The sequence below is a fragment of the Heterodontus francisci genome, chromosome 17 (assembly GCF_036365525.1).
Source record: "Heterodontus francisci isolate sHetFra1 chromosome 17, sHetFra1.hap1, whole genome shotgun sequence".
Lineage (NCBI taxonomy): Eukaryota > Metazoa > Chordata > Chondrichthyes > Heterodontiformes > Heterodontidae > Heterodontus > Heterodontus francisci.
Window position 1 is genome coordinate 7,801,735 of NC_090387.1, and position 144,179 is coordinate 7,945,913.

Sequence of the window (144,179 nt, forward strand, 5' to 3'; positions counted from 1 at the left end):
GTCAGCTGGGTGTGGGTAATGGAATTTGGGTGACGCAGGGTGAAAGATGGCAGAGTGACCAGTATTGGAATAGTGATGAACGGCGGTAATAAATTTGAATCCAAGTGAAGCGTCTCCTGCAATATGTTTGAGCCGAAAACACAGAACAACCTTGTCAGCTGCTGTTAAATAAATATTTCATTTTACTGTCAGCACCCGATAACATCAAATTGGTGAATGTTACAAATTACTTCATTTGGCAAACATACACACTTCCAATTGTTATCATCTTGCTGTAGTAGAGGAGAAAGCTGATGGATCTGATAGGACCTCCCATTGCTTTTAGACTTCATTAGCATCCTCTGTGAATGAAGGGATTGCATCAGGATTTTTTTCTGATGCCTCGCAGATAGTCCCAAACATCTGTGGGTATGAAGTCAGGGAATAGCAGAGAACAGAGACAAATTGTGTCAGTCCTGTTGGTAAGTGCATGACCAAACCTAGAACTGGCTGGCACAAGCCCCCAACATTGGGAGTTTCAATCCCCACTCTATGTTGATCACTTTTCTGAGTTCAGATTGCAGTAAGGGTTGGTTTAACAAGATCATTACAGAGCGGTATGTTAGACCAACATTTATCCTTCAATCAAATCACCAAAACAAAAACAGATTATCTGGTCATTATCACATAACTGTTTGTGGGAGCTTGCTGTGCACTAATTGGTTCTGTGTTTTTTACATTGACTCGACTTCAAAAATACTACGTTGGCTGTAAAGTGCTTTGGGACGTCCGATGGTTGCAAAAAGTGCTATTTAAATGTAAATCTTTCCTTTGTAACTTGCAGCATAAATAAGTAACAAATTTTATTATCAGACATTTCTACACATTTACTACCCAATCTGACCATAAAGACTGAACTCACCTCTGAATTAAAATTCTTGCAAATTGCTCAGTTTCACTTTCGAGATACCTTCCAGTTTCAGACTTTTCAGTATCATGCAAGTAGTTAGCAGCTTGTTTTCTCATTTACTTTTGACTTTAGGGAAAGAATACACTTATAAATAAGACATTAAATCTTTACAATCTTGTTTTTTTGTGTTTTCTCCACAACTGATTTCCTTTTAATTGTGTTCGTGCTAAATCCATTCTGTATTAATGCATTCTTTAGACAGGCATAATTGCATTCTTATCAACGTATCTTCATACATGGGTTCTTCATAAATAAAGGAACCAGTTTATGCAGTTTTTTTCCCTATTAGCCTATAAATGACCAGACTTATTGAATTCAATTTTATAATTTGCCATGTTGGGATTTAATCTCACACCCGTCCCCAGGATTCTGCTGTTATACCGGTCATTGCATTAATCATACCCTGATAGTTTAATATATAGTGATTCTTATAGTTTTGCATGATAGTTCGTATTTTTGTTTATAAAATCTGTTTAAATCTCAATAAAAGGGTTAGCTATTTAGCCTGGAAGAAGCAGGTCCAGTCTTTAGGAGGAAATGTGTCTTGAGCGAGCGTGTACAGTTGGGGAGTGGGTAAACAGGCTGCTGATTTGCTATCACCCATTTTGCATTTCTGCTCAAGACAGATTTCACTGCTTGGTGTTTTCCATCTTCCAGACTGACAGGACATGTTGTGAGGGTACTGCCTGAATTCCAGTCTGCAGCATTACTTCTAAATAGAGGTCTCGGAACCGGAGCAGGCCATTCATCCCGTCGAGCCTGTTCTGCCATTCAGTTAGATTACAGTTAACCTGTACTTTAACTCCATCTGCCTGCCTTGGTTCTATATCCTTTAACACGCTTACCTAACAAAAAAAAAATCTAGCAATCTCTGTTTTGAAATCTTTAATTGACTTCCAGCCTCAACAGCGTTTTTTGGGGAGAGAGTTCCAGATTGCCACTACCCTTTGTGTGAAGCAGTGCTTTCTGACATCACCCCTGAATGTTCTGGCTCCAATGTTAAGGGTCTGGCCCTAGTTGTGGTCTCTCCCCCACCAGAGGAAATAGTTTCTCTACCCAATCAGATCCTTTATTCATCTTAAATTAGAATTCCTCTTAAGCTTCTATACTTGAGGGAATACAAGCCTCGAGTATGTAACCTGCCCTCCTAACATAACACTTTTATCCCAGGTATCATTCTGGTGAATTGGCACTGCACCCTCTCTATGCGTGTAATATATATTGCCGAGGTGTGGTTATTTGTTCGCGCTGGGTTAAAGATCGTAAGATATATCCTAGCTGATCATAAGGGATATCAAGTATTACATTGGGATTATACAACTCTAACTAACTCAGTACAATGATTAGAACAGAATTAAATCAGGAGGCACTTCAGATTGCTGCCCCCAATCAGACGATTCAGTGCAAGTTGTGTTAGGCCTGAGATATTTATTCTTAGTGCTTTTACACCCACCTAAAGAAACTAATTTGCAAGAAAACTTTCGAACCTTGTCCCTTTGAAGGTGCAGGATGCTGCAGGTGAGATACTGTTAATACATTAGAAATATACTGGAAGAAATGTTCCTAGTGGGACACAATGGCTACAGCGGTATCAATGAAACAACAACAAACAAGAACAACAACTTGCATTTATACAGTGCCTTTTATTAGCAAAACATCCCAAGGGACTTCACAGGAGGGTTATCAGACAAAATTTGACACCGAGCTACAGAAGGAGATATTTGGTTCAGCGAGCAAAAGCTTAGTCAATGATGTACGTTTTAAAGAGCATCTTAAAGGAAAGTGAGGTGGAGAGACATTTGTTAGCAGAGCTGGGTTTCTTCCCCTGATGCACAGATAAACCTTTTTTCAAGTATTCACGAAGCCCTCCTGATTTGGACCATACAGCAAAGACCAAAGGGATGGTTGAGTGATGCAGATGACAGTTTTGAGATTTTTCTCCTCTACAAAAGGAAGTACTATGCACACATATATAAGACCATAGAATCATACTGCACAGAAGGAGGCCATTCAGCCCATTGTGCCTGTGCCAGCTCTTGGAAAGAGCTATCCAATTAGTCCCACTCCCCCTGCTCTTTCTCCATAGCCCAGCAATTGTTTTTCTTTTCAATTGTCTTTTGAAAGCCACTATTGAATCTGCTTTCACTGCCCTTTCGGGCACACCAGATCACAATAATGTGTAAAAAAATTCTCCTCCACTCCCCTATGGTTCTTTTGCCAATCACCCAAAATCTGTGTCTTCTGGATACCGATCCTTCTGCCACTGGAAACAGCTTCTCCTTATTTACGTTATCAAAACCCTTTATTGATTTTGAACACCTCTATTAAATTTCCCCTTAACCTTCTGTACTCTAAGGAGAACAATCCCAACTTCTCCAGTGTCTTCACATAACAGAAGCCCCACATCTCTGGTACCATTCTCGTAAATCTCTTCTGCACCATCTCCAAAGCCTTGACATCCTATATATTTATAAAAATTCCAGCCAGGTTTCATCGTTTTACCTTTCAGTTGATGAAACCTGACAACAAGTATGCCCTGAGCATGAAATGGAATGTGTTTATCGATTGCTGAACTTCACATTGGGCAGCTGTGGCAGCAGTGCAGAACATCTGATCAAGCAGATGGTTTGTGAGGCTCAGCAAGACAGTTTCTGGAATCGAGATGAGCTGATTTAAAAATTGTCGCACCTGGCACATATCCCAGTAGGGAAGGTGTTAGGAGTTCCTGTCAGGGATTTCATGGGACTTGAAAATAAAGTGCAGGGCATTATGTAAAGAGCTGCATTTGCCTCTGACCCCTTGCTGTTTCTCTATTCCCACTATAGACCTGCTAGCACCCACATAGTAATCATTTGGAGGTTGAGTGCATTTCATACACCACCCGGAATCTCGCGTTGTCCGTCAGCCTTTTGTGCAAACGTAAGGAAAAGGCAAAGGAAAAGGAGACTTTTGCCAGAAAAGCTAAAATGAAAAGCAAAGCAAAAAGCCTCTTTAGTTGTTGTTGTTTCTGTATCTTCACACTCACAAAGACAAAGATTGTCCGTGTGGTAGATAGCGAGGAGGATAGCTGTAGGCTGCCGGAAGATATTGATGGTCAGGTCAGATGGGCAGAAAAGTGGCAAATGGAATGCAACTTGGAGGAGTGTGAGGTGATGCATTTGGGGAGGTCAAACAAGGCAAAAGAATACACGATTAATGGGAAAATACTGAGAAGTGTAGAGAAAGTGAGGGACCTTGGAGTGAATGTCCACAGATCCCTGAAGGTAGCAGGACAGGTCGATAAGGTGGTTAAGAAGGCAGATGGAATCCTTTCCTTTATTAGCCGAGGTATAGAATATAAGAGCAGGGAGGTTATGCTGGAACTGTATAACTCATTGGTTAGGCCACAGCTTGAGTACTGTGTGCAGTTCTGGTCACCTCATTACCGAAAGGATGTCATTGCACAAGAGAGGGTACAGAGGAGATTTACGAGGATGTTGCTGGGACTGGAAAAATGCAGTGATTAGGAAAGATTGGATAGGCTGGGGTTGTTCTCCTTGGAACAGAGAAGGCTGAGGGGAGATCTGATTGAAATGTATAAAATTGTGAGAGGCCTGGATAGAGTGGAGGTGAAGGGTCTATTCACCTTAGCAGAGAGGTCAGTGACTAGGGGGCATAGATTTAAAGTGATTGGTAGAAAAATTAGAGGGGAGATGAGGAAAGACATTTTCACCCAGAGGGTGGTGATGGTCTGGAACCCACGGTCTGAAAGGGTGGTTGAGGCAGAGACCCTCAACTCTTTCAAAGGGAGTCTGGATATGCACCTCAAGTGCTGTAATTTGCAGGGCTATGGACCAAATGCTGGAATGTGGGATTAGAATAGGTGGATCGTTTTTTCGGCCGGCACAGACACGATGGGCCAAGTGGCTGCTTTCTGTGCCTTAATCTTTCTATGATTCTATGATTCTTTCTCTGGAGAATTTGAAGAAGAGCAAGGGAGATCTCCTCGCGTCCTGGCCAATATTTATCCCTCAACCAACATCACTAAAAATAATTTAGCTGACACTGTGACGATTTTAAGGCTGATTAACAGTCTGTCAGGCTACAATGCGAGCATGCCTTCCGTGGGATCTGATTAGGGTGTTCATCCAAATATGGTGGGAGGGTTTTATAGGTTCCAATGACCCATCTGATGAAGGAAGCTGTGGCAGGGGTGGGGGTGGGGGGAGCGGGGGTGTTGGTGGGGGAGGGATTGGCGGGGGAGGGGTTGGCGGGGGAATGCTGCTCATTCCACCAGATAGGATCATCCTGATAGATGTTAACTCTGAATTCCGAGCTGCAGCTCTGATTTCCACTCATCAAGACTCAACATTCACACTCTGAGGCAGAAATACTATTACTGAGCCAAAGGCTTCTTCTGCCTCTTTAGTTAACATGGTCCATAGTGTCTACACCAGACTTTTGAGGCACTCCTGATTGTTGCCACTGGCACTACTGATGCATATTTCTCGTGTTCTGCACATTTATTGATTGCTGAACCTTGAAAGAGGCCACATCTGATCGAGCAGATGGTTTGAGACGTACACAACAAGAGTGTGTAGTGAAGCTATAATGAGTATCATTAGAAACTCCACAGGAGGTCCCTGTAGACAAGCAGCTCTAAATGGAAGGAACGAGAATGAGAAGACTTTGAAATCGCGGGACATCCTAAAGCACTTTAGAAGTAATGAAATAACTTTCAGCGTTGAGCAGAACAATTTTATACTGTAACAGTATAGCCAAGTGCTGTCAGCTGGTTCAGTGGGTAACATGCTTGTCCATGAGTCAGACAGGTATGGGTTTGAGTCCTACTCCAGAAAAAACGAGCACAGAATTGAGGTTGCCACTCCCAGCACTGAGGGAATGCTGCACTGTTGGTAGTGCTGTCTTTCAGATGAGACAATACGTTAAGGCCACCATACTATCTCAAAGCAGAGATAGGGGAGTTCTCCTTGGTGTCCTGGGACAATGGTTAGCACCGCAGCCTCACAGCTCCAGCGACCCGGGTTCAATTCTGGGTACTGCCTGTGTGGAGTTTGCAAGTTCTCCCTGTGTCTGTGTGGGTTTCCTCCGGGTGCTCCGGTTTCCTCCCACAGCCAAAGACTTGCAGGTTGATAGGTAAATTGGCCAATATAAATTGCCCCTAGTATAGGTAGGTGGTAGGGGAACATAGGGACAGGTGGGGATGTGGTAGGAATATGGGATTAGTGTAGGATTAGTATAAATGGGTGGTTGATGGTCGGCACAGACTCGGTGGGCCGAAGGGCCTGTTTCAGTGCTGTATCTCTAAATAAAAATTTTTTTTTATCTCTCAACTAGTATCACTAAAATAGATTGTCTGATCATTGTTATTTGTGGGAGCTTGCTGTGCACAAATTGGTTACTGTATTTCTTACACTACCACAGTGACTACAGTTCAAAAGTAACTCATTGGTTGTAAAGCATTTTGGAATGTCCTGAGATTGTGAAAGGCACTACATAAATGCAGAGCTATTTTATTTAGATATGGACCAAGGAATAATGGACACTAGCACCACCAAATTGAAAAGAAGGGGAGAGGAGATGAGATAAATCAAGATTCGGAAACTTGGGATTGAAATGTTTTAAAGTTTGCAGATTGTGGGAGTAATGGAGGTCTGAGGGCGGTGAGGAGTTCTACAGTGCTAACCTGCTGAATCCATAAGATTAAGAGATGGTGTGTTTTGATTTGTGTTTAATTATTTTTTCTCAGGATGTGGGCTTCGCTGGCATGGCCAGCATTTATTGGCCATCCCACATTGCCCCTTGAGAAGCTGGTGGTGAGCCTCCTTCTTGAACCGCTGCAGTTCGTGTGATGAAGATGCTCGCACAGTGCTACTGGGTAGGTAGTTCCAGGATATGACTCAGCGACAGTGAAGAACACATTTCAACACAGTAAGGATGCAGTAAGAAGACTTTGTGGGATTGGATACTTGGAACTTGGGAATGACAAAAAAAGTAAAAATTCAAGGCCGTGTTGCTCATCATAGCATAGCCACAAACAAATAGAGAGAGACAAGTTATGTTAGAAGGAGAGAGAGAGCTTTGAGGCTGGAAATGACAAAGGTAACACTATTCACAATGAGAATCATCTACCATATTGACTGATCAATAGCCACTGTATTGGTAAAAGTCAAATGAACATTGGGCAACTAGCTCTGTCCAGATCTGTGACACTGATTTCCTTATTGCTCACCGCTTCAACTTCCCCTCCCCATTGCCACTCTGACATGTCTGGTTTTGGTCTTGTACACTGCTCCCCCATCATCAATGGCAGGTTCAGCAACAGAGTCTCATTTTCCTCTTTGGTAACCCATCCCCATCCTCACCAATAGGGCAGTGTTGGAAGCTTGCCTACTGGCAGTGTGTCAATCTTACAAGTCAACCTTGGCTCAGTCTGAACTACAAGTCTGAAGGTTCCAGACACTTGAGCACATGTTCTAGGTTGAAACTCCCGGTGCAGTGCTTGGGGACTGCTGCACGGTCAGAGCTGCCGTCATTCAGATGTGACTTTAAACCGAGGCCCTGTCTGATCTCTCTGGTTGATGTAAAAGATCACATGGCACTATTTCAATGAAGGGCAAGGGAGTTCTCTGTGATGTCCTGGTGAATATTTACCCCTGTAACTATATCTAATCTAGATTATGTGGTACTTTAACCTCAACGCTGTTCATGGGAGCTTGCTGTGCTGAAGTTGGCCATTGCATTTCCAAACGTTACAACACTGACTGCACCTTCATTGGCTGTAAAGTGCTTTGGGACGTCCTGAGGTCATGAAAGGTGCTATAGAAATTCAAATTATTTCTCTTAGTAGCTCTTCCACCTCCATCCCTTCAAAAGACCTTCCTCCAATTGGGTTTTTGCTACTTAGAATCATAGCACAGAAGGGGGCCGTTCGGCCCTATGTACCTATGCTGGCTTATTGAGAGAGCTGTCTAAATTAGTACCTCCTGACATGTTTCCTTCCTCCCACTCTCGCTTGGTATCCACTTGCCTTGTAAATTGCTGTGAGATGTAAAGATTCCTGTGGAAATGTGGATTGCTGTTGTAAACTGCATTAACCTAGGTCGGTGGTGCACGTCCCTATGATTCTCACAATACAATAGCAGGAGGTCAAAGCCGCCCACAGGTGGATCTCACTGAATGTCAACCCAGAATTGAGAGCCAGACTCAGGTCATAGAGTCATAGGGCTGGATTTTGTGGAGGAGGCGAAGCTCCTGGCACCGGGTTGAAATGGCAGGGGGACCCCCCCACCTTGGCCTGTTTGTGCACCCCCACCCCCCCCACCCCACCACCCCGCCGAGCGATCTTTTGGTGTTTTAAAGGTTGAATGTCCTACGCTGGAATCCCCATCCCTTTGAAGATGGATATCCCGCCTCCAAGAGCTGCTGGCCAATCACAGGGCCAGTATTGACAGCATCATGGGGACCGGTGGCCACTGCAGTGCTGCAGCGACCTTGCACCCAGGACCAGTCATTGGAACCCCAGAACGCAGGTAACTGAGGCGGGGTCAACATGGAAGTCCAGAAGGCCCCGGAGAGGGGGGTGGGAGGGGTGGTTGTAAAGCCCAGGGGAGGGAGGTCCTGGGAGGTGCATTGCTTCCCAGCTGGGGCCCTCGAAAGAGGCAGGCAGCCAATTACCTTTATTAAAGACCAAATTAGGGGTGATGTTTATGGTGCTATGGCCTGGTGATTTTTAAATTTTTTTTTTACATACCTGCCTAGTTCTCAGTGTCTCCTGCATGCCTTAGCAGTGACCGCCACTCCCAGTGGTGCGGCTGAGGCTTCGGGGCTCTCAGCCCTCTGATTGGGCCAGCAGCATCGGGACCCTGCCCGCCATTCTTAATTGGACCCACTATTTAGTGCAATGCTGGGCTCCGGGTGCCAGCGGTAAAATTCAGGCCATTACACCAGAGAAGGAGGCCATTCGGCCCATCGAGACCATGCCGTTCTCTGTAGAGTAATCCAATCAGTCCCATTCCCCTGCTCGATCCCCGTAACCCTGCAAGTTTATTTCCCTCAAATGCCCATCCAATTTCCTTTTGAAGTCATTGATCGTCTCCACTTCCACCACCCTCGTAGGCAGAGAGTTCCAGGTCATTGCCACCCGCTATGTAAAAACGTGCTTCCTCACATCCCCACTGCATCTCTTGCCCTAAACCTCTACCCACTGGGACTGGCGAGGAAAGTGTGCAGTGAGGAGGACGCTAAGAGGCTGCAATGGGATACAGATACAATGGGATAAAGGGGAGGTTCGATGGGTGATGGGAGAAGGGGAATGAACGATCCTGGGGCTGCTGCTGATGCTGGGGTCCTGGGGAGGTGGGGATCAGAGGCTTGGGGGTCCTTGATGAAGCGGCAGGGTTTCACGATGCTCAGGAAACCCAGCCGAAAATAATTAATTCAAAAAGCTGAATGACAATGAGACTTGCAACCACGTTACCATATTTAAAATGCCAATCTGCCTCCCTCGGTCACCTGCCCACCTTCCTGCCTCAGTTAAAGCAGGAAGTGGGCAGGGGTGAGGTGGGTTTGCGTCAGAAAACTGATTTTTAAACATACCCCCACACTAGACCCAAACCCACCCTACTGTTTGGTTAAAACTCCCCCCAGGAGTCTAGAACTAGGGGTCACAGTTTGAGTATAAGGGGTCAGCGATTTAGACGAGATGAGGAGAAATTTCTTCACTCAAAGGGTTGTGAATCTTTGGAATTCTCTCACCCAGAGAGCTGTGGTTGTTCAGATGTTGAGATTTTTAGACACTAAGGGAATTAAGGAATATGGGGATAGTGTGGGAAAGTGGAGTTGAATGCAGAAGATCAGCCATGATTTTATTGAATAACAGAGCAGGCCCGAGGGGCTGAATGGCCTCCTCCTGCTTCTGCTTCTTATGTCTGAAGAGGGGTTCAGGGACGGGATGCTCCGCTAATCCAAAGCCTTACAGACGAATGACCTCGATGAATAGTTAGAGAACTCTTAGAAATCATACAGGACAAAAGCAGTCCATTCAGCCCATCGTGCTTGTGCTGGCTCTTCGAGTTATCCAATTAATCCCACTCCCCTATTCTTTCCCCATAGCCTTGCAAGTTTGGCCTTTTTGAGTATTTATCTAATTCTCTTTTGAAAGTTACTATTGAATCTGCTTCCACCGCCCTTTCAGGCAGCGCGTTCCAGATCACAACAACTTGTGGCGTAAAAAGATTTCTCATCCTCCCCCTGCTTCTGCCAATTACCTTAATCCGTGTTCTTTGGTGACTGACCTGCCTGCCAGTTTCTATCTATCTACGTTTTTAAAATCCCCTATAAGCTATTAAATCTCCCCTAACTTCCTCTGCTTTAAGGAGAACAATCGTACCTTTTCCAGTTTCTCCACTGAACAGAATTCTTGCGTACCTTTGCTGTCCTTTTTCTTTTTAATATGAGTAGGAAAGCACTCACCAAATGACCCACCAAAGATGAGATTTATATTTCTGATATAAAAATAGAAAATGTTGGAAATACTCAGTAGGTCTGGCAGCAACTGCGCAGAGAAAGACAGAGTTAATGTTCCAGGTTTGTGATCTCTCATCAGAAATTGTTTTTATTTCAGATTTCCAGCATCTGCAGTATTTTGCTTTCGTATTATAGCTTTCTGTCTTTGTTCCTTTCTGATCATAAAATAGGTTAAACCCACTCAGTAAAAAGAGCTGTGAAGCGTTTGCATTAATCTCCAGTTTTCTCCCAATGAATTATGGGCGCACAGATACACTGACCCTGTTCCTACAGCAACTCAAATAAAAAGCACTTGAAATATTTTTTTTTATCAGCTCTGAAGTTGAGGTTTGCCCACACCCAGACCCAGTTTGTCACCAGATTTTTAAACTTTTTTCTTGAATTGGGGCAAGACCAGCATTTGTTGCCCATCCCTAATTGCCCTTGAGAAGCTGGCTTCTTGAACCACTGCAGTCTATCTGATACGGGTACACCCACAGTGCTATACTATTAGAAATCATTTCTATCGTTGGTTTCTAGAGAAATGTGTTTCTGGAGTGTTTGGTCTCACTTGGAGGGGGACTTTCAGGTGGTGGTGTTTCCATGCATCTGCTGCCTTTGTCCTTCTAGGCGGTAGAGGTCGCGGGTTTGGAAGGTGCTGTCGAAGGAGCAATGGTGAGTTGCTGCAGTGCATCTTGTAGATGGTACACACTGCTGCCACTGTATGCTGGTGGTGGAGGGAGTGAATGTTTTAAGTTGGTAGATGAGGTGCCAATCAAATGGGCTGCTTTGTCCTGGATGGCGTTGAGCCTCTGAGTGTTGTCAGAGCTACACTCATCCAGGCAAATGGAGAATATTCCATCACACTCCTGACTTGTGCCTTGTAGATAGTGGACAGGCTTTAGGGAGTCAGGAGGTGTTGCTGTCTGCAGAATTCCCAGCCTCTGACCTGCTCTTGTAGCCAGAGTATTTATATGGCTGGTCCAGTTAAGTTTCTGGTGAATGGTGACCCCCAGGATGTTGATGGTAGGGGATTCAGTGATGGTAATGCCATTGAATGTCAAGAGGAGATGTTTCATTTTTCTCTTGTTGGAGATGGTCATTGCCTGACACTTGTGTGGCATGAATGTTACTTGCCACTTATCAGCCCAAACCCGAATGTTGTCCAGGTCTTGCTGCATGCGGGCACGGCCTGCTTCAGTATCTGAGGAGCTGCAAATGGTACTGAACATGAGTGTCCATAGTGGAACCCAAGCTGAGCATCAGTGGGCAGGTTATTGCTTTGTAAGTGCCGCTTGTAGCACTGTCAATGACACCTTCCATCACTTTGCTGATGACTGAGAGTAGACTGATGGGACAGTAATTGGCTGGATTGGATTTGTCCTGCTTTTTGTGACAGGACATTCCTGGGCAGTTTTCCACATTGTCGGGTAGATGCCAGTGTTGTAGCTGTACTGGAACAGCTTGGTTCGGGGCGCAGCTAGTTTAGCAGCAAAAGTCTTCAGTACTACAGCTGGAATATTGTCAGGGCCCATAGCCTTTGCTGTATCCAGACCTTCAGTCGTTTCTTGATATCATGTGGAGTGAATCGAATTGGCTGAATTCTGGCATCTGTGATGCTGGGGACCTCAGGAGGAGGCTGAGATGGATCGTCCACTTCTGGATGAAGATGGTTGCAAATGCTTCAGCCTTATCTTTTGCACTGATGTGGTGGGCTCCTCCATCATTGAAGATGGGGATATTTGAGGAGCCTTCTCCTCCCGTTAGTTATTCAATTGACCAACACCATTCATGACTGGAATGTGGCAGGACTGCAGAGTTTAGATCTGATCGTTGGTTGTGGGATCACATAGCTCTGTCTATCACATGCTGCTTATGCTGTTTATCATGCAAGTAGTCCTGTGTTGTAGCTTCATCAGCGTGGCACCTCAAATTTAGGTATGCCTGGCGCTGCTCCTGGCATGCAGTCCTGCACTCCTCACTGAACCAGGGTTAGTCTCCAGGCTTGATGGTGATGGTAGAGTCTGGGTCATGAGGTTACAGATTGTGGTTGAATACAATTCTGCTGCTGCTGATGGTCCACAGCACCTCATGGATGCCCAGTTTTGAGCTGCTAGATATGTTCTGAATCTATCCCATTTAGCATGGCGGTAGTGCCACACAACATCATGGAGGATATTTTTGTTCTTCTAGGTGATAGAGGTTTCCGGTTTGGGATGTCTTGTTGGAGGAGCTTTGGCGAGTTGCCACAGTGCCCATTGTAGATGGTACACACTGCAGCCACGGTGTGCCGGTGGTGGACGGAGTGAATATTTAACGTGATGGATTGATTCCTGAATGATTCAACAACCCTGGTTCCCCTGTCAGCTCGATGTAGCTGACATTTATTGAGGAGGTGAAGAGCACAAGTATTTATATTGAATTCTTTCTTCTTGTGAAGTGAAACTGTCTGATTAAAAGTCCCTTGTGGAGCAGTTGCAACCCTGCCCACATATTGGCTAACTTCATCCTCAATGAACCGACCTGATAGGCCAATTAGCTTCATGCTGATAGCCATGGAAGTGGTGGAGGTCATGCTAAGGGATAACAGTGATGAGTGCTTAGAAAGTTATCAACTAATTTGAGGTCGTCAATATGCCTACATGAGAACTGTGATGACACTTTAAAAGTACCTCATTGGCTTTGAAGGATCCTGAAGTCATGATCTAAATGATAGTCTTTCTTTCTTTATGGGGAATGTAGTGGATGCGATAAGTTGCATTTATAATAAAAACATGAAATGCTGGACATACTCAACAGGTCTGGCAGCATCTGTGGAGAGAGAAGCAGAGTTAATGTTTCGGGTCAGTGACCCTTCTTCAGAACTATAAATTGCATTTATAATTTGGTGACCTCAGGATGTCTCCAGTGATTTACAGCCAATGAAATACTTTTCGAAATGTAATCACTATTGTAATGTAGGAAACACAACAGCCAATTTGTGCACAGCAAGCTCCTATAAATATTAATGTGATAAATGAGCAGATAATCTGATTTTAGTGATGTTAGTTGAGGGATAAATATTGGCCCGGAAACTGGGGAGAACTCCCCCGACCATCTTTGAATAGTGCCTTGAGATAGAATCACTGGATTATAGAATGGTTGCAACACAGTAGGGGGCCATTCTGCCCATCGTGTCTGTGCCAGCTCTCTGCTACAGCCACTCAGCTAGTCCCACTCCCCTGCCTTTTCCCCATAGCCCTGCGAATTCTTTCTATTCAGATAATTATCCAATTCCCTTTTGAAAGCCTCGATTGAATCTGCCTCCAACACACTCTCAGGCAGTACATTCCAGATCCTAACCACTCGCTGCGTAAAAAAGTTTTTCCTCTCGTTGGCTTTGGTTCTCTTGGCCATTCAACTTAAATCGGTGTCCTCTGGTTCTCGACTCTTCCACCAATAGAAATAATTTCTCCTTATCTACTCTGTCCAGACCCCTGATGATTTTGAACACCTCTATCAAATGTCCTCTCAACCGTCTATTGTCTGAGGAGAACAGCCCCAGCTTCACCAATCTATGATGCCCAGAATTGGACACAATACTCCAGTTGAGGCTGAACCAGTGTTTTTATAGGTTTTATACTTGTTTTTGTACTCGATACCTCTATTTATAAAGCTCAGGATCCCATATGCTTTATGCTTTCTCAATTTACCCTTCCACCTTCAATGATTTTTTGCACATACACCCTGAGGTTCCGCTGCTCCTGAACCCCCTTTAGAATTGTATCCTTTATTTTATACTAGCTCTCCTGGTTCTTCCTGCCAAAAAGGAGCGCTGCACTGATGGAGGTTCTGTCTTTCGGATGAGACGTTAAATCATCTGCTTGCTTGGGTGCATGTAAAAGATCCCATGGTACTATTTCGAAGAAGAGCAGGGGAGTTATCCCTAGTGTCCTGGCCAATATTTATCCATCAATTAACATCACAAAGACAGAATGTCTGGCCATTATCATATTGCTGTTTGTGGGAGCTTGCTGTGTGCAAACTGGCTGCTGTGTTTCCTGCATTACAACAGTGACTACATTTCAAAAAGTACTTCATTGGCTGTAAAGCACTTTGAGATGTCTGGTGGTCGTGAAAGGCGCTATATAAATGTATCACTTCACACATCTGTGCATGGGCAACAAATGCTGCCCTTGCCAGTGACACCAACATCCCAAGAAAGAATAAAAAAACCCCTCTAAACGTTGTGTAGTCTGGGGGGAATAATTAATGTAAATGCGATTGGTTGGAGGGGGCGGTGGGAAAGGGGTATTTGAAATTTATTGTATATTTTTTGGGAGATACTTCTTTAAAAATTTAAGAGAGCCAGCCAGTGCCTGAGCACAGGTAGCTGATGCCATTGCTGGAGACGGACAGCCCGCCTCCTCCACGTGATTGGGTGGGGGGGGGCAGCCGCCCTGGTTATTTAAATGAGCCGCCGCACAGGAGATCGCGTGGGCGGGCTCGCGTGGGCGGGCTGCCATTTTTTGGAAATCTGCCATCCTTACCTGGTCTGGCCTACATTTGACTCCAGATCCAAGGCAATGTGGTTGACTCTTAACTTCCCTCTGAAATGCCTAGCAAGCCCAGATGGACTGCAGCGGTTCAAGAAGGCAGCTCACCATCACCTTCTCAAGGGCAATTAGGGAAGGGCAATAAATGCTGGCCTGACCAGCGATGCCCACATCCCATGAAACAAATATTTTTTAAAAACTTCAGACCCCAAAAGCACAGTATCCACATGCTGATGAATGAAAAATGCAGTCTTGCTGAAATCCCAGAAGACATTTCAATAAATTTTCATTCACCACAGTAATTACATTCCCTCTAAAATCTTTAAATTTTCATTCTCACTCACAAAAGGTATTATGACTGATTAAGTCAGCTTGATAAAGAATGGTTTTCTGATTGCGGGTGTACAAATTAATTTATGATTTGGAGTAATCTCCTTATGTGTAACTGCCGAATACTTAAAGCTTTTAGCATGTGAGAAAAAAAAACATTCAGCTAATTAGTAAGAAAGTAAGCAAGGAGATGGTGTGAGGGGGAATTACTGGCAGGCCGAAGCTAGGGTTTCAGCACTCGGGGTGCACTTTGGGGACTTGGGCATGCTCCTGAATTCCCAATACATGCTCCTAATATAAAACTCTGCAGCGAGAATGCTGAAAATGGAAATTTATTTCTAACTGTAAAGAATGTACTTGCTTTCTTTTTGACTTTTCTTCCTCTCCTTATCTGCTGGTCTCTGCTCACTTTATCTCTGCTGGTGCCCTGCTCTCCTTATCTCTGCTGGTATTCTCTGCTCTCTTGATTCACACTGGTGATCCCCACTCTCCTTATCTCTGCTGGTATTCTCTGCTCTCTTGATTCACACTAGTGGTCCCCACTCTCCTTATCTCTGCTGGTATTCTCTGCTCTCTTGATTCACACTGGTGATCCCCACTCTGCTGGTATTCTCTGCTCCCTTGATTCACACTGGTGATCCCCACTCTCCTTATCTCTGCTGGTATTCCCTGCTCTCTTGATTTACACTAGTGATCCCCATTCTCTTTATCTCTGCTGGTATTCTCTGCTCTCCTGATTCACACTGGTGATCCCCACTCTCTTTATCTCTGCTGGTATTCTCTGTTCTCTTTAGTTCTGTTGGAGTTCTTTCCTTATCTCTGCTGAATTATTATTTGGAATTGGAAAGCTTTGGCTTGATGTTCTAGCTGAGCTGATCCTGACCTTACTCGGTGTACTTGGTGTGTCCCAAATACTATGGGATGAGAAAATAACACAATCACCAAGCAGTTCTTTGTGTTACACCTCATTCCAATCTACTGGACCCAGGGAGTTGAAAAGCAGACACCAAATAGCTGAGATGATGTGAGTGAGGAGACGGTGAGAGTCTCTGCTCCACTCACAGTGCAGAGCCTCACTAGAATTTCTCTCATGTCTTTCCGTCGATTCCGTGACCCTGGCTCTCTATTTCTACAGTGGCCTTCACAACTGAAGGACACCCTGAAGTGTTTTATAGCTTTTTGAAGTATAGTCACCGTTGTAATGTCAGAAACATGACAGCCAGTGCACACGGCATGATCCCACAAACTGCAATATTTAAATGAGCAGATAATCTTTTTCAGTGATGCTGATTGAGTGATGAATATTGGGCAGGATTCCTGGGACAAGTCCCCCTGTAATTAGGCAAGGAAGGAAGATAAGAGAAACATCCAAGTGATTTGCATTTCAATTCACCACTATAGCGTAGAAATAAACACGAATATCACAGTAACAAAAAATGAAAATGCTGGAAATACTCTGTGACCTGAAACGTTAACTCTGTTTCTCTCTCCACAGATGTTGTCAAACCTGCTGAGTATTTCCAGTATTTTCACAGAATCACAGAATAATACAGTGCAGAAGAGGCCCTTTGGCCAATCGAGTCTGCACTGATGCATTAAAACACCTGAATAAAAGCAAAATACTGCGGATGCTGGAAATCTGAAATAAAAACAAGAAATGCTGGAACCACTCAGCAGGTCTGGCAGCATCTGTGAAAAGAGAAGCAGAGTTAACGTTTCGGGTCCGTGACCCTTCTTCGGAACTGACAAATATTAGAAAAGTCACAGGTTATAAGAAAGTGAGGTGGGAGTGGGGCAAGAGATAACAAAGGAGAAGGTGTAGATTGGACAAGGCCAAATAGCTGACCAAAAAGTCACGGAGCAAAGGCAAACAATATGTTAATGGTGTGTTGAAAGACAAAGTATTAGTACAGATTAGGTGTTAACGGACTGAATATTGAACAGCAGCAAGTGCAAACCTGAAAAAAAAACAGTGGGTAAGCAAACTGAACAAACTAAGATGAAATGAAATAAATGCAAAAGAAAAAAAGACTGTAAAAAATGTAAAAAAGAAAAAAAGAAAAAATAACTAAAAATGAAAGTAAAATGGGGGGCTGTCATGCTCTGAAATTATTGAACTCAATGTTCAGTCCGGCAGGCTGTAGTGTGCCTAATCGGTAGATGAGATGCTGTTCCTCGAGCTTGCGTTGATGTCCATTGGAACACTGCAGCAATCCCAGGACAGAGATGTGAGCATGCAAGCAGGGGGGAGTGTTGAAATGGCAAGCAACCGGAAGCTCAGGGTCCTGCTAGCGGACTGAGCGGAGATGTTCCGCAAAGCGGTCACCCAGTCTGCGCTTGGTCTCCCCAATGTAGAGGAGACCACATTGTGAGCAGCGAATACAATATACTACATTGAAAGAAGTACAAGTAAATCACTGCTTCACCTGAAAGGAGTGTTTGGGGCCTGGGATAGTGAGGAGAGAGGAGGTAAATGGGCAGGTATTACACCTCCTGCGATTGCAGGGGAAGGTGCCATGGGATGGGGACGAGGTGGTGGGGGTAATGGTGGAGTGGACCAGGGTGTCGCGGAGGGAACGATCCCTTCGGAATGCTGACAGGCGAAGGGAGGGGAAGATGCGACTGGTAGTGGCATCACGCTGGAGTTGGCGGAAATGGCGGAGGATGATCCTTTGGATATGGAGGCTGATGGGGTGGAAAGTGAGGACAAGGGGAACCCTGTCATGGTTCTGGGCGGGAGGGGAAGGGGCGAGGGTAGAAGTGCGGGAAATAGGCCGGACACGGTTGAGGGCCCTGTCAACAACAGTGGGGGGAAATCCTCGGTTGAGGAAAAAGGAGGTCATATCAGAAGCACCGTCATGGAAGGTAGCATCATCAGAGCAGATGCGTCGGAGACGGAGAAACTGGGAGAATGGAATGGAGTCCTTACAGGAGGTAGGGTGTGAAGAAGTGTAGTCCAGGTAGCTGTGGGAGTCGGTGGGCTTATAATGGATATTAGTAGACAGCCTATCCCCAGAGATGGAGGCAGAGAAGTCGAGGAAGGGAAGGGAAGTGTCAGAGATGGACCATGTAAAGGTGAGAGAAGGGTGGAAATTGGAAGCAAAGTTGATAATGTTTTCCAGTTCGGGGCAGGAGCAGGAAACGGCACCGATACAGTCATCAATGTACCGGAAAAAGAGTTGGGGGAGGGGGCCTGAGAAGGACTGGAACAAAGAATGCTCGACATATCCCACAAAAAGACAGGCATAACTAGGACCCATGCGGGTACCCATAGCGACACCTTTTACTTGAAGGAAGTGCGTGGAGTTGAAGGAGAAGTTGTTCAATGTTAGAAAAAACTCAGCCAGGTGGAGGAGGGTGGTGGTGGATGGAGACTGGTTGAGCCTCTGTTCCAGGAAGAAGCGGAGAGCCCTCAAACCATCCTGGTGGGGGATGGAGGTGTAGAGCGATTGGACATCCATAGTGAAGAGGAGGCGGTTGGGACTAGGAAAATGGAAATTGTCAAAATGACGTAGGGCGTCAGAAGAGTCATGGATGTAGGTGGGAAGAGACTGGACCAGCGGAGAAAAGATAGAGTCAAGATAGGAAGAAATAAGTTCAGTGGGGCAGGAACAGGCTGAAACAATGGGTCTGCCGGGACAGTCCCGTTTGTGGATTTTGGGAAGGAGGTAGAAGCGGGCTGTCTGGGGTTGCGGGGCTATGAGGTTAGAAGCTGTAGAGGGAAGATCTCCAGAGGAGATGAGGTCCTTTGGACAGTGGCTTGATGTTCGGTGGTGGGGTCATGGTCCAGAGGGAGGTAGGAAGAGGTGTCCGTGAGTTGGCGTTGAGCTTCTGCAAGGTAGAGGTCGTACGCCATACAACAACAGCACCACCCTTGTCTGCAGGTTTGATGACCATGTCGGCCATTTCAACACTCCCCCCTGCTCTCACGCTCACATTTCTGTCCTGGGATTGCTGCAGTGTTCCAGTGAACATCAACGCAAGCTCGAGGAACAGCATCTCATCTACCGATTCGGCACACTATAGCCTGCCGGACTGAACATTGAGTTCAATAGTTTCAGAGCATGACAGCCCCCCATTTTACTTTCATTTTTAGTTATTTTTTCTTTTTTTCTTTTTTACATTTTTTACAGTCTTTTTTTCTTTTGCATTTATTTCATTTCATCTTAGTTTGTTCAGTTTGCTTACCCACTGTTTTTTTTTCAGGTTTGCACTTGCTACTGTTCAATATTCAGTCCGTTAACACCTATTCTGTACTAATACTTTGTCTTTCAACACACCATTAACATATTGTTTGCCTTTGCTCCATGACCTTTTGGTCAGCGATGTGGCCTGGTCCAATCTACACCTTCTCCTTTGTTATCTCTTGCCCCACCCCCACCTCACTTGCTTATAACCTGTGACTTTTCTAATATTTGTCAGTTCCGAAGAAGGGTCACTGACCCGAAACGTTAACTCTGCTTCTCTTTTCACAGATGCTACCAGACCTGCTGAGTGGTTCCAGCATTTCTTGTTTTTATTACATTAAAACACCTGACCTGTCTACCTAATCCCATTTGCCAGCACTTGGCCCATAGCCTTGAATGTTATGACGTGCCAAGTGCTCATCCAGGTACTTTTTAAAGGATGTGAGGCAACCTGCCTCTACCACCCTCCCAGGCAGGGCATTCCAGACCGTCACCACCCTCTGGGTAAAAAAGTTCTTCCTCAAATCCCCCTTAAACCTCCTGCCCCTCGCCTTAAACTTGTGTCCCCTCGTAACTAACCCTTCAACTAAGGGGAACAGCTGCTCCCTATCCACCCTGTCCCTCATAATCTTGTACACCTCGATCTGGTCACCCCTCAGTCTTCTCTGCTCCAGCGAAAACAACCCAAGCCTATCCAACCTCTCTTCATAGCTTAAATGTTCCATCCCAGGCAACATCCTGTTGAGTCGCCTCTGCACCCCCTCCAATTCAATCACATCCTTCTTATAATGTGGCGACCAGAATTGCACACTGTACTCCAGCTGTAGCCTTACCAAAGTTCTGTACAACTCCAACATGACCTCCCTATGCCTCGATTGATAAAGGCAAGTGTTCCATATGCCTTTTTCACCACCCTATTAACCTGCCCTTCTGCCTTCAGAGATCTATGGACAAACATGCCAAGGTCCCTTTGTTCCTCGGAACTTCCCAGTGTCAGGCCATTCATTGAATACTTCCGTGTCACATTACTCCTTCCAAAGTGTATCACCTCACACTTTCCAGCGTTAAATTCCATCTGCCACTTTTCTGCCTATTTGACCATCCCGTCTATATCTTCCTGTAACCCAAGACAATCCACCTCACTGTTAACCACTTGGCCAATCTTTGTGTCATCCGCGAACTTACTGATCCTACCCCCCACATAGTCATCTATGTCGTTTATATAAATGACAAACAGTAGGGGACCCAGCACAGATCCCTGTGGTACATCACTGGACATTGTCTTCCAGTCATTAAACAGCCGTCTGTCATCACTCTCTGTCCCCTACAGCGAAGCCAATTTTGAATCCACCTTATCAAGTTACCTTGTATCCCATGTGCATTTGCTTTTTTGATAAGTCTCCCATGTGGGACCTTGTCAAAGGCTTTGCTGAAATCCATGTAAACTACATCAACTGCTCGACCTTCATCTACACACCTGGTCACATGCTCAAAAAACTCAATCAAATTTGTTAGGCATGACCTCCCTCTGACAAAGCCATGCTGACTATTCCTAATCAAATTTTGCCTCTCCAAGTGGAGATAGATTCTCTCCTTCAGAATTTTCTCCATTAGTTTCCCTACCACTGACGTGAAACTCACTGGTCTGTAGTTCCCTGGCTTATCTCTACAACCTTTCTTAAATAGTGGGACCACATTAGCTGTTCTCCAGTCCTCTGGCACCTCCCCCGTGGCCAGAGAGGAATTAAAAATTAGGGTCAGAGCCCCTGCAATCTCCACCCTCGCCTCCCACAGCATCCTGGGACACAAATCGTCCAGACCTGGAGATCTGTCCACTTTTAAGCCTTCCAAAACCTCCAATACCTTGTCACTCCCTATGACAATTTGCTCAAGAACCTCACAGTCTCTCTCTCTACGTTCCATATCTACATCCTCATTCTCTTGGGTGAAGACAGATGTGAAGTATTCATTCAACACCCTACCAATGTCCTCTGGCTCCACCCACAGACTTCCCCCTTGGTCCCTAATGGGTCCTACTCTTTCCCTGGTTATCCTCTTCCCATTGATATACTTATAGAATATCTTGGGATTTTCCCTACTTTTACCAGCCTGAGCTTTCTCATATCCCTTCTTTGCTCTCCTAATTGCTTTCTTAAGCTCCATCCTACACTTTCTGTACTCCACTAGTGCTTCCATTGATTTGCTCTCCTTGTATTTGCTAAAAGCCTCTCTTTTCCTTCTCATCGTACCCTGAATGTTTCTGGTCATCCATGGTTCTCTGGGCTTGTTGCTCCTACCTATTACCCTAGAGGGAACATGTTGGGCCTGTACCCTCCCTATTTCCTTTTTGAATGCCCCCCACTGCTCTGCTGTAGATTTCCCGACAAGTAACTCTTTCCAGTCTACCTTGGCCAGATCCTGCCTTATTTTACTAAAATTCGCTCTCCCCCAATCCAAAACCTTTTTTTGCAACTTATCTATTTCTTTCTCCATAACAAGCTTAAATTGTACCATGTTATGGTCGCTATCACCAAAATGCACCCCCACCAACACATCAACCACCTGCCCGGCTTCATTCCCCAGAATTAGGTCCAGCACTGCACCCTCCCTTGTTGGATTCTCTACATATTGAGCTAAAAAGTTCTCCTGTATACATCTTAAGAACTCCACTCCATCTAAGCCCTTAACACGATGACAATCCCAATTAATGTTGGGAAAGTTGAAATCATCTAATATAATTACCCTTTTATTTTTACACACCTCTGCAAATTGCGCACATATTTGCTCCTCAATTTCCCGCTGACGATCTGGGGATCTATAATAAATACCTAGCAATGTGGCTGTCCCTTTTTTATTTCTAAACTCTACCCATAAAGCTTCATTTGATGCCCCCTCCAAGATATCATCTCTCCTTACTGCAGTAACTGACTCCTTAACTAATATTGCAATGCCCCCTCCTCTTTTACCCCCTCCTCTGTCTCGCCTGAAGATTCTATATCCCGGGATATTGAGCTGCCAATCCTGCCCCTCCCTCAACCATGTCTCCGTGATGGCGACTATATCACAATTCCATGTGTCAATCATTGCCCTTAACTCATCCATTTTACCTGCAATACTCCTGGCATTAAAGTAGAGGCCATCCATCCTGGTCTTACTCCTTTGAAACTTACTTCCACTGTATTCCCTCTGACTTGTTTGCTTTCCTGTGTTTAGCTGTGTCCCTATTCTGCGAGGAGTCTGCATCCCCTCAAATAAAAAAATATTAATCACCTTCTTGCTCTCTATTAATTTCCCAATCTTTTCTTCCCATTCTCATGCTCAAACTCCTGAACATTTTTCATCTCCCCTGCGTCTAATTTGTACAACAGCATTTCTGATAATTAGATGAGCTGAAATTTGCTAATTGCTCCCTGCATGAGTCTAATTGCTCCCTAGCTCCTCTATTTAAAGGGCTAAACTTTGGTTTGTTCGAACTAAAGAAAAAAGGGGAAAAAAAACCTTACATTTTTTGCACCTTTCAGGACCTCTAGACAATCCAAAGCATCTCACAGCCAATGAAGTATTTTTATGAAGTGCAGTCACCATTGTATTTCAGAGATGCAATACCCAATTTGCACACAGCAAGCTCCCACAAACAGCAATGTGATAATGACCAGACAATCAGTTTTGTTATTTTGGTGATTTTGCTTGAGGGATAGATATTCCTCTGCACTTCAAAAGGTGTCATGGGATCTTTTACCGTCAGTGCATTTTCTTTTACCGTCAGTGCATTTTCTTTAACTGGCATCCCATAGTGTAAATCTGTCTCTGTCAACATGGGAGTTTACCATTTGTGGGATCTTGCTTGTAGCGTTCTAGTTTTTTGAAATTCACTATCTACCTCGGATTCACTCATAGGAAGATTTTGTTTAAGAGCTAACGGTGAAGTCGAGAGATTTATGTGTACCTTGGAAAAAGTGATACATACAGCTACAGCTGACAAGAAGTCATAAAAGCAAGAGCTGTATCACTTTCTTCACAATTACAGAGCAACACCTCACTCAACCACCGAAAACACTCATCTTTGCACATCCTGTACGCATGCGTCTTCCTGAACTACCCTGCGGAGCTAATGATCAACAGGTACACGAACACGATTGAGAACAGACGGATCGCATGAAAGTAAATGCCGAGTGAAACATGAAATTTGGAGCTACTCTGCTAAAGCCTGGAGATAAAGCACTCGTGAAACATGATGGTCATGTTGGAAAACAAACAACCCCTTATGACATCCAAACATTTGTTGTGACCAACACAAAAGGGTTAATGATCACTGCTGAGAATGGTTCACAAATCAGCACTCGAAACATGCCATTCTTCAAAGCACTGAAGACACCGCTCACAAACAATGAATCCGATTACGACATCAACACCTCAGTTATGAAGAATATGAGTCAAAGAGACTATGTCCGATGTCAGACAATATCCTACTCGTGAGAGAAAACACCCACCATACTTAAGTGACTATGTTACAAAGTGAACTGTTTATGTTTGTCATTTACAATTTTTGGAAATAAACCATTGAAACATGCTATGTCTCTCATTTACTAAGAAGGGGCGGGATGAACTGTTGTAATGTTTTGAAATTACAATTGCATCGTACATTGTGTACTCTGGAGGCAGCTGAAGACCACACATGTTAGCAAAGGGAAAGGAAAAATAAACAGAATAACAGAAGCCTTTATGTTGAACAGCTTGCTGCTTCTGCCTCAATCTCTGTCTCAAATATCTTATACCAAACCTGGCTAAGCCTCACTCCAGTCCCGAGACATCATATTGCTGTGTGTCAAACAAGGGCTACTCCACTTGTCTACGCAGCAGAGAAGTAAGGAATTGTATGAAATACAAGGCATTTATCAGAGGAGTGATAGGCATCAGCCATGGCTGAGTGGATAGCATTCTTGCCAAGGAGTCAGAAGGTTGTGGGTTCATGGTTCCACTCCAGAGCCTTGAGCACAAAATCTAGGCAGACTCTCCCGGTGCAGTAGCAAGGGAGCACAGCACTGAAAGAGGTTGCATGGAGGAGACGTTAAATCGAGACCCTGCCTGCCCTCTCAAGTGGAAGTAAAAGATAACATAGCCTCTATTCTGAAGAAGAGCAGGGGAGTTATTCCCAGTGTGCTGGGTCAATATTTAACCCTCAATCAACAACCTAGTCACTATCAGAAGAACGTGACCCAGTGTGGAACTGAGTAACACACACCAGGAGCACATAATCCAGTGTGGAACTGAGTAACACATCAGGAATACGTAATCCAATGTGGAACTGAGTAACACACACCAGGAGTACGTAACCCAGTGTGGAACTGAGTAACACATCAGGAATACGTAATCCAGTGTGGAACTGGGTAACACACACCAGGAGTACATAACCCAGAGTGGAACTGATTAAGACAAGGTGCACTACAAGATGATCTACAAGATGCACTGCAGCAACACACCAAGGCTGCTTCAACAGCACTTTCCAAATCCGCGACCTCTACCACCTAGAAGGACAAGGGCAGCAGATGCATGGGAACACCACCACCTGCAAGTTCCCCTCCAAGTCACCAAAGATCCTGACTTGGAACTATATCAATGTTCCTTCACTGTCGCTGGTTCAAAAACTCCCTCCCTAACAGCACTATGGATGTGCCTACACCACACGGACTGCAGTGGTTCAAGAACGCGGCTCACCAGCACCTTCTCAAAGGCAATTAGGGTTTAGCAACAAATGCTGGCCTTGTCAGTGATGCTCACATCTATGAACAATAGAAAAACATCATTGAATTGCGATTTAAGTTTTAACTAACTAAAAGAATAACTAAATTGTAGCATTGACATAATATACTTTTACTGATGTTTGTTGTGCATAATTTAACTCGGGTTGGGAAGATTGATCCCTTTTCCAATTATGTCAAACTCCCAGGCACTAGACACCGGAATACAAACATATGACAAGGAGAAGTTCAGTACAACAGTTTTATTTAGACACAAGTCTCACTTCTTGTACAAGATACTACCCGTCAATGTAGAGATGATCAGTCTCTCATCACGGTTGATCACTGAGCCTCTGGACTCAGGGTCCTGCCTTTGAGAGTTGTTCCTAGGTTCCCACCGAGAATATACTCAAGCGTTAACCCTTATATATTCTTTAAAGGCTCATTGCTCAACCCATGACTCACATGATCGTGTCTTGCATGGTCTTTAAGATAAAGCTCCAAACATTAGCTCATCTTTGATTGGCAAGCTTTAGTGGTTTAGCTGCCCAAGCAGATGTCCAGACCTGTTTGTGGCACCCATTGTTTGTTCGCCTTAATCTGCTCCCCTTTATCTGCACCGTTCAACAGTCACTTATTTGTTCCCCTTTGTTTGCACCGTTCAACAGTCATGTACGCTTAACCACAAGTTTCAACAGGTCTGTAACTTACTTCAGCAAGTTCTGCGCTTACCTTGGCTGCCTTAGAGCATGCTGGGTATAGAACAATACTTTGGCCGATCTCTCAAGGAGGGGGCGATTGTACCACTCGGCAATATCGGAGAGGGAAATGAGGGGAGGTGTTTTCCAGACGGTCAACCTGATATCACTTGTTTTACACTAGTTTAAAATTACCCCATAGATTTCTGGCAAACTCCCTGATGAGAATCAAATGGGCTGATAAATACTTTCTAAAGACAAAACAAGTAGAGTTAAGCTAATTTAAGTAACGTGTGGAGGAGACCAGAACTAGGGGCTATAAATATAAGATAATCAATAATAAATCCAATAGGGAATTCAGGAGAAACTTCTTTACCCAGAGAGTGGTGTGAATGTGGAACACCACAGGGAGAAGCTGAGGTGAATAACATAGATACATTTAAGAAGATGCTAGATAAATGTATGAGGGCAAAGGTTTAGAAATATATGTAGAGGGATGGGAGGAGACTCTTGTGGAGCATAAACACCAGCATGGACCAGTTGGGCCGAATGGCCTGTTTCTGTGCTGTACATTTCATATAATATAAAAAAACGTTTTAATTCAAGTTCAGCATATCAGATAAATGAATTCCGGCAATTATCATTTTGTCATCGAAACTTACAAGGAGCAGCATTTCCTTCCAAGCCTTTGAGGCTTCTTAACATATGGGAAGTGCTCGTTCAAATGGAATCATATTACAACAGACATGAAGGAATTATTGTCTATCGTTTTCCAAACCATTTGCTCCCACTCTGTAATTCATAAAATCAATTTTTTCCTACTTAGTGGACCTTATGAGTAGAAAAAGGAAAACCTACACCCATCAAATGTGAATGGACTCTTATCACTCAGGAAGCTGCACAGTGCTCAGCTTAGATCTGAACATCCAATATCATGGAATAGAACCCATCTCTCGAGAAAGCTATATATGTGTGTGATGTGCTTGAAGGAGTTGTTCCAGATCTTGAGCAGATGAAGTTTCTCGCTTGTCGGAAGGTTTGAAATTATAGGGATTACAAGACACTTGCTTGGTGATGATGCCATAAACTCCCACATTAAAAGTGACAACATCTGCAGAGTACCGTGAAGCCTCTGAACACAATGGAATTTTAATTAGACGTAGAAGGATCACTCAACAAATAAAAAAATCATGTTTTATAAACAATCTCCCTACTAATCTCGCACATCTTAAGTGGGCCTCCCAGAATCACAGATACCTCTTTCAAACCAAACACTGATTTTAATTGTAGACATTGCCTGCACTTATGTACAATTTTGAGCTCTGCTTCCATAACGAGAAAGGCTCTTCCACTACCACTTACTGTAATTCTGGGATTGTTACAACATAAACCTTGTAGTATTGTGAGTGATTCCTCTCTGATCTCTGATAGAGTTGATAACTGGTTCGACATATTCTTTGAGGTTTTTTTAAATGACACTCCCACCTACAACTGCTCCGCCCAGTCTAACGGTCTTTTGTCCCATCTCCAAAATTTATTTAAAACCAAGCAAACAAAAGTGTTCAAGGTCAATGAGAAGAAACACAATTTTCTTTAATTGCACTTAGGATTTTTCTCCTGGGTTATTCGATCTCCGTAGTGTCCCAAAGATGAATCTTTAATTCTTGGAGACTGTGAACTCTGACCTCACTCTCTGACCTTTCTTTATGAGGTATGAGGCGCGAGTTGGCTATGATGGATTGGGAAACATTACTTAAAGGGATGATGGTGGATAGGCAATGTCAAATATTCAAAGAATGCATGGATGAACTGCAACAATTGTTTATTCCTGTCTGGCGCAAAAGTAAAGTGGGAAAGGTAGCCAAACATGGCTTACAAGTGAAATTAGAGATAGCATTAGATCCAAGGAAGAGGCATATAAATTTGTCAGAAAAAACAACAGACCTGAGGATTGGGAGCAGTTTAGAATTCAGCAAAGGAGGACCAAGGGATTGATTAAGAAGGGGAAAATAGAGTACGGGAGCAAGCTTGTGCGGAACATAAAAACTGACTGTAAAAGTTTCTATAGGTATGTGAAGAGAAAAAGATTGGTGAAGACAAATGTCTTCCCTTACAGTCAGAAACAGGGGAATTTATTATGGGGAACAAAGAAATGGCTGACCAACTAAATGCATGCTTTGGTTCTGTCTTCACAAAGGAGGACACAAATATCATACCAGAAATGTTGGGGAACACAGGGCTTAGTGAGAGAGAGGAACTGAAGGGAATCAGTATTAGTAGAGAAATGGTGTTGGGGAAATTGATGGGATTGAAGGTCAATAAATCCCCAGGGCCTGATGGTATGCATCCCAGAGCACTTAAGGAAGTGGCCCTAGAAATAGTGGATGCATTGGTGGTCATCTTCCAAGATTCTATAGACTCTGGAACAGTTCCTACAGATTGGAGGGTAGCTAATGTAACCCCACTATTTAAAAAGGGAGGTAGAGAGAAAGCAGGGAATTATAGACCAGTCAGCCCGGAAAATTCTAGAATCCATTATCAAAGATTTTATAACAGAGTACTTGGAGAACAGTGGTAGAATCGGGCAGAGTCAGCATGGATTTACAAAAGGGAAATCATGCTTGACAAATCTACAAGAATTCTTCGAGGATGTAGCTAGTAGAGTTGATGAGGGGGAGCCAGTGGATGTGGTTTATTTGGACTTTCAGAAGGCTTTTGACAAAGTCCCACATAAGAGATTAGCGTGTAAAATTAAAGCGCATGGGATTGGGGGCAGTGTATTGCGATGGATAGAAAATTGGTCGGCAGACAGGAAACAAAGAGTAGGAATAAATGGGTCTTTTTCTGAATGTCAGGCAGTGACTAGTGGGGTACCACAGGGATCGGTGCTAGGACCCCAGCTATTCACAATATATATTAATGATTTAGATGAGGGAACTAAATGTAATATCTCCAAATTTGCAGATGACACAAAACTGGGTGGCCGGATGAGTTGTGAGGACGATGCAGAGAGGCTTCAGGGTGATTTGGACAAGTTATGTGAGTGGGCAAATGTATGGCAGATGCAGTATAATATGGATAAATGTGATGTTATCCACTTTGGTAGCAAAAACAGGAAGGCAGATTATTACCTGAACGGCTATAAACTGAGAGAGGGGAATATGCAGCGAGACCTGGGTGTTCTCGTACACCAGTCGTTGAAGGTAAGCATGCAGGTGCAAGAGACGGTAGAAAAGGCAAATGGTATGTTGGCCTTCATAGTGAGAGGATTCGAGTACAGGAGCAGGGATGTCTTGCTGCAATTATACAGGGCCTTGGTGAGGCCACACCTGGAATATTGTGTGCAGTTTTGTTCTCCTTATCTGAGGAAGGATGTTCTTGCTATGGAGGGAGTGCAGCGAAGGTTTACCAGAATGAATCCTGGGATGGCGGGACTGACATATAAGGAGAGATTGAGTCAGTTAGGATTATATTCGCCGGAGTTCAGAAGAGTGAGGGGGGCTCTCATTGAAACCAATAAAATTCTAACAGGACTTGACAGGGTCGATGCAGGAAGGATGTTCCCAATGGTGTGGGCGTCCTGAACCAGGGGTCATAGTCTAAGGACTGAGATGAGGAGGAATTTCGTCACCCAGAGAGTGGTGAGCCTGTGGAATTCGCTACCACAGAAAGCAGTTGAGGCCAAAACATTGTATGTTTTCAAGAAGGAGTTAGATATAGCTCTTGGGTCTAAAGGGATCAAAGGATATGGGGAGAAAGCAGGAACAGGCTACTGAATTGGATGATCAGCCATGAGCATAATGAATAGCGGAGCAGGCTCGAACGGCCGAATGGCCTACTCCTGCTCCTATTTTCTATGTTTCTATGTTATGTCTCTCTCTCAATCTCTGTCTCAGTAGGCAGAATTTAATGTGACTGTTTAATGGTGGGGAGGGCGGGAAAGACGGAGAATTGCACCAGTGCTGTCCCCTTGGAAATATGACGTCATGACTTGGTTCTGGATCTTTTCAGTGGCGGAAAGCATCATGGTGTCATTGATGTCCTGACAAGACGGGGAGCTGTTTTAAATTGCTGAACTGATATTTTAAATGCATTTAAATATAATTAATTTCAATTTAATGATAGGCCTCGATTGTGTGAATGGCAGGTGGCACTCATGTGCCTTCGGGTTCACTTCTGTTAAAACCTGGTGGCACCGAGGCAGGAGACCATATTGCTGCGACGGGTAGATACTCCTGAGCATTATTGTATAGGGGCAGAGGGAGGGATCGGAGGCCATTGTTGTCTGTGTTGCTGGGGGCTCTGCAAGAGGGGTTGGGGTCTTGGCGGCTCTGCAAGGGGGAGGGGGCTGGGGGCTCTGAAAGGGGAATTCGTGGTCTTGGGGGTTCTGCAAAGGGGGTCAGGGGCTCTGCAAGGGGAGCTTGGGGTCTCCGGGGCTCTGCACGGGCGTTTGGGGTCTTGGGGGCTCTGCAAGGAGGGGATTGGGGTCTTGGCGGCTCTGAAAGGGGGGTCAGGTCTTGGGGTTCTGCAAGGGGATTCAGGGTCTCAGGGGCTCTGCAAGTGGGCTTGGGGTCTCGGGGCTCTGCAAGAGGATTCGGGGCCTTGGGGGCTCTGCAAAATGGTTTGGGGCCTCGGGGGCTTTGCAAGGGGATTCAGGGTCTCAGCGGCTCTGCAAGGGGGGTCAGGTCTTGGGGCTCTGCAAGGGGGTTTGGGGGGCTCTGCATGGGTGCAGTGTGGGTGTTGGGTGGGGTGCGGGGTTGCTGTATTGGGTTAACAAACAGCTGTGTGATGTGGTTGTTCAGTCACAGTGCTGGGCCACAGGTTAGGCTCTGAGGTCCATCAGGGATTCCGCTGAGAGGATTGTCAAATGCTCAGTAGTCAAGGCAGGGTCGACTCTGCATCGACAGTAATTTGCATCGGTCTCATATGCCCTGTATTATTGGACCCCCGTGGCATGATGCGGCGCCTTCAATGCAGGGAGGTCCAAGAAGCAGCTATGCCTGCCTGTGAAACTCCACAATGAGAATAAGAGCAGCTTGCCAGGCCAAGAAGGGCTCACATAACCCAGAGACTGCACTGGACTCAGATCAGCTACCTCCAAATGTCTAATTGTCATTCTCAATTAACACTATGGCTCTCCAGGGAGGCTGCCACTGATGTATGTGCCCTGTTGCAGGATGAGCTACGACCTATTGGATTTGGGGGTCACCCAGCGACCCTGCAGGTCATTGGATTTTGGGGCCATCACTGAATTCCTACAGGTGCAAGGTGTAAGAGATTGCATGCATGTGGCCATCAAGGCTCCAACAGACCAGCCAGCCGCCTTCATTAACAGGAAGTGCTTCCATTCAATCAACGTTCAACTGCTTTGCGACCACCGAAAACGTTTCCTGCAGGTGAATGCCCACTTCCCGGGAAGCAGTCACGACGCTTACATACTTCAGCAGTCCCAGGTGCCGCAGCATTTCAGGCTCCCGGCTCACCTTCCGGGATGGATTCTCAGGGACAAAGGCTACCCATTGAAGACTTGGCTGCTCACGTCTGTAAGGAACCCTCGCAATACAGCGGAGGTCAGGTACAACAATTGCCACGGCTCCACTCCAGGCGACTTGGCCTCTCACTTTGTCACTGCTGCATTGAGCTTATGGTAAGGGTGATGGTGTGCAGGTTTTTGCACATCTGTGGGATCTTGCTCTCCATGAGGGTTGCCAAACTATTGATGGAGGAAGCCATGCGCTCACACACCTGAGACAAGGCAGCGGTCATGGCATGGATAGACTCTTCCATCGTCTGCTCATGGCTCTGCACGCCCTCTGGCAGCTTCGCATGTCACCTTACTTCTCCCTGCAGCTCCAGCATGCCCTGTGCTGTTGACACCAGAGGATCATCATCAGCCTGGGGCTCAGCATGGGCCTGGACACCCACAGTCCTCCAACTGTTGGAGGGCTCGGCTGTCTCAGCCTCAAGCAGCTGCTTGGGTGCGTGTGTGATGCTCTCACCAACGTGTGACCCTGATTCTAATGCTGAATGGTTACCCACTGAGGTGAAAGTATCTACGCTGGTGGAAGGTGCAGGAGAGTCATGTGATCGTGCATCCTCTGAATGGCCGTCCTCCTCAGAGGTGGACGTCTGTCCCCCTGTTGCTGCAGTCTCCTGCTCCCGCCGACCTGCATGAGAGAACACAAACGTGGGTTAGGCTGTGCAGATCTCGTCATGTTAACCATGCGTGATATGGTTTGCCGAAATTAATGAGTATGTTGATGGGGGCCAATCCTCACTCTCTTGTGCAGGGACTCCAGTCTCCCCATCCGAAATTGTACGGCCACCCGAGGTCCCTGCCAGCTCCAAGGCCTCTTCCTCGGCGGTAGTGAGAGGGCGCAGATCAGGGACTCCTTCACCAGTGCAGGCCATCTTCCTCCTATTGTGGCCCCTCTTGTCCTGCAAGAGGAAGGATGGAGAGAGCAGAGATAGGTCGAGAGATCAACATAACATTTCTGCTAGTGCCAGACTCTTGCCCCCGGCTGGGGGATCTGATAACTCTCATGCTGACACATGCTGTCAGGGGAGTTAATAGGGCTGAGATGTGAAGGACGGTTTCCTGTGGCTGAGATGCAGCCTTGCATCTGCCAGGATGAGGTTCCATCCTCACCCCTTCTGCCATTGTTGTAATAGTGTCACACGCCCCATGACGCGCATCCTCCCGTGTAGTCACATGGAATCCCAAAAAGAAGAGTGTTGGATGACCCCATGGCTGCTGACCTCCTCTCCGAGCTCCACCCAGGCTTGCTTGATCAGGCAGCAGGACCTCTTCGCTGGGGAAGAGAACCTCCCGCCTTTCCCTGGCAGCCTGAAGGAGAATCTGCAGGGAGGCATCACTGAACCGTGGGGCCACCCTGTGTCTTGGCTTGGCCATCGCTTCCTTCCCTCCTCGGTGCGGTACAGGATCCAGTCATGAAAAGTTTAAAGGCGATCCAAGCTACCGATGAATCTAAGGCAGGAGTGAATGCAGGGCTGGCAGGCTTTTAAAAATGGTGCCAGCATCTGCATAGGAGTCATCTGACAACATAATTGATGACTCTAATCCCACCCCTGCCAAGTGACCTGGGGGACCCGTGACTCCAATATACAAAATGGTCACCTGCCACTGAACGCAGTGGGGAGGCTGCCCACATGACGGACAGGAATAGCATCCATTTATGGGCCCAGCAATGGGATCATTAAATTCAGCCAAATCTCTCAATCTCCTTCTTTCTCAAACTCTCTTTTTTCTTTCTCATTCTCTCTCTCAATTGCAGCTCAAAATCCTCCTCTCACAATCTCATCACTCTCAATTACTATCAATTTCTCTCTCTCAATCACTTGCAATCTCTTTTTCTCTTAATCTCTTTCCCTTTCTCAATCTTTCTTTTTCTCTGCCGCTCTCTCACACAATCTCTTTTTCACAATTCCTCTTTCTCTTTCTCAATCTCAGTCTCTGACTCAATCTCGCTGTCTCATAAAAACATAGAAAATAGCAGCAGGAGTAGGCCATTCAGCCCTTTGAGTCTGCTCCGCTATTCATTATGATCATGGCTGATCATCCAACTCAGTAACCTGTTCCCTCTTTCCCCCCATATCCTTTGATCCCTTTCACCCCAACAGCTATATCTAACTCCTTATTGAAAACATAGTGTTTTAGTTTTAGTTTTAGTTTTAGAGATACAGCACTGAAACAGGCCCTTCGGCCCACCGAGTCTGTGCCGACCATCAACCACCCATTTATACTAATCCTACACTAATCCTATATTCCTACCACACCACCAACTGTTTTGGCCTCAACTGCTTTCTGTGGTAGTGAATTCCACAGGCTCACCACTCTCTGGGTGAAGAAATTTCTCCTCATCTCAGTCCTGAATGATTTACCCCTTATCCTTAGACTATGACCCCTGGTTCTGGACTCCCCCACCATTGGGAACATCCTTCCTGCATCTACCTTGTCAAGTCCTGTTAGAATTTTGTAGGTTTCAATGAGATCCCCCCTCACTCTTTTGAACTCCAGCGAATATAATCCTAACTGACTCAATCTCTCCACATACATCAGTCCCACCATCCCAGGAATCAGTCTGGTAAACCTTCGCTGCACTCCCTCTAGCAAGAACATCCTTCCTCAGATAAGGAGAACAAAACTGCACACAATATTCCAGGTGTGGCCTCACCAAGGCCCTGTATAATTGCAGCAAGACATCCCTGCTCCTGTACTCGAATCCTCTCGTTATGAAGGCCAACATACCATTTGCCTTTTTTACCGCCTGTTGGGCCTGCATGCTTACCTTCAGCGACTGGTGTACGAGAACACCCAGGTCTTGTTGCATATTCACTTCTCCCAGTTTATAGCCATTCAGATAATAATCTGCCTTCCTGTTTTTGTTACCAATGTGGAGAACCTCACATTTATCCACATTATACTGCATTTGCCATGCATTTGCCTACTCACTCAACTGTCCAAATCACCCTGAAGCCTCTCTGCATCCTCCTCACAACTCACCCTCCCACCCAGTTTTGTGTCATCTGCAAATTTGAAGATATTATATTTAGTTCCCTCATCTAAATCATTAATATATGTTGTGAATAGCTGGGGTCCTAGCACCGATCCCTGCAGTACCCCACTAGTCACTGCCTGCCATTCGTAAAAAGACCCATTTATTCCTACTCTTTGTTTCCTGTCTGCCAAACAATTTTCTATCCATCAAAATACACTACCCCCAATCCCATGCGCTTTAATTTTACACTGTAATCTCTTAGACTTTAATTTTACACTCTAATCTCTTGGACTGTGTTGAAAGCCTTCTGAAAGTCCAAATAAACCACATCCACTGGCTCCCCTTCATCAACTCTGCTAGTTACATCCTCGAAGAATTCTTTTAGATTTAACAAGCATGATTTCCCTTCGTAAATCCATGATGACTCTGTCCGATTCTACCACTTCTCCTAGTGCTCTGCGATAAAATCTCTGATAATGGACTCGAGAATTTTCCCCACTACCGACGTCAAGCTGACTGGTCTATAATTCCCTGGTTTCTCTCAACCTCCCTTTTTAAATAGTGAGGTTACATAGGCTACCCTCCAATCTGTAGGAATTGTTCCAGAGTCTATAGAATCTTGGGAGATGACCACCAATGCATCCACTATTTCTAGGGCCATTTCCTTAAGTACTCTGGGATGTAGATTATCAGGTCCTGGGGATGTATCGGCCTTCAATCCCATCAATTTCCTCAACACCATTTCTCTACTCATACTGATTTCCTTCAGTTCCTCTCTCTCACTAAATCCTGTGTTCCCCAACATTTCTGGTATGATATTTGTGTCCTCCTTTGTGAAGACAGAACCAAAGTATGCATTTAGTTGGTCAGCCATTGCTTTGTTCCCCTGTTTTTGACTGTAAGGGACTTATATTTGTCTTCACCAATCTTTTTCTCTTCACATACCTATACAAACATTTACCGTCAGTTTTTATGTTCCCCACAAGCTTGCTCTCATACTCTATTTTCCCCTTCTTAATCAATCCCTTGGTCCTCCTTTGCTGAATTCTAAACTGCTCCCAATCCTCAGGTCTGTTGTTTTTTCTGGCAAATTTATATGCCTCTTCCTTGGATCTAATGCTATCTCTAATTTCACTTGTAAGCCATGGTTTGGCTACCTTACCCGTTTTACTTTTGCGCCAGACAGGAATAAACAATTGTTGCAGTTCATCCATGCGCTCTTTGAATGTTTGCCATTGCCTTTCCACTGTCGTCCCTTTAAGTAACGTTTCCCTATCCATCATAGCCAATTCACGCCTCATACCTTCGTAGTTTCCTTTATTAAGATTCAGGACCCTAGTCTCAGAATCAACTACGTCACTCTCCATCTTGATGAAGAATTCTATCATATTATGGTCGCTCATCCCCAAGGGGTCTCGCACCACTAGATTGTCAATTATTCCTCTCTCATTACACAATACCCAGTCTAGGATGGCCTGTTCTCTAGTTGGTTCCTCAATGTATTGGTCCAGAAAACCATCCCTTATACACTCCAAGAATTCCTCCTCTATGGTATTGTGACTAATTTGATTTGTCCAGTCACCCATCATTTCAGATGCGCCTTTATCACATGCGTCCCTAATTTCCTGTTTAATGCCATTCCCAACATCACCACTACAGTTTGGGGGTCTATATACAACCCCCATTAACGTTTTTTGCCCCTTAGTGTTTCTCAGCTCTACCCATACAGATTCCACATCGTCAGAGCTAATATCTTTCCTCACTATTGCGTTAATTTCCTGTTTAACCAGCAATGCAACTCCACCACCTTTTGCTTTTTGTCTGTCCTTCCTAAACACTGAATACCCCTGGATGTTCATTTCCCATCCCTGGTCACCCTGCTGCCATGTCTCCGTAATCCCGACTATATCATACCCGTTTACATCTATTTGCGTGATTAATTCATCCACTTTATTGTGAATGCTCTGCGCGTTAAGGCACAAAGCCTTAAGGCTTGTTTTTTTAACATTACTTGTCCCCTTCCCAATATTTTTCACTGTGTCCCTGTTTAATTCTGGCCCTTGATTTCTCTGCCTATCACTTTTCTTATTCCCCTTACTGTCTTTTGTTTTTGTCTTTGATCCCCCCCCCCCTCCTCTGACTCCTTGTAAAGGTTCCCATCCCCCTGTCATTTTAGTTTAAACCCTCCCCAACCACTCTAGCAAATACTCCCCCGAGGACATCAGTCCCGGTCCTGCTCAGGTGTAACCCATCCAGTTAGTACTGGTCCCACCTCCCCCAGAACCGGTCCCAATGTCCCAGGAATCTAAAACCCTCCCCCTCACACCATCTCTTCAGCCACATAGTCTTCCGAAATATCCTGCTATTTCTACTCTGACTAGTACGTGGCACTGGTAGTAATCCTGAGATCACTACCTTTGAGGTCCTACTTTTCAACTTACTTCCTAACTCCCTATATTCTGCTTTTAGGACCTCATCCTTTTTTTTTTACCTACGTCGTTTGTATCAATGTGTACTAAGGCTGTTCACCCTCCCCCTTCAGAATGTCCTGTAACCGCTCTGAGACATCCTTGACCCTAGCACCAGGGAGGCAACATACCATCCTGGAGTCTCTTTTGAAGCCACAGAAACACCTATCTATTCCCCTTACAATTGAATCCCCTATAACTGTTGCATTCCAACACTTTTTACTCCTCCCCTGTGCAGCAGAGCCAACCATGGTGCAACGAATTGGGCTGTTGCTGCTTTCCCCTGAGAGGCCATTCCCCCAACAGTATCCAAAGCAGTATATCTGTTTTGCAGGGGAATACCCACAGGAGATTCCTGCACTGCCTGCCTAGTCCTCTTGCTCTGTCTGATGGTCACCCATTCCCTTCCTGCCTGTGGAGTCTGAGCCTGCGGTGTGCTCACCTCGCTATATGTGCTATCCACAATACTCTCTGCCTCTCAACCTCTGTCTGTCTCAATCTCTCTTTTTCTCTCAATTTCTCTCTGTCTCTCAGATTTTCTCTCAATCTCTCTCTCCTTCCATATCTCTCAGTCTCTGTGTGTCACTCTCTCCAATCTCTCTCTTCCTCTCTCAATCTCTCTTTCAATTTCTCCCTCTCAATGTCATCTCATCGATGATTCCTCTCTGACCTCTCATGTGACCTTTCTTGTCTCGCTCTTGCCCTCTCTCTATTATTTTAATACTAAGAAGGTCAAGATTCCTCTGGCCAATTCTCCGTTATTCTTTCATGGTGAAATTTCCCAGCATGTTAGATGCTGCTCCTCTTGACTGTATCCTCATTGTGTTGAAAGCACAGTCATTACATTCTCTCTGACTCAAACCCATTGTTTCCCAGGAGTGCAGAACAATGGAATCCCTTCCCTTCGGAGAATAGGAACAGGAAGTCTGTTCAGCTCCTTTACTCTGCCCCACCATTTAATTAGAGGTACGAGGAGGCTTGTGTGGAGCATAAACACAGCCATGGATCATGTTGTGTTTGTTTGCTCAGTGATTGATTGCTCTGTGCTGTGTTTGTAAGACTGTTCACTATACTGTCAGTTAACCCTGAGGCAGCATGGTTCCAAAAGTGAAACTAAGACAGATACGGGCAGCCAATTGAGCAAAGCCTACACACACAGAAATTGTGAGTCTTGTTTCTTAATACTGGGAAGTGAAACATCACAGACCTGTTGGGTCAAATGGTCTGTCTCCGTGCTAAAATACTTTGTGGATTATGATTGATCTGTATCGCAACTCCATTTTCTCACGTTAGCTCTAATTCCTTGATACTCTAGCCCAAACAAAACTGATGGATTTCAGTCTTGACAGCTTCAACTTCACCCCAGCATCCACAGCCTTTTGGAGAAGTTAATACCAGACTTCCACAAGCCTTTGAGAGAAAAAGTGATTCCTGATTTCCCTCCTATTTTTAAGATTGTGCACCCTCGTTATTGATTCTCCCACCAGAGGAAATAGTTTCTCTGTATCTACCTTATCAAATCCTTTCAACATTTCGATCAGATCACCCCTGAACCTTCTAAATGCAAGGGAATATACTCCAGATTTGTGTAACCTGTCCTCATAATTTACCTTAACTTAACATCTGGAGTAGGGACTGAACCCACAATGTAACATCATACTTGGATATGTACTTGAAGTGCCAAACCTATAGGGCTATGGACCAAGTGGGATTAGGCTGGATAACTCTTTTCTGGCCAGCCCAGATCCCGAAAGGGCTGAATGGCCTCCTTCTATGCTGTAAATTTTCTATGTTTCTATGTTTCTAATATTCTGATTTGGGCAAGAGTGCTACCAACTGAGACAATTAGAATAGAATAGAATAGAATCATAGAAAGTTTAAGGCACAGAAAGAGGCCACTTGGCCCATCGTGTCTCTGCCCACCAAAAAACAATCCACCTCGTCAAATCCCGCCTTCCAGCATTTGGTCTGTAGCCCAGCCTCAATTCTGAAGATTCTGAAGAGGTTTGACAGGGTAGACACTGAGATGTTGTTTCCCATAGCTGAGGAATCTAGAACATGAGGGTACAGTCTCAGTAACAGGGCTCGATCATTTAGGATTGAGATGAGGAGAAATTTCTCCACTCAGAGGGTTGTGAATCTTTGGAATTCTTTACCTCATAGGGCGATGGATGCCCCATCGTTGAAGATATTTAAGGCTGGGATAGAGAGATTTTTGGTCTCTCAGGGAATCGAAGTGAATGGGAAGCGGGCAAGAAAGCGGAGTTGAGGCAGAAGATCAGCCACGATTGTATTGAATGGTGGAGCAGGCTTAAGGGGCCGAATGATCTACTCCTGCTCCACCTTTCTTATGTTCTTATGTTTTCTAACAACTGGTACAAAAAATTACCAAGACTAATATATTGCAAGGGAGCAAGAGCACAAAGGGGTAGAAGTTATGTTACAGATGTATAGAGATCTGGTTAGTCCACAGTTGGAATACATAGATCCATCCTAGATTTTAATCCCTCCATCACTGGGGGCTGTGCCTTCAGTTACTTGGGCCTGAGCTCTGGAATTCACTCTCTAAACCCCTCTGCCTCTCTTTTCCTTTAAAACTCCTTAAAACCTCCCTCTTCGATCAAGTCTTTGGCCACATCCTAAAATCTCCATTTGTGGCTTGGTGTCAAATTTTGCTTGGTGACGCTCCTGTTCAGCACTTTGGGCCGTTTTACTATAGTAATGGCGTTAGGCGCTATATGAATGCAAGTTGTTGTTGTACTGCATCCTGTTCTGGGCACCACACCTCAGGAAGGATATATTGGTCATGGATGGGGGGGTGGAGGGGGTGCAGATTCACCAGAATGAAACCAGGGCCCAATTATAAGGACAGGTTGCAAAGACTAAGTTGAAATTCCTTTGAGCTTAGAAGAAAAAAGGGTTTTACTCGTAGGGGTATTTAATTTGATAGGGTAGATAGAGAAAAGAGCTATTTCCACTGGTGGGAGAATCCAGAACGAGGGAGCACAACTTTAAAATGAGAGCCAGGCCTTTCAGGGGTGATGTCACGAAGTACTTCTTCACACAATAGAACTCCCCTCTCAGAAAGCTGTTCAGGTTGGGGGTCAAGTGAAAGTTTCATAACTGAGATTGATCAATTTCAAGGTGCCAGTGGGTTCAGGGGTTGAATGCCCTCTGCTTATTCCTATTTTCCTATGATGGCAGGAAAAGTAAAGGCACTTTGGTTCTGCCATTTTTCTCCAGTCCTCCATGTGGGCTGAAAGCTCAGCCTCCTAATTCAGACTGGAAATACTGTCAATGCAGAGTTCACACGACTAGCCTGCATGGACCTGCCTCTGACATTGGAAAAGACACTAGTAAGAATGGTGAACCATCGAATGCAACATAATTGGGTTCATAAAAGCGGAGAACGGAAACAAAGAACTTGCAATTCTGTCGTGCCTTTCACACCCCCAGGACATACCAAAGAGCTTTACTGCTTATTCAGTACTTTCTTGAAATGTATCCACTGTTGTAATGCAGGAAATGCGGTGGCCAATTTGCACACAGCAAGATCCCACAAACAGCGATGAGTTACGGATTATTAAGTTCATGATCAGATTATCTGCTTTAGATTTAGATTGTGGAAACTTGGGGGGAGGAGGGTCTCGATCCTAATTTTCAAGACTTAGGTTAGCAGTTTTTTATTGGTTAAAGGTATCAAGGGAAATGGAGCCCAGGTGGAGGAGACATAAAGCTGATGTGAAGATCAGCCTCGATCTAATGGAATGGTGAAATAGGCTCAAAGGGCAGAATGGCCTTCTCCTGTTCCTAGAGTGAACCATTCCATTGCAGGTTGTAAGAAAAGAACATTCAAAGAGACAGATCTCACTACAAAGTGAGGTGTGGAAAGCCACTTTACAATGCAAGACATGAACTGTGTTTGTGTCGCTCCAGTGCTGGTAACTTCTCAATCTTGACATTTAATTTACGAATATAAATCACTTTCGAGGCTGGTTAAGTTCTCTAATATAGACTGAAACATGAGCTTGTTACATTCTTAAAGGAACAAATAGACCTGAGTGCAATTTGGAAATAGTAAATACATTTTCACGACAAAGAAAACTTCATGTTCACTCACCAAACTTCAATCATTGGTGATTTTTCAGCAAGTGTTACAGGATTTCAACATAGTTACATAGTATTACATCGTGTCTACAGCACAAAAATAGGCCTTTTGGCCCAACATGTTCATGCTCCACATGAACCTCCTTCGAACCACTTCATCGCACCATATCAACTTATCCTTCTTTTCCTTCGTCACTCATGCTTTTTTTTCTTCATTCATGGGACGTGGGCATCACTGGCTAGGCCAGCATTTATTGCCCATCCCTAATTGCCCTTGAGAAGGTGGTGGTGAGCCACCTTCTTGAACTGCTGCAGTCCATGTGGTGTAGTTACACCCACAGTGCTGTTGGGAAGGGAGTTCCAAGATTTTGACCCAACGACAGTGAAGGAACGGCGATATAGTTCCAAATCAGGATGGTGTGTGGCTTGGAGGGGAACTTGCAGCTGGTGGTGTTCCCATACATCTGCTGCCGTTTTCCTTCAAGGTGCTGGAGGTCACAGGTTTGGAAGGTGCTGTCTAAGGAGCCTTGGTGCATTGCTGCAGTGCATCTTGTAGATGGTGCACACTGCTGCCACTGTGCGTCAGTGGTGGAGGGAGTGAATGTTTGTGACTGGGGTGCCAATCAAGTGGGCAGCTTTGTCCCAGATGGTGTTTAGCTTCTTGAGTGATGTCGGAGCTGCACTTATCCAGGCAAGTGGAGAGTATTCCATCACATTCCTGACTTGTGCCTTGTAGATGGTGGACAGGCTTTGGGGAGTCAGGAGGTGAGCTACTCGCCACAGGATTCCCAGCCTCTGACCTGCTCTTGTAGACACGGAATTTATACGGTTACTCTAGTTCAGTTTCTGGTCAATGGCAGCCCCTAGGATGTTGATAGTGGGGGGTTCAGCAATTGTAATGCTATTGAATGTCTAGAGTAAATGGTTAGATTCTCTCTTGCTGGAGATGGCCATTTCCTGGCACTTGTGTGGCGTGAATGTTACTTGCCACTTATCAGCCCAAGCCTAGATATCGTCCAGGTCTTGCTGCATTTCTACATGGACTGCTTCAGTATCTGAGGAGTCGCAAATGGTGCTGAACATTGTGCAATCATCAGTGAACATCCCCACTTCTGACCTTATGTTTGAAGGAAGGTCATTGATGATGCAGTTGAAAATGGTTGGGCCTGGGACACTACCCTGAGGAACTCCTGCAGTGATGTCCTGAAGCTGAGATGACTGACCTCCAACAACCACAACCATCTTCCTTTGTGCTAGGTATGACTCTACATACTCAGTCAAATGCTGCTTTGATGTCAAGGGCAGTCACTCTCATCTCGCCTCAGCTCAGCTTTTTTGTCCATGTTTGAACTAAGGTTGTAATGAGGTCAGGAGCTGAGTGGCCCTGGCAGAACCCAAACTGAGCAGGTTATTGCTAAGCAAGTGCTGCTTGATGGCACTGTTGATGACACCTTCCATCACTTTACTGATGATTGAGAGTAGACTGATGGGGTGGTAATTGGCCGGGTTGGACTTGTCTTGATTTTTGTGTACAGGACATACCTGGGCAATTTTCCACATTGCAGGGTAGATGCCAGTGTTGTAGCTGTACTGGAACAGCTTGGCTAGGGGCGCAGCATGTTCTGGAGCACAGGTCTTCAGTAATATTGTCGGAATATTGTCTGGGCCCATAGCCTTTGCAGAATCCAGTGCCTACAGTCATTTCTTGATTTTTTTTTTATTTTAGAGATGCAGCACTGAAACATGCCCTTTAGCCCACTGAGTCTGTGCTGACCAACAACCATCCACTTATACTAATCCTACATTAATCCCACATGCCCTACCACATCCCCACCTACCTACACTAGGGGCAATTTTTACAATGGCCAATTTACCCATCAACCTGCAAGTCTTTGGCTGTGGGAGGAAACCGGAGCACCCGGCAAAAACCCACACGGTCACAGGGAGAACTTGCAAACTCCACACAGGCAGTACCCAGAACTGAACCCAAGTCACTGTAGCTGTGAGGCTGCGGTGCTAACCACTGCGCCACCGTGCCACCCACCCAAATTGGCTGAAGTCTGGCATCTGTGATGCTGGGGACTTCAGGCGGAGGCCGAGCTGGATCATCCATTCGACACTTTTGGCTGAAGATTGTTGAAAATGCTTCAGCCTTATCTTTCGCACCTCCTCCAGTTAGTTGTTTAATTGTCCACCACCATTCACGATTGGATGTGGCAGGACTGCAGAGCTTAGATTTGATCCGTTGGTTATGGGATTGCGTAGCTCTGTCTATCTCACGTCCTGTGTTGTAGCTTCACCAGGTTGTCACCTCATTTTGAGGTATGCCTGGAGCTGCGCCTAGCATACCTTCCTGCACTCTTCATTGAATGAGGGTTTGGTCCCCCAGCATAATGGTAATGGTAGAGTGGGGGATATGCCAGGCCATGACGTTACAGAGTGTGGTTGAGTACAATTCTGCTGTTGATGCCCCACAGTGCTTCACGGATGCCCAGTTTTGCATTGCTAGATCTGTTCGAAATCTATCCCATTTAGCGCAGTGGTTGTGCCACACAACACGATGGAGGGTATCTTCAATGTGAGGACAGGACTTTGTCTCCACAAGGACATTGTGGACATTGGTCATTCTTACCAATACTGTCATGGACAGATACATCTGTGGCCAGCAGATTGTTGAGGACTAGGTCAAGTATATTTTTCTCTGTTGTTGGTTCCCTTACCACAGACCCAGTCTCGCAGCTATGTCCTTTAGGACTCATGCAGTAATGGTGCTACTGTGCCACTCTTGATGATGGACAGTGAAGTCTCCCACTCACAGTACATTCTGTGCCATTGGCACCCCAGGTTGAACAGCACTTGGAGGAAGCACTGAAAGGGGGGGGGGACGGGGGGGTGGCAATAGGTGGTAATTAGCAGGAGGTTCCCTTGCCAATGTTTGACCTGCTGCCGTGAGACTTCAGGTCTGGAGTTGCTGTTGAGGACTTCCGGGGCAAGTCTCTCCCCACACTCTACCACTGCACTGTCACCTCTACTGGGTCTGTCCTGCCTGTGCGACAGGACATTGTTGGGGATGGTGATAGAATGTCTGGGACATTGTAAGATATGATTATGTCAGACTGTTGCTTGACTAGTCTGTGGGCAACAGCCCCCAGATGTTAGTAAGGAGGACTTTGCAGGGTTGACAGGGATGGGTTTGCCATTGTCAGTTCCAGTGCTTAGGTCGATGTCATGTCGTCCCTCCCGTTTCATTCCTTATTGACTTTGTAGCATTTAGATATAACTGAAAGTCAACCACAGGCTGGACTATGGGTCTGGAGTCACATGTAGGCCAGACAGGTAAGGACAGCAGATTTTCTTCCCTAAAGGACATTAGTGAACCAGATGGGTTTTTATAACCATTGACAAAGGTTTCAACGCCATAATTAGACAAGCTTTTAATTCCAGATTTATTAATTGAATTCAAATTTCACTACCCGTGATGGTGGGATTCAAACCCATGTCCCCAGAGCAATACTCTGGGTTACTAGTCCCATGACAATACCACTACGCCACCACCTTCCCCTAGCTTCCCCTAACATACATCTATTGTATTTGCCTCAACTACTCCCTGTGGTAGCGAGTTCCAGATTCTCACTGCTCTCTGGGTAAAGAAATTTCTCCTGAATTCTCTATGGGATTTATTAGTCACTGTCTTATATTGGCGGACCTCAGTTTTGGACTTTTCCACAGGGGGAAACATCTCCGCATCTACCCAATCAGCCACTTCAATAATTTTAAAGACCTCTATCAGGTCACCCCTCAGCTTTGTCTTTTTTAGAGAACAGAGCCCTAGCCTGTTCCGTGCTTCTTGATAGTTATAATCTCTCAGTTCTGGTATCATTTGTGTAAATCTTTCTTGTATCTTTTTTCAGTGCCTCTATATCCTTTTTATAGTGGGGGAAGCAGAATGTAAGTGTATGATAAATAATTTGATCTGGATGGCTTGTGACAGCAATGAGATTCAATGTTTGCACTGACCATGTCAAAGACCATTTATTTAACCATGTGCTAGTTTGCCCTGTCAAAATAGATTGTGCAGCTTCCAATTGCCTGGATGGATTCTGCTCCACATTTTTCTTAAGAAGTGATCACTCGCCCCAGTGCCTGTCACAAACCTAATTACTATCTTGCTTTTGTTCCCCTGTCCCCTCCACAGTAAGGTTGGTGAGCGATGAGCTGCTGACACTTGCAGTGCGATTCCCTCCTTGTTTGGAGCTCAGTCACACTTTACCTGGCGCAGGCCTCTTGTTTATGGAGCGATGATGCTCAGTCACTGAGCTTCTGCCCAACCCAGTGGTGGGAGGAGCGATGGCTGTATGTGATTCTCTTTGTTTTTGCATCAGCTACACCCCATCCATGTCGCAAGATGCTGTGTAGCTGCAGCAAGACTCAAGAAGCAATAAATGCTGTCCTCGCCAGTGACGCCCACCTCCCATGATCAAAAAATAAACTAGCCAGGCTGCTTGATCGGTACCCCTTCCATCACCTTAGACATCGACTCCACTCCCTCCACCATGTCTGCAGTGTGCACTATCACTATACACAGACTGCATTGCAGCAACTGCCCAACGCGCCTTCAACAGCACCTCCTGTAACTGAGACCTCTAACACCCAGAAGGTTAGGGCAGCAGATGCATGGGAACACCACCACCTCAAAGCTCTCCTCCAAGTCACACCATCCTGACTTGAAAATATATCGCTGTTCCTTCATGTTGCTACGTCACAAATCCTGGAAGTACCTACCCAATAGCACTGCGGGTCTACCTACACTGCACGGACTGCTGTGGTTGAAGAAGGCGGTTCACCACCACCTTCTCAAGGGCAACTAGGGATGGGTAATAAATGTTGGCCTTGTCAGCAATGCCCACATCCCAAGAATGAATAGAAAAATCTTGAACCCCTGATGGGTTGGTGGGTACATGTACTGCCGAAGATTATGATTGAGTTATACAGACCAGGAAGGTCATCGTAGGATGATCTCAGCTAGATAATGGTGTAACATTGGGTCTAGAACATTGGGTTGAAGATGGAGGAGGAAATCAGCTAGAGTCCTAACTTCTGAACACTGTCCAATGACTGCCACTGGGCTTCACACATCCTTGGACAGTGGAATCATTGGGACTCATCCCATGACCAAATATCCTACTGACCATCATCATCTAGGCTCAGATGTGAAGAAAGGCCAGTTGGGGCGAGGTCATCGACCTGTAGCCTTACTCACCCTTCATATCCCGCCCCCGCTTCTGCTTTTCTGTCTCCTCACCTCAAAGAGAAAGAAAGAGGAGAGTGCCAAAAATGATACCAGGTACGCAGTTAAGGAATTTGGGTCTGTTCTTCCAGAGAAGGGGAGACTTTGAGGCGTTTTCAAACCGTTTTTTTTTTCATGTGGTCAATCCAAATAAGTTGTTCATTATGGCAATCAGTTTAAGGGGTTCATTCCAATACAATTGGCGGGAAGTGCTGCCCATTAAAACCCATTCATTTTCTGTCTATCAGGAAACCTGCCGTCCTTACCTGGCCTACATGTGACTCCAGCCCCACAGCAATGTGCTTGACTCTCAACTGCCCTCTGAAATGGCCTAGCAAACCACTCAATTCAAGGGCAATTAGGGATGGGCAACAAATGCTGGCTTCGGCCCACATCCCATGAAAGAATAAAAAAAACTTGACTAATCCAAATGCTTTCCTAGCCTGCCTTCCACCTTGCACCCTCCCTAAACCTGAGCAATTGCCAAACTCTGTCTTCCCTATCCTGACTCACATCAAGTCCTCATCGCCCATCACCCACTGTGCTCGCTGCCCTACATTGGCTCCTGGTCTGGCAAAACCTCGATTTTAAAATTCGCAACTTTGTTTTCAGATCCTTCCACGGCCTCACCCCTACCTATCTCCATAAACTCCCTTTGCCCCACAATCCTCCGAGATATCTGCACTCCTCTAATTCTAGTCCCTTGTTTAACCCTAATTTTACTCACTCCACCAGTGGTGGCCATGCCTTCAGCTGCCTAGGCCCTAAGCTCTGGAATTCCCATCCAAACCTCTCTGCTTCGTTACATTTCTGTCCTCCTTTAAGATGCTTCTTAAAACCTGCCGCTTTGGCCAAGCTTTTGGCCCCCTCTCTCCTAATACGTTCCTAAATGTCTTGGTGTCAAACTGTGCCCTATGAAACATCTTGGGATGTTTTACTACATTAACAATGCTATATCAATGCAAGTTGTTGTTGCAGAGTTCTGGAGTTAGTGCAGAATGGGTTGATAGGCCAAATGGCCTCCTTCTCTGGTGCAATTTCTTTGGGTCGTACAAAGTTTATATAAGCAGGGAAGTCCAATCCGCTCACAGAGAATGGAACTGTGGCTGAAGTACCAGTGAATTTTTCTGAAGTGAATGGTAAAAATAAACAGATTCCAGAGACAATTCCATAACTTTCCCAATTTTTCTGAATCTTGGAAAGCATGTCCACAAGTGTTCAAAGCATGCTGCTGACAGGCACGTAATCTTGCACCTGCCTATTAGAAATATGAGAGTTATTATCCCAATAATACTTCAACTGTGAGCCTAATGTATATCGTTATTTATCCAGGATCTTGAGGAATCCTGTAGTTTAAGAAGAAAAACAGAAAAATGCTTGCATTTATATAGCACCTTTCACAACCTCAGGACATCCCAAGTACATTACTGGCAATGAAGTGTGGTCATTGTTGTAATGTAGGAAATGTGGCAACCAATTTGCACACAGCAAGCTCCCACAAGCAGCAACACCATAATGACCAGATAATCTGTTTGTTTAGTAATGTTGGATAAATTTTGTCCAGGACACCGCTGCTCTTCTTCAAATAGTGCCTTGCGATCTTTTAGGTCCACCTAAGAGGGCAGATGGGGGCATTGCTTTAATTTCTCATCTGAAAGGCAGTACCTCCGACAGTGCAGCACTCCCTCAGTACTACATAGGAGTGTCAGTCTGTGCTGAAGTCTCTGGAATGAGGATCAAACCCATAATGTTCTGACGCGGAGGCAAAAGTGCTACTCACAGCTGATGATAGGAATGCACTGGGGATGGTCGTGGCAGGGAGGATCCTACAATATGAAGAGATTTTAGGATATCTTCTGAGCTAAACATTGTACATTTAGCAAGCTTCAGTTGTTACCTGTGGCTCAGTGGGTATCACTCTTTGCATTTAAGCCAGGAAGGTTGTGAGTTCAAGCCTCATTCCACAAATTTGAGCACATAATCCAAACTATCACTCCAGTGTGGCACTGAAATCACACTGCACTGGTAGAGTTCATAGTCATACAGCACTGAAACAGGCCTTTTGGCCCACTGAGTCTGTGCCAACCATTTATACTAACCCTACAGTAATCCCATATTCCCTACCATTCTCCTACCTACACTAGGGGCAATTTACCTATCAACCTACAAGTCTCTGGCATGTGGGAGGAAACCAGAGAACCCGGTGAAAACCCACACAGTCACAGGGAGAACTTGCAAACTCCACACAGGCAGTCCTCAGAACCGAACACGGGTCGCTGGAGCTGTGAGGCTGCGGTGCTAACCACTGAGCCACTGTGCCCCCAAAGTCACCATCTTTCAGGTGAAATGTTAAGCTGGGATCTTGCCTGCCTTCTCAGGTGTTTGAAAACAATCCCATGGCATCATTGGAAGAGAGCAGGGGGGCTGTCTACAGCCAACATCCCTAAAGACAGATAATCCAGTTATTATCACAGTACTGTTTGTGGGAGCTTGCTGTGTACAATTGGGCTGCTGTGTTTCCTGCAGGGATTACACTGTGGCGCAGTGGTTAGCACCGCAGCCTCACAACTCCAGCGACCCGGGTTCAATTCTGGGTACTGCCTGTGTGGAGTTTGCAAGTTCTCCCTGTGTCTCCTCCGGGTGCTCCGGTTTCCTCCCACATGCCAAAGACTTGCAGGTTGATAGGTAAATTGGCCATTATAAATTGCCCCTAGTATAGGTAGGTGGTAGGGAAGTATAGGGACAGGTGGGGATGTGGTAGGAATATGGAATTAGTGTAGGATTAGTATAAAAGGGTGGTTGATGGTCGGCACAGACTCGGTGGGCCGAAGGGCCTGTTTCAGTGCTGTATCTCTAAACTAAACTAAAAAGTACTTCATTGGCTGTAAACTGCTTTGAGATGTCCTGCATTTGTGGCTGGTGCTGTATAAATTCAAGTTCTTGCTTTACTGTTTGGCCATTACATGCATTAACAAGAGTTGAACATCCAGGACATCTACTGAGCAAAGTGTTATCGATTCCTTTATGCTTTAGCATCTAGTGTAGGGCTCAATGGGTCCCTTGACATGTTGGGTTAAAGATTTTAATACTTTCGGGCAGCAGTAAGTTTTAGATTAGCGGCAGATTTCAGTTTGAGAAATGGTTGATCCTTGGGCTTTATTTCTTACTTAAAAAAAGAAATGGGAAGGTTTGTGCAGGTACCACTGTAATTACTGAAACTACACACAGTGGCTGAGGAATTGGGAAACATTCTTCATGTCTGCACACCTCTGATGTGCTAAGAAAGGGTATATTTCAAAAGGCATAATAAAGGTAGGGTATATCATGGTCAGCAGCAAGATATTAAATTTCATTCCTGTTTCTGAAGTTGCCCATAAGTTAGTGCACTTTTGTTGTTTGTCATTGCTGAGACATCTCCACTTATAAAGATATATAATAGTAGGGAAACCGGTGAGTTACTACAGTTTATTTTCACTTTGGGAATTTGGTTTCAGATGACCCGAGGAGGCTATTATGATCCTCCTTCCCTGCGTAACAATCCCAGACAGTTCCTTCAACATCACCTTCAAAACCTGCAACCTCTACCAGCTAGAAGGACAAGGGCAGCAGATGCATGGGAACACCGCCACCTGCAAGTTCCCCCCCAAGTCACACACCATCCTGACTTGGAACGATATCGCCGTTCCTTCACTGTCGCTGGGTCAGAATCCTGGAACTCCCTTCCTAACAGCGCTGTGGGTATACCTACCTCACATGAACTGCAGCAGTTGAAGAAGGAAGCTCACCACCAACTTCTCAAGGACAATTAGGGATGGGCAGCAAATGCTGTTCTGGCCAGCGACGCCCACATCCCATGAATGAATAAAAAAAGTTTCAGATGGATGAATAGCAAAAAATAGCCCATAATTTGATGCAAGCTGGTGTCAGCTGGGGCTCAGTGGAAGCTCTTCATTACAAGCCCACCGACTCCCACAGCTACCTCGACTACACTTCTTCACACCCAGCCTCCTGTAAGGACTCCATTCCATTCTCACAGTTTCTCTGTCTGCGACGCATCTGCTCTGATGATGCAACCTTCCACAACGGCGTTTCCGATGTGTCTTCCTTTCTCCTCAACCGAGGATTCCCCCCCACTGTGGTTGACAGGGCCCTCGACCATGTCCGGCCCATTTCCTGCACCTCTACCCCCACCCCTTCCCCTCCCTCCCAGAACCGTGACAGGGTTCCCCTTGTCCTCACATTCCACCCCACCAGCCTCCATATCCAAAGGATCATCCTCCCCCATTTCCACCACCTCCAGCGTGATGCCACTACCAAACGCATCTTCCCCTCCCTTCCCCTGTCAGCATTCCGAAGGGATCGTTCCCTCCGCGACACCCTGCTCCACTCCTCTATTACCCCCAAAACCTCGTCCCCTTCCTACGGCACCTTCCCATGCAATCACAGGAGGTGTAATACCTGTCCATTTTCCTCCTCTCTCCTCACTATCCCAGGCCTCAAACACTCCTTTAGGTGAAGCAGCGATTTACTTGTACTTCTTTCAATTTAGCAGACTGTATTTGCTGCTCACAATGTGATTTCCTCTACATTGGGGAGACCATATGCAGATTGGGTGACCGCTTTGCGGAACACCTCCACTCAGTCCGAAAGCATGACCCCGAGCTTCTGGTTGCTTGCCATTTCAACACACCCCCCTGCTCTCATGCCCACATATTTGTCCTGGGCTTGCTGCAGTGTTCCAGTGAACATCAACGCAAGCTCGAGGAACAGTATTTAATTTATCGATTAGGCACGCTACAGCCTGCTGGACTGAACATTGAGTTCAATAATTTCAGAACATGTTGGGTCCCCCTTTTTATTTTTATTTTTAGTTATTTTTTTCTTTTTTATTATTTATTATTTTTTATTTTATTTCAGTTTGTTTCATCATTCATTTTTTTACCATATGCTTACCCACTGTTTTTTTCATGTTTGTGCTTTGGGCCAGGGCTTTTCATTTTTCTGTCAATTATCACCCTCTCTGCACTAACGCTTTTTCTTTCAGCACACCATTACCATACCGTTTGCCTTTGCTCCATGAACCTTTAGTCAGTTATTCTCTGTGACCCTCTTTCCGATCAATACCTTGCCTTTTGTTATCTCTTGCCCCACCCCCGCTTTTTTTGCTTAAAACCTATTACATTTCTAACAATTGCCAGTTTTGATGAAGAGTCACTGACCTGAAATGTTAACTCTGCTTCTCTCTTCACAGTATTTCCAGCATTTCTTGTTTTTTTCTCAGTGGCAGCTCCTTCCTTTCGAAATCAAGGTCAGCACAGAAACCCCAATTAAAGGGTTAAATTATAAGGACTGATTATATGAATTTGGCTTGTGTTCCCTGGAGGTTTAGAAGTTTGAGGGGTGATTGATTAAGCTATCAAAAATGATAAAAGAAGTTTGGAACCTTTTAGATTGTGAGAAAAAGAAACCTTGAGCTAATGAAGAACTAGCGTTGAAAATGTTAGAAGGATTTGATAGACGAGATGCAGAGAAGTTAGTTCCTATGGTGGGAAAATCCAAAACCAAAGGGAATAATGTTAAAATTAGAGCTGGACTGTTTCGGAATGGAATCAGGAAGTACTTTGTCACACAAAGGGCAGTGGAAGTCTGGAACTCCCACTTGCAAAAAGGTTTGGGTGAAGATATCAATGCATAGGGAGCAAAGGTGGTTTAATTGATTGAGATAGAGGTTGGCAAGGGTCTAATTGAATGATGGAATGCTCTCGAGGGGCAGAATGGGCTCGAGGGCAGAATGGGCTCGAGGGGCAGAATGGGCTCCTTCTGTTCCTAAATAACAGCATATGTGTGCACAGGTGCAGTCCAGATGCTATTCCATCCTCATTGTTCCATGGCTTCATTGAACAATGGGGAAACAATTCTCTTTCCAGCAGTGGAACAGGGTGGAAAACTCAATGGAGCCCAAGATGGGTAAATCCCAGGTGAATTCAGGATCCACCAACAATTCCAGATATTTCACTTCCATCTTAATATTGGGTCCTTTTGTCTGGCGGTTGTCTTGGTGAGTGGATGATCCATCTCGGCCTCCTCCTGAGGTCCCCAGCATCACAGATGCCAAACTTCAGCCAATCCAATTCACTCCACATGAAATCAAGAAACGACTGAAGGCACTGGATACTGCAAAAGCTATGCGCCCTGACAATATTCTGGCAATAGTACTGAAGACCTGTGCGCCAGAACTAGCCACGTCCCTAGCCAAGCTGTTCCAGTATAGCTACAACACTGGCATCTACCTGGCAATGTGGAAAATTGCCCAAGTATATCCTGTACATAAAAAGCAGGACAAATCCAACCCGGCCGATTACCGCCCTATCAGTCTACTCCTGATCATCAGCAAAGTGATGGAAGGTGTCGTCAACAGTGCCATCAAGCGGCAATTGCTTAGCAATAACCTGCTCAGTGACGCTCAGTTTGGGTTCCGTCAGTGCCACTCAGCTCCTGACCTCATTACAACCTTGGTTTAAACATGGACAAAAGAGCTGAACTCAAGAGGTGAGGTGAGAGTGACTGCCCTTGACATCAAGGCAGCATTTGACCGAGTATGGCATCAAGGAGCCCTAGCAAAACTCAGGTCAATGGGAATCAGGGGGAAAACTCTCTGCTGGCTGGAGTCATACCTAGCACAAAGGAAGATGGTTGTGTTTGTTGGAGGTCAATCATCTGAGCTCCAGGACATCACTGCAGGCGTTCCTTCAGGTAGGACCTAGGCCCAACCATCTTCAGCTGCTTCATCGATGACCTTCCCTCCATCATAAGGTCAGAAGTGGGATGTTTGCTGAAGATTGCACAATGTTCAACACCATTCATGACTCCTGAGATAATGAAGCAGCTCATGCCCAGATACAGCAAGACCTGGACAACATCCAGGCTTAGGCTGATGAGTGGCAAGTAACATTCGTGCCACACAAGTCATCTCAAACAAGAGACAATCTAGCTATTTCCCTTTTATGCTCAATGTCATTACCAATGTTGAATCCCCCACTATCAATATCCTGGTGGTTGCCATTGACAAGAAACTGAACTGGACCAGCCACATAAATGCCATGGCAACAAGCACAGGTCAGAGGATGGGAATTTTGCAGTGAGTAACTCACCTCCTGACTCCCTAAAGCCTGTCCACCATCTACAAGGCACAAGTCAGGAGTGTGATGGAATACTCTCCACTTGCCTGGATGGGTGCAGCTCCAACAACACTCAAGAAGCTCGACACCATCCAGGACAAAGCAGCCGGCTTGATTGGCACCCCATTTACAAACATTCACTCCCTCCACCATCGACGCACAGTGGCAGCAGTGTGTACCATCTACAAGATGCACTGCAGCAATACACCAAGGCTCCTTAGACAGCACATTCCAAACCCGCGAACTCTACCACCTACATGGACAAGGCCAGCAAATACATAGGAACGCCACCACCTGCAAGGTCCCCTCCAAGTCACACACCATCCTGACTTGGAACTATATTGCCGTTCCTTCACTGTCACTGGGTCAAAATCCTGGAACTCCCTTCCTAACAGCACTGTGGGTGCACCTACACCCCAAGGACTGCAGCAGTTCAAGAAGGCAGCTCACCACCACCTTCTCAAAGGCAATTAGGGATGGGCAATAAATGCATCCCATGAACGAATAATAAAACAAAATTCAGGCAGTAGCTCGAGGATAAGTCCCTGTTGTGGGGCATGGGGGTGGTTGGGAGTAACAGAGGAGTGGGTTTTGCATAGCAAGGAATATGGAATCAGAAGAAGTGGGTTGCGGCTGGGGAACAGTCTTTCTTCTCCTGGTTCCGCAGGACAGTTTAAAAAAAAAAGCTTTTTCAAACAAACTTACTTTTTGATGGTGGTCACTGCTTAAGCCGTTTAATAATCCTGAGCAGAGTAGGCTCGGTTCCCGTTCCACTCAGTCAAAGCCAAATGGTGCAAGGGGACCCTAAAATAGGTGTGAGACCCTTCATTTTATATCTGTAAGGAGTCCAGGGCCTGTTTTAGGTGGCTGCCCATGTTGCCTGCAAAGTCGCCTTGACCAAAATGGCGACACCCGTAACGCCGGCACAGGTCCGGCACCCTGAAATCGATACTCTTTGCACACTGCCCTGAGAAAAGGGCTCAGTGAAGACCAATTCCTGCTCCATTGTGAGCTACTGAAGGTGCAGTATGGGTTGCCACCTCTCCAGGAGTTGCCCTGGAGCCTCCAGGTTTTGAAAGTTAATCACCAGGACTTTGCTACAAGAAAAACCCAGGAGAAAAAGCATCAGGAGTATTCAAAGCAATAATTTTCTTCAAACACTTTTGTTTACCAGTTGTGAAAAATATTGGACAATGGGGAAAAGGCTGTTTGACTGAGAGTCAAGAATCATCCAATAGGTAACAAACAGTCTGTTTGCTTTCCAATTGGCTGTTAGAAGGCGGTGCATTGTTATGCTGGATGTGTTGGGTGACCAATGGGGGGAGAATGGGGGGGGGGGGGGGTGGGGCAGCTGAAGGTCACGTGATGAGACCTCCAGCAATGTATCCAACCAGAGATGGCAACCCCTAGATGCAGCACAACCTCTTTATCTTACAGCAGAAGGAAGTTGTCAGCGTGATGGATGCCACTGCTCAGACACCACATCTTATGCAGCTTGAAGAGATTATCATGCCTGATAGCTCTGTGAGTGGACTGGTGAACTTACCCCGCTGCTGCATCAATTCCGAACACCAAGACTTTGAGCTACACACGGTTATAAATCATCGCAGAGTTGGGACTGTCACTGCTGACCTCAGATCCTGCTCTCGACCAATGCAGAGAAATACCCCTTTAGCTCATACTCCACAAGAGAGCAGTTTATTCCTACAGCACTACACCAATTCCATTCACATCCGATGTCTCCACAGCAGCTTTCCCCATGAGTCCCTCATGTGTGATAAATATACAGTTTTAATTCAGCTTGTGCAGTTAAAGTGCTCATAAAGCAGGCTATTGTTTGCCTCAGATCGGCAGGCAACTCGCAAGTTAGAGCATTCGAGCTGCATTTAATGTTTCCTAACAACATCACAATTACACTCAGAGACTATTACCTCCATCTTGAAAGTATCTCTATACAACTCCCTCCAATATGGCATCATTTGTTTTATTTTTCTGAATGTATTTTATTTCTGGGTGAATTATATGCTCATCCAGATGGAACAGGAGGAGGTCATTCAGCCCTTCGAGCCTGTTGCACAATTCACTGAGATGGCTGATCTGTAACTCAGCTCAATTTAATTTAACCACCTTGATTCCATATCCCTTTGACATGGTTGACCACACCATCCTCCTCCAACACCTTGCCACTGTCATTCAGCTGGGTGGGACTGCACGTGCTGGTTCCATTCTTATCTAACTAATCGTAGCCAGAGAATCACCATTGGTGGCTTCTCATCCCACTCCTGCACTGTTACCTCTGGTGTTCCCAAAGGATCAATCCTTGGTCCTCTTCCAGTTCTCATCGACATGCTTCCCCTTGGCAACATTATCCAAAAACCATATGTATGCTGACAACACCCAGCTAGCTCTAACTCACTACCACCTCTCTCTTGACTTCTCCACTGTCTCTAAATTGTCAGATTGCTTGTCCAACATCCAGCACTGGCTGAGCAGAAATTTCCTTCAATTAAATATTGGGAAGACTGAAGCCATTGTCTTCAGTCCCCACCACAAACTCTGTGCTCTCACCACTGACTGCATGCCAGACTGTTCACAATCTTGGTGTCATATTTGACCCTGAGCTGACCTTTCAACCACATATCTGCACCATCACCAGGATCGCCTATTTCCACCATAGTAACGTCAGCCGACTCCATCCCTGCCTCAGCTGTTCTGCTGCTGAAACCCTCATCCATGTCTTTGTTATCTCCAGACTTAACTATTTCAATGCACTCTTAGCTGGTCTCCCACATTCTATCCTCTGTAAACTTGGGATCATCCAAAACTCTGCTGCCTGTGTCTTAACTTGCACCAAATCCCGTTAAGCATCACCCTGTGTTCACTGACCTACACTGGCTCTCGGTTTAGCAAGGCAGCAATTATAAAATTTCCAACCTTGTTTTCAAATTCCTCCATGGTCACCCCTCTCCCTAGCTCTGTAATCTGCTTCAGCCCTACAGCCCTCCGAGATATCTGCAATCCTCTAATTCTGGCCTCTTGTGCATTGTGATTTTAATTGCTCCACCATTGGAGCCTTCAGCTACCTCGGATCTAAATTCTGGAATTCGCTCCCTCAACTTCTCCATCTCTGTATCTCTCTTTTCTCCTTTAAGACACTCTTTAAAACCTACCTCTTTGACCAAAGATATAGTCACTTGCCCGAATAGTTCCTTTGAGGCCCGGTGTCAAATTTTGTTTTATTATGCTCCTGTGTAGCGCCTTGGGATGCTTTATTATGTTAAAGGTGCTATATAAATATAAGTTGTTTTTGTACCCTCAGCCAACAAAAATCTATCAATGTAGAGAGAAACAGAGTTAAGCGTTCAGGACAGTGACCTTTCATCAGAACTCTGACAAAAAATCATCAGCCGGAAACATTAACTCTGCTTCTCTCTCCACAGATACTGCCTGACCTGCTGAGTATTTCCAGCATTTTCTGTTTTCATTTCAGATTTCCAGAATCTGCAGTATTTTGTTTTTGCAAAAATCCATCAATCTCAATTTTGAAATTTTCAATGGACCCCCAGCCTCAGCAGCTCTTTTGGGGAGAGAGTTCCAGACTTGCTCTTTAATTTTGAGCTTAGACCAGCTGACTGGAATTCATACTTGGAAATTGAACTTTTTTCCATTTTAGTCAAACACAGTCAATACTTAACACTTTGGGCGGCACAGTGGCGCAGTGGTTAGCACTGCAGCTTCACAGCTCCAGCGACCCAGGTTCAATTCTGGGTACTGCCTGTGTGGAGTTTACAAGTTCTCCCTGTGTCTGCGTGGGTTTTCTCCGGGTGCTCCGGTTTCCTCCCACAAGCCAAAAGACTTGCAGGTTGGTAGGTAAATTGGCCATTATAAATTGCCCCTAGTATAGGTAGGTGGTAGGGAAATATAGGGACAGGTGGGAATGTGGTAGGAATATGGGATTAGTGTAGGATTAGTATAAATGGGTGGTTGATGGTCGGCACAGACTCGGTGGGCCGAAGGGCCTGTTTCAGTGCTGTATCACTAAACTAAACTTCCAGGTCTAATATATTCTCTCTGGACTCTGCCATTAAGCAACACCCGAACAATTACATGATGGTCAAGTGGAAAATGCACCCCCTTGTATTCTGCCCTGACAATGTGACTCCAACCCCAGAGTGACAGTCCTCCATTCAATTGCACTCTCTTTGAAGGTGATCACCTACAATACTGGCCATTTTTCCACGTTGAAATTGTGAGATTCCGTCAATTGTGCTGGTTTGGGAAATCTCCTCAATTTGCACTCATTTCCTGAGGTTCACAGGCACTACTTGGCAGGTTTTAAAATTCATTGCACAATAAAAAATATTTAATTTACTAGTAAACTGATTAGTGTGCACCAATAAAACTATTAAATGGTTCAGTATAGTTCTTTGAAGTAATTGTTAGTGATTTTTAAATCCTATTACTCACACGTGGCGGACTAGACACTCTTACTAAAAATGCTTAGTTTTGTGATAAACCCATTTTCCGCTATATTAATCAAACTTCACCGGGTTACCACTCTTAAATATGTCAGGGAATACTTTTTAATGGTGTCACATCAATGTACTTTGTTAAATGTTAATTTTCTTTAATCCACTGACTGGAGATCTGAATTTATATTTTTTTGAAGAAATTTAAAAACGAACAGATAAAAAAGATGGCTTTGCTGGCAGCTTAGAATGGCTACCTGGTTTGCAACATTGTACCTTACATTGCAAGGCCTGTGAGGAGGGAGACGAAATGTCTGCTCATTTCCTAGCAAGAACCAAGACCCAGGGTGTTTAAGTTCTTTTTAGCAAGAAGAGAAACACTGCTGCCATATTTGAATCACTGGGCGATGGTCATGTGACAAACCCCTCCCCATCTGTGGTTTTAAGCTTATGTTTCTCTACAGCAGCAAGGAGAAGCTTATGGACTCTGACACGTGCAGACCCAAGCGGGGGTTCGCCCTCTCTCTCTTTCCCATTTCAGCATGCAAGCTTCAAATCCTACCTGTTGACTGACCACCTTTTCATACTCCAGCTACAATCAGAAACCCTGTTGGAGGAAATTATCTGCATCGCTGTCTCCAAGAGAGCGACTGAACCAGTCATTTACCTCTTCAAACTAAAATCCTCAAGACCACTGAATTCAGCTAGAAGTCAGCCGAATAGCCAAACGCCACAGACTGTATACCCCTTTTTTCTATGGACTCTAACTCAACCAATCTACCTTTCCTCACTCTGTAACCTATTTGTGTGTGTGTGTGTGTGTGTGTGTGAGTGAAAGTTGGTGCGTTATTATTTTCATTACTTCGGTTTAGGTGCAATAAAGTTAACCTCTTTCTTTGTTAAACTCAAGAAACCTATTCAATTGGTTCTTGTTATGATCATAGTAAGTAAGTAATCAAACACCTACTGAATTGGCCAGTACATCCATTTTAAGAAAGAATTAAAACTGTTGTGGTCAAAGAAGGGGAGAGAGCCCTCCTCACTTGACCGTAACAATGGAAAACAAAGAAACAATTACATTTTACAACACTGCCCGATTGTGCTGTTTCAGTGACAATTTTACATTAGTAATGATGCAAATGAATGTTGGCGGAAACTTAAAGCTTGTCCTAACCAGTGCAATTGCATTACATTTTGAATGCAATTTTCTGATTGCACGCAAAGCGGAGACTGTATACAATCATGTCAAGCCTCAGTCCATCATACCCCTGATGTCACACATTACTGCAGATGCAAAACAATCTTTAAAGGAAACAGAAACAGAGACCGGATGTTGAACTGCAGTCTGAAATTTAGAAGCACGCTGAATGCCTTCTGATTGGTCACAGCAATTACAATTGATTGGATTGGTAAATTTTTGAAATAGGGCTGGTTTACATCAATTGAACTCCTAAACTGAGATTGCTGTAGATCCTGCAGCAGATATAAGATCTGAGACACGTGGTAGCTAGCAGCACATTTTATTTCCCTGAACACATATTTGTTTTTAAAGAATGAATTTTGAGAGCATGACAAAGTTCTGTAGCAATTAGCCTCATATTTTGAATGTGCTCACACATATTCTACTTAATTCTTTATTTTATTAGAAAAGTGAAGCAGGCTGAATTTATTTTCGAGTTATCTGTCATCATGAGAAATGGTGCATGAAACTGGTTAAGTAATGGAATAGATGCTATTAGACTTTTTGGATATGGTTTACTGCTGTTATTATACTTACTGGCTATCAGCAGTGGCTCAGTGAGTCATGTTCTCATCTCTGATTCAGCAGATTTTGAGTTTAAATCTCACCCTAGATACTTGAATGCATGATTGAGGGGAACTTGCAGGTGGTGCTCCCACATGTCTGCTGCCTTTGTCTTTCTAGGTGGTCAGGATTAGGGTGGTGGTGGTGGGTGGACGGCGGGGAGGGGGTGTTTGGAAGGTACTGTCACAGAATCCTTGGGGAGATGCTACAGTGCATCTTGTATACGGTACACATGGGAACCACTGTGCGCTGGTGGTGGAGGAAGTGACTATAGGTGGTGACTATGGATCCAATTAAATTGGTTGCTTTGTCCTGGATGATGTTGAGGTTTTTGAGTGTAGTTGGAGCTGCACTCATCCAGGCAGGTGGACTGTATTCCATCACACTCCTGGCTTAGAAACATAGAAACATAGAAAAATAGGAGCAGGAGTAGGCCATTCGGCCCTTCAAGCCTGCACCGTCATTCAATACAATCATGGCTGATCATCCAAACTCAGTACCCTCTTCCCGCTTTCTCCCCGTATCCCTTGATCCCTTTTTCCCTAAGAACTATATCTAACTCTTTCTTGAGGTTTACCAGAATGTTGCCTGGTCTGGAGGGCATTAGCTATGAGGAGAGGTTGGATAAACTTGGATTGTTTTCACTGGAACGATGGAGGTGGAGGGGCAACATGATAGAGGTTTACAAAGTTATAAGCGGCATGGACAGAGTGGATAGTCAGAAGCTTTTTCCCAGGATGGAAGAGTCAGTTACTAGGGGACATAGGTTTAAGGTGAGAGGGGCAAAGTTTAGAGGGGATGTGCGAGGCAAGTTCTTTACACAGAGGGTGATGAGTACCTGGAACTTGTTGCCGGGGGAGGTGGTGGAAGCAGGTACCATAGAGACGTTTAAGAGGCATCTTGACAAATACATGAATAGGATGGGAATAGAGGGATATGGACCCTGGAAGTGTAGAAGGTTTTAGTTTAGGCAGGCATCAAGATCGGCGCAGGCTTGGAGGGCCGAATGGCCTGTTCCTGTGCTGTACTGTTCTTTGTTCTTTGTTTGAATATATTTAATGATTTGGCCTCAACTGCTTTCCATGGTAGAGAATTCCACAGGTTCACCACTCTCTGGGTGAAGAAATCTCTCCTCATCTCAGTCCTAAATGGCTTACCCCTTATCCTTAGACTGTGACCCCTGGTCCTGGACTCCCCCGCCATTGGGAACATCCTTCCTGCATCTAGTCTGTCCAGTCCTGTTAGAATTTTGTAAGTTTCTATGAGATCCCCTCTCATTCTTCTAAACTCCAGCGAATACAAGCCGAATCGACCCAGTCTCTCTTCATACGTCAGTCCTGCCATCCCAGGAATCAGTCTGGTGAACCTTCGCTGCACTCCCTCCACAGCAAGAACATCCTTCCTCAGATAAGGAGACCAAAACTGCACACAATACTCCAGATGTGGTCTCACCAAGGCCTTGTATAATTGCAGCAAGACATCCTTGCTCCGATACTCGAATCCTCTTACCGTGAAGGCCAACAGACCATTTGTCTTCTTAACTGCCTGCTGCACCTGCATGCCTACTTTCAACGACTGGTGCACAAGGACACCCAGGGTTCGCTGCACCTCCCCTTTCCCAATCTATCGCTGTTCAGATAATAATTTGCCTTTCTGTTTTTGCCACCAAAGTGGATAACCTCACATTTACCAACATTATGCTGCATCTGCCATGTATTTGCCCACTCACTCAACTGTCCAAATCACACTGGAGCTTCTCTGCATCCTCCTCACAGCTCACACTCCCACCCAGCTTTGTGTTGTCTGCAAACTTAGATCTATTACATTTAATTCCCTCATCTATATCAATAATAAATATTGTGAATAGCTGGGGTCCTAGCACTGACCCATGCGGTACCCCACTAGTCACTGCCTGCCACTCGGAAAATGACCCGTTTATTCCTACTCTTTGTTTCCTGTCTGCCAATCAGTTCTCTATCCATGTCAGTACCTTGCCCCCAATCCCATGTGCTTTAATTTTGCATGCTAATCTCTTATGTGGGACCTTATCGAAAGCCTTCTGAAAGTCCAAATACACCACATCCACTGGTTCTCCCTTATCTATTCTACTAGTTACATCCTCAAAATATTCCAGTAGATTTGTCAAGCATGATTTCCCTTTCGTAAATCCATGTTGACTTTGTCCGATCCTGTCATTGTTTTCCAAGTGCTTTGTTATTACATCTTTTATAATGGACTCTAGCATTTTCCCTACTACTGATGTCAGGCTAACTGGTCTATAATTCCCTGTTTTCTCTTTACCTCCTTTTTTAAATAGTGGGGTTACATTAGCTACCCTCTGATCCATTGGAACGGTTCCAGAGTCTATAGAGTTTTGAAAAATGACCAGCAATGCATCTACTATTTCTAGGGCCACTTCCTTAAGTACTCTGGGATGCAGATTATCAGGCCCTGGGGATTTATCGGCCTTCAATCCCGTCAATTTCCCTAACACCATTTCCCTACTAATACTGATTTCATACAGTTCCTCCTTCTCACTAGACCCTATGTTCCCCAAAATTTCTGGGAGGTAATTTGTGTCCTCCTTTGTGAAGACAGAACCAAAGTATGTATTCAATTGGTCTGCCATTTCTTTGTTCCCCATTATAAATTCCCCCGTTTCTGACTGTAAGGGACCCACATTTGTCTTCACTAATCTTTTTCTCTTCACATATCTATAGAAGCTTTTACAGTCAGTTTTTATGCTCCCTGCAAGCTCATACTCTATTTTCCCCTTCTTAATCAATCCCTTTGTCCTCCTTTGCTGAATTTTAAACTGCTCCCAATCCTCAGGTTTGCTGCTTGTTCTGGCCATTTTATATTTCTTCTCCTTGGATCTAATACTATCCCTAATTTCTTTCGTAAGCCACGGTTGAGCCACCCTTCCTGTTTTATTTTTGCGCCAGACATGAATAAACAATTGTTGTAATTCATCCATGTACTTTTTAAATGCTAGCCATTGCCTATCCACTGTCAACTCTTTAAGTAACGTTCCCCAATCTATCATAGCCAACTCGCACCTCATACTTTCATAGTTTCCTTTATTTAGATTCAGGACCCTAGTCTCGGAATCAACTCTCTCACTCTCCATCTTAATGAAGAATTCTATCATGTTATGGTCACTCTTTCCCAAGGGACCCCGCTTCAGTATCTGAGGAGTTGCGAATGGAACTGAACATTGTGCAATCATCAGTGAACATCCCCACTTCTGACCTTATGATGGACGGAAGGCAATTGATGAAGCAGCTGAAGATGTTTGGGCCTAGGACACTAACCTGAGGAAATCCTGCAGTGATGTCCTAGAGCTGAGGTGATTGGCCTCCAACAATCACAACCATCTTCTTTTGCACTAGGTATGACTCCAACCAGCGGAGAGTTTTCCCTCTGATTCCCATTGACTTCAAACTTACTACGGTTCCTTGATGTCACACTGAACCAAATGCTGCCTTGATGTCAAGGGCAGTCGCTCTCACCTCTTCTTTGGAATTCAGCTCTTTTGTCCCAGTTTGGACTAAGGCTGTAATTAGATCAGGAGCTGAGTGGCCCTGGAAGAACGAAAACTGAGCGTCAATGTGCAGGTTATTGCTGAGTAAGTGCTGCTTGATAGCACTGTCGACTACAACGTCCATCATTTTGTTGATGATAGAGAGTTGGCTCGATAAAAAGCTGAAAGGAAGAAAATTTGCAAGGCTGAAGGGAAAGGTCGGGCGAGTGGGATTAGATAAATTGTTCTTGCTGAGAGCCAGCATGGGCTCGACAGGCTGAATGGCCTCCTTCCATGCAGTAACCATTCTATGATTCTACGATTTTATGATTGATAGGACAGTAATTAGCTGGATTGGATTTGTCCTGCTTTTTGTGGACAGGACATACCTGGGCAATTTTCCACTTTATTGGGTATATACCAGTGTTGTAGCTGCTTTGGAACAGCTTGGCTAGGGGCACAGCTCGTTCTGGAATACAAGTCTTCAGCACTACAGCTGGAATATTGTCAGGGCTCATAGTGTTTGCTGTCTCCAGTCTCATCAGCTGTTTCTTGATATCATGCAGAGTGAATCGAATTGGATGGAAGACTGGTACCTGTGATGGTGGTGACCTTAGGAGGAAGCCAGGATGGATCATCCACTCGGCACTTCTGGCTGAAGAAGGTTGCAAATGTTTCAGCCTTGTCTTTTGCACTGACCTGCTGGGATCCTCCATCAATGAGGATGGGGATGTTTATGGAGTCTCCTCCTCCACTAAGTTGTTTAAGAACCATTCACAATCGGATGTTGCAGGATTGCAGAGCTTTGGTCTGCTTTGTTCATTGTGGGATCTCTTAGCTCCATCTATTGCATGCTGCTTCTGCTGTTTGGTATTCTTGTCGTCCTGTGTTGTAGTTTCACCAGGTTGACACTTCATTTTTAGGTATGCCTGGTGCTGCTCCTGGCATGCTCTCCTGTACTCCTCATTCAACCAGGGTTGGTCCCCTGGCTTGGTAGTAATGGTTGAGTGAGAGATATACTGGACCATGAGGTTACAGATGGTGATTGAATACAATTCTGCTGCTGCTGATGGCCCACAGTGCCTCATGGATGCCCAGTTTTGAGCTGCTAGATCTGTTCTGAATCTATGCCACTTGGCCCGGTGGTAGTGCCACACAACACAATGGAGGGTATCCTCAGCGTTAAATTGGGTCCTTGTCTCCTCAAAGACTGTATGGTGGTCACTAATGTCATGGACAGGTGCATTTGTGACAAGGTAGATTGGTGAGGACTATGTGAAATATGTTTTTCCTACTTGTTGGTTCTCATTACTTGCCACAGGCTCAGTCTAATAGATACACCCTTCAAGTCGTGACCAGCTTGGTCAGTAGTGGTGCCACTAAGCCAATCTGAATGATGGACATTGAAGTCCCCTACCCAGAGTACATTCTATACTCTATAATTCTTCTTCTTTGGCCTCCTTGGCTCGGGAGACAATGGGTAAGCGCCTGGAGGTGGTCAGTGGTTTGTGGAGCAGTGCCTGGAGTGGCTATAAAGGCCAATACTAGAGTGACAGACTCTTCCATAGGCGCTGCAGATAAAATTGGTTGTCAGGGCTGTTACACAGTTGGCTTTCCCCTTGCGCTTCTGTCTTTTTTCCTGCCAACTGCTAAGTCTCTTCGACTCGCCACACTTTAGCCCCGCCTTTATGGCTGCCTGCCAACTCTGGCGATCGCTGGCAACTGACTCCCACGACTTGTGATCAATGTCACAGGACTTCATGTCGTGTTTGCAGACGTCTTTAAAGCGAAGACATGGACGGCCGGTGGGTCTGATACCAGTGGCGAGCTCGCTGTACAATGTGTCCTTGGGGATCCTGCCATCTTCCATGCGGCTCACATGGCCAAGCCAAGCCAACTCTATAATAAATAGCCCACAAATCCACAGCGGTTGTGAAATGTGACCAGGACCTGCATATGTCAGCCTTATGACCAAAACTCTGCCTTTCATAAGGCTATTGTAAATCAAAAAAACAAAGAAAGGCTTGCATTTATATATAACCTTTCAAGACCTCAGAATATCACAAAGCATTTAATTCAAGACTTTACAGGCAAAATAGGCAAACAGGTCACAGCAATAACTGAGGTTAGATTTAAGGTTCATTGCTGGAACTGTTTTGAAGGAGCTTTTATTCTCAATCTAATTTACGCTGAACCCGGTCTGGGAGTGCTTTATGGGGCCCCATGGAGGGAGATTAACTCTGCTTCTGACCCATGTGATACCTGATCTGGAAATGCTTGATGAGAGAGAGAGAGCTTTATTCCTCATTTAACCCATGCTGTACCAGACATGCCTGAGAGTGTTCGATTTGGAAGTTTGGAGAGATCTTTACTCTGCACCTGTGCCATGTACATCCTGACCTGGACCGGGTTGATGCTGACACTAGATACAAAAAATGAATTAGCATTGCATTTGCCTCTGTTGGTATGACACAACTTAATGAACATAAGTCAACTAGTCAATCTTTTTTAACAGATAGAGATGGAAGCCTCACTATAACTAAAGTCGCTGCAGTCAACTTGTTAATATATTTAATTAAAACAGAACATGCTGGAAATGGTCAGCAAGTCAGGCAGCATCTGTGGAGGGAGAAACAGAGTTAACATTTCAGGTCGATGATCTTTCATTTGTACTGGAAGACGTTGGAGATGTAACAGGCTTTAAGCAAGGCAGGGAAAAGGGAGAGGGGAGGAAGGAACATAAGGGAAATTCTGTGATCAGATGGAGGGCAGGAGAAATTAAATGGCAAAAGGGATGATGGAGCAAGGCAAAAGGGGGTTGGTAATGGGACACGTAAAGACACAACAGATGGGTTCAGAGGCGATGTAACTAGTTACAGCAGAATCATTACCAGCACTTGTTGTCCAAGGAATTGGGAGTTAGTGATGATGATCTGAAGTTATTGAAGTCAATGTTGAGTTTGAAAGGCTGTAAAATGACTCATTGGGAGATGAGGTTCAGTTCCTCAAGCTAATGTTGAGCTTCATTGAAACAGCTTAGCAGGCTTTGCTGAAAGTATCTATATTTAGATGTGTTACATAAGTTGTAAAGTTAAAAGGTTTTGTGTTGGGCTTACTCTGCTCTTTAACATGATGCGCGCTGAATCAAAGTGTACAAAGTGCGTGCAGTAATCAAGGATGGTTGAAAAATGGAGCAAGTTTAACATAATGAAGCAAGTTTTAATGGATATAATTTTAGTTGGTCTTTGGAAGGACAATTCAATTGGCCATCTTTCAGCCACTGAAATTGAAACTAATGCCTTTATTCGGCTGGATAGTTTGTAAAAGTTACTTGAATAGAAATGCCAAGTGATTGAGTTTTCTTAAAGAACTTGTGTTTTGAGCATGTTAGAACGGAACACATTGACATTGTTATATCAGCAGATGGAAGGGCACAGAAAATTCAAAAGCTGTGATATCTCCCACGGCAACACAAAATCAGTCATTATGATGTCTTCATCTTAAGAATGCAGGCTGCTAAGCAACCAGGCAGGTCCCGTTGTATAGATGTTGGACCAGCTCAGATTTTTTTACTTAATGTTGGTTGACAAAGAATAAATGATCCTGGAATTGGCAATATGGAAAGCAAGAACAGTAAGATAAATGGGACAAGAGCAAAGTAGTACAGATGCTGGAAATCAGAAATAAGGACAGAAAATGCTGAAAATACTCAGCAGGTCAGGCGGCATCTGTAGAGAGAGAAACAGTTTCAGGTCGATGACTCTTCGTCAAAACCTGAAATGTTGAGACTAAATGGCAGATTAGATATTTGGGGAAGGTTTTGGGCTTCTTTCCTTTAGGAAAGTCTGGTCCCATCCAAACCTTTCCAATTGGAGCAGATTACTGCTCGTTCACAGAGCACCTCATTGCTTTCTCCAGGAGGAATCCTAGCCTCACATACTTGTCCTTCCCATTAATCAATGAGTTCAGTAATGACAGGTTCAGTCCTCCTGATAGTGCAAATTACCGTTTCTAATCTTTCCCTTGGGTTCTTGTTTCCTGATTTTGCACAAAATTGCTTTTCAAATCCAACTCATTCAATTATCCAAAAAGTTTGGATTACATCTCCCCTTAATCCTTTCATGGTGACTTTAGGCATCAATTAAGATGAAGAAAAGCTTGTATTTATTGAGCACCTTTAACATTGAAAAAGGGGCATGAGATTCAGTTGTGCAGTCCCGTTTCTACCTACCTTAGTTTGCCAGGGACAGGATATGCTGCTGACCACTCCTGCATGGCCTGAGTGGTGCTCCCTGAGGATATGGACACATGCAGTGGTGTCTGCTGCATGCACCCGAAAACATTGATTTGGCGCTGTCCTGACGTCACACAGCTTGACCAGCAGATGCGACACCAGGATTCCAAATCTGGGCAAAGAACATGCAGGCAATGTCTGTGTTGTTTACGAATAAATAATGATGCATGAAGGCAAGATGGGCCCTGTGGTAACATTATTTAAAGGTCCAGGAACACTGATTGCAGGTAAGTTAAACTTTTGGAATTTTTTTCTCATGCAAAGTGTCTGAAGGTACTCTGGAGTGTTTTTGAAGGCATTGTGGTGAGTTCCTGCATTTGTCTCAGAGTGTTGCTGCATCCTCAGAGAGATGGCAGAGGAGTAGGTGACTTGTGCACGCAAAAGCTGCAACAGGCACAGGGGCAGCAGTGGCTGTGCCTCTGTTTCTTCAACACGACAGAGGAGATGGAGCAGAGGCGGTGGACAGAACTACCTCGATGTGCCATCTGCCAAGTTGGAGCTTGGCTCCTCCATACTCCTTGACAGTGACAGGAAGCTGCCAATGCACCCAGCATCTCGGTGTGCATGCCCATTCAGCATTCTCCTGTATGCCACCCAACAAGGTCCTCATCTGTGTCCTTTGCAGCAGAACTCATCTGCCACCTCGCCCTCTAGTGAGCTGGCAAATGAACCATCCTTTCCCCCTGGCCTGGCTGCAGCCCACTCATGCCCAGTGACTCACTATATGCTGATCCTAACTCTATACTAGCCTTTAAGGTATGTGCAATGCCAATGTTTGAGCTGGCGACTGTAAGTGTCAGATCGTATGATGGGATCTCTTCACCAGTGCTGTGTGCTGTTGCTCTCTCTTTCCTCCACCTGGGCCTGCTGTGGCTGGGCAGGCAGTGGTTCTTTGGTGTCTGAAAGCAGGAATTCAGAGGGGGAAGGTTGGAGTAAGGGAAGGGAGTTGGAGTCAGAAGCAAGAGATCTATGTTCATGCCATCAGCTTGCTCATTAAGCCAGATAGCAGAGTTAGGGTGTGCTAGGAGTTGAGAAGGGGCATAATTTGGAAGATGACGTCATTCTCAATGTTCTCAGCGATGTTAGATACTACGGGATGTCGTATCTGGGTCCATGGTGTGGAGAACTATCTCCTCCGTAGGTCTCAGGAGATGCAGGTATCCTTGCCCCTTACCAGTCTACTCTGCTTCCTTATAATCTGTGCCACCTTTTCCTGCAAGGGAGAGGGGAAAATGTCAGTGACTGTGTTTCACTGTGTTTGGGTGATGTACCTACCGCAGCTGAATATCTGTAGGTATGTGGAGGCAGTAAGAGGTGGGTGTGAAGCTGGCATCATTCGCAAGTATGTGAGGGTGAGGTGGAGTATCTGGCTGTTAGGCGTGAGTCCTGAGTGCCACAGACTGCTATTGGGTGAGTGATGGGGCTGTGGTGCACTTAGCAGTGTGAGAGGTTGGTATTATGCTGGGTAGGAGATGTCATGTGAAGATGCATTCACTGACCTTGACCACCCACGTGAGGTCATTAGACTTCTTGTGGTGCTTTTGCCAGGTGCTTGTGTCCAGAATCCGAGTGTTGGCCTCCCTGGCCAACTCTCCCACTTCCTTCTTAAGGGTCTCTGGGCCGCCCACGGAACCATGGCATCTCTCCTCCAGCCACTATTGCCTCCTGCATCCCATTCATCACTATGGAGCCCGCTGTGTGCCTGGTTCTTATTTTGCAAGAATTTTCATTGCGGCAATCTTTTTGTGCAGCCTCCCTTTGAGAGGCAGCCTGCCTGTACCACATGGTCTGTAAACAATGCTGCCAGGGCCTCCTGCTGCGTGCAGAGCTCACCAGCAGCATCAAGAAGCAGAAAGCAGAACTGGAGGCACACCAGCTACAGCCACAATCATTTAGATGAGGTGAGTACATGAATTTTGCGTGCTGCCCACTTCGATCTGAATGGTCACCGGCACACCGTGAATCATGACCTCTGTGCCCAAAAACCGGGGTATATGAATTTCTAGTGCTAAGTGTCAGCTGTGGCTTGGTGGGTTCCACTCCACTGCCTCTGAGTCAGAAACTTATGGGTTTAAGTCCTACTCCAGAGACTAAAACACAAAATCAAGGCTGACACTCCTGTCCAGTACCAAGGAAGTGCAGCACTGTCAGAGGTGCTGTCTTGCAGATAAGACATTAAACTGTGGCAACATCTTCCCTCTCAGACGGATCTTACAGTACAACTTAATTAAACAGCAGGGGAGTTCTTCCCAATGTCCTGGCTAACAATTATCCCTCAACCAACATCACAAAAAAAGATTATCCAATCATTATCACATTGCTGTTTGTAAATTAGCTGCCACGCTTCCTACATTATAGCAGTGACTACACTTTAAATGTACTTCATTGGCTGTAAAGTACTTTGAGACATCCTGCAAGTGAAAGGCACTGTATTGATGGAAGCTTTTTCTTTCTAAAAAGAGAGAGATGTTAGGAAGATGAACACTGAACCAAAATTTAGGAAGGTTGACCTTGCTCAAAGAAATTGCTTTTAAGGATGAGCCTTAAAGGAAGAAAGAGAGTTAGAAAATCATGGGAACTTAGTGATGGAATTCCATAGTGTAGGGCCTAAATGGCTGAAGACGAGGCCTTCAAGTGTGGAACGATGGGAGTGGGGGGAATGTACAAGACAGAGTTAACTGTGATCACGGAGAGCTGGAGGAAGTTACAAAGATGGGAAGAGACTGGAGCATGGAGAGACTAAAACACCAAGAAAAGAAAGACTTGTATTTATAGAGTGCCTTTCATGACCACCAGATATTTCAAAGCGCTTTACAGCCAATGAAATATTTTTTAAATGTAGTCACTGCTATAATGTAAGAAACATGGCAGCCAATTTGCACACAGCAAGATCCCACATCAATGTGATGATGACCAGCTAATCTGTTTTTGTGATGTTGATTGAGGGGTAAATATTGGCCAGGGCACCAGGGAGAACTCCCCTGCACTTCTTTGAAATAATGCCGGAGGATCTTTAATGACCAGAGGGCAGAAGGGCTCTCAGTTTAACATCTCATCCCAAAGATCTCATCTTCAACAGTGCAGCACTCCCTCAGTACTGCACGTGAGCATCAGCCTTGATTTTTGGGGCAGAACCCAGAACTTTCGGAGTCAGAAATAACAGTGCCACCCACTGAGCCAGGGTTGACAACTTGGGCTTAGAAATCGTACACCCTGGTTTTTGGGGTCATGATTCATGATGTGCTGGTTCTGTTCAGATTGAGGTGGACAACATGCAAAATTTATGTACCCACCTCATCAAACTGGTGTGCCTTGAACACTGCTTTCTGCTTCTTAATGCTGCCAGTGAGCTCTGCACACGGCAGGAGGCCCTGGCAGCACTGCTAACAGACCATGTGGTATAGGCAGGCTGTCTCTTAAAGGGAAGCTGCACAAAAAGATTGCTGCAATGGAAATCCTTGCAAATTAAACACCAGGGTAGACAGAGGAATCCATCGTAACAGATGTGGCACTGGAGGCAAAGATAGGAATTGTAAATTTGAAGCATTGGAGAATATTTCATTCAACAGCTACAGACAGAAGATCCTCTCGTGTTACCTGAGGAGAGCAGTGTGTATTCTTCCCTGTGGGGTGCTTAGAGAGAAACACAATGGTCAACATGAAAAGAAATTCTCAAAAGTATTTCAGAAGCTGCCATCAATGGTATCTGCCGTTCAATGATTCTCTGGATATGAATTTTTGTACAAAACAAAAGACTTAGCTGAAACTTTGAGCTGTCCATCACTTTACTGCTTTCCAACCTAATAAATTTTCCTTTCCAACCATGGTCCTGGCCAATTGACTAGGTGTCTCAAGGAGAAGCAAAGAACTGTAGACAAAATAACAGAAGTGGCATCTTTGGTTCTCAATGATATCTAAACATCAACCAATACCCCATAGATGGGCAATCTGTCTTCGTCAAACCCGTTCACTGAAAACCACTCACAAGTTGAAATAGAGGCATCTCAAGTAGCCCCAACCTGGGTTTAAACACAGACTGTGTTATGACGGTGCTTCTATATTCTTTCGTTAAGTTTTTTTGAGGAGGCATTTAGAATTATGGGCATTGTTTTATTTGGGAAAACTGAAAAGGATTCCATGGATTTTTTTCTCACTGGGGTCGTTGAAAGGATACTGAGAGGACTTGGTTTGTAAACAACCCTTACTGGAAGTCATCTGCCTTCAGATAAATACCCAGCAGGAGCTTTTCGACTTGGAGAAGATGTTTACAGAGAAGTGACAGGTCAAGGTTTATAGGGGTCAGGAAGATTGACTCTTGAGATTGTTTTTGGTGTCGCTTTAGAAAGTCAGTTGGGATTTGGACAGTGTTCTGAAAGGGGTTTAAGAATCAACCTTCCAAGGTCTAAACCCCAGCTCAGCCTTTTTCCATCTTTTTGTAAAGCCGATCAGTTTTTCCATCTCTTTGAGAAGCTCTTAGAAGCGAGAAATTGCTGCTGCATTCCTCCTAAAAAGCCTGCCAGAAACCCCTGTTGCCTCATTTCTTCTGGAAAGCTTGCCGAGCTGATCCTCAACATTGCCTGAAAAGAACTGTTCTAGGAAGGTCCCGGTGATAGCCATCTACGCGTATTTAGGATGCCAAACAAGAAAAGGGATAACTGACATCTTTCCATATCTTCTCTTTTTTTCTTCAAGAATTAGCAAGTATTTGGCCAAAGTATTCTTTTTTGTCTTTTTCTTTGTAACAGAGGTCTAAAAAGAAAATCTCTATTTTTTCTGGTTAACTGATGTGTGTGTGTGTGTGTGTGTAAAAAGGGAAAGTTCATATTTCAATCTGTGTGTTAATGCTTTGCTTTGTTACTGATTAAGACTTGTTTTATAAAAAACTGATAATTTTGTTGTTTATTACAGAAACCTGGTTGGTGTATTTTATTCTGGGGTAAAAATGGAGTCTATGATTGACCGTATCAGTAACTGGGTAAACGTTTAAATATATGTGGTGACCTGTGGAGAAGTGGAACTAGAAAAGACAGTGCACTCCTCCCACCTCAGTTGTAACAACTGGGTTGTCTAGGAGTGAGAGGGCTGTTGTGTGCATCAAATCATCTGCACACTTATCTGAGTGCTTTCCTTTAATCGATGTAACCTTGTGGTCAGACTGTGCCTTTGACGCATCGTAGAAATGATCATGCAACCTTTAAATGTTGAATTCCTTGTAAACTTCATTTTTAAAAATCCATTTCTTTTTACAGAAATAAGAAAGAAAGGACTTGCATTTATATATCGCCTTTCAAGATCTCAGGACATCCCAAAGAGATTCACAGCAACTTTGGGTAACTTTTGAAGTCTAGTCAGTATTGTAATGTGGGAAAGTGACAGCCAATTAACACACAGCAAGGTCCTGCAAACATTGACCAAATGAACTGCTTTGGGTGATGTTAGCTGAAGAATAAATACTGACCAGGACACCAAAGAGAACTCCCCTACCTTTCTTCAAAATATTGTCATGGGATTTTTTTTAAATATTCACTTGAGGGAGAACTGACAGGACTTCAGTTTAATGTCTCATTCTAAGGACAATACCTCTGACAGTGCAGCACTCTCTCAGTACCGCACTGGTATATCAGTTTGCATTACATGCTCAAGTCTTGAGCGGGACCTTCACATGCAGAGGCCAGAGAGCTACCCACTGAGCCACAGATGACACACTAAAAAGGCATTGTGACAAAGTTAGGACCAGTGAGATCATCCATTTTGAATCCAGAAAAGATAAATTAGAATATTTTCTCAATGGGAGCGACTAGGAGCTGTGGAGGGATTGGGATATTGGTGTACACAAATCACCAAAAACTAGTTCACAGCTACAAAAGGTAATCAAAAAGGCTAATGAAATGTTGGCCTTTGTCTCAAGAGGGTTGGAATACAAAGGGATGGACGTGTTGTTTCAGTTGTATGGAGCCTTGATCAGACCCCACCTGGAGTACTGTGTTCAGATCTGGCCACTAACCTCCGGAAGATGCTCAGTACTGAATGTGGCACTGCAGACTTTTCTTCCTTCATATCTTTCAGTCTCTCCCTCTTCCAGCGTAACTGCAATGCACAATACATGGTGAGAAATATTATTTACAGGCGTAGTGTAGCTGTAAGAGTTTAGTAGCATTTAGTGTAGTCTCCTCTTGCTATCAACAGTTTCCAGTCACGGTTCTGCTGTGTTCCTTTGTTGCAATAAATTATTTTTCTCTCAGCACACTAAGTTTAACATTGCTTTTGAACCTGAGAAAGAGCATAAGAAATAAGAGCAGGATTTGGCCATAGGGCCCCTTAAGCCAGCTCCGCCATCCAGTAGGATCATGGCTGATCTTTGACCTCAATTCCACTTTCCCACCCGATCTGCATATCCCTTGATTTCCATAGAGTCCAAAAGTCTAACAATCTCAGCCCTGAATACACTCAACAACTGAACATCCACAGCTCTCTGAGATAGAGAATTCCAAAGATGCACAACCCTCTGAGTGAAGAAATACCTCCGCATCTCAATTTTAAATAATTAAACCCCTATCCTGAGACTATGCACTCTAGTTCTAGACTCCCCAGCCAGGGAAAGCAACCCCTCAGCATCAACTCTGTCAAGTGTTCAGAATCATATAAGCTTCAATGAGAACACCTCTCCCTCTTCTAAATTACAGACGATACAGGCCCAATCTACCCAATCTCTCATCATAGGACAACAGGCTCATCCCAATCTAGTGAACTTTCGCTGCACTGCCTCCTAGGTTGTAATGAGGTCTGGAGACCAGTTGCCCTATATTTAGATAAGGAGACCAAAACTGTGAACAGTACTTCAGATGTGGTCTCACCAAAACCCTGTACAATTGTTGCAAGACTTCCTTACTCTTGAACTTCAGCCCCCTTGCAATAAAGGTCAACATACCACTTGCCTTCCTAATGCATGTTATAGAAAGAGCTAAGTGATCTCACAACCAAGGATCAGATCTAAGCTCTGCAGTCCTGCCACATCCAATCGTGAATGGTGGTGGGCAATTAAACAACTAACTGGAGGAGAAGGCTCCATAAACATCCCCATCCTCAATGATGGGGGAAGCCCAGCACGTCAGTGCAAAAGACAAGGCTGAAACATTTGCGACCATCTTCAGCTATAAGTGCTGATTGGATGATCCATCTCAGCCTCCTCCTGAGGTCCCCCATGTTACAGATCCCAGTCTTCAGCCAATTCGATTCACTTCACGTGATATCAAGAAATGGCTGAACGCATTGGATGCAGTAGAGGCTAAGGGCCTTGGCAGCATCCTGGATGTAGTACTGAAGGCTTGTGCTCCAGAACTAGCCACACCCCTAGCCAAGCTGTTCCAGTAAAGCTAAAGCACTGGCATCTACTGATAATTTAGAAAATTGCCCAGGTATGTCCTACCCACAAAATGTAGGACAAATCCAATCTGGCCAATTACCGCCCTATCAGTCTAGTCTCGATCATCAGCTAAGTGATGGAAGGTGTCATTGACAGTGCTATTAAGTAGCGTTTATTCAGCAAAGCCTGCTCACTGATGCTCAGTTTGATTCTGCCAGGGCCACTGGGGTCCAGACCTCATTACAACCTTGATCCAAACATGGACGGAAGAGCTGAATTCCAGAGGTGAGGTGACAGTGACTGGCCTTGACATCAAGGCAGTATTTGACCAAGTATGGCATCAAGGGGCGGCACAGCGGTTAGCACCGCAGCCTCACAGCTACAGCGACCTGGGTTCAGTTCTGGGTACTGCCTGTGCGGAGTTTGCAAATTCTCCCTGTGACCGCGTGGGTTTCCATTGGGTGCTCCAGTTTCCTCCCACAGCCAAAGACTTGCAGGTTGATAGGTAAATTGGCCACAGTAAGTTGCCCCTTGTGTAGATAGTGGCAGGACAATTGAGGGAAGTGGGGATGTGTTAGGAAATATGGGATTAATATAGGATTAGTATAAATGGGTGGCCGATGATTGGCACAGACTTGGTGGGCCAAAGGGCCTGTTTCAGTGCTATATTACTCTATAAGGAGCCCCAGCAAAATTGAAGTCAATGGGAATCAGGTGGAAAACTGTCCACTGATTGGAATCATACCCAGCACAAAGGAAGATGGTTGTGGTTGTTGGAGGCCAATCATCTCAGCCCCAGGACATCACTGCAGGGGTTCCTCAGGGTCGTGACCTGGCCCAACCATTTTCAGCTGCTTCCTCAATGACCTTCCCTTCATCATAAGGTCAGAAGTGGGGATGTGCACGGATAATTGCATAATGTTCAATGTTATTTCAACTCCTCAGATACTGAAGCAGTCTGTGCCTGCAATGCAGTGAGACCGTGACAATATTCAGTCTTGGGCTGATAAGTGACAAGCAACATTTGTGCCATGCAAGTGTCAGACAATGACCATCTCCAACAAGTGAGAATCTAACCATTGCCCCTTGACATTCAATGGCATTACCATTGCCGAATCCCATCAACATCTTGGGGTTTACCATTGACCGGAAACTTAACTGGACCAGCCGTACAAATACTTTGGCTACAAGAGCAGGTCAGAAGCTGTGAATTCTGTGCAAGTAACTCAGCTCCTGACTCCCCAAAGCCTGTCCACCATCTACAAAGCACAAGTCAGGAGTGTGATGGAAAACGCCTCACTTGCCTGGATGGGTGTAGCTCCAACAACACTCAAGAAGCTCAACACTATCTAGGACAAAGCAGCCCACTTGATTGGCACCCCATCCACTACCTTAAACATTCAATCCCTCCACCACAGTGGCAGTAGTGTACCATCTAAAGGTGCACAGCAGGAACTCGCCAGGCTCCTTCACAGCACCTTCCAGACCTACAAACATAAGAAATAGGAGCAGGAGTAGGCCATTCAGCACTTTGAGTCTGCTCCACCATTCAATGAGATCATGGTTGATCTTCTACTTCAAAACCATTTTCTTGCACTATCCTTGTATCCCTTGATGCTTTTAATGTGCAGAAATCTTACGATCTCAATTTTGACCATCCACAACGACTGAGCCTCCACAGCCCTTTCGGGCAGAGAATCCCAAAGATTCACCACTTTCTGAGTGAAGAAATTCCTCCTCATCTCAGTCTTAAATATTATTCTGAGACTGTGTCCCCTGGTTCTAGACTCCCCAGCCAGGAGAAACATCCTTCCTGCACCTATGCTGTCGAACCCTGTAAGCATTTTGTATGTTTAAATGAGATCACCCCTCATTTATCTAAACTCCAGAGAATAAAGGCCCAGTCTATTTAATCTTTCCTTAAGGACAATTCCTCCATCCCAGGAATTAGCTTGGCGAACCTTTGTTGCTCTCTCTCCATGGCAAGTATATCTCTCCTTAAGTAAGGAGACCAAAATTGCACACAATACTCCAGTTGCGGTCTCACCAAGGCTCTATATAATTGCAGTAAGGCATTTTTACTCCTATACTCAAATCCTCTTGCAATAAAGGCCAACATATCATTTGCCTTCTTAATTGCTTGCTCCACTTCCATGTTAGCTTTCAGTGATTCATGAACAAGGACACTCAAGTCCCTTTGAAGTTCAACACTTCCCAGCCTCTCACCATTTAAGAAATACTCTGCATTTCTGGTTTTCCTATCAAAGTGGATAACCTCACATTTTTCCACATTGTATTCCATCTGCCAATTTTTTTTTCACACTTGCTTAGCCTCTCCAAATCCCGTTGAAGCATCTTTGCACCCTCCTCACAACTCACACTTTCATTTAGTTTTGTGTCATCTGCAAACTTGGAAATATTACATTTAATCCCCACATCCATATCGTTGATAGATTGTGAATAGCAGTGATCCTTGTGGTACCCCACTAGTCACAGTCTGCCAATCCGAAAACGACCCTTTTATTCCTACTTTCTGTTTTCTGTCCGTTAACTAGTTTGATTAGATTAGAGATACAGCACTGAAACAGGCCCTTCGGCCCACCGAGTCTGTGCCGAACATCAACCACCCATTTATACTAATCCTACACTAATCCCATATTCCTACCAAACATCCCCACCTGTCCCTATATTTCCCTACCACCTACCTATACTAGTGACAATTTATAACGGCCAATTTACCTATCAACCTGCAAGTCTTTTGGCTTGTGGGAGGAAACCGGAGTACCCGGAGAAAACCCACGCAGACACAGGGAGAACTTGCAAACTCCACACAGGCAGTACCCAGAATTGAACCCGGGTCGCTGGAGCTGTGAGGCTGCGGTGCTAACCACTGCGCCACTGTGCGCTCAGTCCATAGCTGTATATTCCCTCAAATCCCATGTGCTCTAATTTTGTTTGCCAACCTCTTGTGTGGGATCTTATCAAAACCTTTCTGAAAATCTAAATATACCAATCCACTAGTTCCCATTTATCTAATCTCCTAGTTACATCCTCAAAACACTCCAACAGATTTGTTAAACATGATTTCCCTTTCATAACTCCGCTTGTATGGTCCGACATTCGTTTTTGCTAATCTTTTCCTTTTTGCATACCTATAGAAGCCTTTACAGTCCGTTCTCATGTTTCTTGCTAGTTTACTCTCATATTCTATTTTCCCTTTCTTAATCTTTCTCTTGGTCCTCCTTTGCAGAATTCTGAAATGCTCCCAATCCTCAGGCTTACCCATTTTTTGGCAACTTTATATGCCTTTTCCTTTGCTCGAATACAATCTTTGATTTCTTTCATTAGCCACAGGTGGGCCACTTACTTTGCTTGGTTTTTGTGCATTACCACCTCGAAAACAAGGGGAGTAGGCACATGGAAACATCACTACCTGCAAATTTCCCTCCAAGTCACATACCATCCTGATTTGGAACTATATCACCATTCCTACACTGTTGCTGAGCCAAAATCCTGGAACTCCTTTGGTAACAGCACTGTGGGTATACCTATACCACATGGACTGCAGCGGTTCAAGAAGGCGGCTCACCACCACCTTGTCAAGGGCAATTAGTGATGGACAATAAATGCTGGCCTGGCCAGCGACACCCACATCCCATGAATGATTTTAAAAAAACTTGCCGTACCTGCATGCTAACTTTCGTGTCTGTTGTACGAAGACACCCAGATCTCACCATTTAAAAAATATTTTGCTTTTCTATTCTTCCTCGCAAAGTGAATAACCGCACGTTTTCCCACGTGATACTCCATCTTATAGCCCACTCACTTAACTTATCTATATCCCTTTGCAGCCTCTTTGTGTTCTCCTCACAGCTGACTGTCTCACCAAGCTTTGTATCATCAACAAACTTGGATCTGTTACTCTCGGTATCGTCATCTAAGCCATGAATATAGATTGTAAATAGCTGAGGCCCTAGCACTGATCTTTGCGGCACTCCACTAGTTACAGCCTGCCAATCTGAAAGTGCCCCATTTATCCCTACTCTCTGCCTCTTGACCGTTAACCAATCCTCAATTCATAAGCCCTTATCTTGTGCAAATGTACTACATCCACTGGTTCCCCTCTTACCAACCCCATTGGTTACATCCTTAAAAACTCTAATAAATTTGTCAAGCGTGATTTCTCTTTCATAAATCGATGCTCACTCTGCCTAATCTTGTTTTGATTTTCTAAGTGCCTCGTTAACACCTCTTTAATAATAGATTCCAGCATTTTCCTGACGACTGATGTCACGCTAACTGGCCTGTTTTCTCTCCCCCTCCCATATAGCAGGCCTGTCTGTCATCTTAGCTAGAAGATGGAACCAGGGATATAGTACAGAGGAAGAGGAGAGAAGACAAAGACCTTCTTGTGCTAGTGAAAGGGTTAAATATAACGGTGCCAGCCATGGCTCAGCAGTAGCACTCTTATCTCTGAGTCAAGGAAGTCATGGTTTCAAGTTACAATCTAGTGGGCTAAGTACATAATTCAGGCTCAATGGAGTTACTGAGGGTGTGCTGCACTGTCTGAAGTGTGATCTTTCAGATGAGATGTTAAACCAAAGCCCTATCTACCCTCTCATGGATCCCTTGGGATAGCAGGGGCGCTGACACAAATTTTCAAATCCTCTCTGGCCACAGGAGAGGTACCAGAGGATTGGAGGACAGCAAATGTGGTACCATTATTCAAGAAGGGTAGCAGGGATAAACCAGGTAATTACAGGCCGGTGAATCTAACATCAGTGGGAGGGAAATTATTGGAAAAAATTCTGAGGGACAGGATTAATCTCCACTTGGAGAGGCAGGGATTAATCAGGGATGGTCAGCATGGCTTTGTCAGGATGAGATCGTGTCTAACTGACGATTGAATTTTTCGAGGCAGTGACTAGATGTGTAGATGAGGGTAAAGCAGTTGATGTAGTCTAGATGGACTTCAGTAAGACTTTTGATAAGGTCCCGCATGGGAGCTTGATTAAGAAGGTAAGAGCCCATGGGAATAAAAGCAAAATACTGCGGATGCTGGAAATCTGAAACAAAAACAAGAAATGCTGGAATCACTCAGCAGGTCTGGCAGCATCTGTGGAAAGAGAAGCAGAGTTAACGTTTCGTGTCAGTGACCCTTCTTCGGAACTGCCCATGGGATCCAGGGCAATTTGGCAAATTGGATCCAAAATTGGCTGAGTGGCAGGAGGCAGAGGGTGATGGTTGAGAGTTGTTTTTGCGAGTGGATGCTTGTGACCAGTGGTGTACCACAGGGATCGGTACTGGGGCCCTTACTGTTTGTAGTGTACATTAATGATTTAGACATGAATATAGGAGGTATGATCAGTAAGTTCGCAGATGACACAAAAATTGGTGGTGTTGTAAATAGTGAGGAGGAAAGCCTTAGATTACAGCATGATATAGATGGGCTGCTGAGATGGGCAGAGCAGTGGCAAATGGAATTTAATCCTGAGAAGTGTGAGGTGATGCATATTGGGAGGACTAACAAGTCAAGAGAATATACAATGGATGATAGGACCCTAGGAAGTACAGAGGGTCAGAGAGACCTTGGTGTACTTGTCCACGGATCACTGAAGGCAGCAGCACAGATAGATAAGGTGATTAGGAAGGCATATGGGATACTTGCCTCTATTTGCCGAGGCATAGACTAAACGAGCAGGGAGATTATGAAGGAGCTGTATAAAACGCTAGTTGGGCCACAGCTGGAGTAATGTGTACAGTTCTGGGCACCACACTATAAGAAGGATGTGATTGCACTGGAGAGGGTGCAGAGGAGATTCACCAGGATGTTGCCTGGGCTGGAGCATTTCAGAGAGACTGAAAAGGCTGGGGTTGTTTTCCTTAGAGCAGAGAAGGCTGATGGGGGACATGATTGAGATATACAAAATTATGAGGGGCATTGATAGGTTAGATAGGAAGAAACGTTTTCCCTTAGCAGAGGGGTCAATAACCAGGGGGCATAGATTTAAGGTAAGGGACAGGAGGTTTAGAGGGGATTTGAGGAAAATAAATTTCACTCAGAGGGTGGTTAGAATCTGGAACTCACTACCTGAAGAGGTGGTAGAGGCAGGAACCCTCACAACATTTAAGAAGTATTTAGATGAGCACTTGAAATGCCATAGCATACAAGGCTACGGGCCAAGTGCTGGAAAATGGGATTAGAATAGGTAGGTGCTTGATGGCCGGCACAGGCATGTTGGGCCGAAGGGCCTGTTTCTGTGCTGTATGACTCTATGACTCTAATAACACTCAACCAATAAATAAAAAAACACAGATTATGTGGTTAATTACTTCTTTGCTATTTGTGGGAGCTTGCTGTGTGAATTTCCCTACATTACAATAGTGACTACAATTCAAAAGACTTTGTTGGCTGTAAAGCACTTTGGGCCATTCTAAGGTTGTTAAAGGCGTGACATAAATGCACATTCTTTCTTCTAATTGACAGTAATCTCAAAATTTTGGACTACAGTGCAGTAGTATCTCCTTCCTTTGAGGACCTAAGCACTGATTCATCACATGGGCACAGAAGAATTGACAATTCCAACACACAAATGTCAGAATTAACTGACTTAAGCACATCTCAAAAGCTCCCAAACTCTGCCTCGATGAGCCAAAAAAAATGAAGTGAATATCATTTAATTAAAAAAAATGTAGAATCCCCACAGGCCTACAGCAGGGCTGTTGTTTAATGTCTTGTTCCCTTAGTATCCATTTGTCCGTTTCCCCGTTGGGATTGGGTGAAGCACTTACTTCAAACCCTGGCAATGACTCATAGCCAATATAACTGCCGATCCCTCAATGCTGTCACACCAGACCCTGCCTCATACATTATTTCTTAAGTCTACTTCAATCTAATCTCTTAGTCATAATGTGATTGAATGTGTTTTCCCAAAATGTTGGCAGTATTATAAAACTAATGTTTCGATAAGAGTTATGATGGTGTCGGATTATTTAAGATGTTTTTTTTTTAGTTTGCTGCTTGCTTTGGGGGCTGTCAGGTAATAGACTCTGCAGTTTGTGTATGCAAGCTTGTCTAGTATAAACATGTATGTGTGTTTGTGTGTGTCTATTCTATGTGTATTTACTTTTGCATACATGTGTCTGCCTTTATGTGTACACGAATTCGTACATATGTTTGTCATGTATGCATGTTTGTATTCCATTTGTGTCCATTTCTGTAAATAAATGTGCCTGCGTGCTTGTTTCTGTGCGTGCAGATCTGTTCATGTATGTGCACATACACATATGTTTTACTGTGTGCATACATGAATTTGTATGTCTGCATCGTGTTGGTGCATACCAGTGTGTGTTTACTTGCGTGTGTAAGAAGGTGTGTATCTGTGTCTGTGTCAGTGTTATCTAAATTAGGTGATCCTCATTTCCCAGCAGAGCTCAGGAAATCAGTGTCACAGATGTCCGTAGCTCCATCTCCCTTGAAGTTTGGGAGCGTCGTTACAATGAATTTACTCATAGGAATATAGGAACATAGGAATATAGGAGCAGGAGTCGGCCATTCAGCCCATCGAGCCTGCCCCGCCATTCAATATGATCGTGGTTCGTCATTCACTTCAATGCCTTTTTCCCACACTATCCCCATATCCCTTTATATCATTTGTATTTAGAAATCTGTCAATCTCTGCTTTAAACATACTCAATGACTGAGCTTCCGCAGCCCTCTGGGGTAGAGAATTCCAAAGATGCACAATGCTCTCAGTAAAGAAATTTCTCCTCATCTCGGTCCTAAGTGGCTTCCCCCTTATTTTGAAATAGTGTCCCCTGGTTCTAGACTCCCCAGCCAGGGGAAACGTCTTACCTGCATCTACCCTGTCCATCATTTCAAGTATTTTGTAAGTTTCAATGAGGTGTTTATGTCTGTATATGTGTATGTGTATGTGTGAATGTATCAGCATGTATGTGGACCTCTGTGTGCACGTGGGTGTGAGTAGTTATTGGCTCGTGTGTGTCTGCATGTTAGGAGGTCTCTTTACCGTGTGCACACATATGTCAGCGTGTGTGTCAGTATGTGTATGTCAGTGTGCATGAATGTACTGTACACGTGCATGTCTTTTCTAAATTAAATATCAACCTGCTAGCAAGGCCAGCATTTATTGCCCGTTCAAAGAAGTACTTGTGTCTGCCTGTGTCCGTCTGTTTGTGTGTATGTTTGCTCACTGCATTTGTGTGAAGGGAAAGAATTATGACCTGAGGATTTGTCAGGGAACAAAAGTTGTAACTTCTCACCCCACTTCATTTTTTACTTTAATGAGGCATGCTATTAAAAAACCAACATTACCAAGTAATTGTTACCAATTAGTGAACTCCTTTATTTGTGAACCCAAGCAACCTTACAGCTCTCCTGAAATTCCATGATTAAAAAATTACCCCCTTACTATATCTAATAGCAATTATAAATAATCTGCCCCAGTCTTTGGATGCTGTTTAACTGCCGAACTGTTCAAATTCACTTTGGAGGGCCTAATTGACCATTGTTGTTGTGGTAACACAATTTTTAAAGTCTTTTTCTTCAAAATGATGCGACAATATTCCCTCAGATGTGCTAAAATAAATGACCAAGTGTCAGCTTGACTCAATGGGGTGCACTCGTGCCTCTGAGCGAGGAGGTTCTGGATTGTGCTAACAACGTAACCTTGAGCATATCACCTGAGCTGACACTCCAAGTGGAGCACTGAACGAGGATTGGCTTGTTGGCAGTGCCATCTTTCGGGTGAGGTGTTAAGCTGAAATCATTTCTGCCTCTCATTGAGGACGTAAAAGATCCCACGGCCACGACTTGAAAAGCAGAGGTGTTCTCCTGGCTCATTGGGCAATATTTAGCCAATACCAAGAAGAACAGGCCATTTGTCTCTACGATAATTGGCAAAAGACCAGTAGGGAGATGAGAAGAATTTTTTTTTTAACTCAGTGAGTTGTTATGATCTGGAATGTGCTGCCTGAAAGGGCAGTGGAAGAAGGTTCAGTAGTAACTTTCAAAAGGAAATTGGATAAATACTTGAAGATGAAAAATTTGCAGGACTATGAGGAAAGAGCAGGGGAGTGGGACTAACTGAGTATCAAAGAAGCATAGATGATACAGACAGAAGGAGACAACTTGGCTTTTTGAAAAACTTATCCAGTTTGTCTCACTTCCACTCCTCCACTCTTTCTCAATTACCCTGGAAATGTTTTTCCTTCAAGTATTTTCCAATTCCTGTTTGAAAGTTGCTATTGAATCTGCTTCCACTGCCCTTTCACACACTGCATTTAAGGGCAGTGGTGGTGTAATGGTGATATCATTGGACAAATAACCTAATGCTCACGGAACACAGGTTCAAATCCCATCACAGCAGATGGTAAAATTTAAGTTCAATTAATGAATCTGGAATTAAGAACAAACCTAGTCTAGTGATAATCATGGAACCATTGTTGATTGCAGTTTTTTTTTAAAAAGACAACCCCATCTGGTTCACTAATGTCCTTCAGGGAAGGAAATCTGCTAAATACATAATTAATGAGGAAGTGCAGGACCTTGGAGTGAATGTCCACAGATCCCTGAATGTAGCAGGATAGGTCGATAAGGTGGTTAAGAAGGCATACGGAATCCTTTTCTTTATTAGCCAAGAGATGGAATATAGGAGCAGGGAGGTTATGCTGGAACTGTATAACTCATTGGTTAGGCCACAACTTGAGCACTTGTGTGCCGTTCTGATCACCTCATTACAGAAAAGATGTAACTGCACTAGAGAGGGTACAGAAGAGATTTAAGAGGATGTTGCCAGGACTGGAAAAATACAGCTATGAGGAAAGATTGGATAGGCTGGGGTTGTTCTCCTTGGAACAGAGAAGGCTGAGGGGGAGATCTGATTGAAATGTACAAAATTCTAAGGGGCCTGGATAGAGTGGAGGTGAATGGCCTATTCATCTTAGCAGAGAGGTCTGTGACTAGGGGGCATAGATTTAAAATGATTGGTAGAAAGATTAGAGGGGAGATGAGGAAAAGGTTTTTCAGCCAGAGGATGGTGATAGTCTGGAACTCACTACCTGAAAGGGTAGTTGAGGCAGAAACCTTTAACTCATTCAAAAGGAGTCTGGATATACATCTCAAGTGCCGTAATCTGCAGGGCTACGGACCAAATGCTGGAAGGTGGGATTAGAATGGGTGGATTGTTTTTCGGCCGGCACAGACACAATGGGCCAAGTGGCCTCTTTCTGTGCCTTAAACTTTCTATGATTTTATGATTCTGTCACATAAACTCTGGGCTGGATTTTACCCCCAATGTCGAGGATCGTGGCAGGGGGCCCCGGAAAATACCTCCGGGAGAGGCCCATCATGGCCCCCCTGCTGCATGACAACAGCAACTTCTTTTAAATAGGTGAAGTTATTTTCATCAATGAATAAATACTTACCTCATCACGCCGGCTGTCCTGCTGCGATATTCTGGCCGGTCGCTGGAACTCTCGCACCTTTGGAGATCCGAGGTAGAATACTGGCGGGGAGGTGGGAGGAGTTAAGTTTTCAGGGTGGGTAGGGGGAGTGGGATGAAAGCTGCCCGATTAGTCTAGGGGCTGGTGGGAAGGGGTAAAGGTCAGAGTTAATAAACTTTGGGGTGGCGGGAGTTTGTAACGTCAGTTGTTTTGTTGGGGAGAGGGCAACAAGTAAACCGTTTATTCATTGAGGGGGAATGGGAGAGGGGATTGAAGCCTTTAATAAATTTTTCATTTTAATTTTTCAGGTCCTGTTACTTTAAAAATTTAAATTGGACTGAAGGGCTGAAAGCCCTTTATAAATGGCGCTGGCGCATGCACGGTGGTGCTGGACACCATTGCCGGAGACTGAGCACCCGCTCCCTCCACGTGATCGGTGGCGGGCCAACCACCCCGGCCATGTAAATGAGCTGCTGCACTAAATAGCGCGGCGGCTCAGCGGAGCACTTCTCGCGCGTGTGCCCTGCCACTTTTGAAGCTTGGTGAGCTGGAAACAATCAGCCCTCTGTGTGTAAAACATTTCCCCGGCCTTTTTGCTGATCATCTTAAATCTATAAACTGGATTTTATTCCGGCGACGGGGGTCCCAGTGCGGGCCAGAAGGTGGGAGGAGACAGCACCTCCATCCTCCTTCAGACCCCTATCTCACGGTGGGCAGCCAGTTAACGGCCCACTGTCGGGGACGCTGTCCCTTTAAGGGATGAGACCCTGCCTCCAGAGCTGGCCAATCAGAAGGCTGGCAGCTCTGCAGTACTGGCAGCGCTACTGGGAGTGGTGGCCACTGCTAGTACTGCATGAGGTCCTGCAGCATAGAGGAGAGAGAACACCGCGGGAGAGGTGAGTGGGGCTGGAGCCGCTGGGGCCATTCGGGCAGGTCCCAGCGATGGGGTGGTGGGGGGGGGGGGGAGCGCGGGGCGTGGTTGGTGAGGGTGGGTGGTCATCGCAGCAGGAGGGGCCCTCTGGTGGCACTGAATTTCCCCCAAAGGAGGGACATGCCCTGACCCCGCCAGGAGGCTGCCTGGCTTTAATTGGCGGCATATCCCTGAGGCTTTCGGGCCCCTCCGCTTTCAATAAAACTGAAGGGGAGGCAGGAAGAGGCCCGCCCCGGAGAAAATGGAAGGGGTCCCGGGCAACGTCGGGAACGGCGCCCCTGCCATTCTGTTTGCCCCCCTCGCCACCTCTGTGCCCGTCCCCAAGGGCAGAATAAAATCCTGCCCTATGTCCGCTGTTCACTGATCTACCTCCAGTGAAAGAGTTTCTCCTTATTTACTCTGTCAAAACCCTTCATGATTTTGAACACCTCAATCAAATCTGCCCTTAACCTTCTCTGCTCTATGAAGAACGATCCTAGCTTCTGTCGTCTCTCCTTTTCTGATGATGAATCTTGCTGGTTGGTTCTCCAGTGACTGACACCTGCTTGTAGTAACCTGGAAGGAGACTGTGGCGAAGGTCTGTGCGGACTTTGTGGGCCAAAGACAGAGCGTGCCACTCCGCCATTGCTCCCTCCTCCTCCCCTTTCTCTGCTTCTGATCCTGTGTAATAACTGGTGTAACTAATTTTTTCCAGTTCTTCAAAAGGTCATCAACTGGAAACATTAACTCTGTTTCTCTCTCGACAAATGGTGCCTGAGCTGCTGACAATTCCAGCATTTTCTGTTTTTAGGTGTCTGGTTGTGGAATGTGAGTTGATTCTCAGTTTATAGAGATCTGCAACAACCTCCCTGGGGAATTGTCGCCTCCTCTGCACTGGTCCTTTGTTAGGCCTAAGAAGCTGACCAGGAGCCCATCTATTCACAATCTATACAAATGATTTGGATGTGGGCACCAATTGTAATATTTCCAAGTTTGCTGATGATACAAAACTAGGTGGGAATGTGAGCAGTGAGGAGGATGCAAAGAGGGCTCAAGGGGATTTCGACAGCTGAGTGAGTGGGCAATGTGGAAAAATGTGACGTTATCCCCTTTGGTAGGAAAAACAGAAATGTAGAGTATTTCTTAAATGGTGAGAGATTGGGAAATGTTGATGTCCAAAGGGACCTGGGTGTCCTTGTTCATAAGTCACTGAAAGCTAACATGCAGGTGCGGCAAGCAATTGGGAAGGTATGTGGCCTTTAGTGCAAGCGGATTTGAGTACAGGGGTAAAGAAGTCTTGCTGCAATTTTATAAAGCCTTGGTGAGACTGCACCTGGAGTATTATGTGCAGTTTACATCTCCTTACCCAAGGAAAGATATACTTGCCATAGAGGGAGTACAGCGAAGGCTCACCAGACTAGTTCCTGGGATGGCGGGATTGTCCTATGAGGAAAGATTGAGGAGGCTGGGCCTGTATTCTCCAGACTTTAGAAGAAAAGCGTACAAAATTCTTACATGGCTCGACAGGGTAGTTGCAGGAAGGATGTTTCCCCTGACTGGTGGGGTCTGGAACCAGGGGGACAGAGTCTCAGAATGAGGGGCACTGGAAGCTCAGTCACTGAATATATTCAAGACTGACATTGGTAGATTTCTAGATATTAAAGATATCAAGGGATCCCGGAGATAGTGCGGAAAAATGGCATTGAAGTAGAAGATCATGCATTATTGAGTTGAATGGTGGAGCAGGCTCGAGGGGCCGAATGGCCTACTCCTGCTCCTATGTTCCTATGTAACACAGTGAGGATGCAGGGGCAGGGATGGAAATATCTGGGGAAATGTCATGCCAGCTAATGAAAACCTCCTAAGGAATAATTTTTCAATACAGCTGCTAATTCAGAGTCAAACAAGCACTTGAGAATTGTTGACTTTTCCCTTCCAATCCACCATGCAGTATTTTAAAGCAGCCACTTTCAAGGTCAGTCTGTGACTCCAATCACCGGTTGTGGTGTCTGCAGGTTTCATTGATTTAACTAATGGAACTCTCCATTTTCTCTTTTTTAATATTTGGTGAAACCTTTTATTGACACTTTCAATCTCTTCCTTTTTGACGGGAGATCTGATCTTCAGTCAGGTAGTCACATTGAAGAAATGAAATCCCTTACTGCACTGCAGCAGGGTCTGGATTTAAAATCCCTCAATATTTTACTAGAATGGGACTAGGGATGAAGCACTTCAGTTACGTGAAGAGACTGGAGAAGCTGGGGTTGGTCTCCTTTGAGCAGAGAAAGTTAAGGGGGAATTTAAGAGAGTTGTTCAAAATTATGAAGGGTTTTGATAGAGTAAATAAGGAGAAACTGCTTCCACTGGGAAGATGTTTGGTAACCAGAAGACATACATTTAAGGTAAATAAAAGCAAAATACTGCAGATGCTGGAAATCTGAAATAAAAACAAGAAATGCTGGAAATACTCAGCAGGTCTGGCAGCATCTATGGAGAGAGAGAAGCAGAGTTAACGTTTCAAGTCAGTGACCCTTCTTTAGAATGGACAAATATTAGAAATGTAAAAGATTTTAAGCAAGTAAGGTGGCGGGTGGGGCAAGAGATAACAAAAGAGGTGTTGACGGGACAAGGTCACAGAGAATAACTAACCAGAAGGTCATGGAGCAAAGGCAAACGGTATGTTAATGGTGTGTTGAAAGACAAAGCGTTAGTACAGAGAGGGTGTGAATAGACTGAAAAGCACAAAGCACTCCAAGCACAAACATTTAAAAAAATTTTGAACCTCATAGCCCCGCATCCCTGGACATCCCGCTTCTCCCTCCTTCCCAAAATCAACAAACAGGACTGTCCTGGCAGACCCATTGTTTCAGCCTGTTCCTGCCCCACTGAACTTATTTCTTCCTATCTTGACTCTATCTTTTCTCCCCTGGTCCAGTCTCTTCCCACTTACATCTGTGACTCTCTGACACCTTACATCATTTAGACAATTTCCAGTTTCCTGGCCCTAACCGCCTCCTCTTCACTATGGACGTCCAATCTCTCTACACCTCCATCCCCCACCAGGATGGTTTGAGGGCTCTCCGCTTCTTCCTTGAACAGAGGCCCAACCAGTCCCCATCCACCACCACCCTCCTCCGCCTGGCTGAACTTGTTCTCACACTGAACAACTTCTCCTTCAACTCCACTCACTTCCTTCAAATAAAAGGTGTTGCTATGGTTACCCGCATGGCTCCTAGTTATGTCTGTCTTTTTATGGGATATGTCGAATATTCCTTGTTCCAGTCCTACTCAGGCCCCCTCTTTTTCCGGTACATTGATGACTGTATCAGTGCCGTTTCCTGCTCCCTCCTGGAACTGGAAAACTTTATCAACTTTGCTTCTAATTTCCACCCTTCCCTCACTTTCACATGGTCTATCTCCGACACTTCCCTTCCCTTCCTCGACTGCTCTGTCTCCATCTCTGGTGATAGGCTGTCTACTAATATTCATTATAAGCCCACCGACTCCCACAGCTACCTAGACTACACTTCTTCACACCCTGCCTCCTGTAAGGACTCAATTCCATTCTCCTAGTTTCTCCAATACCGACGCATCTGCTCTGATGATGCTACCTTCCACGGCGGTGCTTCTGATATGTCTTCCTTTTTCCTCAACCGAGGATTCCCTCCACTGTGGTTGACAGGGCCCTCAACCGTGTCCGGCCCATTTCCTGCATTTCTACCCTCATCCCTTCCCCTCCCTCCCAGAGCCGCGACAGGGTTCCCCTTGTCCTCACTTTCCACCCCACCAGCCTCCACATCCAAAGGTTCATCCTCTGCCACTTCTACCACCTCCAGGGTGATGCCACTACCAAACGCATCTTCCCCTCCTTTCCCCTGTCAGCATTCTGAAGGTATCGTTCCCTCCGCGACACCCTCGTCTACTCCTCCATTGCCCCCACCACCTCGTCTCCTTCCCACAGCACCTTCCCCTGCAATCGCAGGAGGTGGAATACCTGCCCATTTACCTCCTCTCTCCTCACTATCCAAAACCCCGAACACTCCTTTCAGGTGAAGCAGCGATTTACTTGTACTTCTTTCAATTTAGTATATTGTATTCGCTGCTCACAATGCGGTCTCCTCTACATTGGGGAGACCAAATGCAGATTGGGCGACTGCTTTGCGGAACACCTTAGTTCATTATGAAAGTATGACCCCGAGCTTCCGTTTGCTTGCCATTTCAACACCCCCCACCCTGCTCTCATGCTCACATCTCTGTCCTGGGATTGCTGCAATGTTCCAGTGAACATCAACGCAAGCTCGAGAAGCAGCACCTCATTTACCGATTAGGCACTCTGCAGTCTGCCGGACTGAACATTGAGTTCAATAATTTCAGAGCATGACAGGCCCCCCCTTTTATGTTTAGTTATTTTTTTTATTTTTTCATTCTCTTTTCTTTTTTATTTGGTTATTTTATTTTGGGTTTTTTAGTGTGTTTAGTTTGTTTCTACTGTGCCTACCCACTGTTTCTGTTTTTATTTTTTTTAATGTTGGTGCTTGGAGTGCTTTGTGCTTTACAGTCTATTCACACCCTCTCTGCACTAACGCTTTGTCTTTCAGCACACCATTAACATACCATTTGCCTTTGCTCCATGACCTTCTGGTCAGTTATTCTCTGTGACCTTGTCCTATCAACACCTTTTCTTTTGTTATCTCTTGCCCCACCTCCGCTTTATTTGCTTAAAATCTTTTACATTTCTAATATTTGTCCGTTCTGAAGAAGGGTCACTGACCTGAAATGTTAACTCTGCTTCTCTCTCTACATGTAAGCAAAAGAACTGGGGGGATGGATGGAGATGAGGACAATGTGTGTTACGTAGCGAGTTGTTATGTTCTGGTATTCACTGCCTGAAAGGGCGGTGCAAACAGATTCAATAATAATTTTCAGCATGGATTAGGTACCGAATGTCATATATGTTATCAAAGGGTGAATCTTGAGAGAATGTAAACATTACCGCCCGCCATGATGATGTAATAGATCATGTGGGAGAGACTCAAGAACACTTACAGCATGGCTTTTGAAGGAGACACACAGGCTAATGTGGAGTGTCTATAGTTACTATACAATAAAGATTAATGTTTAAACAGTACAGTCTAAGAACCTCTCTGGTTAGACTCTGTATGGTAGCAGCATAAAGAATCAAATATATAACATGGTGAACAGTGCTGGGATCAAAGTCCTTTACCCAGCCGAGAAAATTTGAAGCAACAATCATCCTTCAGCCAGAAGAGAAGAAACTTTAAAACAAGTAGCTGAAGAGAAAAAACAAACGACATACCATAGAAGATGGAGAAAAGCTCCATAGTATAGAAGCGTGGCTGAAAAGCAAGCGATCTAGTGAGTCATTGTGCTGACGATCGAGAAATCCCAGTTAAAAAAAAAGCCTTTGAAGAACTGAAAAATTAATTTTCTTAAGGCTCTGTGTGAGTGAGAGAGAAAAATTGGAAAACCCAATCTCTCACTCGGGCTGAACACAAGGGTGGAGAGTGGGAAAACCCTGAAAAGCGCACAAACTGAAAATAAAAGTCCGATAGTGAAAAAAATGCACGAGAAACTCCTGAGCACAGCAGGGTCTCCATTCACGCAGCTAAGCTGAGCAGAAAAAAGTAATTAAAGCAGTCAAGCTTGAACAAAATAAATAAACTCTAGCTAAAAATAAGCAACTGGAACTGTTTATCGAACAGCTCTGTCAATTCCAATAGGCAGCTGTGTAAATGCATAAGTGAACTGCTGAAAGAAAGGGGAAGTCCCGACCGGAAGCCAAGGAAACAAACAGGGAACACTGCCAAGGACCTGCTACACTCCATCAAAGCAAACTAGCATGAAAAAAGAGTTTCTTAAAGGGGAACAATCTAAAAAGTATATAAACATTTTAAAAATGGATCAAAATTAGGGAGTACCAGAGAGTTTCAAAAGTCATGAGGGGTCCAATTTGACTCAACACTGGGTACTATGGAGGAAAAGGTTCCTCAGTTACATAATTGCATCAAAATTGGACAGCAAGTCGGAAACAGAGCAAGTGAGTAGATTATAATATTTAATTGGTGCTGTAGCTGATGATATAATAGCAAGAGGATGTATTGATGAAACATCAACCAAATTTGATGAAGTCCGAAAAGCGTGTGATTCCTACTTCAATTTGCACAGCAAGAACAGACCAATCCTACGAGGTGAGAAAAGACCTTGGTTCGGGAAACCTCCTGTAACTTCACCAGAGGGCTGAACAAGAGGCACCAGGAAAAAAAAGTAAAAGGTACACTGCGGGGTGGGGGGGTGGGGGGGGGGGGGCAGGGTGGGGGAGAGCGTAATACGCCTTTAAACCCTGCCAGCCCTGTGTTGCAAATACCTCCTACAGGCGTGAACAATGTCCCACCAATAGAGCAGAATGCATTTGTTGCAGAAAAATAGGGCATTTCAGTAAGATGTGCCGAAATAAAATCTCGACTACCTCAACCTCTAAAGGAAAGGTAGTTAAGAATACAGAGGTAAATGAGGTTACGCAACATCCTGCAGTAGACCAGTTGAAATATTTTCAGGGTGAAATCAATGATCTGAAACAAACATTTTGGTCAGCAAGACGCGTCTGTCAACAGACATATCACTAATTTCAAACTCGACACTGGAGCAAGTGTGACGGTCCTGTCAGATAGAGAGCCGTGGCTATCCACACATGTTCTGAAACCAACAGAAACTCAGTTACATGGCCCAGGAGGTGTTGTACTTGAACTAAAGAGAAGCGACGCCTCAATATAAGGGAAAGCAGATATTAGAAACACTGTATATCCTAAGCAATTAGGAGTTCTCACTCTTAGGTAGAAGAGCTTGTATTGACCGTCATCTTATAAAGAAAGTTGAAGGCACATAGGAACATAGGAGCAGGAGTAGGCCATTCAGCCCATCGAGCCTGCTCCGCCATTCAATATGATCGTGGTTCGTCATTCACTTCAATGCCTTTTTCCCACACTATCCCCATATCCCTTTATGTCCTTGGTATTTAGAAATCTGTCAATCTCTGCTTTAAACATACTCAATGACAGCTTCCACAGCCCTCTGGGGTAGAGATTTCCAAAGATTCACAACCCTCTGAGTAAAGAAATTTCTCCTCATCTCTGTCCTAAGTGGCTTCCCCCTTATTTTGAAATTGTGTCCCCTGTTTCTAGACTCCCCAGCCAGGGGAAACATTTAGCTGCATCTACCCTTTAAGTATTTTGTAGATATCATTGAGATCATCTCTCATGCTTCGAAACTCTAGAGAATACAGTTTCCCTAATCTTTCTTCATAGGACAGTCCTGCCATCCCAGGAACAAGTCTGGTGAACCTTCATTGCACTCCCTCTATGGCAATAATATCCTTTCTAAAGTAAGGGGAGCAAAACTGCACACGGTACTCCAGGTGCGATCTAACAAAGGTTCTATACAATTGAAGCAGGACTTCACTACTCCTGTATTCAAATAAAGGCTAACATAACATTAGCCTTCCTAATTGCTTGCTGCACCTGCATGTTAGATTTCAATGACTTATTGATGAGGACACCCTAGTCCCTTTGTAGATCTAAACTTTCTAATCTCTTACCATTTAAGAAATACTCTGCACATCTGTTCTGCTTACCAAAATGGATAACCTCATATTTTTCCACATTATATTCCATCTGCCATGTTTCTTGTCCATTCACTAAATCTGTCCAAATCCCCTTGAAGCCGTTTTGCATCTTCCTCATAATATCCATTCCTACCTAGTCATCTGCGAACTTGGAAATATTATATTTGGTCCCCACATCCAAATCATTGTGAACAGCTGGGGCCCAAGTACTGATCCTTGTGGTACCCCACTCGTCACAGCCTGCCAATATGAGAATGACCCGTTTATTCCTACTGTCTGTTTTTTGCCTGTTAACCAATCCTTAATCCATGCCAGTATATTACCTCCTGTCCCATGTGCTTTAATTTTGCTAACCAACCTCCTGTGGGGGACTTTATCAAAAACCCTCTGAAAATCCAAATATACTACGTCCACCGACTCCCCTTTATCAATTCTGTCAGTAACATCCTCAGAAAACTCCAACAGAAGAAGATAAACCAGAAGAATCCAGGAGCCAGGACAGAGGGAGAGCCCCCCACCCGCTCCCCCCAACCTGACCTGAGCACTGCATAGAGTCCAGATTCCACCAGAGAGTCTGCACAATATGGAGAGAACCAGCACAACACAGCACAGCCTGTCATGTTACTCTAAGACTACCAGAGTGAGAAAGAGAAATGCAGCAAGTTCCTACAGGAGTGCTACATGGACAGAGAATTTGGGAAGAAGCAAGTCCAACAAATTTGTCAGGTACACAGACAAGCTCAAAGAGAACCAACACCCAATTCCCAACTAGACCATGGGAACGGTTGGTGATGGATTTATTCTTCTTTGAGGGAGGATCCTATCTAATTATAGTTGATTACTTCTCAAGATGGCTTGAAGTTAAGTGGATGTACACAACAACAACTGAAGCAGTCATCAGAGTTTTACAAGAAGTTTTCGCAACACATGGTATACCCGATCAGATATTATCTGATAATGGACCACAATTTGCAAATGATTACTTCACGCACTTTGCGGAAGAATGTGGATTTGCTTAGAGGCCTGCTTTAGGTCGGGAAAAAGAACCCGACCCGAACCCGACCAAACCACAGCGGGCCTGAGCCCGACCTGGCCCGGGTCCCTCCGATTTTGCCCCGAGCCCGACCCGACCTGACCCGAACCCGCCAATAGTCGGTCCGACCCGAGCCTGACCCGATCATCCCTTTACTTACCTTCCTGACATCGAACCTATAAGAAGCTGTAGCGCATGCGCGAGACGTCATAGTGACGTCACCCGCTCACTGCGCAGATTCAGTTTCGTCCTGGACTCCCAGCTCAGATAAGTTTTTTTATTTTTAATACTTACCAGCTGAGCACTTACCGTGTGTGTGTCCGGTCTGACCCGACCTGACTCGATCTGGACTCGGCCTGACCTGACCTGAGCCCGAAAGCCAGCCCCGGAAGATGGGCCCGACCCGACCCGACCCGACCCAACCCCGACCCCGACACATGTCATCGGGTCCCGTCAGGTTCGGGTCGGGTAGCAGGCCTCCTAAGTATCCACATCAAATGGAGAAGCTGAGCGAGCAGTCAGAACTGTTAAAACTATGTTGATGAAAAATCAAGATTTCCAATTTGCACGACTGACAGACAGAACGACTCCATTATTGTGCAGATTAGTGCCATCAAAACTCTTAATGGGGAGAAAACTTCAAATGCAACTTCCAATTCTATCCAAGAAATTACTTCCAGGATTGCAAAGCAAGGATTATCAGAAAGTACCAGACAAAGAAAACTCATATCGAAACAGGCCTATAATTATATACTGTGCAAGAAACCCACCAAATTTGTCAGAAGGGCAAAAATATGAGCCCAAAATAGAAAACGGGGAATTCTCCAGAAAGGCGAGAATCGACAGCGATCTTATCAAGAAGGTTCTGCACAGAGAAAGAGAAGGAATCTTATTCCTTTATATCAAAGACATCAATCGGTCATACATTGAAACAACTCAGATGATGAACCGAAAATTCAAAAAGCACCGAATACTACAAACCTCAACGAAGGCCGCCCAAGTCAAGAAAGACTACCAATCTTCCAAACCTGGCAACAAGATCAGGGAGAGTCATGAAGCCTCCTGATAGGTTGAATCTATGAAGTCAGAGACTTGGGGAGATGGGGTAACATGTAAATAAAAAAGCGAATGTATGTAAATATATATTGGTATAAAGACTTGGGGGAGATGTAGTATAAGGGCATCAAAGGGATCAAAAAAATCTTGAGAGACCGTAAAAATTACCACCCACCATGATGATGTAAGAGAACAGTTACAGCTTGGCTCTTGAAGAAGACACACAGGCTAGTGTGGAGTGTCTATAGTTACTATACAATAAAGATTAATGTTTAAACAATACAGTCTAAGAACCTCTCTGACTAGAGTCTATATAGTGGCAGCATAAAGAACCAAATATATTACATCAAGTAAAGCTCCCTCTATGCTGTCCAATCAAATACTCTCAGGGCGGGTACAGAGTGTTAGATATAGAGTGAAGCGCCCTCTACACTGTCCCCATCAAACACTCCCAGGACAGGTACAGCGCGGGTTAGATACAGAGTAAAGCTCCCTCTACACTGTTCCAATTTATTTCCAGTTTTATGCTGAATATCATTATAAACCTGGTTAACATTGCAAAGGCACCTTTGTTTCAAACACTGCGGGGATCGATTTTCGACAAATACTTTAGGCACTAAAGAGGTGGCCCACTGGGGTCTTAAGCTGAAACGCCAGTTTAACCCATGCTTAGTGCAAGACGCCATCTTGCTAAAGGAGTTGAAGCAAGTACTAGGAATGACCACCTCGAAGTTTGTTAAACAATTGACCCAAAATACCTGCTAATGCTCATTATAGACGCTACATGGCATTTTTGTGGCTAGTGCTTCAACTAACACTGTCTCTTACTAGCAACCAGTTGTTTGGAAGTAAACATGACGTTGTTGTTGATTTCAAGCTTTACTCAAAGGGAAACACACCATTTCATGGTCATTGCTGTTGCAGCTGTGAAGAGGACCTCTGAAACACATTGGAAGACTTTCTGGGACACTTTGTCAAGACTTCACCAACCCTTCAGCAGTGTCTATTCCTGAAATTCTCATCCATAGAGAGCAACTGCTGTGTTACTCCACCTCACTGGAGTAACCAGGAGAAAGAGAGCGCTTGGTCATGGACATCTTGCTAGAGGTCCCTCTTGGTCTGGAAGAGGAATGGGAGGAGGACGTGAGGCCAGGCAGAGCAGCACCAGCTGCTGTAGGAGAGGTGGACAGGAGAGCAAGGTGGTGTTTGACCCTCTGCAGATACAGGGCATACAGGACATCCCTCCTCCTCAGGACCTCCAGTGCCACATCCAAGAACCTGTGTGCCCTCTCCCTCAGTCCCTGAGATATCCAACAACGTGCTGTTATGTGCTAGCCAGAGCGCTCCACACCTTCACTGGAAGTGGGTGCAAGGAGCCCACATATCCCACTGCATGAAAATACTGTCGATTCAGTACTTTGGTGTTCAACCTGAAGATTTTTGATTAACATCTCTAGGCACATTCAAATTTTGGTAATCAGTAATTAGGACCAAAATTCAGTGCTAAATCCAGACTCTCAGACAGTCGTGTCTTTTTAGCACTGCACCTGTCTGGCTAAAATAGCCCCCGATAATCTAGCAGAGGGAATGTGCTGATCCAATACTTTCAGTGGAGTAAACGCAAGGCCGAGATTTAGTTAAAACAGAATAGTACATAAGAACTTTTAAGATATGCTGAAAGTGATAAAATCTAAATGAGCCTTTCTGATTCACCTCCACTGTCACCCACCTCCTCACTTTGCCCTCAAACCGTTCCAGAACTGCATCAATTTGTTTTTTGAACCTCTTGATACTTTCTCTTGTTTGCCTTCCCTGGAAGTTATTCAACAACTTGGTTATCCTTGAGATGCAAATTGTTACCCATTGGCTTCTCTCTTAGCTCCATTTTCATTAATAACTCGTGTTCAGTGGTATTTGAACCTTTCACCAGAGGGATCAATTTGCCTGGAACACTTTTTCAAAATTCCCTTTATAAACTCGAATACTTCAATGAGATCAGTTTAAAACTTTCTTTCCAAAGAAATCAAACCCAACTTTCTTAACTTTCCCTCAGAACTCAAATTCTCAATCATCTTTGTGACCCTCGACTTACCTTTATTATCAGGTGCTGCAACTGCCTGTTTCTCTTATTAATAAACATAAAATATAATTGCTTAAAAAAAAAACAAGGACCAGCTTTGGGCAGAACGGAAAAATCTTCAGAGTTTTATTTGTTGCAATTTTCTCTTCTTCTTCTCCAAACTGATTCTAGATCTAGGGTCGATAGATTCTGGCTTAAGTGTCCATTTCTCATGCATAACCCAGACAGTGGTGTCAGGCTACTCGACCATAATAATGCACCATAGTAAGCTGCGATGGTAGCTGGCGACTGTGGAGTTGGAGCTCCTGTACAGAGTTAAAACTGTCTGGAGAGGAACAGGGCAGAGAATCGGATGCAGTCGATGTGGTGGGGGGGTGGTTGGGGGGATTAGTTGGGGGGGGCGGGGTTGGGGGATGTGATGGGTGCAGGGTGGGCAATACAGAAATCGAATCATATAATCTTAGAGCACAGAGGGAGGACATCCTGCCAATCATTGAGGTGGCAAGTGTACGTATTGTGATTTGCGTAGATGTTGTGTGGGACAGACTAGATGGAGCAGAAGGTATTTTCCTGCCTGTCATTTTTGTATATTTGTATTTTGATATTAGGCATCTCAGACATGTTAAATACAGCTGCCTCAGCAAAGCTATGCTTCGTGGAGCGAAGCCCTGTGTCTGAGCTCTGAACAGAGAACTGCAGGGTGTTATCAAAATAAATATATTTGATGGATTGGATATTATTTTTCCTGTATTTCACTTGGCACGCATTCACTTAACGTGTTTATGTTACCTCTAACTTACCTCTTTCTATTGCTGAATCTCCTTAATTTTTACAATGTCTGCATTCTTTGACCTAATGTGGCCCAAAAATGTATTTTTCTAACACTTTTACCAGACTGTTTCTCTTTTACAAACAGACGGCATGTTATAAATCACAACTTAATTTACTTAATTTAAATTATTGCTCACTCTCATCCTGCCAGATATTGTTTTTAAAATATTAATCTTTATCTCTTTAATTTTTAATCCAGTTTAAATATGATTAAAGGAATGCACTTGGAAACCTGGTGGTTTCATTGACCTTGGCGTTTGTATGTCATGGGATAAAGTGACCTTTTGCTGGACTGCCTTGGAAGTGGATTCAGAGCACAATTGGTTGTTAATGCACAGCCACAGTCCTGTATGTATAAGTATATAAAGAAATAAAGGCTTGCATTTCTATAGTGCCCTTCTTGACCTCAGGATGTCCCAAAGTGCTATATAGCCAATGTTCCAATGCAGAAAATGTGGCAATCAATTTTTGCACAGCAAGCTCCCACAAGCAGCAACGTGATAATGGTCAGATAATCTGTCTTTAAGTGATGTTGGTTGAGGGATAAATATTGGTCTGGTCACTGGGGGGGAATTTGCCCAATCTTCTTCAAATAATGGATATGGGACCTTACATCACCTAAGAGGGCAGAACGGGCTTTGGTTTAACGTCTCAACCAAAAAGACAGCACCTCTGACAGTGCAGCACTCCCTCAGCACTGCACTGAAGCATCAGCCTAGATTCTGTGTTCAAGTTTCCAGAGTGAGACTTGAACATTCTGATTCAGAGATTAGAGAGCTACCAACCGAGCTGCAGATGACATCTAGCTTAAGACTATGAAAGAATGGATAGATAGAAACAGACCATTTTCAGTAGCTGAGGGGTGAAGAATGAGTGGCCATAGATACAGGATTAATTGGAAGAAATTTAGGACAGAAGGCAGAGGAAAGCTCCTCACACTGAGTGGAAAGGCTGAGGAATTCACTTCTGGGGTTTATGGTTGAGACAGAACTATGTCAACCTTCAAGATTAGATTGGATAGGTGGATGAGGAAAAGGGGATGAAGGGATATGTGAACAGGGTTTGTGGAGGCTACCCCAGAGGGCTGTGGAAACAGTCATTGAGTATGTTTAAAGTAGAGATGGACAGATTTCTAAATACCAATGACATAAAGAGATATGGGGCTAGTGTGGGAAAAAGGCATGATCATATTGAATGGCAGAGCAGGCTCAATGGGTTGAATGGCCTATTCCTGCTCCTATGTTCCTAAACATCGTGATGGATTGGTTGGGCCGAATGGCCTGTGTCTGTTTTGTGACTACAATCTATAGTTTTGGATGGAGTAACAGACATTTCTACCCCTCTCTCATGGCTTTCTTCTCTTCTGATGTTCTCCTCTTCTCTTGAAGTATGGTTCTGCAGGAATGGTATGATCTGGAATGCACAGCCTGAGAGTACGGCGGAGGCACATTCGATCATTGCTTTCAAAAGGGAATTGCATAAACAGCTGAAGGGAAAAAGTTTGCAGGGCTATGAGGAAAAAGTGGAGGAGTGGGCCGAACCAAATTGCTTTTGCAGCGAGCTGGCACATCCGGATGGGCCAAATGGCTTCAAAGAACAAAGAACAGTACAGCACAGGAACAGGCCATTCAGCCCTCCAAGCCTGCGCTGATCTTGATGCCTGTCTAAACTAAAACCTTCTGCACTTCCGGGGACCGTATCTCTCTATTCCCATCCTATTCATGTATTTGTCAAGATGCCTCTTAAACATCGCTATCGTACCTGCTTCCACCACCTCCCCCGGCAGCAAGTTCCAGGCACTCACCACCCTCTGCGTAAAGAACTTGCCTCGCACATCCCCTCTAAACTTTGCCCCTCGCACCTTAAACCTATGCCCCCTAGTAACTGACTCTTCCACCCTGGGAAAAAGCTTCTGACTATCCACTCTGTCCATGCCGCTCATAACTTTGTAAACCTCTATCATGTCGCCCCTCCACCTCCGTCGTTCCAGTGAAAACAATCCGAGTTTATCCAACCTCTCCTCATAGCTAATGCCCTCCAGACCAGGCAACATCCTGGTAAACCTCCTCTGTCCCCTCTCCAAAGCTTCCACGTCCTTCTAGTAGTGTGGCGACCAGAATTGCACGCAATATTCTAAGTGTGGCCGAACTAAAGTTCTGTTCAGCTTCCTTCTGTGCTTTAACTATTCTATGATTCTATGGTATATCCCCTGCTACCTCGCTGTAATGATCAGTCCCCCATGAGTCAGCCTGGACACTGAGGGGCCTATACTGGCCTGTCAGGCACAAGAATCTTTTGGGAACTGGGACAATATGTTTATGGCCCTGGACCCTCAGTTTGCTGTCCTGGGTTCCCTGCAGTGACTGCTCCCTTCTTGGGAGGACTGGAATGTGAAATTGCCCTAAATTGTGCTGAAGCACATCATGTGTGCTTCATGTCAGCATGGCGAGAAGGTTGTTTGGATTTTCTGTGGCCATCTTCTCCTCAACCCTCCTCTCTCCACAACAAAAAAACTGTTCAGCCATTATGTAACTTTACAAAGATGATGTTTCTTTGTTAAAAAGAAATGGGCGGCACAGTGGTGCAGTGGTTAGCACCGCAGCCTCACAGCTCCAGCGACCCGGGTTCAATTCTGGGTACTACCTGTGTGGAGTTTGCAAGTTCTCCCTGTGTCTGCGTGGGTTTCCTCCGGGTGCTCCGGTTTCCTCCCACATGTCAAAAGACTTGATAGGTAAATTGGCCATTATAAATTGCCCCTAGGATTGGTAGGGAAATATAGGGACAGGTGGGGATGTTTGGTAGGAATATGGAATTAGTGTAGGATTAGTATAAATGGGTGGTTGATGGTTGGCACAGACTTGGTGGGCCGAAGGGCCTGTTTTAGTGCTGTATCACTAACTAACTAAATATGCTCATGTCAGTGAGGCCAAAAGAATGAGTCATTTGAGACATGACTGAGTGTAGCGTTCTTGGGAGGAACAGGTGACTTTGGATTTTGGTTGCCAAACTCTCCACAACTGAAGTTTTCCTCACCTCATGTCATATCATGGCGACTAATTGATAGAGACTGATTGTTATGTTTCGGCAACAACTCCATTATCATTAATTCTGTGGCGAGTAGCTCACCTCCTGACTTCCAAAGCCTGTCAACCATTTACAAGGTGTGTGATGAATATGTGATGTCTCTCAGGACTGTAGTGAGGTTTAGCCGGGTTTGGTTTAAGATATGTGAGACAGAGACTGAGACAGCAGCAGCAGCAGGCTGTTGAACACAAAGGCCTCTTCTTTATTCTGCTTTTACTTTCACTTTCCCTTTGCTAGCCTGTGTGTTCTGCAGCAGCCTCTAGTGTACACGATTCACAATGCAATTGCAATTTTCAAACACTGGGTTGAATCTCGGTGGTGAGCTTCAAAAATGGCGTGGAGCCACCGTGATATTTAGCACGGCGGCTCATTTACATGACTGGGGCGATCCGACCGCCCCCGATGACGTAGATGGGGCAGGCGCTCTGTCCCTGGCAACAGCATCCGGCACTACAGCGCAGGCGCTGGTGCTATTTCAAAAGGGCTTGCAGCCCTTCAGTGCGATTTACATTTTTAAAGTTGAAGGACGCGAAAAATTAAATTGACAACTTTATTAACAGTTTCAATCCCCTCTCCCACCAACCCCCCCCCAAGGAGTAAAAACTTTATTCGTTGCCCTCTCCCCCCAAAAAAAACTGACATTCCGATCCCGACCTTTCCCCCCCCCGAACGTTATTCACTTTCACCTTCAACCCCTTCCCACAGCCCCTCCACCAATCGCAAGAGTATTCCCTGCTCTCACCTCCCGCACTGAAAACTTAACTCCTCCCCCCTCCCCCCCAGTGTTCCGCCTCGGATCTCTGAACAGAGATCCAAAGGTGCAGGAGCTCCGACAATTGGCCGGAATATTGGAGCGGGATGACCATCGCGACGAGGTAAGTATTTATTCATGAATTAACATTTATTTCCATATTTAAATGAGGTTCCCGTCAATGAGCGGCGGTGGGGAAGCGGTGGGGGCCGGCACGAGGCCTCACCAGCACTGGTAGAATGGGGCGGGGCTTTCCTGGCGTCGAAGCCCCTTGGGGGCTTCTCCCACCACAACCCGCGACATTGAGGGGCTGGTAAAATCCAGCCCACTAACTCAAAACACCACAGAATACTCTCCACTTGCCTGGATGGGGGCAGTTCCTACAACACTCAAGAATATTGACACCATTCAGGACAAAGCAGCCTGCTTAACTGGTACCCCATCCACCACCTTCACTCCCTCCACCACTGATGCACTGTGACAGCAGTGTGTACCATCTATAAGATATACTGCAGCAATTCACCAAGCCTCCTTTGACAGAACCTTCCAAACCCACGATCTCTACCACCTAGATGGACAAGGGCAGCAGATGCATGGGAACACCACCACCTGCAAGTTCCCCTCCAAGCCACACACCATCCTGACTTGGAACTATATCGCCGTTCCTTCACTGTTGCTGGGTCAAAAATCTGGAACCCCCTTCCTAACAACACTGTGGGTGTACCTACACCCCAAGGACTGCAGCAGTTCAAGAAGGCAGCTCACCACCACCTTCTCAAGGGCAATTCCAATGCACTCCTGGCTGGTCTCCCACATTCTACTCTCCATAAACATGAGGTCTTCCAAAACTCTTCTGCCCGCATTTTAATTCACACCAAATTCCATTCCCCTATCACACCCGTGCTCGCTGACCTACACTGGCTCCCGGTCAAGCAACATCTTGATTTAAAATTGTAATTTTTGTTTTCAAATCCCTCCGTTGGCTTTGCCCCTCCCTATCTCTGTAATCTCCTCCAGCCCCACCACCCTCCAAGATACCGGCGTTCCTCTCTAATTCCGGCCTCTTGTGCATCCTTGATTTTACCCACTCTATTATTGGTGGCCGTGCCTTCAGTTGCCTAGGCTCCAAGCTCTGGAATACCCTTCCTACCTCTCCTTGCTTTCCTCATTTAAGAAACTCCTTAAAACCTACCTCTTTGACCAATCTTTTGGCTTGGTATCATGCTTTGTTTTATAATGCTCCTGTGAAGCACCATGGGACGTTTTATTACTTTAAAGGCACTATATAAAAATAAGTTGTTGTTGCAGTAGTTTCGGCGAATAGCATAGATGCATTCAAGGTGAAGCTAGATAAGCACATGAGGAAGAACAGACTAGAAGGATATTTTGATGGAGTTAGATGGGGAGGGATAGGAGGGGGCTTGTGTGGAGCATAAACACCGGCATAGACCTGTTGAGTTGAATGGTCTGTTTCTGTGTTGTAAATACTTGTAACTTATAAAAATAGTGGAACGGGAAACAGTCTTGGAAAGTGGTGAAGGATTTTGGACATTTAGTACTTGTTTTAATGAAAACCAAAATAATGGACTTAAATGAAACCCTCCCTTTCTTGGTAAAGAACACAGTTGTCAACTTTTGACTGAGCCCAGGATGTATATTGTCCAGAATGCTGAGAGAGGAATGCATGTGTTCGCAAATTTAAGCCTTTGTGATATCATACCTGAAGTGTGGAGCTCTCTCCCACAAAAAAGGCATAGGTGGCAGCTCAATTAATAATTTTAAATCTGTAATTGATAGATTTTTGCTAGACAAGGGTATGAAGGGATAAGGAGCCAAGATGGATGGAAGATGTTAAGATACCGATTAGAAATTATTTCAGTGAGTGATGGAACAGGCTCAAGGGGCTGAATGGCCTCCTGCTGATTCTTAAGTATATGATAAGAAGCAACCTAGGAGCACGGAGAAGGACCAGAAGAGGCTGGTACAGGCATTCCAGAGTGAGGTGGCCCAGGCAGTCAGGGCTGCTTCCTAGTGGCTACAGATGGTCACTTGGTGGTTGGAAAAGGTTCATGAATTGCAAAGGTAAGAGAAGGCCTGTTGGATTTTATATCGGATCGGGACTAGTTCTCTAACTTCTGCCTCCCAACTTCTTATCCTTTATTTGATTAACAGATTTGAAAACCCATGATTCTTGACAGGGTAGTTACTGAGAAAGTGTTTCACCTGACTGGGGAATCCCAAACACGGTCCCACAGTCTCAGAATAAGGGGTTAGCCATTTAGGACTAAGATAAGGAGAAATTTCTTCAATCACGGGGTTGTGAACCTTTGGAATTCTCTACCCAGAAGATTGTGGTTGCTCAGTCATGGAGCATATTCAAGACAGAAGTCGATAGATTTTTGGGTACTAAGGGAATTAAGAGATAATGCGGGAATGGGGAGTAGAGTTGGTAGATCAGTCATGAACTTGTTGAATGTCGGAGCAGACTCGAAGGGCCAAATGGCCAACTCCAGCTCCTATTTCTTATGTTCTTAAGTCACACATACCAATCCATCTTGAACATATTTTGGCTATTCCTTCATGGTCACTGGGCCAACGTCCTGTAACTCCCTAAGCTAGCAGTACTTTGGGGGTACCTTCACCACACGGACTTCAGTACTTCAAGAAGGCCCACCATCTTCTCAAGGGCAACTAGGGCTGGGCATTAACCAGAGAATTTAAAAGAAAAATTAGAAATGCTGATGAATACGATAAATCTATAGCCAAAAAAATCACAAAATTGCATGGCTAAACAATCAGTCTGAAATTGACTGATAGAGAATGACAAGACATTCTTAATCTCTCCAATTTTTGAGTTCCAGCAATCAAATGCGTCAACGCTTAAAATTTTGTGCTGACGTGAGCTGACTCCTCAAAGACTTAAACGCAAGTAAACATAGTGAGCTGTTGATCTAAGAGTTTGACAGTCCGTGCTGTATATCTGTATCATGTCTCTCAACCTTGACTTTCCCACTCTTTGGGGCCCTGACCCCCATCTGAGGAGATAATAGGCTGGGGGTGAGGTGGGGGTGGAAACTGACTGAATGCAGCTGTTTGGAACTACTCAGTAGCTCACAGAATACTCGCCAGTAGACCTGGAGGAAAATCTCAGCCTTTTGAGCTGTAGAGGCACAATCAGATGCTACTCCAAGACATTGGCCACGATTTGCATTTCATGGTGTGTCTTGCTTTTTTGATTTCTTTTCCCCTCACCCTTCAGCTTGAAAATCTTTTTGCCTGCAGTGTGAGCTGGTCATGACAGGGCACCTTGGTGAAAGATGGGCAAACAGTCCATCTCCTTAACTAATGAGATTTAACGGTTGGGAAAGAAACTGAGGGACAACAGAGCAGGAAATAAAATGAATAGACTCAAAGCAGGTGCAAAAAGTGAAATAAAGAGAGGGAAAGAAAGATTGGATGAAGGCTGAGAGAAAAAAGAGACAGAAAGGAATAATAAAAACATTTAAAATAGCACATTTAAAATTTAAGACCTCCTAGGAACAATGTACTCCCTGCAGGAATGAAACTCCATAGTTTGAATTGCTATCCTTCTGGGCCGGGAAAGTTGAGCGGCATTACAGTAGCATAAATCTCATCATTAAAAGGGTCCTTATGCAATTTGTTATCAGTTGTAATTTTCTGTGGTAAGCTTAATGGGCAATGCAAAAATCCAACAATTTCTTGAAGCTCACAGGGAGATTGAGAGCGAGCTGCTGTTTTTGCCAGGCTAATGGCAGAGAGGCACAAATTGTCCAGCAACTTGTGCCGATTGCTCGACTCCTGGGACATCACTTCCTTGCCACAAGTTGCTGGAAGATTTGCAATTTAATGATGATGAGCCTGTTAATTATTTTCCCAGAACATTCTGAGCCATTGCTTTTCTGTGAGAGTAAAATGCTGCTAAGGTATCACTAACATTTGTCAGGTGTCAAGCCTGATGTTAATCATTCACTGCTTTTCTCCCCTCATTACTGGGACCATTGATTCCTTTCACGCCTCATTGCAAACCATCCATTGTCTCTCAATCTCCCATCCCATTAGTCATTTTCATCACGCAAATCTAAATTGTGAGTATCAGAGGTGAAATGAACACGACTGCCAGGATTTTATCTGGGTGACGGGGATCTTGACCACCAGCAAAAGCGCTGGCGAGAACCCCACGTCGCCTCCACTGGGGAAGGCCCGCCAGCCAATTAGGCACTTGAGTGGACAGCGGCAGGAATTCCCAGGGCTCAAGGACCCCGGCGGCGGAAGACCCGCCTGCTGAGAGCTTCTGGCCAATCAGAGGCCGGAAGCTCTTGAACTGAGCAGCGCCACCGCGGAGGCGTTGGCTGCTGTTAGTGGCGCACCTACCCGAGGCCCTAGAACCAGGCTACAGTTCAATCTCAGTGGGAGGGGTTTTGTAGGGTGGGGGGTCGTGGGGAGGGGGCTGTAGGGGAGTCAGCAGCAAGGGCTGGAGGGTGACTCTCAGCGGGCCCCCCGCCTTGTGCCTTTTAAAGAGGGAAGCCCCCACCCCCTGACCCTGGAGCCGGCATGCAATTCATACGGGTTTGCTTGGCGTACTCCCCTTGCGGTGACAGGCCTGCCCACCGCTGGGCTAATTCCAACGGCAGTGGGATGAAGTACTTAATTGGACTTAATTTGTGTGGAGGCGGGAAGGTGGCAGGATCCGCCCCCTGCCACCATCCTGCTGATTATATACTCTCCCCGCCTCCAAACAGGATGTGGGCGAGAGCATGAAATTCCCCCCCTATGTCCATCTGCACTAACAATATCAATGCCTTCGTGTGGGTGCAGAGGTGATTCATTAGAACGGAACCCAGGGATGGGGGCGAGTTATGTGGAGAGTCTAGAGAGGCTGAGATTGTTCTTAGAGCAGAGAAGGTTTAGAGGAGATTTGATAGTTTTCTAAATTATGAGGGGTTTTGATGCAATAGATGGGAAGAAACAATTTCCACTGGCAAGAAGGGTCAGTGACCAGAGGATGCAAATGTAAGAGAATTGGCAAAAGAACCAGAGTAGAGAGGAACAGATTTTTTTATTACACAGTGAGTTGTTGTGATCTGGAATGCAGTGCCTGAAAGGGCAGTGGAAGCAGATTCGATAGTAACTTTCAAAAGAGAATTGGATAACTACTTGAAAGGGAGAAGTTTTCAGGGCTATGGGGGAAAGTGTAGGGGGAGTGGGGCTAACTGGATAGGTCTTTCTCAGAGCTAACATAGGCACAATGGGCTAAATGGCCTCCTGCTGTATTTTATGATTCAATGGTAACTTTTGGTGTGAATGCGACTTTGGTGGAGGGGCTGGATTCAGGGTATGTGTTTCACTTGCGGAGGTTTCTACCAGCTGAGGTCGATTCTTGTCCACACAGGAGCATTTCAGCAGAAACAACCTAGCTGGAAACCTGGATTGTTTTATCCGGCTCGTAAACTCAAGCCCCTACACCACAGCCCTGGCTGAGACCAGCTAACGCCACATGAAAGAAAGAAAGATCTTGCATTTATCTCGCATCTTGCCTCCAGGTTGTGAGTTCAAGTCTCAGCCCAGAGACTTGAACCCATAATCAAGGCTCCCAGTACCGATACAGAGAGGGTGTTGCACCGTTCGAGATGCTGTCCTTTGAATGAGATGTTAAATCAAGCTCCTGTCTGCCCTCTTAGTTGGGTGTAAATGCTCCAATGGCACTATTAGAAGAAGTGCAGGCAAATTCTCTCTGGTGTCCTGGTCAATATTTATCCTTCAACCATCATTAAAAACACATCATCATCTCATTGTTCTTGTCGCAGCTTGCTACCACGTTTCCTACGACTATACCTCAAAATGTACTTCATTGGCTATGATGTGCTTTGGGCCATCCTGTCAGAGAAATCATAGACATTTACAGCATGGAAGGAGGCCATTCAGCCCATCATGTCCATGCTAGCCATCAAGTAGCAATCCAGCCTAATCCCACTTTCCGGGCTCTTGGTCCGTAGCCTTGTAGGTTACAATACTTCAGGTGTATATCCAGGTACTTTTTAAATGCTAAGAGGGTTTCTGCCTCTACCATTCTTTCACGCAGTGAGTTCCAGATCCCATCAATCTCTGGGTGAAAAAATTTCCTCTCGAATCCCCTCTAAACCTTCTACCTTTTACCATAAATCTATGCCCCCTGGTTCTGGCCCCCTCAACCAAGGAGAATAGGGCCTTCCTATCCACTCTATCTAGACCCCTCATAATTTTATACACTTCAATTAGGTCTCCCCTCGGCCTCTTCTGTTCCAAAGAAAAAAATCCTGGTCTGTTCAATCTTTCCTCATAACTAAAATTCTCTCGTCCATGCAACATCCTCATAAATCTCCTCTGTACCCTCTCTAGTGCAATCATACCTTTCCTATCGTGCGGTTACCAGCGCTGCACACAGTACTCCAGCTGTGGCCTATGTAGTGTTTTACACAGTTCCAGCATAACTCCCATCCTTATATTCTATGCTTCGGCTAGTAAAGGCAAGTGTTCCGTATACCTTCTTGACCACCTGATCTACCTGTCCAGCCACCTTCTGTGGACATGCACTCCAAGGTCCCTCTGTTCCTCTACACTTCTCAGTATCCTACCATTTATTGTGTACTCCCTTGCCTTGGTGTTAGCCTTCCCCAAATGCGTTACTTCACATCTCTCTGGATTGAATTCCATCTGCCCACCTGATTAGTCCATTGATATCGTCTTGCAATCTACAGCTTTCTTCTTCATTAGCAAGCACACGGTCAATTTTTGTATTCTCTGCAAACTTCTTAATTATGCCCCCTACAGTCAAAGCCAAATCATTGATATATACCACAAAAAGCAAAAGGCCTAGTACTGAGCCCTGTGGAACCCCATTGGAAACAGCCTTCCAGTCACAAAAACACCCATTAACCACTACCTTTTGCTTCCTGCCTCTGAGCCAATTTTGGATTCAACTTGCCACTTTTCCTATGATCCCATGGGCTTTTACTTTCGTGACCAGTCTGCCATGTGGGACCTTATCAAAAGCCTTGCTAAAACCCGTAGAGACTATATCAAATGCACTATCCTCATCAACCCTCCTTGTTACCTCCTCCAAAAATTTCAATCATGTTAGTTAGACAGGACCTTCCCTTAACAAATCCGTGCTGACTGTCTTTGATTAGTCCTTGTCTTTCTAAATGAAAATTTATCCTTTCCTTTGGAATTTTTTCCAATAATTTTCCCACTACCGAGGTTCAACTAACTGGCCTGTAATTACTCAACTTATCCCTTTATTCCTGTCCTCCAGTCCTCTGGCACCACACCTATAGCCAGAGAGGATTTTCTTGCTTCCCTTAACAGCCTAGGATAGATTTCGTCTGGGCCTGGGGTCTTATCCACTTTCAAAGATGTCATGAAAGGCTCTATAGAAATGCAAATTTAAAGAGATTAGTTGAGGTCAATAGTATAGATGCATTTAAGGGGAGGCTAGATAAACACATGAGGGAGATCGATGAGGAAGAATGGCAGGATGTGTCGAGCATAAACGGGGCAGTGTATCTGTGGCTTGTTCCTGTGAAGTATATTCTATGTAAAGTTCATCCTCTACCATATACCTCTACAAATGGCCACAGGTTTCCTCCAATTTTTTTTCTTTGAAAAATCACACTACACAACACTCATTGTGCACCCAGCCCGATAGACTCACATCCCCCTCTATCTATACAAACCAAGGCAACCAAATGGTGGGGATGGGGCTGTACCTCTGAGAATATTTTATCTCTTGCAAACAAACAACATTGGGGATGAGTTTGAGGTGCACCTCTTGTAACTCATAGAATCCTATTACACAGAAGGAGGGCGTTCAGAGTTCTGGTGATTCTTTGAAAGACCTACCAGTTAGTTGCACATCCCGTGCTCTTTCCCCATATTTTTTTCAAGTATTTATCGAACTCCCTTTTGAAAGTTACTATTGGATCTACTTCCACTGCCCTGTCAGGCAGTGCATTCCAGATCACAACAACTCACGGTGTAATAAAATGTCTCTTCATTTCACCACTAGATTTTTTGCTAATTGTTATGACCAGATGAGAAAGGGGTCTAGGGTTCCCTCTCAGCCTTCATCTGGTCTTACTGTAACAGGGCTTTAATTTTAAACACACTGTTTTGCTCCCCCTTGGTGAATCCTTGTTCACCGCTTTCCAATTTTAAGGCAAAGAAACCAGCACAAACAGGTTTTCTTAAGTTTAATGAAGAAAGGTTGAAATTCATTAAACTTAAACTTAAACTCTAATTCAGTTAACACTTATGGATACATGATGCGTCCACACTAGCATGCATATGCGATACACACATGCAGATAGAGACAGAACAGAGCAGAAGAAACAATGTGGAAAAGTTTGAAGCGATCTCTGAAGGGGGTTTTTGTTACGGATCTTCGAGCTCACTGTAGAGTCCTTGATTGTAGGTAGATCTTACTTTTCATTGGGGCCCAGTATTCTTCTTAAAACTTGTTCGCTGTAGGAGACTTTTCTCTCTTGGGGTTCATGTGTCTTCAGTGGATTTGGAGTTCCCTGAGAAAGAGATGGGAGCAGACAGGACAGGCTGTGGCAAGACAGCCAGGAGAGGTCTTTTCAGTCCAGGAGCAAACAGACACTCTCAGTTCAAACTGTTTGTACAATTCAGAAAAAACCCAGGTTGCCAAGCGGGTTAGTCATGTGACCAGTTGGTCTTACCACGTCTGTTTGTGGATTCTCTTGTCTTAGCTGACCCTGGAATGTCTCTTCTTACACACAATACCTGGTGCCCAAAGTCCATTGTGGGTTAAATTGGAGCAGGGAATAGCCCCTTTGTCCTTTCAAGCACTGTCTGTCAGTATGCAAATGTTTTTTCCAGCCGCAATTGATCTGTTTAACAAGTCATTTCCTCACTCCAGCAACAGATTAAAATTAATGTTCATATGACAAAATTAATATGCCTCAATCTTGGCAGGTGGGGGTCTAGCATGACACTAATTATCAAATCTGTCCTCTGCTGACCAACCCTCCTAACAGTGGAAACATTTTCTCCTTATTTACTCTATCAAAACTCTTCATGATTTTGAACATCTCAATTAAATTTCCCTTTAATCTACTCTGCTCTCAGGAGAACAATCCCAGCTTCCCCAGTCGACCACTCACAACTCAAAACTCTTTTTAGGATGCGCAATAACCTTTGCCTTTCTTTATTGCCTCCATGGCTTGAATAAATGAAGGCTTGTAATACAGTCTGCAGTTATAATCTGTCATTTATTTTTCATTAGCTTGCCAACACGTGCAATGTCAACAGTGGAACCAAGACGTATACACAAGCAAATACAATACAGCCTTAGTTTCTTGGAGTCAGGGTGACTGTAAAGGACTACAGTTAGTGTCAACCTCCACTCTGCGGTAGCAGTCACACAGCTGAATCAGATGATCATGGGTTCACGTCCTCTTCTGAGACTTGAGTAAGTAATAATCTCGTCAGTATGCTGGCATTTATTGTCCATCCCTAGTTGCCTTGCAAAAAGAGAGTTGTTGGTGCCTTTTTCTGAACCTCTGCAGCCTGTGAAATGATAAAGCTCCCAGAGTGCTGGCACTTAAGAATCAACCATGTTGGTGTGTGACTGGGGTCACATATAGATTGGCCAAAAGGATATTAGTTTGAAACAGTTGGGTTTTTACAACAATCCCACAGATTCACGGTCAGGTTTACTGACACTAGCTTTTGATTTCCAGATTACTTTTCAGACGGATTTCAAATTCTCAAACTTCTCTGTTGGGGTTTGAACTCCCAGTCTCTGGATCCAGTAATATAACCACTATGCTATTGTACCCCTAATATAGGGGCTGACCATTCAGTACTGAGGGAGTGCTACACTTTCGAAGGTGCCGTTTGAATGAGGTGTTAAACCAAGGTACTGTCTGCCCTGTCAGGTGGATATAAAAATCCCATGGCACTATTCAAAGAGGGACAGATTCTGCTGGTGTCCTGGTCAATATTTATCTCTCAAGCAATATCACTGAAACAGATTATCTGGCTATTCATCTCATTGATATTTGTGGAACTTTGCTATGTGCAAATTGGTTGCCGCGTTTACCTGCAAAACAACAATTGGCTGTGAAATGCTTTCTGACGTTCTGAGGACATGAAAGGTGCTACATAAATGCAAGTGACAAAGAACTACATAGTATTTACAGCACAGAAACAGTCCTCTTGGCCCAGCTAGTCTGTGCCGTTGTTTATGCTCCACACAAGCTTCCTCCCACCCTTCTTCATTTAACCCTACGAACCTATCCTTCTATTCCTTTTTCACTCATCTAATATACGTACCTAGCTTCCCCTTATTTCCTTCCTGAGATGAGGAAGACAGAAATAAACCAAAGATCCTATTCCTGATAGCTGACCCCTCGTAATTGTGTGTGAGTACAGATTACTGGTTAAGGACACAATCATGATACTATCCCTCAGGTGATACACTGTGTAGCTACATGCAGTCAATTGCAGTGTGTCTGTATAACCCTCCCTCAGGAATGCACTGCAAAGGCTGAACTTATTGAGTCCGCCCCCTGGGACTGACAATGGGCCTGGAGATGGGCGCCGTTCCCATTGGTCATGTGAGCGGCCACCCCACCAAGATCACATGGCGTGCGGCCATTTTGCATAACGGAGGCGCGGGGCTACCCAATCACGTGCGGGGGGCAAAACACCGAATTCAGCGTCAGATGACTGCAGAGGAGGTGCTGGTGCCACATTTAAAGCCCTGCCAGCCCTGCGTGCATTACTTCCAGTCACTTGCTGCAAGCTGCGGAAAACTGTGACCCATTCTGCATTCTCACCCCCACCACCCCCCCCCCCCCCCCCCGCCCCACAACACCACCCCCTCCACTCCGAGGCGAACCCCGCAAGATGGCCAAGCCAAGACACAGGGTAGCCCCACAGTTTAGTGATGTCAGCCTCCAGATTCTCCTCCAGGCTGCGAAGGAAAGATGAGAGGTTCTCATCCCCAGTGATGACAAGAAGAGGTCCTCCCCGCAGACCAAGCAGGCCTGGGTGGAAATCACTGAAGCGGTCAGTAACCGTGGGATCACCCCCTCCCCCCACCCCCCCACCCCCCCCCCCCCCCCACAGAACTGCATACAGTGCCGCAAGAGGGTCAACGACCTCCTGCATTTGGCCAAGGTGTGTGCTCCACCCTCTCGTTTTTAGCGATTGCAAGTGGATACGCAGGAGGAAGCAGGGCATGGGGAGGGAGGCAGTACAATGGCAAGGCATGGGGGTTAGGCATCACCTCATCCTGACTGATGCACGGTTACATCTCGGCCACAGGCCACCTTCTTTCACAGCTCGCTCCCATTAACTCCCCTGAGAGCGGATTACTCATGTACTGATGTAAAGGCCTGATACCTGACCCGACCTCGTTGGGTCCCGATGACATGTGCCGGGTTCGGGTTGGGTTGCACTTCCGGGTCTGGCATTCGGGCTCGGGTTGGGTTTCCTTTGCGGACCTGTAGGATGGGCTTCCATTAACATACTGTTCACTTCTGGAGACCCACATCACGTATGGTTAACATGACGAGATCTGCACAGCCGAACCAACACATATTTGTGTTCTCTCATACAGTCGACACTGGCAGGAAACGCAGCCAGAAGGGGACAGACGTCAACCGCTGAGGAGGAGGAGCACTCAGACGATGCACCGTTCCATGACTCTCCTGCACCTTCCACTAGCGCAGGTACTTTTACCTCGGTGGGTTTCTGATCGGCTGCAGAATCAGGTTCACAAGCTGGTGAGGGCACTGCACACGTGTCCAAGCAGCTGACTGAGACTGAGATAGCCGAGGCCACTGACAGTTGGAGGACTGCGGGTGTCCAGGTCCATGCTGAGCTCCAGGCTAATAATGAGCCTCTGTTGTCAACAGCATAGGACATGCTGGTGGTGCAGTGAGAGGTAAGGCAATATCTGGCAGAGTTGCTAGAGGCCTGTGCAGCCATGAGCGGACAATGGAAGAATCCATCCATGCCCAGAGCACTGACATGTCTCAGGCCTGTGAACGCCTGGCTTCCACCATCAAGAGGTTGGCGACCCACTTGGAAAGCCAGATCCCACAGATGCATGCAGACCTGCACACCATCACCTTGGCCATGAGCTCAGTGCAGCAGTGGCAAGGTGAGAGAAGGACGAGGCGCCTGGTGTCTTCTCCAGCTCCTTATCCTTCTCCGGTGAGCAGGAAGGTTCAAGTGAGTCTTGAGAGGGAGGACGAGAGGCTGACCTCTACGTCTGAGGGCTCTCCTCACGGTGCTCCAAGTGTGGACAGTGGCTCCTCAGCCCCTCCACCAGCGTGCCCAGCTCCAGCAGCTGTGGTGCCTGAGGAGATTCCTGCACAAGTGCAGGAAACCCTCAGGCAGCCGGGGGCCTTTCAGGCCTCAGGCAGGCAAAGGACTGCTGCTGAAGTCATCACAGGCCAAGGGAGAGCCTGAACAGAAGCCTGCCTCCAACCCAGTTGCTAGTGCAGGGGGTCACACCTCATAGAAGCCCCTGCAAGCGTATAAAGAAAAGCCCATGGACACATTTGGGGGTTCACTGGTGTTTGATATCTGACATGTGATGGTTGATATAAAGTTCTTTTGTTCAAGCTATTAATGTTCATTGTGTAAAAGTAATTATTCTATTTTGCCTTAATTGTGAGCTGCTGACTTCACCCTTCCCCTTCATCGAATGCCAATGTAAGCACAGCCCTCATTTGAATATGATCTCCCAAGCACGTGCTTCGGCAGGGCACCAGGCACACAACACAAATGGAAAGGAGACATTGAGGTGAGTCTTTACTGGTTTCTGTATTAGTGGGCATCAGTGTGGCTAGAAGTGGGTAAGTATGAGATTGTCTCTTGCCTCATGGGCACGTCACTCAAACTGCCCGGCCTCCAGTGCAAAGGCTTCAATATCCAAAGCTTGCTCATCTCCCTCCTCCTCATCCTCTTCATCGATGTAGAGGTGTCGCTCGGGCACCCCATCATTATGTAAGGCCTCCTCCCTCTGCAGTGCTAGTTTGTGCAGAGCACAGCAGACCACCAGGATACCCGAGATCCTCACTGCAGCATTCCAAATCAAGTTAGGAATTTCATCTTCAGCAAACCAATGGCCTGCTTGATGCTCACTCGGATGGAGCCGTTGTACCTCCCCTCCACTGCAGTGCAAGGGTTTCTCAGACGTGAACAGCCAAGTTTCAATCGGTAGCCCTTGACCCCGAGATTCCATCCCTGAAGACGAGTGTTGGGGGGGGGGGGGTGGGGCCTGAAAAGCTGTGGCACCTGGAAGTGTCGAAGTGCCGCAGATGTCAGAGTTACTTCATGGAAAGCGGGCACACACCTGCAGGAATCACCTTTGGTGGTTGCAGACCAGTTGATTGAATGGAAGCCCTCCCTGTTGATGAAGACGGCTGGCTGGCCCATTGGAGCCTTGACGCGTGCAATCTATCCCGCCTTGCACCCAGGAAAATCCAGCGATGGCCCCGAATCTGATAGCCCTCTCAGCCTGACTGGCAGGTTCAGTCCGGTAGCGCACTTAGACGCCAACCCACTTGAGCAGGGCATTGGTCACCTTATTGATGCAGCGGTGGGCTGCTGCCTGGAAGACCTACACACGTAATCAGTGGATCCTTGGAACGATTCAGACATGTACGAGTTCAGTGCCACGGTGATCTTCAGGGGCACTGGTATAGGGTGACTCCCAAATCCCATAGGTTGCAACTCGTCATGCAGCAGGGCACATAAGTCAGTGACAGCCTCCCTGGAGAGACGTAGTCTTCATTGACAATGCCATCGGGCATTTGAAGGAGCTGACCTCAGTACAGTACATTCTCTGGCACAGGTGGGTCCTTCTTGGCATGGCCTGCTGCTGCCGCTCTTGTCCTGGAGCTTCACGGGCAGACGCAGCTGCCTCCTGGCCCTCCCTCCATTAGAGGTGCTGCATCATGTCACCGGGGTCCAAAAGGACAGGGTGTCTGAGACCCATGCCAGGTGTCTGGTCGGTGCAGAGATGACCCTGCCCTGGGAAGTGAGGTTTTGCTACTTCTTCTGGCAAAATTCCTGATGGTCCTCAGAGACCACCCTTGCTGATGGCCGACCCTCTCATCCAGCAAACACACATCTCACCCAACAGTTTGTTCACCATATACAGCCACCCAAATCCAAGCCCCCGCCCCTTGCAGAGCTCCTGAGACCCCAACCCCCCAACTTGCAGAACCCCCGAGACTTCGCCCACCCCTTGCAGAGCTCCCTACACCTCGACCCCCCTTGCAGAGCCCCTGAGAACCTCGACCCCACCTTGCAGAGCCCCCAAGACCCCGACCCCACCCCCTTGCAGAGCCCCTGAGAACCTCGCCCATCCCTTGCAGAGCCCCCCACACCTCAAGCCCCCTTGCAGAGTGCCCAGCACTACAGTCCAAAAATGACCTTTGCAACCCCCTCTCCCCCTATACAGTGCTGGTCGTGGCTGCAACTCTGTCATGGCTCTATAGCTTCACCTCACTGCCGCCAGCTTTCAACAGTCTTGAACTCAGAGGGATGAGTGCTGCCACCATCTACTTAATCTCAAGCCCCCTATTAAATTCCAGTGAATGATATACTTCTGTATTGAAAATAAATGTTCTACAATTTAAAATACATTCCCGTTGCATCAGGGCCTCAATTCTCCCTTGCTGCTTTCGTGCGGCTGACGAAATCTGGAGTTGACGTCACAAACTGGATTTCCGGGTGGACTCTTCCGATGCGATTCTCCGTTTCCCCATGCCAGCATTCCCGTTTCAAATGGCTGTACCAATCTCGATCATGTGCTGCAAGTCACTGGACTGGGGCTCAAGCCCACAACCTTGTGACCTCATAGGTGAGACTGGTACCAACTGAGCCACAGCTGACAGCTGTCGATAGACAGTATTGATTGAATGTTATATCGTACAAAGTGTAATTACATCCTCTTCCCCTTCTACTGAGTGACCTCTGTGCATTTGCAGCATTTTCTGATTTTATCTCAAATTTCCAGCATTGACATCCCTTTACAAATCTAACATTCCTACAATCCTCAGAGGTTTTCTTAAGCTGTAATGTGTCAGAAATGTAAAACTGCAGAGTGGGGAAGAGAATTCCAATCCGTATCCTTCATGAAAATAGTCCTGATTTTGTGACAAGCTTCAGTTTCAAAAACCCGTTCCTTGTGTACTCATTCTGTTGACCTCTGCTCCTTGACCCTGAGCACTGGTTTTATAACTATCAGGTACCCTGAGGCATAGGTCAGAGGTCAATGACAACAATCCACAAATAGTATTTTATTGAAATTGACTTCGGGACAGCAGATGACACCAGTTTTACTTCCCACAGACAGAACCCACCAGTGTTTACTTGCTATTGCTGACCCTGTGTTCTTTATGCTTGAAAGACATCTCAGTTCACTCTGAGCAAATTCAAAACCTCACCCAAAGTTTAATTCTGTGGAAAAATCCCACAATCACAAGAACACAAAAAATAGGAGTAGACCATTCGCCCCCTCGAGCCGGCTCCACCATTCAATAAAATCATGGCTGATCCTTGACTTAAGCTCCACTTTCCTGCCCGATCCCCATACCCCGTGATTCCTTTAGCCCTGAATATACGAATATACATACAAACTAGGAGCCTTTCGGCCCCTCGAGCCTGCACTGTCATTCTATAAGATCATGGCTGATCTGTTTGTGGACTCAACTCCACTTTCCTGCCTACCCTCGATACCCTTTGACTCCCTTGTTTGTCAAGAATTTATCTACTTCTGTCTTAAAAACATTCAATGACCCTGCCTTCACTGCTATCTGGGGAAGTGAGTTCCATAGACTCATGACCCTCTGAGAGAAAAAATTTCTTCTCATCTCTGTCTTAAATGGGAGCCCCCTTATTTTAAACTATGTCCCCCAGTTTTAGACTCTCCCACAAGGGGAAACATCCCTTCAACATTCACCCTGTCAAGTTCCCTCAGGTTCTTCTCAATTTCAATAAGATCACCTCTCATTCTTCCAAATTCCAATGAATACAGACCCAACCTGTACAACTTTCCCTCATAAGATAACCCTCTCATCCCAGGAATCAGTCGAGTGAACCTTCTCTGAACTGCTTCCAATGCAATGATATCCTTGCTTAAGTAAGGAGACCAAAACTGTACACGATACTGTAGATGTGGTCTCACCAATGCCTTGTACAACTGTAGCAAAACATCTCTACTTTTATATTCCATTCCCCTTGCAATAAATGACAACATTGCATTTGCTTCTTAATCACTTGCTGTACCTGTATACTAACTTTTTGTATTTTGTGTGCTTGGACACCCAGATCCCTCTGAATCTCAGAGTTTGCAATCTCTCTTTCCATTTAAATAATATGTTGCTTTTCTATTCTTCCGGCCAAAGTGGACAAGTTCACACTTTCTCACATTATACTCCATCCAGCAAATCTTTGCCCAATCACTTAGCCTATCTATATCCCTTTGCAGATACCTAATGAGAGACATGTTCCTGTGAAAATGAGGGATAGAAATGGCAAGATTAGGGAACCATGGATGACAGGTGAAATTGTGAGACTAGCTAAGAGGAAAAAGGAAGCATACATAAGGTCTAGGCGGCTGATGAAAGACGAAGCTTTGAAAGAATATCGGGAATGTAGGACCAATCTGAAACGAGGAATTAAGAGGGCTAAAAGGGGTCATGAAATATCTTTAGCAAACAGGGTTAAAGAAAATCCCAAAGCCTTTTATTCATATATAAGGAGAAAGAGGGTAACTAGAGAAAGGATTGGCCCACTAAAGGACAAAGGAGGAATGTTATGCTTGGACTCAGAGAAAATGGGTGAGATTCTAAACGAGTACTTTGCATCGGTATTCACCGAGGAGAGGGACATGACGGATGTTGAGGTTAGGAACAGATGTTTGATTACTCGAGGTCAAGTCGGCATAAGGAGGGAGGAAGTGTTGGGTATTCTAAAGGGCATTAAGGTGGACAAGTCCCCAGGTTCGGATGGGATCTATCCCAGGTTACTGAGGGAAGCGAGAGAGGAAATAGCTGGGGCCTTAACAGATATCTTTGCAGCATCCTTAAACACGGGTGAGGTCCCGGAGGACTGGAGAATTGCTAATGTTGTCCCCTTGTTTAAGAAGGGTAGCAGGGATAATCCAGGTAATTATAGACCGGTGAGCCTGACGTCTGTGGTAGGGAAGCTGCTGGAGAAGATACTGAGGGATAGGATCTATTCCCATTTGGAAGAAAATGGGCTTATCAGTGATAGGCAACATGGTTTTGTGCAGGGAAGGTCATGTCTTACCAACTTAATAGAATTCTTTGAGGAAGTGACAAAGTTGATTGATGAGGGAAGGGCTGTCGATGTCATATACATGGACTTCAGTAAAGCGTTTGATAAGGTTCCCCATGGCAGGCTGATGGAGAAAGTGAAGGCGCATGGGGTCCAAGGTGTACTAGCTAGATGGATAAAGAACTGGCTGGGCAACAGGAGACAGAGAGTAGCAGTAGAAGGGAGTTTCTCAAAATGGAGACCTGTGACCAGTGGTGTTCCACAGGGATCCGTGCTGGGACCACTGTTGTTTGTGATATACATTAATGATTTGGAGGAAAGTATAGGTGGACTGATTAGCAAGTTTGCAGACGACACTAAGATTGGTGGAGTAGCAGATAGTGAAGGGGACTGTCAGAGAATACAGCAGAATATAGATAGACTGGAGAGTTGGGCAGAGAAATGGCAGATGGAGTTCAATCAGGGAAAATGCGAGGTGATGCATTTTGGAAGATCCAATTCAAGAGTGAACTATTCAGTAAATGGAAAAGTCCTGGGGAAAATTGATGTCCAGAGAGATTTGGGTGTTCAGGTCCACTGTTCCCTGAAGGTGGCAACGCAGGTCAATAGAGTGGTCAAGAAGGCATACGGCATGCTTTCCTTCATCGGACGGGGTATGGAGTACAAGAGTTGGCAGGTCATGTTACAGTTGTATAGGACTTTGGTTCGGCCACATTTGGAATACTGCGTGCAGTTCTGGTCGCCACATTACCAAAAGGATGTAGATGCTTTGGAGAGGGTGCAGAGGAGGTTCACCAGGATGTTGCCTGGTATGGAGGGCGCTAGCTATGAAGAGAGGTTGAGTAGATTAGGATTATTTTCATTAGAAAGACGGAGGTTGAGGGGGGACCTGATTGAGGTGTACAAAATCATGAGAGGTATAGACAGGGTGGATAGCAAGAGGCTTTTTCCAAGAGTGGGGGAATTCAATTACGAGAGGGCACGAGTTCAAAGTGAAAGGGGAAAAGTTTAGGGGGGATATGCGTGGAAAGTTCTTTACGCAGAGGGTGGTGGGTGCCTGGAACGCGTTGCCAGCGGAGGTGGTAGATGCGGGCACGATGGCGTCTTTTAAGATGTATCTAGACAGATACATGAATGGGCAGTAAGAAAAGAGATACAGACCCTTAGAAAATAGGCGACATGTTTAGATAGAGGATCTGGATCGGCGCAGGTTTGGAGGGCCGAAGGGCCTGTTCCTGTGCTGTAATTTTCTTTGTTCTTTGTTCTTTGTCCTCTTCACAGCCTACTCTCCGACCTATCCTTGTGTCATCAGTAAATTTAGCAACCATACATTCTGTCCTTCATCCAAGTCATTGATATAGATTGTAAATAGTTGAGGCCCCAGCACTGATCCCTGTGGCACTCCACTAGTTACAGCTTGCCAACCTGAAAACAACCCATTTATGCCTACTCTCTGTTGGCTAACCAATCCTCCATCCATGCAAATATGTTACCCCCTAAACCATGGGCTCTTATTTTGTTTAGTAACTTTTTGTGTGGCACCTTGTCAAATGCCTTCTGGAAATCCAAGTACACTGCATTCACAGGTTCCCCTTTATCCACGTTACTCGTTACTTCCTCGAAGAACTATAATAAATTAGTCAAACACGATTTCCCTTTCACAAAACCATGTTGACTCTGCCTGATTGCATTGAGATTTTCCAAATGATCTGCTATAATCCCCTTCATAACAGATTCCAGCATTTTCCCTATGACGGACTTTAAGCTAACTGGCCTGTAGTTTCCTGCTTTCTGTCTCCCTTCTTTCTTGAATAGTGGAATTACATTCGCTATTTTCCAATCTGATGGGACTTTTCCAGAACCTAGGGAATTTTGAGAAATTAAAACCAATGCATCTACTATCATAGCAGCCACTTCTTTTAAGACCCCAGGATGAAGTCCATCAGGAGCTGGTGATTTGTCACATTTTACTCCTAATAATTTCTTAGTACCCTTTCCCTGCTGATGGTAATTGTTTTAAGTTCCTCCTTCCCTTTCAAATCTTGATTCACAATTAGTTCTGGGATGTTATTTGGATCCTCCATTGTGAAGACAGATGCAAAACATCTCTTCAATTCCTCCGGATTTCCTTATTTTTCATTGTTATAACCCCAGACTCCTGTCTGGGGTCTCTTCACATATTACCCGATCTAAAGTTGCCTACTCTCTGGTTGGCTCTAGAACAAGCTGCTTCAAGAAACTGTTGAGAAAACACTCCATGAACTTATCTTCCAGGCTGCCTTTGCTAATCTGATTCATCCAATCTATCCGTAGATTAAAATCACCCTTGATTATCGATGTACCTTTCTCACAAGCCCCCATTATTTCTTCCTACAGTGTGGTTACTGTTAGGGGGCCCATAAACTGCTCCCACAAGTGACTTCCTACCTTTACTATTTATTATCTCTACCCAAACAGATTCTACACCTTGATTTTTAAAACGAAGGTCAACTCTCTGCATGTCATCTTTAATTAACAGAGCTACACCTCCACCTTTTCCTAGTTTCCTGTCCTTCAGAAATGTCATGTCTTTCTTTGGCCTCCTTATCTCGAGAGACAATGGGTAAGCGCCTGGAGGTGGTCAGTGGTGTGTGGAGCAGCGCCTGGAGTGGCTATAAAGGCCAATTCTAGAGTGACAGGCTCTTCCACAGGTGCTGCAGAAATATTTGTTTGTCGGGGCTGTTACACAGTTGGCTCTCCCCTTGCACTTCTGTCTTTTTTCCTGCCAACTGCTAAGTCTCTTCGACTCGCCACACTTTAGCCCCGCCTTTATGGCTGCCGGCCAGCTCTGGCGAACGCTGGCAACTGACTCCCACGACTTGCGATCAATGTCACAGGACTTCATGTCGCGTTTGCAGATGTCTTTAAAGCGGAGACATGGACGGCCGGTGGGTCTGATACCAGTGGCGAGCTCGCTGTACAATGTGTCTTTGGGGGTCCTGCCATCTTCCATGCGGCTCACATGGCCAAGCCATCTCAAGTGCTGCTGACTCAGTAGTGTGTATAAGCCGGGGATGTTGGCCGTCTCGAGGACTTCTGTGATGGAGATACAGTCCTGCCACCTGATGCCAAGTATTCTCCGGAGGCAGCGAAGATGGAATGAATTGAGACGTTGCTCTTGGCTGACATACGTTGTCCAGGCCTCGTTGCCATAGAACAAGGTACTGAGGACACAGGCTTGATACACTCGGACTTTTGTGTTCTGTGTCAGTGTGCCATTTTCCCACACTCTCTTGGCCAGTCTGAACATAGCAGTGGAAGCCTTTCCCATGCGCTTGTTGATTTCTGCATCTAGAGACAGGTTACTGGTGATAGTTGAGCCCAGGTAGGTGAACTCTTGAACCACTTCCAGAGCGTGGTCGCCAATATTGATGGATGGAGCTTTTCTGACGTCATGTCCCATAATGTTCGTTTTCTTGAGGCTGATGGTGAGGCCAAATTCGTTGCAGGCAGCCGCAAACCTGTCGATGAGACTCTGCAGACACTCTTCAGTGTGAGATGTTAAAGCAGCATCGTCAGCAAAGAGGAGTTCCCTGATGAGGACTTTCTGTACTTTGGACTTCGCTCTTAGATGGGCAAGGCTGAACAACCTACCCCCTGATCTTGTGTGGAGGAAAATTCCTTCTTCTGAAGACATGAACGCATGTGAGAGCAGCAGGGAGAAAAAAATCCCAAAAAGTGTGGGTGCGAGAACACAGCCCTGTTTCACGCCACTCAGGATAGGAACGGGGTCTGATGAAGTGCCGCTATGTTGAATTGTGCCTTTCATATTGTCATGGAATGAGGTGATGATACTTAGTAGCTGTGGTGGACATCCAATCTTTTCTAGTAGTCAGAAGAGACCACGTCTGCTGACGAGGTCGAAGGTTTGGTGAGATCAATGAAAGCAACGTAGAGGGGCATCTGTTGTTCGCGGCATTTCTCCTGTATCTGACGAATGGAGAACAAAATGTCAATGGTCGACCTCTCTGCTCGAAAGCCACACTGTGCCTCAGGGTAGACGCGCTCGGCCAGCTTCTGGAGTCTGTTTATACCCTTGAATATTCAGGTCCCAGCCTTTGTCATTTTGCAGCCATGTCTCTGTAATGGCTATCAGATCATATTTATTTCTATTTGAGCTATCAATTCATTGTTCTGTTACGAATGCTACATGCATTCAAATACAGAGCCTTTAGTTCTGTCTTTTTATTATTTATGCAATCTCTAGCCTTAGCTCCTTGCACACTCTTAATTTTGCACATTCTGTCCCTTCCTGCCACGCTCTGATTATTATTTCCCTTATTGCTACCTTGCTCTGTCCCCTTGTCCTCTGTCTTTAATTTATCAGATCTTCTCTCACTTGAACCCTTGCCCCTACTATTTAGTTTAAAGCCCTCTCTATCGTCCTAGTTATACCACTCACCAGAACACTGGTCCCAGCATGGTTCAGGTGAAGACCATCCCAACGATACAGCTCCTACTTTCCCCAGTACTGTTGCCAGTGTTTCATGAGTCCAAACCTATTTCTCCCACACCAATCTTCGAGCCACACATTTAATACTAACAAGGGCAAGTTATGCAGGGAGGGGGCATGGAATTTCAGACTTTTAAGTTCCACGGTGTGTGTCTTCTGTCATTGACAGGTTCGCTGCCTGGAAGTCAGCCTGATTGACAGGCTTGGCTTCCAGTTGGGTGGGAAGCACTCCAGAGCATGCTGAAAACTTTTGGGGGTAGGGGGGGGGGTGGCGGCGGGGGGTGGAGGCGGCAGGTAGGTGGAGATCCAATTCTGGGAATGGGGAGGGTCACAACTCTGATCCTGGGGGTCTTTGTATCTGGTGGGAGGTCTGATGGAGGGAGCTTGGTGGAGGGCAGGGTTGGGGTAGCACTACTGCTCCTCTTAATCTACAAGCAGTGCCATGAGTGCATTTACCTTCTCCCTGAAGTTGTCTTCATCTCTCTTCAGCTGCCTGGTTTTGTGAGCCCTGGGAAATTCGGCCAGCCACAGTAAGGCCTGAAAAGTAGGTTAAATCAGAGGCTGCCAGTTTCATTAAAATATTTAAATTGCCAACGCACCTCGTGGGAGCCCTTTGTCCTGCCTCCAGAAAACTGGGCTTCAGCTTTAAAAATGTTGATGTCTGACCCGACTCCACCTGCTTTTGGGTGTTAAAATCAAACCCTTAACGGTCAGAAATCTATTGAACTGAATTTTGATCCTAAGAGTTGCACTGAGATTGTGCTGTCCGGTGCCCTGTAGTGCTGAAAATGCCAGGATTTACATGGGGCAAGACCTTGATGGGAAATTCAGGGATGACATGAGGAAGAATATTTTCATGTAGCGAGTGGTTAAGGTCTGGAATGCACTGCCTGAGAGTGTGGTGGAGGCAGGTTCAAATTAGACTGTTCTCTGCTGGATGGGCTCCTTCTGTGCTGTAACAATTCTGTGATTCTGTGACTGCCATCTCAACGAGAAAAGAAATACTTGCATTTCTATAGTGCCTTTCATGACTTGGGACTTGGAAACCAAGGAATTATAGAGCTGTTCGCCTCAGATCTGTTGTTGGAAAATTGCTCGAGTCTATAATTAAGGATAGGGTGACTGAACACCTGTTTGCACCCCCTCACCCTGTCCTCTGGAGAAATAACATTTGCAACCCCTTTAGCTTCCTTAAAAAAGGAGTATGATAATTCTTTTGTAAAATATATCAGATGTATCCAGGTCCTCAAAGCTTTCAGGCAGTGCATTCCAGTGTCTAGTGAATGTGTTCATGTCTGGAGAGAGTGGTGGTGACATAATCTGAAAACTGTGAAAGTAGGTCAGCTAGTCTTAAGGGAAGGAATTCCCGCCAAGTGGAATGCTTGGCTGAAGAAAATCTTGAGAGAATCAGTTTCAGAGGCAAGGAATTAATGAGCCTCAGGACTCAATGTTGTTCAGGATGATTTTCCTGAGGGAGGAATGTGCCTGACACTGGTTACAACAGACTTGAGTACAAGATTAGCTGTTTGCAGATTTCAGTGATGTGTTCTCATGAAAATAAAAGCTGTCACACCTGGGATCTCTCCCCTCCATCCCCATCCTCTGCTCCCGAGGCCTCACATGTAAACAACAACTTGCATTTATATTGCAAATTTAACATAGAAAAATGCCCCAAGGCACTTACACAGAGGCACGAAAAAGAGATTTGCATTTGTATCGCATCTTTCACAACCTCTTGATGTCCCAAAGCACTTTACAGTCAGTGAGGTTCTTTTGAAGTGTAGTTACTGTTGTAACGTAGGAAACACAGCTGTCAATTTGCACACAGCAAGATCCCACAAACAGTAATGTGATAATCTGTTTTTGTGATGTTGATTGAGAGATAACTACTGGGTTGGACACATCAGCTTTTCTTTGAGTAGTGTCATGGGATCTTTCACATTCACCTGAGAGAGCAGACAGAGCCTCAGTTTAACATCTCATCTGAAAGCCAGCCTCACACTGAGGTATCAGGTTAGATTTTACACTTACATTTCTGGAGTGGGAGTTGAACCCACAATTTGCTGCTTCAGAGGGAAAAGTACAATCCACTAAGCCACAGCTGACAGTAAGCAAACAACTGACACTGAGCCAAAGGAGAGGTTAGTATGGGGTGGCCAAATGCTCGGTGTGTATCAGGGAGGTTTTTAAAGGAGGAGAGAGACATGAAGATGCAGAGGGGATTAGGGATGCAATTCCAGAATGTTAAAAAGACCTATGGAATCCTTGTCATTATAACTAGAGCCACAGAGTAGGAAAACAAGGAAGGTACACTAGCTAGTTAGTTAGAGATACAGCACTGAAACAGGCCCTTCAGCCCACCGAGTCTGTGCTGACCATTTATACTAATCCTACACTAATTCCATATTCCTACCACATCCCCACCTGTCCCTATATTTCCCTACCACCTACCTATACTAGGGGCAATTTATAATGGCCAATTTACCTATCAACCTGCAAGTCTTTTGGCATGTGGGAGGAAACCCACGCAGACACAGGGAGAACTTGCAAACTGCACACAGGCAGCACCCAGAATTGAACCCGGGTTGCTGGAGCTGTGAGGCTGCGGTGCTAACCACTGTGCCACCCTAAATCATTATAAATCAATTGGGTCCCAGTTGGAAAATTGTGTCCAATTCTGGGCACCACATTTTAAGAAGAATGTCAAGGCCTTGGAGAGGGTACAGTGGAGGTTTACTAGAATGGTACCAGGGATGAGAGATTTGAGTCAAATGAAGAGACTGGAGCAGTGATGGTTAAGGGGAGATTTGATCGAGATGTTCCAAATTATGAAGAGTTTTGATGGAGAAAATAAAGAAAAACATTCCAGTGGCAGGAGGGTCAGTAACCAAAGGTAATCGGCAAAAGCGCCAGAGGTGAGATGAGAGATTTCTTCACACAGAGGCTTGTTATGATCTGGAACGCACTACCTGAAAGGGCGGTGGAATCTGATTCCATAGTCACCTTCAAAAGGCAATTGGATATGTAGTTGAAGAGGAATAATTTGTAGGGTTATGAGGAAAAAGTAAGGGAATGGGACCAGATTGATATCTCTTTGACAGAGCCAGCACAGGCATGATAGACCAAATGGCCTCCTTCTGTGCTGTAAGATTCTATAATTCTATGAAAGAGGGACCTAGTGGTTGAAGGCACAGCTGCATATTGTGGGGGAGAAATGATAAGTATTGCACAGGAAGCTGGAGTCAGAGGAGTGCAGACTCTGGAGTGGGTGGTGGGGTAATAGGGTGGGTGAAGGTTACAGAGATGGGGAGAGCTGAGACCATGGAGGGGGTTTTGGATGAGCGGAAGTTTATGGAGGGTGGAGAATGGGAGCCGGCCAAGATAAGCATTGGAATAATCGAGTCTGGAGATGGCAATTGCATGGATGAGAGTACCAGCTGCAGGTGGGTTGAGGCTGGGTCGGTAGTGGGTGATGTTACAGAGGTAGCAGTGGGTCCACTTTGTGATATGCATCACAGGGTTGGTACTGAGGCATCAATGGGCATGGTTGAGAGAGGTAGAACTGAAAGTTCTTGGTCTCCAATCTCTGCTGAGTTTGCTGATCTCAGCCTGGGGCCTATTGGGGCTCCATAATCAGCCTCAGTCCACAACAGGGAAAAAAAATCAGCCTGGGTTCCTTCTCTTTATTGCTCTCTGATGGTCTCTTGTCACATGTATGAGTGGATATCCATTGACACGCAGTGAAGACAGCTTCTGGTTTGGTGGTAATGCTTCCATCAGACAACCGAGTAACCTGGTGAACGAGAAAAATGAAGATTAATCAGTCAGATGAGGTATTGGAGGGTGATCACTGCTTGTAGACCTGAACATTAGTGGCCATCAGTGTCTCTGGAAAAGGAGCAACATTGAGGGGCGTGGGGGGAACATACATCGTTGAAGGTGGCAGGGCAATTTGATGTCGGTTCAGAAAGAGTGTGGGATGCTTGACTTTGTAAATAGGGGCATTCAACACAAAAACAAGGAAGTCATGTTGAACCTTTACAAATTACTGGTTAGGCCTCAGTTGGAGTATTGGATACAATTCTGGGCACTACACTTTAGGAAGCATGTCAATGTCTTGGAGATGGTACGGAGGAGATTTAATAGGATGATACCAGGGATTTGAAGCTTCAGTTGCGTGGAGAGATTGGAGAAGCTGGGATTGTTCTCCTTAGAGCAGAGAAAGTTAAAGGGAGATTTAATTGAGAGGTTTTGATGGAGTAGCTGGGGTGAAACTGTTTCCTCTGGCAAGTGGGTCAGTAACCAAAGGTCATAGATTGAAAATAATTGACTAAAGAACTAGGGGAGAAATAAGAGGAAATTATTTCACACAAAGGGTTGTTAAGATCTGGAATATACTACGTGAAAGGGTTGTGGAATCAGATTCCTTATGTGAAATTATCTACTTCCAGTTTACTACACCTCTATAATAAAAGCAAAATACCGCAGATGCTGGAAATCTGAAATATAAACAGAAATAAAAACAGAAAGTGCTGGAAATACTCAGCAGGTCTGGCAGCATCTCTGGAGAGAGAAGCAGAGTTAACGTTTCAGGTCTGTGACCTTTCATCAGAACTGGCAAAGGTTAGAAAAGAGTTAGGTTTTAAGCAAGTGAAAGGGGCGTGGGGTTGGTGGGGGAGAGAACAGGGAAGGGAAGGTATGTGATAGGGCAGAGGGCAGGAGAGATTAAATAACAAAGGTGTCATGGGACAAAGGCAAAAAGTGTGTTAATGCTTGTGGTGAAAGACAAAGCATTAGTCCAGAGAGAGTGTTAATGGCAGAGTAATGAGCAGCTCTTTCTACATGAAAAACAGACACATGTTGAAAGAATAAAATAACAGAAACAAGCCATTCGGCCCAACTGGCCTATGCTGGTATTTATGTTCCACACAAGCCTCCTCCCACTCTTTTTCGTCTAGCCCTATCAACACATCCTTCTATTCCCTTCTCCCTCATGTACTAATCTAGCTTCTCCTTAAATATATCTGTGCTATTCAACTCGACTACTACTCATGTAGCGATTTCTATATTCTTACCACTCTCTGGGTAAAGCTGTTTCTCCAGAATTTCCTATTGCATTTATTAGTGACATCTTATTTATAACCCCGACTTCTATTCTCGCCTGCAAGTGGAAAATTCTCTATGTCTACCCAATCAAACCCTTTAATAATCTTAAAGCCTTCTCCTTTCTGGAGAAAGGAGCCCCTGCCTGTTCAATCTTTCCTGATAAGTATAACCTCTTAGTTTTGGTTTCATATGGAGACCAGAAGTGTGCATAGTGCTCCAAGTATGGTCTGACCAAGGTTCTCTCCAACTATACCAAAATTCGGCAGGAGCTGGGAAATGTAGATTGGGAGCAGCTGTTTGAAGGTAAATCCACATGTGATATGTGGGAGGCTTTTAAAGAGAGGTTGATTAGCGTGCAGGAGAGACATGTTCCTGTGAAAATGAGGGATAGAAATGGCAAGATTAGGGAACCATGGATGACAGGTGAAATTGTGAGACTAGCTAAGAGGAAAAAGGAAGCATACATAAGGTCTAGGCGGCTGATGAAAGACGAAGCTTTGAAAGAATATCGGGAATGTAGGACCAATCTGAAACGAGGAATTAAGAGGGCTAAAAGGGGTCATGAAATATCTTTAGCAAACAGGGTTAAGGAAAATCCCAAAGCCTTTTATTCATATATAAGGAGAAAGAGGGTAACTAGAGAAAGGATTGGCCCACTAAAGGACAAAGGAGGAATGTTATGCTTGGACTCAGAGAAAATGGGTGAGATTCTAAACGAGTACTTTGCATCGGTATTCACCGAGGAGAGGGACATGACGGATGTTGAGGTTAGGAACAGATGTTTGATTACTCTAGGTCAAGTCGGCATAAGGAGGGAGGAAGTGTTGGGTATTCTAAAGGGCATTAAGGTGGACAAGTCCCCAGGTCCGGATGGGATCTATCCCAGGTTACTGAGGGAAGCGAGAGAGGAAATAGCTGGGGCCTTAACAGATATCTTTGCAGCATCCTTAAACACGGGTGAGGTCCCGGAGGACTGGAGAATTGCTAATGTTGTCCCCTTGTTTAAGAAGGGTAGCAGGGATAATCCAGGTAATTATAGACCGGTGAGCCTGACGTCAGTGGTAGGGAAGCTGCTGGAGAAGATACTGAGGGATAGGATCTATTCCCATTTGGAAGAAAATGGGCTCATCAGTGATAGGCAACATGGTTTTGTACAGGGAAGGTCATGTCTTACCAACTTAATAGAATTCTTTGAGGAAGTGACAAAGTTGATTGATGAGGGAAGGGCTGTCAATGTCATATACATGGACTTCAGTAAGGCGTTTGATAAGGTTCCCCATGGCAGGCTGATGGAGAAAGTGAAGGCGCTTGGGGTCCAAGGTGTACTAGCTCGATGGATAAAGAACTGGCTGGGCAACAGGAGACAGAGAGTAGCAGTAGAAGGGAGTTTCTCAAAATGGAGACGTGTGACCAGTGGTGTTCCACAGGGATCCGTGCTGGGACCACTGTTGTTTGTGATATACATTAATGATTTGGAGGAAAGTATAGGTGGACTGATTAGCAAGTTTGCAGACGACACTAAGATTGGTGGAGTAGCAGATAGTGAAGGGGACTGTCAGAGAATACAGCAGAATATAGATAGACTGGAGAGTTGGGCAGAGAAATGGCAGATGGAGTTCAATCAGGGCAAATGCGAGGTGATGCATTTTGGAAGATCCAATTCAAGAGTGAACTATACAGTAAATGGAAAAGTCCTGGGGAAAATTGATGTCCAGAGAGATTTGGGTGTTCAGGTCCAATGTTCCCTGAAGGTGGCAACGCAGGTAAATAGAGTGGTCAAGAAGGCATACGGCATGCTTTCCTTCATCGGACGGGGCATTGAGTACAAGAGTTGGCAGGTCATGTTACAGTTGTACAGGACTTTGGTTCGGCCACATTTGGAATACTGCGTACAGTTCTGGTCGCCACATTATCAAAAGGATGTGGATGCTTTGGAGAGGGTGCAGAGGAGGTTCACCAGGATGTTGCCTGGTATGGAGGGCGCTAGCTATGAAGAGAGGTTGAGCAGATTAGGATTATTTTCATTAGAAAGACGGAGGTTGAGGGGGGACCTGATTGAGGTGTACAAAATCATGAGAGGTATAGACAGGGTGGATAGCAAGAGGCTTTTTCCCAGAGTGGGGGTTTCAATTACTAGAGGACACGAGTTCAAAGTGAAAGGGGAAAAGTTTAGGGGGGATATGCGTGGAAAGTTCTTTACGCAGAGGGTGGTGGGCACCTGGAACGCATTGCCAGCGGAGGTGGTAGATGCGGGCACGATGGATTCTTTTAAGATGTATCTAGACAGATACATGAATGGGCAGGAAGAAAAGAGATACAGAACCTTAGAAAATAGGCGACATGTTTAGAGAGAGGATCTGGATCGGCGCAGGCTTGGAGGGCCGAAGGGCCTGTTCCTGTGCTGTAATTATCTTTGTTCTTTGTTCTTTTTGTTCTTTAACATAACTTCTCTGCTTTTTAATTCTATCTCCCTAGAAATGAACTCTAGTGCTTTGCTTGCTTTTTTATGGCCTTATTAAACTATGTCACTACTTTTAGATCCCTCTGTCCTTTACCACATTTAGACAGGGGAATGTGGCCTCCTTATTCTTTTTACCAAAAGGTATAACTCGCATTTATCTAAATTGAGGTTCAGAAAGAAAGAAATAAAAACAGAAAATACTTTGCAGGTCAGGCAGCATCTGTGGAGAGAGAAATAGTTAATGTTTCAGGTCTGTGACTTTCATCAGCACTGAGTATAGTTAGAAATGTGTTCATGGCAGAATAATGAAGTTTTAAGCAAGTGAAAGGGGGTAGGGTGGGAAAAGAACAAAAGGGAAGGTCTGTGACAGGGTGGAGGGCAGGAGAGATTAAATAACAAAAGGGCAAAGAAGGTAAAGGAGACAAATGGAAATCCCATCGGAGAGAAGAGCAGAACTTCTTTAAGGTAGACATTCCTGGAAGAGAGGTGATGGTGAATTGGACACTAATATAAAATACTGTGGATGCTGGAAATCTGAATTAAAAACAGAAAATACTGGAAATACTCAGCAGGTCTGGCAGCATATGTGCAGAGACAAACAGAGTTAATGTTTCAGGTTGGTGACCTTTCAACAGCACTGAGTATAGTTAGAACGGTAATAGGTTTAGACTAGTAATGCAGAAAAGCAAGGAACAATATAATGTAGAACGGTTAGATTGAAGAGGGCTAATTTCAATGCAGTGAGAAGGGATCTAGCCAGGATAAAATGGAACCGAAGACTGACAGGTAAAACTGTCATGGAACAATGGGTTATCTTTAAGGAAGGGATGCTTCAGGTACAGGCTAGGTACATTCCAACAAGAGCAGAAGGTAGGGGAACCAAAAACAGGGCTCCTTGGATGACAGCATCTGTGGAGAGAGAAATAGAGTTAACATTTCAGGTCTATGTCTTTTATCAGCACTGTGTATAGTTTGAAATGTAATAGGTTTTAAGCAAGTGAAAGGGGGTAGGATGGGAAAAGGACAAAAGGGAAGTTCTGTGACAGGGTGGAGGGCAGGAGAGATTAAATGACAAAAGGGCAAACAAGGTAGAATAGACAAATGGACATCCCATCGGAGAGAAGAGCAGAACTTCTTTAAGGTAGACATTCCTGGAAGAGGGAAGGAGATAGAGATTATAATGAAGTAAAAAAGAGAGTGTATGATGCATGTCAGGTAAATTCTTCAAGTGAGAACCAGGCCAAATACATTAAGTTGAGAGGGGAGGTGAAGAGGAAAATAAGACTGGCAAAGAGAGAATATGAGAATGGAACGGCAGTTAACATAAAAGGGAACCCAAAAATCTCCTACAGGCATGTAAATAGTAAGTGGGTAGTAACAGGTAGAGTGCGGCCTATTAGAGACAAAGAGGGTAATATATACTTCGAGGTGCAGGGCAAAGCTAGAATTCTTAATGAGTACTTTGTATTGGTGTTTGCTAAGGAAGACGAATCTGAAAAAATATCGGTAGAAGTGGAAAGAGTAGAGACAATGGATAGGGTAAAAATTGAGAGGGAGGAGTTACTGGAAAGGTTGGCCAAGCTTAGGGTAAAGACATCACCTGGTCTGAATGGTTTGCATTCCAGGTTGCTAAAAGAAGTGGGGTTGGAGATAGTGGAAGGGTTTGCCATAATTTTCCAATCTTCCCTAGATAGGGGGAGGTGCCAGAGGATTGGAGAGTGGCAAATGTGACACCCACTTTCAAGAAAGGGTGGAAGGACAAACTTAGCAACTACAAGCCACTAAGTTTAACACCAGTGGTGGTAAGATTTTAGAAACAATAATCAGGGAAAAAATCAACCGGCACTTGGAGAGGTTTCAGTTAATAAAGGAGAGCCAGCACAGATTTGTAGAAGGCAGATCGTGCTTGACTAATCTAATTGAATTTTTTGATGAAGTAACAGAGAAGGTTGATAAAGGGAATGCAGTGGATGTTGTTTATATGGATTTTAAGAAAACATTTGATAAAGTACCACAGAAAAGGCTCATGGAATAGGAGGGTCAGTGTCCAATTGGATAAAAATTTGGCTTAATTCCAGAAAACATCGAGTTGTGGTAAATGGTTGTCTTTCAGACTGGAGGATGATAGACAGTAATAAAAACAAGAAATGTTGGAAATACTCAGCAGGTCTGGCAGCATCTGTGGAGAGAGAAACAGAGTTAACGTTTTCAGCCTGTGACAGCGGTGTTCCCCAAGGATCACTGCTAGGACCACTGCTTTTTTTTGCCATATATAAATGAATATAGTGTAGAATTTCAAAATTTGCCAATGACACCAAACATGGATGGTGGCAAACAGTGAGGATGATACAAACCGCCTGCAACAGGACATAAATAACCCAGCAGAATGGACAGACAAGTGGCAGATGGAATTAAATACTGACAAGTGTGAGGTGATGCATTTTGGCAGAAGGGATAGGATGAGGCAATATAGACTTAATGGCACAGTTCTAAAGAGTGTGCATGAACAGAGGGACATAGGGGTACATGTGCATCAATCTTTGAGGGTGACAGGACATATTGGTTAGCAAAGCATATGAGATCTTGGGTTTCATAAATGGAGGTATAGAGTACCATCGCAGGGAATTTATTTTGAATCTTTAAAAAGCTCTGGTTAGGCCCCAACTAGAGTTTTGCATCCAGTTCTGGTTACCACACTTTAGGAAAGATGTAAGGGTCCTTGAGAGTGTGCAGAGGAGATTTACCAGAATGGTTCCAGGGATGAGGGAATTTAGTTACAATGTTAGGTTGGAAAAGCTGGCGTTGTTCTCCCTGAAGCAAAGGAGATTGAGGGGAGATTTGACAGAGCTGTACCTAGGCTTAGATAAGTTAGAGAAGGAAAAACTGTTCCAATGGTAGAAGGACTAGGCGACAGCAATTTAAGGTTTTGGGCAAGAAATGCAGGGGGAATGTGAGGAAGAACTTTTTTATGCAGCAAGTGGTAATGACCTGGAACTCGCTGCCCACAAGGAAAAGAATAAAAGAAAGACTTACATTTGTATAACGCCTTTCTCGACCACCAGATGCCTCACAGTGCCTTATAGCCAATTCAGTAGTTTAGAAGTGTAGTCATGGTTGTAATGTATGAAATGTCGCAGCCAATTTGTATACAGTAAGCTCCCATAAACAGCAACGCGATAATGATCATATAATCTGTTTTTGTGATGTTGATTGAGGGATAAATATTGGCCAAAACATCAGGGAGAACTCCCTTGCTCTTCTTCAAATAATGCCATGGGATCCTTTACATCCACCCAAGCAGGCAGATGGGGCCTCGCTTTAACTTCCCATCCAAAAGACCTCCAACAGTGTAGCACTCGCTCAGTACTGCACTGAACTGTCAGCCTTGATTTTTATACTCAAGTCTTGGAGTGGGTCTTGAACCTGGCGACTCAGCAGCGAGAGTGTTACCAACTGAGTCACGTGTGACACTAGAAAGAAAGAAAGACTTGTATTTACAACTTTAGGACAACCTAAAGGATTTTCCAGTCAGTGAAGTACATTATGCCATGGATGCCATCTGTCGACATTATTCATGTTACTCTTTTCTGATACTTGAAAGAGATGGTCACAATAAAGTATAGATCTTATTCTCTGTACTACACGTAACCACATGCTTTAAAAAGGCTGTATAAGTAGAAATACTGTTGAGGTGTAGCCACAGTTGTAATTTGATCTTTTTCCATTAGAGTAACACAGATTACATGGTAATATGATAGAAGCATTAATTATGAATGAGACCATGTAAATAGAAGCAAACTTTTTTCTAGCAGTTGAGGGTTCAGAAGTGATGGGCCATAGATACATGATTTAATGTAAGAGACTTAGAACATAAGGCAAGGAGAAACTTCTTTGCACATAGACTTTAGTGGTTAGAGTGTCATAGAGAGATACAGCACTGAAACAGGCCCTTCGGCCCACTGAGTCTGTGCTGACCATCAACCACCCATTTTATACTAATCCTACATTAATCCCATACCACATCCCCACTATTCTCCTAACACCTACCTACACTAGGGGCAATTTACAATGGCCAATTTACCTATCAGCCTGCAAGTCTTTGGCTGTGGGAGGAAACCAGAACACCGGGCAGAAACCCACGCGGTCACAGGGAGAACTTACAAAGTCCACACAGGCAGTGCCCAGAACTGAACCCAGGTCACTGGAGCTGTGAGGCTACAGTGCTAACCACTGCACCATTGTGCCACCTGTTGTGGAATTCACTTCCAGGGTTAGTGGTTGCTGCAGAAACTATCAACATTCAAGATTAGGCTGGATGGGGGATGAAAGAAAATAGGTTGAGGGGTTAATGGAAACAGGTTAGGGACTGGGACTATTTGTTTGTTGGGAGGGTAAACATCTATATGGAAACTCTCCTTCTCTCTCCACAGATGCTGCCAGACCTGCTGAGTATTTCTTGTTTTTAATCTGGTTGGGTTAAATGGATTTTTTCCGTGTTGTAACTTCTGTTTGTTTCTATGCATAGGAGTAAAGAGTTAATTCAGGTTTCAAAAGCCTTGATGTTGGTGGCGGGGCATCTCTGAATTGGAACTCTGACACAGCCAAGTCAGAAAAGACTTCCAACTCCAGGACTGAAATGTTAATGAGTACAAAATTGACTCTGAATAAAAAAATAATTCCTGATCTATAAATAATGTTTCATCTAACAGGTTATATCATTCAGAATACACAAGGAGGAGATCAGCATTTGAAGTCCACACAAAAGTAATGACACCCTTGTTAGATTATATCATCATTGCTTTGACTTTTGCAAAGCTATAATTTGCAAAGTACCAGACAGTCCCAGTGCACGTTATAATTTAAATGTCAATTGAAATGTGCAGTAATACTGCTCATTAAAGCTAGTTACACTGCCAAAATAATTAGTGTGTAGTCCAATAATGTAACTGACAAGAGGAACCTGGGCTTCAGAAAGCTGTGACTCAATAAATAGTCTCTGCAAGATGTAAACCCTTATTTAACACACACACACATATATTAATTAGATTGCATCTAACAGAATGTTTATACGACATCAGTTTCTTATACAACCTCACAGACTAGGTTAATTTATAGTGGACAAGGAGGATAACGCCTGTAATCTATGATTGCCGTAGTATATTTTCTCATTGTTGGAGATATGACAGAACTAACATATGTCTACCAAAGGAATGAGGCAGTGTTAATATGTAAATGGGTCATACACTGCTATCAAACCATCAACAGTGTGTGTCTTCAAGAAGGGAAAGAAATTTCTATATATGGTTTAAAACATGCAGGAAACGTACAGTTACCTGTGATCTGTAATCTCTGCCTACCACTTATTGACGATACTTACCCAACTGAGCTCAACGAAAACTACAAATGGTTGTACATTAAAAAACAGACTTGTTTATCCTGTGCTGTTCTGGATTCTAAGCAGGGTTGCAGGAACAGTGTGAATTTAATGCCACTGAACAACCCAATTAGCACTTAGCTTTCCAGTAAACTGTAAATCCACTCTTTAAGTTATTCAAAATACAACAGGGATGCAATAAATTATGCCAAAACTACAAGGAAAATCTGAATGCAATCTGCAAATTTATCAGTAGTTCTACTCCACAGTGTAGCAGGGAATTAAGGACACATTAATCAGCGATTACCTGCAAGGTTTGGTGATATTAGAAGGTTTTATCAGTAAAGTGGCATAATTTTAGGTATATTTAGAAATGCTAATGTCTGTACCACCTACCCAGGCTCAACTATCACCAGTAACCTGTCTCTCAATGCAGAAATCAACAAGCGCATGGGAAAGGCGTCTGCTGCTATGTCCAGACTGGCCAAGAGGGTGTGGGAAAATGGCACACTGACACGGAACACAAAAGTCCGAGTGTTTCAAGCCTGTGTCCTCAGTACCTTGCTCTATGGCAGTGAGGTCTGGACAATGTATGTCAGCTAAGAGCGACGTCTCAATGCATTCCATCTTCGCTGCGTCCAGAGAATCCTTGGCATCAGGTGGCAGGTCCATATCTCCAACGCAGAAGTCCTTGAGGCAGCCAACATCCCCAGCATATACACCCTACTGAGCCAGCGGCACTTGAGATGGCTTGGCCATGTGAGCCGCATGGAAGATGGCAGGATCCCCAAGGACACATTGTACAGCGAGCTCGTCACTGGTATCAGACCCACCGGCCGTCCATGTCTCCGCTTTAAAGGCATCTGCACATGTGACATGAAGTCCTGCGACATTGACCACAAGTCATGGGAGTCAGTTGCCAGTGATTGCCAGAGCTGGCGGACAGCCATAAAGGCGGGGCTAAAGAGAGGCGAGTCAAAGAGACTTAGCAGTTGGCAGGAAAAGAGACAGAAGTGTAAGGAGAGAGCCAACTGTGTAACAGCCCCGACAACCAATTTTATCTGCAGCACCTGTGGAAGAGTCTGTCACTCTAGAATTGGCCTTTATAGCCACTCCAGGCACAGCTCCACAAGCCACTGACCACCTCCAGGCGCTTACCCATTGTCTCTCGAGACTGGGAGGCCAAAGAAAGAAAGAATGACTGTATCTTGAAATCTGGTGGGATATTGACTCTCCCCTTTCCAGAGCAGTTTGTTTCTTATTAACACTGAGGATGACTTTATGTGAAGTGCACACTCAAAGAAGCACCATGTTCATCTGACTTGATGCATAGTCCCAGGATGCCAGCGAGATCGCTGCGTGGCTCTCAGGCCCCTTTTGTCCCTGCTAAAGGGGCTTCCTGCAAAATAAGAGAGTGTTTAATGCATTTTAGGGAAGCTATGTTAGTTCATGAGGGAGAAAGGAATAGAAGGTTATGTTGATAAGGAGAGAGAAAGTCAGGGTGGGAGAAAGCTCATGTGGAGCATAAACACCAGCACAGACCAGTTGGGCCGAATAGCCTGATTCTATGCTGTAAAAACTATGCAATTCTGTGTAAACCATATTTATTTGGGATGGGGGAGGACTAGCAAGGGAAAGGGAATTTCGATCGGCACTGGAGGCGGAGGTCCAGTTTTCTGTAGGATGGTGGAATCAGCTGATTTTGCTATGTGTAAAGGTCTGGAATGACGCTATAGTTTTGTCTGATGGTCAGGTTTACTGTCTCCCTCCTGAGTAATGTGGAGCAAATAAAGGGTGCAATTCGAGGGGGTGAACATCCCAGTGGAATCAGGAGACATAGGAACATAAGAACAGGAGGGAGCCATTCATCCCTTCGAGCCTGTTCTGCCATTCAATGAGATCATGGCTGATCTGTATCCTTCTCCAACCACCCACCTTGGTTCCATATCCTTTTATACACTTGTGTAGCAAAAATCTGAGATTAAACATTATTGAATGAGCTGGCATCTACTGCTTATTATTCTCCTTACAGCACAGAAAGTTAGGGGAAATTCAACAGAGGTGTTCAAAATTATAAAGGATTTTGATACAGTATATAGGCAAAAACTATTTTCTGCTCTTAGGAGGGCCAGTAACCAGCGGACACTGATTTAAGGTAACTGGCAAAAGAACCAGAGGGGAGACAATGAGAGTTCTTTTTATGCAGCAAGTTGTTAAGATCGGGAATGCACTGCCTGAAAGCAGATTCAATATTACATTTCAAAAAGGAATTTGGTAAATACTTGAAAAGTAAGAACATGCAGGGGTCTGGGAAAGAACATGGAAGGGGAACTAATTGGATAGATCTTTCAAAGACCCAGCACAGGCACGATGGGCTGAATGGTCTCCTTATGTGCCATATTATTCCGGATCATAACAACTCACTGTGTTAAAAAAACTTCTTCTCGCCTCCACTCTACTGTCAGAGGTATCTCACCCATTCACACAGGTTCTCTGTTAACTATGTGGTTGTGGGGGCAGTGGACACTGGCTAGGATAGCTGTGGCTCGGAGGATAGTACTCTAACATCTGAGGCAGAATGTTGTGGATTCAAGCCCCATTCCAGAGATTTGAGCCCATACTTCAGACTGACAATTCAGTACTGTTAGAGATAATGTAGTGCAGGCGAGGTGTTAAACTGAGGTCCTTCTGCCCTTTCAGGTGGACATGAAAGACTCCGTGGAATTATTTCAGAGAAGTTTTGGCCAGTATCTATTTCTAAAGCATACAATCTGGTGATTATCATATTGCTGTTTGTGGGAGCTTGCTGTGTGCAAATTGGCTGTTGTGTCTCCTGCATTACAACAGTGTACTTGTAAAATGCTTAACTGGCTGTTGAACATTTTGGGACATCCTGATGGTGTGAAAGAAGCTATAGAAATGCAAGCCGTCCTTTGAATCGGAGAAACCTTAGGCCATTTTTCCAGTCTGTAACCCAGAAACACCGTCCCACAACCATCATCTTTAGTCTGAACACTTGTTCATCAAATTGCTGCACTGCAGCTCTTGAGGGACATGTTCTGTATAAAGTTCCCAGATCTGCCATATGCCACTTATTGAGATTAGCAATCACTCATCTTGATTTAAAACAGTGACCTGTTTTAATGAATGTCACTCTTCAAAAATAAACACAGCTTTATTTGTTTAACTGGGCTGGCAGGGATTCTGTTACTGAACACAAATGTCACTCCTAACATCACCACAGTACTGGCAGCTTGAGGGGCTTTTATAGGATCATACAGCACAGAAGGAGGCTATTCGGTCCATTGTGCCTGTACCGTCTCTTTGAAAGAGCTACCAATTCGTCTCACTATCCTACTTTTCAGCCCTGCATTTTTTTCCTTTTCAGGTATTTGTCAAATTCACTTTTGAAAGTTACTATTTAATCTGCTTCCACCGCCCTTTTAGGTAGCATGTTCCAGATTACAACAACTCACTGCATAAAAACAATTCTCCTCATTTCCCCTCTGGTTGCTTTGTCAATTAACTTAAATCTGTGTCCTCTGGTTACTGACACTCCTGTCAGTAGAAACAGCTTTCTCCTTATTTACTCTATCAAAACTCTTCATAATTTTGAACATCCCTGTTAAATCTCCCCTTAACCTTCTCTACTCTACGGAGAACAATCACAACTTCTTCAGTCTCTCCACTTAACTGCATCCTCACCACCATTCTGGTAAAGCTCCTTTGCACCTTCTCTAAGGCCTTGATATCCTTCCTAAAGTGTGGTGCTCAGAACGGAACACAATTCTCCACCTGGGGCCTAACCAGTGATGAGGCTGTCCATCTCTCTCAAAGGATGAAAGTAGGAATTCACATCTACTTAGTGCTCAGAACTTCCTAAGGACATGCCAAAAACACTTAACAAACAATGAATTAGCATCTGGAGTGAAACTACACGAAACAATGAGTGTCATCTCTCTCATCTCCTCATTCCATCTTTCAGGTGACTTTTTTTTAACCATTCATGGGATATTGGCATCGTTGGCAAGGCTAAATTTTATTACCCATTCCTAATTGCCCTTGAGAAGATGGTGTTGAGTTACCTTCTTGAATACAACTGAGTGGCTTGCTCGCCCACTTCAGAGGGCAGGTAATGGTCACTGTAGTAGAATTCCTCTTTGGGAGGACACATTGACCTTGGGTTCTCTCTGAAATTACTGCCTATTTCAGGAGGTGTTGGCGCAGGAAACAGCGTGCGATCAGCTCTCAGTCTACTGCCCCAAATCTACAGCTAAAAAAAATCAACACTTCAAAAAAAAGTTTCTGGTCCATTTAAGGCCCAATGGGAGCCTGATCCACCTCATGTGCATGGGGTGGGTGGGGTTGACGAATGCTTTCAACCCATTTCCCCCCAAACCTTCATCCCCCTTGCCAAATGATTACCACTTGCTGTGTAAATTGTGATAGAAGACGGATGAACCATGCATTCCTTACCTGGTCTGGGCCTATATGTGACTCCAATCCCACACCAGCGTGGTTGACTCTCAACAGCCCTCTGAAGTGGCCTAGCAAGCTGCTTAGTTGTATCAAACCTCTATCAGCGGTTGAAGAAGAAGACAGCCCACCATCATCTCCTCAAGGCCAACCAGGGATGAACGTTAAATGGAGCCCTTGCCAGTGAGGCCCACATCCTGAGAATGAATACAAAAAATGTCAAGGTCATGACTGTCCTGTGTTTCGTTACCAGCCCCACGGTGAATACCTCAATAAGGAGGCCATTCTGTCAGATGTTAATATGCCTGCTTTCAATCTCTAAATACCTTAGAGGTTCAGTCAAATATTTGCTGTTAGTTTTAGTCAGCTATTCATAAGATACAGATTCACATTGGCTCATGGATTTCTCAATAGGTATCTATTTGTAACATAGAATCACATACAATTTACAGAACAGAAACAGCTGATTAATGCCAGTGTTTATGCTCCACACAAACCTCCTTCCACCCTATTACATCTCACCCTATCAACATATCCTTCTATTCCTTTCTCCCTCATGTGTCCATCTAGTTTCCCTTAAATGCATCTATGCTATTCGCCTCAATTACTCCTTTTGGTAGCGAGTTCCACATTCTAAGCACTCTCTGGGCAATGAAGTTTCTCCTGAATTCCTGATTGGATTTATTAGTGAGTATCATATTTATGGTCCCTAGTTTTGGACTTTTGCACAAGTGCGACATCATCGACTTGAAATGTTATCTCTGTTTCTTTCTCCACAGATGCTGCCAGATCTGCTGGGCATTTCCAGCATTTTCTGTTATTATTTTGGAAATGTCTACGTCTACCCTAACCATTCCTTCCATAATTTTAAAGACCTCCATCAGCCTTAACCTTCTCTTTTCTAGAGAATAGAGTGCTATCCTGTTTTATCTTTCCAGGATTGGTGTCCTTGTGGGACGGTTTGCCAATGCTATTGGGAGGGTTTAAACTAACTTGTCGGGGGATGGGAACCAGGATGCAGCATTAGAGAGGAAAAACAAGGTGCAAAAAGAATTGGGAGCGACAGATAGCACTCGAGTAAGAAATAATAAGGTATTAATTGGGGTCAGAGTGAAAGGAAACGCAATTAGGTATAAATTAGGTTCACAGTGCATGTAAGTGAAAGCACAAAGTGTGGTAAATAAGGTTGGTGAGCTGCAGATGCAGGAAGCCATGTGGGAATATGATGTTCTGGCAACAATGGAGACCTACAGTCACAGGGCTGAATTTTAAAAGGTCAGAGACATCGGGGGTCATGGCAGGGAGGCCCGGAAAATACCTCCAGGAGAGGCCCGCCATGGGCCTCGACACCGGGAATGCTCTGCTGCATTTTTCCAGTGGCAGTGAGGCTTCATGGTGGCCCCACTGCCGCACGGCGACGGAGACTTCATTTAAATTTGTTCAGTAAATTTAAATGAAAGACTAATGACTTATCTTGCAGCGACAGCCGTCCCACGCCGATATTCTGGCGGGTTGCCGGAACTCCCGCACCTTCGGATCTCCGTTTGGGGATCTGAGGTGGAGCACTGGTGGGGAAGGGGGAGGAATTAAATTTTCAGGACGGGGCAGGTGGGGAGCAGGGAAAACTTCCGATTGGTGGGGGGGGTGGGGGATGGTGGGAAAGGGTTGAGGGTTAAAGTTACTAAAGTTCAGGGGGGAAAGGTCGTGATCTGAATAAAAGTTTTCTGAGGGGCGGGGGGGGAAGGGCAAATTAATGAAATGATTAGTTATTGGTGGTGTGGGATAGGTGATTGAAAATGTTTGTAAATGTGTGAAGTTATTTTTGACCATTCTTTGACTTTAAAACTTTAAATGTTACTGAAGGGCTTGAAGCCCTTCAAAAATAGCATGGTGCCTGCGTGGAAGTGAGGAATAACATTTTTATGCAGCGAGTGTTAATGATCTGGAACTCGCTGTCCACAAGGATGGTGGAAATGGAGGCAATCAATGTGTTCAAATGGAGCACATGAAGGAAACTTGGACACATGAAGGAAATGAGCTGGACACTTGAAGGAAATAAACTTGCAGGGCTACGGGATAGAGTGGGGGAGTGGGATTGAGTGGATTGCTCCGTGGAG

At 45.0% G+C, this 144,179-nt stretch overlaps 1 protein-coding gene across 1 annotated transcript; it reads right to left on the bottom strand.

Moving 5' to 3' along the window:
• Nucleotides 1-30,098: 30,098 nt before the first annotated feature.
• Nucleotides 30,099-31,060, bottom strand: LOC137378575 (uncharacterized). The gene is made up of 2 exons (XM_068048881.1): nucleotides 30,985-31,060; nucleotides 30,099-30,526 (listed from the first exon to the last, which is right to left on the bottom strand). The coding sequence occupies exons 1-2, from the start codon at nucleotides 31,058-31,060 to the stop codon at nucleotides 30,099-30,101; spliced, it is 504 nt and encodes a 167-aa protein (XP_067904982.1).
• Nucleotides 31,061-144,179: the final 113,119 nt, after the last annotated feature.

Bases quoted from the DNA above. Each gene is read 5' to 3' on its own strand.
- LOC137378575 (XM_068048881.1), bottom strand. From the start codon at position 31,060: ATGACAATTAGACATTTGGAGGTAGCTGATCTGAGTCCAGTGCAGTCT. The intron at 30,527-30,984 runs GCAAGCTGCTCT...ATCCTCTTGCAG, and splicing joins TGTGAGCCCTTCTTGGCCTG to AGCCCCGAGACCCCAAGCCC.